Source organism: Pelecanus crispus, chromosome 10 (genome assembly GCF_030463565.1).
Source record: "Pelecanus crispus isolate bPelCri1 chromosome 10, bPelCri1.pri, whole genome shotgun sequence".
Classification (NCBI taxonomy): domain Eukaryota; kingdom Metazoa; phylum Chordata; class Aves; order Pelecaniformes; family Pelecanidae; genus Pelecanus; species Pelecanus crispus.
In genome coordinates, this window is record NC_134652.1 from 39356933 (window position 1) to 39501111 (window position 144179).

At 44.8% G+C, this 144179-nt stretch overlaps 1 protein-coding gene across 1 annotated transcript; it reads left to right on the forward strand.

The window, feature by feature from the left end:
- Positions 1-17299: 17299 nt before the first annotated feature.
- Positions 17300-94609, forward strand: RNLS (renalase, FAD dependent amine oxidase). Its single transcript, XM_075717601.1, has 7 exons — positions 17300-17411; positions 17492-17597; positions 19164-19306; positions 20534-20692; positions 76457-76630; positions 89520-89695; positions 94457-94609. The coding sequence occupies exons 1-7, from the start codon at positions 17300-17302 to the stop codon at positions 94607-94609; spliced, it is 1023 nt and encodes a 340-aa protein (XP_075573716.1).
- The last annotated feature ends 49570 nt before the right edge of the window (positions 94610-144179 follow it).

Below are 144179 nucleotides of genomic sequence, written 5' to 3' on the forward strand. Positions count from 1 at the left end.
CTGGGGGCCATGTCCTGGCGAGGCAGGGCATCCCCGACTCCTGGCCGAGGGGCTGTGGCAGGGTCTCCAATCCCCTCTGTAGACCTGCTGCCCCTGGGGAAGGATTTGGGGGTTGTTTATTCATTTATTTATATACACCTCTTGGGTCCAGCCACATGCTGCATGTCTCATCTGCAAACGTCTCCTGCTGCTGGGAGCTGATTTATTTTCATTTCAGCGAGGATTTGGGTCATGGCTTTGTTTCAGGGTTTTAAAAGAGAAAGAAAATGTTTAAGCATGAGAAAGGAGACAAAGCAATCAGGGAAAAGCCCTTTGGTACCTATGGCAAAATGCCAAGTGAAGCTGCATTTTTTTGCTTTGGGTAAATTGTTTCTGCATAACTGGAATTAAAAAAAAAAAAAAAAGATGTGTTTAAACAGGATTAATTTATGCAAGAATTTGTACTACAGAAAGACGCTTAGAGAATTTCTTAAAGATAGAAAAGCAAACAATTGCCTAATCTGATCATCTGATAAAATTTAAAAGTAATTTTTTTAGAAGAGACAGAAGTATTTACTGGAAACAGACACTATCTATCTCAAACAAACTGAAAAACCTGACTAGGTAAAGAGCATTGCTTCAAAAGACAATTTTACAGAAAGCTTCTTGGAATGAGGCAGAAGCAGAAGCAACATATTTAGGAAGAAAACAGGGGAGAAAAAAGAATTAAATCATGAATTATGTACTGCAACCTATGTGGCTATGCGATATACCAGGAAACTGTAATGAATGTAAGCTTCTCTTCATAAATAACTTCCATTAAAATTTCATTTCTGCTTGCTGACTTTGTTCTTCAGAGAAGAAAGGCTTAGGACAGGACCTGTGAAGAAAGCAGCAGAGGAACAAACACAGAGCACAACCACTGTGCCATGGCCATGGTGCCATGATTCCAGAGAGGAATCACTGTCATCCACTTCTACCAAACAAATTCTAGTAATGAATTCTGTTTTCAAAAATAGCCCACATCAGCATTTGGAAAGACTGTTCTCCATACAAAATTATTTTCTGTGTTCCCCCCACCTCTCATCAATCTTCTTTGCCTTTCCATGGCTACTTCTAGGTGGTGCAGATCTTCCAGGAAATTTTAAAGGAAGCATGACAGACTGAAAATTTGGCAGTACCCCAGTGCTCAACTTCAAGTAATTTCTCCTTGAAATGTTGCTTCACCTCACAAGTAGATTCTTCCTCCCTGAAACAAGCTGATTCTTCTGATGGTCACATCATTAACATGTTTATCACATTTTTCTGATGAGCCTCACAATTTTGGCTGGCAGAAACAAGTATGTTGTTATAAAATAACTGTTCTTCCTTCAGGCTAAAGAAAAATTTGTCAACACATCATGGCACCTCTGAGAACTCCACTTTCTCTGTAAATGTTGTGGTGCAAGAGATGCAGCATGGTGCAGCACGTGGGGCTTCCCACTTGAATTCCCACCCATTTGGTTGGTCTATGGATGCATGTTGAACTGAAGAAAGAAGTGAGACCTCTCGACTGCTCAGGGTAAATGAAATGGCCAGATCTGCAAGTGCAACCAAAGATAATACAGCTTGCATCCATCCCAAAAGTAACTGGCTGGAACAAAAGTCAGAAAGAAATTTTCAAGTCCCCCTAAAAGGGAACTACAACCTTCCTCAAGGAGCTTTCCACACCACAACTGACCTTCTTTTCTCTCTTGTTCAGGGGAAACGCATGCAAAGACCTACAATCCATCATAAGAGGTGCTGTACTGGAGGAGATCAGCTAGGTTGAAGGATGATGTCTTTCTGCGTTGAAGGTTTAAAAACATTTCCTATACTACAGCACAGGAAAAATAGCTATTTTTAAACAACAGCTAGTCAATGTGATACCAGCAGCTAGAGAACATCCCGGTGCTGCATGGGACGAGCAGGCTTCTTTCTCATGGCAGAAAGCAAATGGGCCTGTTTAAGACAAGGAATAAATCCCTGACCTGTTTTCTTTTGGTCCACATGCCTTGGTTAGTCTAAAACATTGGTAAAATTGGGAAAAATAGTCATCATCATGTTTAACATTGAAATTCAAGCCAACTCTTCTTCTGTTTCTAACTAAAGGTAAATGTACTGAGATGGGTTTTAGAGAGGATCTGCAAATTTTGTTTTATGTGAACTCAGGTATAACAGTTCATTCTCTATTTTCTATGTATGTAGGGAGCTTGGGATGAAGAAACATCTTCTCACATGCTTGCCCATGCAAAGGAATGCTGCTGTAGTTTTGTTCAGAGCAAATGCTCAGAACCTGGCAATATTTAACACAATTTGTGCCAAACCTGTGAAGACACAAATATGTAGAAGTCTTATTTCTTAAAGTAGCCAGACTTCATCTAATTTCTTTGTGAAGTACTGATATTGATAATAATATTCAGCCAAATGTAGACTGAACCCTCTGTGGCTGGCAGCTACCTGCATGTCTGGTCTGTTGCATAAATGATGCACTACCAGGGATGATTTTTACAGTGCTGCTTGGTCATGTGTATACCTACTGGATTTGAAGAAAGCACTTTAGTCAGAAAATACGCAATACAATATGAATGACTCAATCTTATTACCGAAACATCTCAGATAAACCCTAAAACACAGTACATTCCCTAAGCCCCTTTTTTATTTGGATTTGTACATTGCGTATCAGAATCACATGCTGGGCTGTCTTTCTTGTAATTATTTTTCAGGATTTATTTGTTTCTCAATTCTTCCTTTTTGGCTTCTCAGTTGTTGAAATAAAAAAACCCCACCCACATTAAAAATGTGATTAATTACAATTTTTATTGAATTTCAAAACCACTAGTACTGTATTGCCTCTAAGGAGATGTATTTCTGCTGTTGTTTTTCACCACAGACCTGTTAGATCTCTTTCTGATCACGCTGGTAATTTTAAAGGTCCAGGGGTAACAGTGCCAGCTCTGAGATGGCAATAGTGAATTTTATGTGTCTGATGAAGCCAGGAATCAACTGATGTCCTGGTTTTGGCTGGGATAGAGTTAGTTTTCTTCCTAGTAGCAGGCACAGTGTTGTGGTTTGGATTTAGGATGAGAATAATGCTCATAACACACTGATGTTTTTAGTTGTTGCTCAGTACTGCTTATGCCAGTCAAGGACTTTTCAGCTTCCCATGCTCTGCCAGGTGCACAAGAAACTGGGAGGGGGCACAGCCAGAAATGTCGATCCAAACTGCCCCAAGGGCTATTCCATACCATATGGTGTCATGCTCAGTATAGAAATGGGGGGCGTTGGCCGGGGAGCAGCGATTGCTGCTCGGGAGCTGTCTGGGTATCGGTCGGCAGGTGGTGAGCAATTGAATTGTGCATCACTTGCTTCGTATATTGTTATTATTATTATCATTATTATTATTATCATTATTATTGTATTGTTATTATTATCATTACCATTTCACTTTATTTCAATTATTAAACTGTTCTTATCTCTATCCAGGAGTTTTTCTCACTCTTACTCCTCCGATTCTCTCCCCCATCCCATCGGGGCAGGGGAAGTGAGCGGTGGTGTGATGCTTAGCTGCTGGCTGGGGCTAAACCACAACAACTGAGTTACAAGGGGGTCCAGACTCAGAGGAATTGCAGGCACTATAAAGCTATCAACATGGGAAAGGCTACACAGGATCCATTGTGTCTCAGAGAATAGATCACTGTGATATCAGTCTTAATGAAACATCTGAAAACCCAGTTTCCTCATCTATGTTTCCTGTACTTTGCAAATAAACATGGCTGATGAAGGCGTAAAAAATACGAAACCACAACAGAAAAAAAGGAAAAAAGAGTGTGGAAAAAAAGAGAAAAAAGGGAGGAAAAAAGGAAAAAGAAAGGAAATTAAGTGCCAGTCAGGAATAGCATAAAGGCTTCTCTCCCCACCCTGTCACTGCTTTAGTTAAAAGCAGAACATTTTAATCAACTGCATTCAGGTGGTCCAAATAGAGACAAATTTCAAAATCCTTTAAAGATAACATTAATCTTACAAGATGCATCAGCAAAAAATTTATCAAATCAAAACAGCAGTGTTACAGATGCCTCTTCATCATGTTGATGATTTCCTGGTACAAAACCTCAGTTGCATCGAGCCCCTGTAGGAAATCCAGGTGGTTCCAGTACGGAATCACCTTGTGGTGGTGGACTAGGTTCCTGACCTGAGGGATCACAAAGGGCAATGTCCTGAGGATCAGCCAGGCAGTCCACTCCACCGCTCCAGGTGGTTGTCGGCACTTTCATGTCCTTCACATTGTAGAGCGGCAGACCCATCTGAAGAGACGGAAAACCAGGGTTTCACAAAGGCGAGACATTGCTGCAATGCAATAAAATACACACCACACAAGAGCAATTGCTATTCTTTGGGAATTAAGGGAAAAATACCTAGAAAGGTTTTCTTCTAGAAAGAAGAGAAATTTTATTAAAAGATGCACTGTAACCTTATGTGCTACAATTTAATGAGTAAATTATATTAGTAAATTTAATTTAAATTTATTAGTAAATTAGTTCTGCCCTGTCAGAAATTCTGGTTCTGATACTACAGACAATTTGACCAACTCTGATAAGCAGGCAAAATTTTAGCTGCCCTGATCTAATGCTGGTGGATCATCCTGCTTCATGCAGGACCTTGGACAGGAGACCTCTAGAGGTCCCTTCCAACCAGCTCTGCTATGGTTTGTGGTTACACTTCATGCAAGCACTGGCCTTTCCTTCAGCTTTATAACAGCAGAAAGTGTTGGAAAGCAAGTTCTTGAAAATCAGACTCATCTGGAGAGTTGCTTTAGCTCAACACCATGAGGACTTGCCATCAGGTGATTTGTCAGCATCATATCCCCTTACCTGTAGTGTACTTATTCCAGTATAGAAGCATGCCACTTTCCGAACAATTTGATTTTTCTTGCTTAAGGAAGAAAGAAGCTTTTTTTTCTATGTCTCTGGTACTCTTCTTGCTATAGAACAAGAATTGCCTGAGCTCCCAAGGCATGCAGAGTTAACTGCTCACCATTCACCTTGTGACTTTAGGTCTGGGTGGCAGAAGGGCTTAGCACCTTGCTTTCCATCATGGCTAGACAATTTACAACCAGCATGGAGACTTCAGTTTTATAGGTTTCAGATAGTAACTGGTCACACAGTCATTATTATTGCTTTTCTGTGGCAGACTATGGACTCCAACAAAAATGCTGGATAAGCAGAAAGCATCTAATACATTATTCCATTTAGAAGGTCTTTGTAAAATAGAGTTTAAAATATGAAATACTGTTGTTCCAAGCAGAGGTCCCGCTGACTTGCTACTTGCATGCCCAATTTGTGAAGAGAGAACAATAAATTCAGAGGAATTGCACCAGGCATGAATGGGAACAGAACATGTAAGTGAAAGGGAAGACCACAACCTTGGCCATTTGAAGCAGCTTACCTGTCTATAGCGAAGACTGTAATGCATGCTCCCCCCATCATAAACTCTCAGTGCAGTGCTTTGAACTCCCTGCAGCAAATTCGGACATGCAATACTCTAAATGAAACCATAGTTCTGTCGGGCTGCAATCACTTTAAAAGAGGAAAATCAAAAGTTGGTTTTCATCATTGAACTGGCAAGATTTTTCAAGTGTATCTCATGTCTGCCATAGGCCCAGCACAATTAATTACTGACAAACTTAATTAATTACAATTAATTACTGACAAATCTGCAAACTTCCTGAGGGTGCACTCAATCCCCTCATCCAGATTGTTGATAAAGATATTAAACAAGGCTGGCCCCAAAACTGAGCCCTGGGGAACACCGCTCATGACTGGCCGCCAACTGCACTTAACTCCATTCACCACTACTCTCTGGGCTCAGCCACCCAAACAGTTTTTTACCCAGCGAAGAGTATGCCTGTCCAAGCCATGAGCTGCCAGCTTACTAAGGAGAATGCTATGGGAGACTGTGTCAAAGGCCTTGCTGAAGTCCAGGTAGATGGCATCCACAGCCTTTCCTTCATCCACCAGGCGGGTCACCAGGTCATAGAAGGAGACCAGGTTGGTCAAGCAGGACCTGCCTTTCATGAACCCATCCTGGCTGGGCCCGATCCCCCAGCTGACCTGCACATGCCTGTTGAGCGCACTCAATATGAACCTCTCCATAATCTTCCCCGGCACCGAGGTCAGGCTGACAGGCCTGTAGTTCCCTGGGTCCTCCTTCCAGCCCTTCTTGTAGATGGGCGTCACATTGGCAAGCCTCCAGTCATCCGGGACCTCCCCTGTCAACCAGGACTGCTGATAGATGATGGAAAGTGGCTTGGTGAGTTCCTCTGCCAGCTCCCTCAATACTGTCGGGCGGATCCCATCTGGCCCCATAGACTTATGAGAGTCCAGGTGGCGTAGCAGGTCATTAACTGCTTCCTCCTGGACTATGGGGGCTCCATTCTGGTCCCTGTCCCTGTCTTCCAACTCAGGGGGCTGAGTACCTTGGGGATGACTGGTCTGGCTATTAAAGACTGAGGCAAAGAAGGCATTAAGTACCTCAGCCTTTTCCTCATCCTTAGTGACAATGTTCCCCCCCACATTCAGCAAAGGATGGAGATTCTCCTTGGCTCTCCTTTTATTGTTGATGTACTTATAAAAACATTTTTTATTATCTCTTACAACAGTGGCCAGATTGAGTTCTAGCTGGGCTTTTGCTTTTCTAATTTCCTCCCTGCATAGCCTAACAAGATCCCTGTACTCCTCCTGAGTTGTCTGCCCCTTCTTCCAAAGGTGGTAGACTCTCCTTTTTTCCCTGAGTCCCTGCAAAAGCTCCCTGTTCAGCCAGGCCGGTCATCTTCCCCGCTGGTTGGTCTTATGGCACATGGGGACAGCCTGCTCCTGCGCCCTTAAGACTTCCTTCTTGAAGAAGGCTCAGCCTTCCTGGACCCCTTTGCCCTTCAGAACTGCCTCCCAAGGGACTTTCCCAACCAGCGTCCTGAACAGGCCAAAGTCTGCCCTCCAGAAGTCCATGGTAACAGCTTTGCTGCCCCTCCTCTTTACATGACCAAGAATTGAGAACTCTGTCATATTGTGGTCACTAAGCCCAAGACGGCCTCGGACCACAACATCTCCCACGAGTCCTTCTCTGTTTGTAAACAGCAGGTCAAGTGAGGCACGTTCCCTGGTAGGCTCACTTATCAGCTGCATCAGGAAGTTATCCTCCACACACTCTAGGAACTTCCTAGACTGTTGCCTCTCTGCTGTGTTGTATTTCCAGCAGAAGTCTGGCAAGTTGAAGATTATGTTTATATGGTTTGTGGTTAACACCAGGATGGGAGGAAATTAAAATGTTCTAGAAAAAGGGATTAGAACTCAAATACTCCTTGTAGACAAAGAATTGGCCTGAAATGATACGATCAAAGATGTGTTGGTCGGAAGGAGCCTCTGAACGCCTCTTGTCTAACTGGAGTGGGACTATCAGCAATACAAGGTCAGGGTGGCCATGGCTTGACCCTGCCAGGACCTGACCCTCCCCAGGATGGAGACCCCCCCCCATCTCCCTGGGCATGTGTCCCAGGGCTGCTCCCTGCTCTGGGGGAAGAAGGATTCCCCACCTCCAACCTGAACCCCCTGGGCTGTAATTTGTGCTCACTGCCCCTAGTTTTGCTCTTTGTCACTCACTACTCATCAGATAAGCTGAAGTCCAGTAAAGAATTTTATAAAAAATTACACATAGAAAAGAAAAACTGGTGGACATATACAGAATGAAGACTAACACCGCTGAGGAACAGCACTTCAGAAAATGGAGTGTGTGTGTTCTTGCTGCAAAAACCACAAAGTTCTTTTGTGGTCTCTGAGCAGGAGTGTCGCACGAGGAAGAAGCTGTGCTCTGCATACAGCCTGTGGCACACACTTCAGAGAAGATGCATGAACTGGTGAGGGTCCAGGAGATATCAAGAAGAGGCCATTTGAATCCATGATCTACAAAGTAATGTGCGAACAGCCGGGTACATTTAGCCTAGGGAAGAGAGAATGACAGCAGCATAGCACGATTTCAGTGTCAGAGGGGCTCTGATAGTGACTATTCTCCATGCCCACAATGGGAAGAAGGAGAAATAATCAGCTTAATTGGTAATAAGCTTAATTGGATGCTGTCCAAGAGAATCTCTGCCACAGTCTGACCGCTAATGGCACTCGAGCTGCAGGGCAAGACTGGAGCTAGTCTGAAATAAGACCCCTGACATGTGCCTGCTGTGCATGCAGGGTCCTCAGCTCCAAATGTTTCTCTCTGCAGATCCACTCCTTTGGGGCCACTCTACTTGACAATGTACAAGCAGCTCAAGAAGCTGCTGAGCGTTTCATGAAGGGATGAAAACAAAACCAACAAAGATACCACTGATGTGTTGGAGCAACCAACACAAAAGACTGACCACAAAGGACCATTAAAGTACTCCATACTCTGCAGAAATGCAATAGGCCTTGGACCTGGCAGACAGGCATCACGATTACATTTTTTTTTTTTTTTTTAATTCTGTCTGTCATCATTTGAGACAGTTTAGGGACTCTTTTCCTTGTTAATTATGGCAGCCAAAGTGTACGGAGGTTTGTGTTGGTGTTAGGTAGGTCTGTTCCCCTTGATTTCAGTAAAAGAGTTTTGCTATGTAGCAGATGCACTGGGTACACCATATCTCAGAGCACTTTGCCTTTTATCCCCATCATGCCTTCCCACCTCCTCTGCAGATGACCTATCATTAAGAAAACGAACACTTAGAGCTGAGGGACAGGATAAAAAAAACCCAAAGTCTTCCCATGCTCCTTATTTTCTCCAACCCCTGAACAATGCTGGAAGGTCTTCCCCACCCTCAAGCCACATCCCACCAAGGTGTGCTCATGCATTCTTTGCTGGAGTGACAAATTTCACTAGGAGGCAGAATAAGTTTTTCCATCTGGCCTACCATTACTTCAGCCATGCTCTCATGGCTGGGAGGGAAAAGGTTTGAACACCCAGAGATGGGGAAGAGAATTGAACCCTTGTCTCCCACACCCTGTGGCAAGTCTCTCATTACTATCATAAATATGTGTAATACATAACACGATATTATTATTTCAGAGACATCTCACAGCATCTGCTTTTGTCTCCAAGGACACTGTCCACTGGGTATTTTCAGAGACACAAATAGAGCAGTACCTATGCTCTGCATCTCAGCAGACTTTTGGCAAAGAGGCTTTGCCGCGAGCGTTAGCAGAACTTGGGCTGCCCTGTAGGCAGACATGGAGGTGCCTGGAGACGTGATAGGATAAGATGCACCTTTTAATGGATCTAGACCCTCCCAGTTGTCACTCCTCACAGGACAAGAAGGTCCCCTGGAAGCAACTTAAGGAGTATCAAACCAGTCTGCTGATCTACCATGTGGCTGCAGGACCACATATTAGAGGCCAGGCTCCCAGAGAAAATCCAAGGTGTGTGTGAGGCACCAGTGGGTAGGATGGATGGGCTGCTTCTCATTGCTAGGATTGCAGCCTGTTGGGTGCATGGGGCATCACCTATGCTCAGGTCTCCACACAGGGTGAGAAAATATCATTGCAAGGGATCAGCCTTCCTTACAAATTCTTATTGATCAAAACCGAGGCTACAGATACCAAGCCATGAGGAACCTTGAAAACCCTCTTGCACAAGCCATGGTATCCCCGTCAGAAGACAACAGCTTAAGGTATGGGTTTCCTGTATGACACAGATACCAATTTTACCTTGGCTTCCAGCATTTCCTCTCCCATAAGGAATTCTGTTTAGCTGAAGGATATAGCCATCTTTCTGTCACCACATCATACCCCTCACTGGGGTATCCCCAGGAGACCATTTCATTCTTCAAGAAGAAAAAAAGCAAAGAATTAAGTTTTCAAGGCTCCATGATGATTGCCTTCAAGGTAATCCATAAACGTAGTATTTAACTATCAGTATTTTCTTCTGGCTGTTTCCCAGACACTTACTGCCTCTGCTCCAGTGCCATCATAATTACGATGTTCATCCATGCTTCGGGATTCTTAGAATATGGAAAATTAAAGAGGCATTGCCCAGATACTATCCCATAGACCACGGACATCAGAGCTAGAGCCAGCCACATCCTCGCTTTGCCTAGAACAACACATCCACGCTGTCAGTGCTATCAGAAGCAGGGGAGCCTCAGATCAGATCCACACTTACCAGGTTTTGATTTCATACCACTTAGATGCTCACTTGATATCCAGAGAGAAACACTGCTCACTGATCAAAGCCCAGGAGACACAGCAGCACATAAGGAAGAACCAAACTGTCTCTCTCTCGACCCAGTTTTCTCACTTTTGGTCTTCCTGTTCCCTCTACCTGTCCCACTGGGGGGTTGGGGGTGGAGCGAGCGAGTGGCTGTGTGGGTGCTTAGCTGTTGGCTTCACACCCTTACAGGAAAGTACAAAGAGTGCCTAAGCACCCTATCCTACATACACGCTGTGGGCAGGGATAGTTATCCTTCTCCACCACCCATGTCAGGGCTGCGGCTGTCTTCTGCCCTGCCTTCCCGGATTGTTTTGCTTTGGAAATCACAGTGCAGGCTCAATAGGGAAAGATGTCTTCTGGCTGTCAACCTGGAGGGGACCTGAGATGTGTCCAAGGCATGCACCTAGATTTGGCAATTGGTCCCACTCTTTAAACATAGCCATAGTAGAACATTGGTTCATCCTTTAGAGATTTGGAGGTTAAGAGTGTCTTGCTTTTAGGGTACAGAAGCCACACTTCACTAAGACACCTTTGACTTTCACCTTCCAAGGAAACAGATGATAGAAGTCTATACTCCAGGGAAAGGGCAGGGCAACTCTGGTCACACTCATCTGGAGGCACTGTCCTCCCTGAAAGATGCAAGACTAAGGTTGCACTCATAGTCATAAGAGTCCCATAGCATTTGAAGAGTGAGACATTGTCACAGGTCTTGCAAGATTCTCAGGCCTCTCAAAGGTCATATGCAGCTCTTGCTGAAGCATCATTACTGTAGAGGCTGAATGGGATCAAGGAGAGGCCCTTGAGCTTCATTACATAGCCATGACATCAAGGAAATGTTGGTGGGAAAGGATCTCTAGAGGTCTTTATCCACTGTTCCACTAGAAGCAAGACTATTCCCAGTACTGGATCAGATTGGCCCTGGCTTTGAGTGGTCAGCTTTTGGAAATCACCCAGTGGTGACCATCCCAGGGCTGCTCTCTACCCCTCAGAGAAAGAAGCATTTCCGCACATCTACCATCGACATCCAAAGGTGCAAAAATATTTTCCCTTATCATATCATGTGCCACTACAGAGAGACATTTGGCTCTATCGCCTTTTGCCCTCCGAGGAGTCACAGGCTGCTCACAGACTGCTCTCAGCCTCCCGATGGCCAGACCCAATAAACTCAGCTCTGTCCACCTCCCATTGTAGGGTCGCTGCCAGTTTGTCAGCCTCTACGGGGCCTCACCGGTGTCTCCGCATCTCTTGCACCAGGCAGACCAAAACTGGACCTAGCATCCAGATGTGGCCTCCCTTGCACCAAACTGAGACCAGGCAGCCACCTGTCTGCTCCTGTAGCCCAGACTGCAGTTCTCCATCTTTGCAGTGAGAGCACATTGTTGGCTCATGTTCAGTTTGGCATCCGCCAACCCCTGCCAGGTCCTTTCCAGTAAGGCTGCTATGCTACTGCTCCTAATCAGAGCATTATCGTGCCCTGCCCTCATCCAGGGCTGCCTGCCACCGGCACATATTGCAGGTAGGTGTTTGGCCCCAAAGCAGAAACATGTCACACATCCAAAAGTTCTCACCCAACTTGTGCAGCCCTTTCTTGCAACACTCTTGCTTTCTTTGCTAGCAGTCCATATGTTCAGGCATGTTCACCAGTGAGCACAGAGCTTTTTCCATTGCAATGTACTGTTCTTCTTTAGGTGCTTTCACTACCCATCGTGCTCAAGTTTAATAATAATATTTTCTATAAAATTACTGCCAATGATTCTGTCTTAATTCTTAATATTTCTCTTTTGGCCTCAATTCTTTGACTGTCTTAATACTCTTCTATGACTACCTTCCTACCTGCCTTTACCAGACCACAATTTAGCAAGAAAATGCACATTTAAGAAAATCTACTGAACTCTCCTGCAAATTAAGCTGGCAGTGAGAATCCAGATAACCATTCAGTACAATAAACTACTCCCAAGCACATTTAACGTACAGACCATTTGGTCATAGGCCAAACATTTATAAGGTTTGAGAAACCTCCTTTTCATGAATAAACAAGTAAATTGTAGTGACAAACCCCTGCCCAGCCCACTGGCAGATGTACAACCATGCAGTCCAGCAGGTCTTTTAGAAGAAAGCAGCCACAGCTGAATTCCATTCAGGACTTCCCATGCCCCTGAGCAAGGCTGAATGCAAAGCCAGAGATGTCCCGAGCCCTAGGACCACAGTGGACTTCAGCTTTGACACTTCTATGTCCTAGGCACCTGATGCCCAAAGAGAATGGCCAGCTCTGAGTTGCTGCCTGAGCCATCAGCATGGTGCACAGAGAGACGGGGTGTCAGAGGGTATCCACAGTAGGCAGGGTGCAGAGCAAGGTGCCAACTGGTACTCTCCGTAGGAGGTGTTAACGAGGAAGACACAACCTCCTGATGCTTCTTCCCAGGGCAACGGTGCCAAGAAGAGAAAACCTCCCACCAAATCTGAATTCACAGCGCTAAACTCTTACATGTTCGAGTTTCAGTTATACGGTCAATCTCTTTTTTTTTTTTTTTAAATAAGGAAGCCTCAGGCTGAACATATGTTCTCTTCCATGACTCCCCCGCAACTCACATGGGAAGGGGATACAGGGGGCTCCAACTTTTCTCAAAGAAGTGCCTATTAAACAACATCTGCCTTGAGGCCAGCTAGGGGCTGCCATGGAAGACAAGTATCATCAACACCCACAGCAGGTAAGCCCTGTCCCTCAGGTGCAACAAGCTCCACATAAGGGACTTTACATCAATCTGTTGCTAAACGCCTATGCCAAAGGGTCAAGTTGTGGTGTCCCTCACACCACACTGATCCTATCTGCAGTTCTCTGGAACTTCTTTCACCTACACAGATAGGTAAAGATAGGAATCCAAATACTTTCCCCAGTCGCCCACCCTCAAGGCTGGCAGGATGCAAACTTGTTTTTCTGAATTGTGGCTACTGGACAAACTGCTGGCAGTGCATTAAAGGTGAGAGGGGCAGCTCTGCAATGACAACAACAGGCAGGGTGAAAATCCTTCAGATCCTGCCTGTGGGCTCCAAGAAGAAGTATTATCAGGCCAATGAAGATGTCCTTAGAAACTGCTGGTTGTCACCTCCTGGAGGATGTCTTCTGTAACCATTGCCCAGAAAATTCCATCTTTCCCCAGGCAGAGGTGGTGCACACATGCCACCACCCCTCAGCACTATCTACTCCAGTCTCAGCATCTCGGGATCCCACTTTCCTAACACCAAGCAACAGCTTCTTGCAAAATACAAGCTACTGCCGTGCATGGTTACACGAAAACTCCAGGTGTTGGAGACAGCCCATCAACACTTTCTAGAAGCTGTCACACCCTTGAGCAATTCCTGTTGGGTAGCACCTTCAGGTGGGCAGGTTTTGATTATGCTAGAAGCTGTTCAGTAGGGTGGATGAGACCCAGTTCCAGAGCATTTCTGCATGACTGGTGTTGGGATGAAGTCAATCCCATGGCAGACATGGCTTATCACAGAATCACAGACTGGTTGAGGTTGGATGTCTTCTTGTCCAACCCCCTCCTCGCTCACACAGGGGCACCTAAAGCCAGTTGCCCAGGACCATGTCCAGATGGCTTCTGAGTATCTCCAAGGATGGAAACTCCATCCTGGGCAACCTGTGCCAGTGCTTGAAACAAGTGTTTCCTGATGTTCAGAGGGAACCTCCGGTGTTTCATTTTTGCCCATTGCCTCTGGTCCTGTCACTGGGCACCACTGAGAAGAGCTTGGCTGCATTCTCTATACACCCTCCCTTCAGGTATTTATGAAATTCCCCCTGTGAGTCTTCTCCTGGCTGAACAGTCCCACCTCTCTCAGCCTTTCCTCATAGGAGACATGCTCTGGTGCCCCAATCACACCTTAGTGGTCTTTTGCCAGAGTCTCTCCAGCTGGACTTTCTCTTGTACTGGGAAGCCCAGAACTGGACCCAGCACTGCAGGTCTGACCTCACCAGTGCTGAGCAGGGGGGAAGGGTCACCTCCCTCAACCAGCTGCCGACAGTCCTCCTTGTGCAGCCCAGGACACCATTTGCCTTCTTTGCAGAAGGACACATTGCTGTCTCATGTTCAGCTTGGTGTCCACCAGGACCCTCAGGTCCTGCTTTCCAGTTGGGTGACCCTCAGCATGTACTGGTGCATGGGGCTGTTCCTCCCCAGATGCAGGACTTTGTACTTCCCCTTGTTGAACTTCATGATGTTCGTGTCCATTTTTCCAGCTTGTTGAGGTCTCTCTGGATGGCAGCATGACCCTCTGGCATATCAGCCACTCCTCTCACTTTGGTGTCATCTGCAAACCTGCTGGGGGTACACTCTGCCCCACCATCCAGAGCGTTAATGAAGATGTTAAACAGGACCAGACCCAGTATTGACCCCTGGGGCACACCGCTGGTCAATGGCCTCCACCTAGACTTTGCACTGCTGATCACCATCCTCTGGGTCCAGTCATTAAGCCAGTTTTCAACCCACCTCACTGTCTGCTCATCCAGCCCCTACAGCAACAGCTTCTCTATGGTGATCTTATGGGAGACAGTGCCAAAGGCCTTAGTGATGTCCCGGTAGACAATATCCGTGGCTCTCCCCTTGTCTACCAGGGCAGTCATGTCATTGCAGAACTTTATTCATTGAATAATAGACTCATAGAATGCTTTCGGTTGGAAGGGACCTTTAGAGGTCACCTAGCCTAACCCCTGCAGTGAGCAGGGACAGCTTTAACCAGCCCAGGGTGCTCAGAGCCCCGTCCAACCTGGCCTGGGATGTTGCCAGGGATGGGGCCTCTACCACCTCTCTGGGCAACCCCTTCCAGTGCTTCACCACCCTCAGTGTAAAAAATGTCTTCCTTATATCCAGTCTAAATCTCCCCTCCTTTAGTTTAAAACTATTACTCCTTGTCCTGTCACAACAGGCCTTGCTAAAAAGATTCTCCCCATCCTTCCTGTAGGCCCCCTTTAAGTACTGAAAGGCCGCACTAAAGTCTCTCCGCAGCCTCCTCTTCTCCAGGCTGAACAACCCCAGCTCCCTCAGCCTGGCCTGGTAGGAGAGGTGCTCCAGCCCTTGGGTCATTTTTGTGGCCTCCTCTGGCCCCACTCCAACCGCTCCATGTCCTTGTGCTGAGGGCCCCAGAGCTGGACGCAGGGCTGCAGGTGGGGTCTGCCCAGAGCCGAGCAGAGGGGCAGAATCCCCTCCCTCGACCTGCTGGCCACACTGCTGGGGATGCAGCCCAGGATTTGGTTGGCTTTCTGGGCTGCAAGCGCACGTTGCTGGCTCATGTCCAGCTTTTCATCCACCAGTACCCCCAAGTCTTTCTCTGCAGGGCTGCTCTCAATCCCTTCAACCCCCAGCCTGTATTGATATCGGGGGTTTACCGAGTTGGCCAAGCATTGTTACTTGACACTCGATGCTACTCAAAACTCAACACATGCCAGGTAGGTGCACAGCAGTTAAGACTCGCTGGGGGCAGAGGCCTTTTGGCAAGACATTGGTTCTTCATGTACACGTTCTGCTGCCCATAACTGATTGTCCTGGTGGATTATCAGTTGGATTTTCACAATTAACAGTGTCTGATCTGTCATTTTAAGAGCTCTATTTACTCCTTGCAGCTCCTTGCTTGAACCCTTTCTCTCAGCAAGGTGGAGCGTGGCCTTTCACAGGCTTCTTTATCTCTGCTGGCTTTAGCTCTTGGCATCCAACCGTCCTTGAGAAGAGGAGCTCAGCAGTTATCAGCCCCTCCATGTAGGGGGTTGTCCCGCTATAATGCTTGGAGGTGTCCCTTAGACATAAGGACATCCCTGGTGCATAGGTTGCACCAGTCACTTCTTTGTGAAGAAGTCTCATCCCAAAAGGCTGTGGTCACTGTGGCCGATACTCCATGCTGACCTTTCTCTCTGCGTGGGGGTCCCTGTGCTGCCATGCCCACCTCCACCTCAGCCCTCCGTCACTTGTGTCCCTCACTGAGGCTGGGGCTGGGGCTGAGGGAGGAGCAAGGGGCCAACAGGAGCCTCCGGCATTTTGGGGAGGAGGAGGAGGAGCGCCAAGGACAGAGTGGGGTGAGAAGGCCACAGGCCACTGAGGTGGCCGGGGACTGGGGCCCCCCCAGGGCTGGCGCCTGTGGGGGTGTGTGTGTGTGTGGGGTGTGTGCACACACATGCATGCAGGGGCGTGCAAGCACACGTGTGCATGCCCAGGGGTGCATGTGTGTGCATGGGGTTGTGCGCAAGGGTGGGTGGGTGCCCGCATATGTGTGCAGGGGTGGATGTGTGTGTGTGTGTGTGTGCCTGGGGGTGCGTGTGTGTGCATGGGGGTGTGTGCAAGGGTGGGTGGGTGCCCGCATATGTGTGCATGTGTGAGTGCCTGGGGGTGCGTGTGTGTGCATGGGGGTGTGTGCAAGGGTGGGTGGGTGCCCGCATTATGTGTGCAGGGGTTGATGTGTGTGTGTGCATGGGTGTGCACGCAGGGGGGTGCGCGTGTAGGGGCGTGTGTGCACATGTGTGCATGCGGGGGTGTGTGTGCACAGGTGTGCATGCAGAGGGGAGCATGTGTGCACACGTATGTGTGCAGGGGTGCGTGTGCACATGTGTGTGCACAGGCGTGCATGTAGGGGGGAGCATGTGTGTGCATGCGTGTGCACAGGCCTGTGTGCACGGGGTGTGCAGGGGAGTGTGTGCGCGGGGGGGGGGGTGCACGGGTGCGTGCACAGGTGTGGGTGAGTGTGTGCGCACGGGTGCGTGTGCGGGGGTGTGTGCGCGCACGGGTGTGCACGCAGGGCGGAGCGTGTGTGCACACGTGTGCGTGCAGGGGTACGTGTGAGTGTGTGCGTATGCACGGGTGTGCGTGCCGGGGGGTGTGTGTGTGTGAGTGCACGGGTGCGAGTGCACGGGTGCGCGCGCAGGGGTGCGCCTGCACGGGTGCAAGCCCGCCGGCGTGTCCCTGTGCACGCCTGCGTGGCCGCCGGCGCGGGCTCACGCCTCCCCCGCCTCTTCGCCCCGCCGGTGGGCGGGGCCGGGGCGGGGCCCGTGCCCTCCGGGGGGGCGTGGCGTGGCGTGGCGTGGCCGGGGCGAGCCATGGCGCGGGTGCTGGTGGTGGGCGCGGGGCTGACGGGCGCTGCCTGCGCGGCGCTGCTGCGGGGGGCGGCGCTGGGCCGCGTCACCGTCTGGGAGAAGGCGCGGGGCGCAGGTGGGGCCCGGCGCGCGGCGCGGCGTGGCGCGGCGTGGGGTGGCGCGGCGCGGGGCGGTCTCTGATTGGCTGTCGCGCAGGGGGCCGCATGAGCACGAGCCGCAGCGCGCGGGACGCCGCCTGCACCGCCGACCTGGGGGCGCAGTACGTCACCCTCGAGACGGAGCGCGCGGGGCCGCGCCGCAGGTGAGCCCCGCCCCCCTGCCCCGCCTCGCGCGCGCGCGCGCGCGGCCGCTGAGGGGAGCCGGGGCCCCGGGGGCGGCGGGACCGGTCGCCGAGCTGTGAGCGGGCTTTGGCCACCGCCCCCCGCCTCGGGCCGCCTCCCACCGCCTTCGGGCTTCCCGCCCCTCCCGGCCGCCTCAGAAAGTGGGAAAATGGGGTCCGGTGGGTTTGGCAGTGACGCGGCCCGCCCCGCCCCGCCCCGCCCCGCCCACGCGCGTCGTGTCTCGGCGGTTTTCACCCGCGGTGCAGATCTGCCCGCCGCAGGAAAGGCAGGCTTTGCTTTCTGTCCTCTCAGAGTTGCCTGAGAGCCCCGCAGGTGACAGGAAAGGTAGGTGGGAAAGAAGAAGCGTGAGGTGGTGTGTCTTGGCGGGGATGTGGTCCCTCTGCCCCCAAAACTGGTGGTGGCTGGCTGTGGGGACAGGGGAGGATGGCCTTGGTGCTTGGGCTGGCTGGGGGCACAGGGCGCTTGGCCTGGCTGGGGAAGGGGGTGGTGGTGTGACAGCAAAATGCAAAATTTATGTGGAAATCAGGGGAAATGGCAGGTGTGTTTCGGGCACTTGCATCCAGCCGCTGGAATATTCCTACGCTCCACAGTGGTGATGCAGTTTGTACTGATAGAGTTGTAACTAACCGTCACATATGCCCCTGCCACAGCTAGTCCTGAAACTGTCATGTCAAACCGTGAAGAGTTTCTATTACAGGCGCGGTAGGTAGCCTTGGTCTCACGTAAAGGGCCAGCCCCCAGCACAGTAGCAAGGCGGTTTTGTCATTTTATAGCTATGGTTCCTGTTTGTGTGTAGCCTGGCTTGAAAGACAGGTTGTATGAGGTCATTAAAAACTGTTCTCTAAATCCAAAAATTTGGCTGGTCTTGACTTTAGTTGTTGTCATGGGTTAGCCCCAGCCAGCAGCTCAGCACCACGCAGCCACTCGCTCACTGCCCCTGCCCCGATGGGATGGAGGAGAGAATCGGAGGAGTAAGAGTGAGAAAAATTCCTGGATAGAGATAAGAACAGTTTACTAATTGAAATAAAGTAAAATAGTAATGATAACACTAACAATATAATAACGATAATAACAATAATAATATACAAAGCAAGTGATGCACAATGCAATTGCTCACCACCCACCGACCGATACCCAGACAGTTCCCGAGCAGCGCTCGCTGCTCCCCAGCCAGCTCCCCCCAGTTTCTATACTGAGCATGACGCCATATGGTATGGAATAGCCCTTTGGCCAGTTTGGATCAACTATTCTGGCTGTGCCCCCTCCCAGTTTCTTGCGCACCTGGCAGAGCATGGGAAGCTGCAAAGTCCTTGACTGGCATAAGCGCTACTTAGCAACAACTAAAAACATCAGTGTGTTATCAACATTCTTCTCCTACTAAATCCAAAACACAGCACTATGCCAGCTACTAGGAAGAAAATTAACTCTATCCCAGCCGAAACCAGGAGAGTTGTGAAAAATAACGACAGCTGCTATGGGTTTTCATGCAGGGTATTTTCATCTCTGTGTCGTTTGCTCCCTTCAAGCTTCTATGAGGAACTTCTCTCTCACGGTATCCTGAAACCGCTGACTGCACCCATTGAAGGAATGGTGGTGAAAGAAGGCTCGTGCAATTATGTGGCACCCCAGGGCATGTCCTCGGTTGTCAAGTATTATTTAAAGCAGTCAGGTAAATTTTTAGATGCCTTTGTATGAAATGAAAGGTTTTAATGATTGTGGTTTTGATGGCGTTCTTGAACTGTCTTTCAAATTTAAATCTCCAATGAGAATGTTCAAATTCCTTGTTTGTTTATGTATGTCTTGAAGTTGCTTAGATGGATAAACATGTCTGTGAGCTGTATAAATTTCCAAGTCCTGCAAGCGCTTCACTGGCTTCAGCCGCACTGCTGGCATATAAAAATCTCTATACAAATATAACGGCTGTAGGATCAGGGGCCAAGGTTGTATTTACACCATTGGCTTCAACATATGAAAGTTGGACCTAACACAATTAGGACAGAGAGAATTTAGTGGGAGTGAGATCGTGGCTGAGAAGAGATTTGAGTTGGAACGTGAATGAAGTGAGTGTTTGGGTGTTTTTTCACAAGTGTGCACTTAAGTTAACTGTGCTGTTTAACTGAGCAACTGTGAACATGGTGGTGAGCTATGTCCTGTGTTTTGTAGAAATCGGCGCTTATGCCGTATGTGAACCTACTGTGTCGAAAGTCCTTTAGAAGAGACTGAAGGAGAAGATCATCTGCTAGTTTAAACTGTGTGACTACTGCACTAGGTGTAATGTGGCAGAACCACTTGCACAGTTCAGTGACTAATTTAACTCTGGTTTGAAAAATGTTAGCTTTATGAGGAGTCAAGCTTTGCTCCTTTTATGTGATTGTTTTTGTCTTTTTTTTTAATTACCTGCTTTTTTAGACTGTAATCTTGCAAATAATTAACTACGTTCTTGTCTTCTGATATATGAGAGTTGCTAATAGGGGCAACGCTCTCTTTTTCAGCTCCTGGGGATGTGGTTGGATTGCTTACCCTGTGCTGCCTCCTGCGCTCATCAGATTTCACTCTGAATTGGTTCGGCTCACTAAAGCCACAGTAAACTAACCTGACAAAGAGAGTGGCTGGTAGTTTTCCATCTGTTTACTCAGCTCAGTCATGTCAGAGAGGAGTCACATGAGTACCAGCCCTAGCACAGGGGAGTGATGGGATCTTTTCAGCTGATGAGGATCCACTCTTAATGTCAAATGCTGGCTATTAAATGGATTCAACCTAATTTGTGAAACTTTGCCCTGAGACTGTCTGTGCGCTTCGCTGTTTGCAAGTCATCCAGTTACTAAGGGAAACTCCTCTGCGTTTTCCCTGTGGAATTCACTGTTACATGTATTTAACTTCTGCTTTTTCCAAGCAGGTGCAGATGTCTTCTACGAACAGCAAGTCACTCACATCTCTCTCCGAGATGGCAAATGGGAAGTCTCCAGGAAAACGGGACTGCCAGAACAGTTTGATATAGTTATTCTCACAATGCCTGTTCCACAAATTCTTCAGCTGCAAGGTGACATTGTAAACAGTAAGTTCATACCTCAAAATCACAGGTACTTAGGCTAAAATGGCAATGAAGCATCTTGTATGGCGAAGAAACACCCAACAGTCTGAGCTGTCTGTTAATTTCTGCCAGAATAGGGTGAATCTGAAAATGGTAGAAGGTGGGTAATTTTGAGGCCGTATCTGTTGTGCATGAGCAGTAATACCTAAATAGATGAATCGACTTTTAATCTGATCTTTAATTTTTTGCTGACTTCTAAAACAGGACTTGTCTTTCTGTAACTTGAAAATAGTTACTGACTTGGACAAGAGCCTCAGCTGGTCCCCACGTGGTCGTTTCCTTGTTGCTATCTCCTTGTCAACATGTCGTGCTGATTTTCAGTGCTGCCCTTGGTATGTCTGTGGTAGGGATGACCCAGAGAGTAAGACTTGAATAACAGCTGCGCTATGGGGAAGAATCCCTAGGGCATTTCAGTGAGCCTAAAATCATACGAAATGCAGGGGAGGAAAAAGTCCAGATCAGAACTCTTTGGTCATTAGTTTGTAAGATGAAAGCCTCTCAGACCCTCCAGCTTGTTTGCTGTTTATGGCTGCCCTCTGCGGGCTGCATTCCCCAAACATGAGTAAATCTTAATTAGCCTTTGGTGATTTATTGGGGTGAATGTGTTAACAGTGCCATGGAGGCTTAGAAGGAGCAGCTCGGTGCTGAGAAAAAAGTGTAAATTCAGGCCTGGACAAGTTTGCTAGCTTAGGTGCATTGTCTCAGGTGTGAGGCTTCCAGCACCAGCTTTTCTCTGAAGTCAGGCTGATGAATCCTGCTCACCCATCCTAGCTCTGTATGCAGTCAGTGTCCGTCCACAGCGGGCCCCCAGCAACCTTGTTTCTGGAGGGCTGGCTAGCTGAGGTGCTCCCAAGCCTGTGAGTGGATTTGGTGTGTTTGCCATGAGACTTGATCCTTGCGGAACAGCCACCGTGAGGGTTTACAGGGCAGAGATCTTGGTGCAGCTCTACAGGAGATGACTCTGAGTGAGGGCTGATGCTGAAGCCAGGCCTGTGCTGACCCTGGCAGAGCCGCTGGAAGCACGCTGGGCTGTGGATTTATCACCTCGGCTGCAGCGTTGTACCAAAGACATGCTGCGTCTGGCTAATAACCTCTCTTTGAACTCAGCTTGCTGGCAGCAGCGCAGGGGCATCCATGTGGCTCGAGTCAGTTCTGGTCAGACAGGGCTTGTTGCCTCTCTGCTGCCAGCTCCTGAAGTAGATACTTGAGAATTTCTGGGTTTTCTGCTCTCTGGTTTGTAGAAAAACCACCAGTGCTTGAAAGATGAAGAGCTGACTTTAACGCTTGGCTCCTTGTGCTGTGCTGTATCTTGGATTTTAATGTGTTTAAATACGTGAGTGTGATTTGGAAGCTGTCTGTTAAACGATAGCAGAACAATAGATGGAGGTGGTTAGAATGAGCTGCCAGGGTCTATCTGAAGTTGCTTCCAAGTAACCAGGACCTGTATGAGGGAAAAGAGGATGGGGTGGGAGGGAAAAAAGAGAAGGATAGATGACAGCGGGACGTTGAACTGCAGCACAGTGTCTTACGGTAGCAAAGGGAAAATTGATGTCTGATCACGGTAAAGAAGAGAAGTATTTTCATTACAGCCTCTTATTTTAAGCTTTGTGCCTAAAGAGATAAATATCCTGTAAGAACAGGACTTCTCTGCTATTTGTTGTTTGATAAGCTTTCTCATTTCCCTTGTCCCTTTACTGTGGAAAGTAATGGTATTCCCACTGAATTTTCTTGGTTAGTGAGTGTGCTCTTTCACTTCATACTCTGAGTCATGTGAGGAGGGTAAACGTATAGACATCCTTTTCAGAATTATGTCTTTTAATAGCCACATGTGCGCTGTTCCACTGTATCAAGTTATAATAAACTAATGTTAAAAACATTGACTGGTCACTAACTGAAGCACAGCTTTGCAAGCATTAGAAAGTAAGAGGAGGGTGATGTACAACAACTGTGATGGGTTGGGCCGTTCCCCTGTCTGCAAAGAGAGACATTGTCTTGAGTTTTTTGCTAGGCTTATTACAACGACGTGATGTGGAATATTGCTCGGAGATGTTTGCAGCCCCAGCTGACTCAAGCTACTTCAGTTCAGTTAGCTCAGCTCACAGCAAATGGGAAACCTCAACAGCCCAAACTGTCCAAGCACGTGGGGACAGGTGTGATGAGGTGGCTGTTTGGCTGCTCAGTGGTGTCATTATGGGGGTAAATGATGGTGGGGGTGGGTCTGGCCCATCCTGTCCTTTCTGTCAGTGGTCGATGGTGAATGTCCTGGGAACAGAACAAGAGGCAGTGTGTGGTACTGTTTTGTCAGGCTCTTCCCGAGGTTCCTCTAGTCTGGATCTCAAGGCCTTCCTCAATCCAAGTTGATGCCTTTGCCAATTGTTTTTCTTGGGGTAATTGAATCCTTTCATGTCCAAAAAGCAGGCAGGTCCCCTTCAGAAGATGCAGTTAAGGTGAACAGTTCATTTCACTTGCTCTTGGAGCGCTGGAACTGTCAGATGCTTTCCACAACATCCTTTTCTTAATCTTTGGTATAACTGCAGGATTAACTTTTATCTGAGGGAACCCAGCCAGTTTTGTCTTCTCTTCCCCTTCTCCCCATTTCTCTTCCTCTCTCTGCCTGTACCCTGGGTGAGGTATTCCAGATTTCCACCCAATTGTTAATTCTCCATCTTGGGCAACGGGTCTGACTCCTCATACGCTGGAATTCCTTAACATTGGAGCTGTTGGCTTCTTTACTACTGTTTGTTTAGGCTAAGAAGTGAGGGCACCATAGGTGAGGAGAATGTAAGGAAGGTGTTTCGGAGCCTGAATAGGGTGTAGGTTTGGGATCCTTTTTGATTTACAGAGGGTCAGGGTACGTCACTGTATCTCTAAATCTCAACCTTGTATTGATTGCATGTCAAAGAGCTGAGTTTTGCCAACAGAGAACGGGGGTTTCCTGGATCCACCTCTCTTGGGATTTAAGATGCAATTTCACATTAATCTTAAGGTAGTTAACTGCGGACAGCTGCTGAAAGGAATAGTCATCTTGTCCCCTCCACACTGACACTGTCCTGCTTTTGCCTCCTCTGTCAGCGCTAGTAAGTGGGTACCGCGCTGGGAGTCAGATCTGCTCCATGTTTTGACCCCAAACTGACTCTGATGGTGCAAATGAATATGTTAGTTTCCACTTGGCTATGCAAGCTGATCTGACTTGTGGAGCGACTGCCCGGTCGCTAGTGTTAGCCTGCACGTATGCTTAGGCTGCTTCCTTACCCGTAAAGCAGTTCAGTCATCTGTATGCTCTGGTCTTCCAAATCCAGAGACAGAATTTGGTGAGTCTAATGGAAAACATATTTGTGTGTTCCTGGTGTACAACCTAGCAATTCCAGCTGCTCCTGGAAGGGGAGGTTGCTGCTCCTTGTTGCAGACTTCCCCCTCTCTGTCACTCGGGGTGGGAGGAATCGTTTTGCTGCTGTGCTCAGGCTGCAGCTGAAACAAGGGATGTGCAGAGTTGGAGGAAGGGGAGGGCTTTCTCCTTCTAGCAACAGCAGCCTGTGTGGCCAGCTCAAAGGTCATGTGTAACTGCTCTGAGACTGCAGGCAAGGGGCTTAAAGTGAAGGATTTGGGAGTATAGCTACCTTAATTGCTGATCTTGAAGGCCTTTATTATATAGCAGACAGACGCTGAAGCTAAATGAAAGATGTGGCTTGGTGCCTTGTTATAATATTAGTCTCGGTCACTGTTGTGATTTGTGATGAGCAGTGTCAACGGAGTGAGCTTTGGCCATTTCCCCAACAGCCCTGGTTTTGACTGTAACTAGCCTTTTCTGCAGGTCCTCCTTTGCTTTGGTGTATCATCCCTACTTTGACAGCTTCTTAATTAGAGGCAGCTAGCTTAAAGATCTTCCATATACTCCATAATTTTCCTCAACTTCTTCTGTCTGGGTTTGCTCTCTGAGATGCCTTTTCACGTCAGTTTTGCTGTACAATGGAGATTGAACTGCTAACTGTGGACCTGTGCCAGGTTCCATTTTAGCCACTTAGGTATAATTGGATCTATTGGTTCAAAGCCAAGTGAAGTTTTAAATGGATTTTGATGAGGGATTGTTAGCATTAGTGTACAGATAAAGGCGGTAAAGTAAGTGAAGATGCAAAGGAACAGCTGCGTGGAGTGGGTGATGCTTTGATCCATTAGTAAGCGTTGGAATTAGCCTTTGATATTTGTGTGTAAAAGAACCTGAGTTGGAGAGTTCAAATGGCTAGCCAGGAGAGGTAATTCACCCCTTGCAGGAATTCACCATTTTCCTGTTTGAGCCTCAAGACTGACTCTGTCACGTCAGTACTTTCCCCTTGCTTGAGAATATTTAACTGTCTGAATATTGTATTTTTAAGCAGTGGTCCCATAGATGATTGCCGTAAACACGCAGTATGTTTCTTTAATAACAAAACAGTTTGGACACCTATGCCCATGTTTTCAGAGATGTCTCCTGAAATTTAGGCTCCTGTATTTCTAGTTAGGTGCATCAACAAAAGCATTCTGCGCCCGTGTGTGCTGCAAGTTCCTCTTCATTGCGGAACTGGCGTGTGTGCCTACGCTGGGCTACCCGAATGGCCAGCACCTGGCAATCGAGTTACCTTAATGTAGGTGCCTTTGGGTCCAGTGGCTGATCTGTGCTTCAATTTGCAAATGTTAACTTGTATCTTTATTTTGATGCCTTTAGGACATCTTTCCCTTTAATATCCTGTTGCAGAAAGCAGATGAGGTGAGGCATATCAATTTGCAACAGACCAAAATTTACTGAGATGACTTGGGTTTGTGTTCTGGCTTTAAGAAGGACAACTACTGACAGGTGAAGTCACAGCCTACTTGAGGGAGGTCTTCTTTCACCTCCCAAGTTTTTTGAAAATAATTTTCATTTATTTACATGATATTCTGAGAATTAAGATTTTGAAATAATGACCCTCCCAAGTTTTATGTTCAGTGGCAAAGTTTCCATTTTAATACTTACAGCTCTGCAGACTAAAGCTTTTTTTAGGCTGATTTATTAGTTTGTGTCTTTTTCCTGTTCTTTAACCTTTCAGATGAGCCTGAACATTATGTCATTGTGAAGCAGCATGCATTTAGGAGGATATAGAATTAAGTGGCCTTCGGCAACCTAGAATTATCATTTTAAATGGACTGTGTGAGAAATGACTGTTCCAGAATTACTTTTCTTATGAGTGTAAAGCCAAAACTTAGATTAATGGAGAAATTAGTGTGTATACACACCTTTTAAAATTTATATATATAAAAAAAACATTTGTGTATATATATTTGTGTGTGTGTATATATATGTGTGTATTTACATATGTAAAGTATTTTGTTCTGTTTACTTGTATTCTTTTGTTTGGTTTGTTTGCATTGTTGAATTTTGCCGGCGTTTATCAATTCTTAACTGAAAGGGCATAGGAAAGGAAGTGGCTTGCCTACGGCCAATCTTTTTAGATTTATTCATCTTTATTCATCTTCATTTTCAACCTTTATTTGTTCCTTCTACAGCTATCATGCCCAAATAGACTTATCAGTTGCATATTTAGCAATAGCAGAGACAGAAGTGGTAATAATGCTGCTGGAAGTCATAAGCTTTGAAATCTCTTAAACTAGTAAAGTTGTTGAATTGGTAGTCTGTGAAACAGGCATTCTTAGGGCTCTCTGATACTGGAATCTGATGAAATTAATCTTCACTGATTTGATTTGGTTGGGTTTTCATTCAGAAATTGTGTCTCCTGTGTTTACTTGAAGTTACAGTAGAATTACCAAACAAAATTAATCAGAAGAAGAAAAAATCTTTTTGCAGTGTCTTAATTTTTCCCCTGCTTTCCTTTCTTTACATAACATGCGGTATGTGAAGAGTTAGTAACTTTCTAAGCTTTTAAAATAGCTGAGTAATGGTATTGCGTTGAGGCAGAAGGGGAGAAAAGGGTTAGCTCCTTGCAACATGTTTGGAACAACAATAGGTGGCAGCAATCAAATGATGAATAACTAACATTTAGTGCACTTATTTATACTTGGGCTTTACATATTTAGGTAGTAAATATTGTGGTTATGCAGCAGGTAAAAGGAAAATGAGTAAATGTTTCTGAGTTTTGTAATGTAAATTCGGTGTCAGAAAAGGAACAAATTTGCTCAAAAGCAGGATCTTCGCAAATGAAAGGACTAGAATTTGCAAATGTTCATCATCTAATAATATTTCAGACATGCTGGACTGTTATATTAGGTGCTGATGTTAGAAAACTCCTAGATTTATATATCTGACTCCATATGATTATTAAGCAATATAGTCCTTTTCTGTGCATTTTCAAATCAGGTTGACAAACTTTTTCGTTGGTTCTGGTTTTAGTAAGACATTTGGCAACATGGTAGTTAAAGATTGCAACAATTTGCAGTAGTTTTTATCTGTGTGTCCAGAATGTTTTCATTAAGTTGCTTTACTTGGAACTTAAAATTACAGTTCCGCATGTTTAATCTGCTAATAAAATGGAATGGCTTGGCTTTTGTTTCAGGCCTGACCTATTTTTTTTTTTTTTTTTTTTAATCTGTGTGACTGTCCCACATGTTTTAAATAATATAAGCTGATGAGATGATACAAGGAAAAGAGGACTGCATTTATATAGGGAGGCTTTATAATGTGAATTAGGAAGGCACAACTCTGGTAATTTTTCATGAGTCCCAAGTTCTTGCTGAGTGCATGTGTTTATTTTTGGATAGCATGATGATAAATTCTGAATTTTGTAGTTCCAGTTCCAGGCAATCTTAGCAGGGCTTATGCAGGCTTTGAGTTTGCTCTCATTACCTAACATATCTAAAATGTCTAGTGTAAACATGTACACTGATTTGTTATTTACTTATCAGACTTTAGGAGCTGAGGTCACACCGTGCAAATATTTGTGCTTTCTGGAAATACAAGTAGTTATTAGTTTTGCATGAGACTAGCTGTTGATATTAATGTGGTCCTTTAAAAACCTGTCACTCATTTGATGTGGAAGCATCCTAGTACTGACTGAGGTTGTGAAGGTGGAAGGATCCGTGCTGGTAAAATTGGGCAATATACTCAGATAGAAGTGTGAGAGGCCATAGTCTGGATTATCGGTGCTGCAGTTGAAACGCGGGGTGTCTTACTCTGTAGTAAAACCCTCTGTCCTTGCCCGTGGCAGAGCTGTTTGCATGACGCAGCCGGACAGAATACAGCTCTCCTTAGCTGTAACCTAACAGTTATGATGAGCTGCTTCTCTGTTTTGCTTCTGGCTGTGAATTTCACCTGTGATTCAGTGAATGGCATCCTGTCCCTACCTCCCACTGCTGCTGTCAGCTCCACCTCTTACCTTCCACTGCAGCGTTTTTGTGAACTCCTGCGAGTTGATCTGACTCGCCAATCCAGCAAGGAGAGATACATATATATATATATATATATAAAAGTAAGTATGGGGTTGTTTTTGCTTGGTCAGGGAGTTGGATTAGCTCGTGGAATCGTCTGCCAAGCATGAGAAAGCAGGCAGAAAGGAGAGTGTGGGACTACACAGATGGGAGCAGAGGAGGGTCTAAGGAGGAGCAGCGCACTCTTGTCTGTTCAGCTGCCACTGAAACCACGACGTCAGCCTCTAAAGCAGGCGAAGTTGTTAGCGTGCTCTGCCTTCTGCAGTGCCGGTGTAGCCTCCCTTCTTAGGGAGTCCTTTTTAAGAAAAGGCTACCAGAGCTGGAACTGCACATTGCGGGGGAGGGGGGAGCGGGAATCAAAGTAGGCCATATGTATTCTTAAGTTTGTGTTTGACTTAGCCTATTTTTAGGTGTTTTCTTATATCTGGAGTGCTTATAATGAGCTTGTTCTGCAGTTACTAGCTGAACACGTTGAAAGCCTATCAAAAATCAAATAGGCTACCACACTGATTCCAGTGACCCTCTTCGTCTGAGAAGTGTGAGGATTAAACCTGATATGTGTGAGCATGAGAGGTTTGAAAAGGAGAATGAAATAGAATATATATTAGATAAAGGGCTACTTTGCATTTTACTGTTGTCAGTCAACACTGCCTGCCTTTGGCAGAAAGCTGAAACTTTGATTTGACAGATCTCAGAGTAAAACAGAAGGAAAAAAGAAAGCAAGATACAATGCTGGAAGAGGAATTATGCTGCCTTTTGTCTTCAGACTTGGAGGGAGTGGGGCAGCTGTTTCCCACTCCAGGGGAAACCCGCGTTAGGTCCTCTGGCCAGACCAGGATGACAGCTCTTAAACAGAAACCCCGCAGAGGGGGTCTTGCTCCATCACAGCATCTCTTTTTAGTGCCTGGTAACGTTGCAGAAACATTTCTTCCAGCAGTCCCTGTTACTTGTTCTACCCTACCTCCAGCAAGTCAGCTGTATCAGCACAACTGTCTGCGGGACCACGAGAGCGCAGTGTACCCCGCCTCCTTGCCCCCCAAAAGGAGGGGGAGTTATTTTTAGCAGGATCAGCGGTGTGATCTTCAGTTCACCATGTGGCCCACAGACGTACTGGCACATTGTGTGCTTTCAGCACGGGTAGGAGAGCCGCGCGGGGGCTGTGCAAGTGATTGAACCCTATGAGCAAAGAAATGCTCACGAATCTGTGGTTTGAATTCTAAGCTTAGGTTTCCTGTGTAGTCCCAGGAGAGATTCAGAGCACCTGCACATTAAACTGGCAGCTGATTGTGCTGATTTAGCTAAACTGGTTTTAAAAAAGGTTACTTCTGATGTGTAAGGCAGTGCTGCTTTTGTGTGTTGCCACATTTAATTCAGCCTGATCTGGCTATCTGTAATGACTGTAACCTGGACATGCTTCTCTTCCTGTCCCTACTGGCTGTGCTGGTTGGCAGAGTGCTTCAATACCAGGGGACTTGATCACAGAACTTTCTTTAATGCTTGTTTGACCTCTTTATATCATTCCAGTAGTGTATCTCAAAGTAGAGAATGGGACGCCAGGAATATTGGATCAGCTAAATGTGAGCCCATGCGCATATGCACACGTTAGGTTTTTTTTCTAAATAATAAAAGTGATGGTATTTGAACACAGGACATACTTGGAACAGAACAAATAAATGCTCTAAAATTTGTTTATCTTGACAATAAACACAGATACCTCTCAGTTTTTCCCAACAGCAGACAGTCTTCGGTACTGCCCAGAGATTGAGTTTAGATAGAGAAATCTTTCTAGAGCTGCTTTTTGCCGTTAGCCTAAAGGAGGGGGGGGGGGGGGGGGGGGGAAGTTCCCTGCCAAGAAATGTGACCAAACTGAGCAGTTCTGAAACTTCTTTATTTGTGTCTCATGGGACGTGCGTTTAATGAGCTGATGGTTTCTGTGTTGTAGGAAGCTTGGATGTGCTGCTAACAACTTATTCTTCAGTAAGTCGAGTTAAGGCATTTCTGTCAGACTTGAATTTTTAGATCCTGAATCTAAAATGGTTTTTGATGATTGATTTTTGGGAAACAATGATAATGTACATCTCGCCTCTCCCTTTGAGTAAAATCCTTTTTTGTTTGAAGTTTTGATCTTGGTTTTTGGTTTGGTTTTTTTTTTGGGTGGGGGGAGGGAACGTATTGAGAAAAGCTCTCCCTCCTTTCCTGTTACCACACCTGCTCAGCATACTTGGGAGAGAAATGTGTGAAGGTGATCATAGGCTTTGATGACTTCATAGCCTTCGTTTTGATGTGAAATCTACCAATCAAACTGTTACTTTTATAGAGTTGAAAACCTTTGAAAAGTCTGGTGCAGGTTTGCAAGCAGTCTTAACATTTAATTGCTTGCTTTGGGATTTTTTTTTTTTTTTTTTAAATTAATGCTGCAATCACATAGGCAGACAGAAGTCTTCACTGGAACACTTTTTTAATGCTATGTGCATTTTAATATATTCTCGTAGGTTAGGCAGTGCCTCTGGACTGGATGGGTTTTCGTGGATTTCTAGGATTTTTTTTAACAGTTTCTGGCCACTCACACCACTGTAATTGAGACCGTTCTTTATAAACATTATCTTTACCTCCCACAGATATGTCTGCAAACTTTTAAGTTATTTTTGCAGTCCACATCTGGATTAGAGCAGGGGAAAAAAAAAATTTAAACTTAATGAGATTTTGGCTCCATTGAGTCAAATGTAAAATTTGCATTGAGCTTGCAGTCACCTTTTCACACTTGGCATCATAATTTCCAAGAACGTATGGTATGCTCTTGCATTAAAAAACCTCAGGAGTAACCTACCCTCAGACACTTCTTGTAGAAACTAAGTTCTGTTCCTTTTCCGGTGCCATCAGGTGAGGTGATGTAGATGGTAGAGATGTTACTTTTGCAGAAGCGTTGCAATGTACATTGTCAGCCTTAAAGGTGTCAGGGTGGGTCAGCTCACTGCTGTGGCTGAAAACTAACACTAGGGGAAGAATCCCACAACTAAAAAGGTTTGTGTTTGTGTCAGCAGATCGGTCTGGTTTAGTCTGTGGCTGTGTGGGCTCTAGAGCTAAGCAAACCTGAGAGAGATGTGAACCCCCTCTCTATTTGGAAATTTGCAGTCGGGTCAGTTGAAGCTGACTGTGAAACTTCAGGATACAGGGACGTTTCCTCTGTCCCCTCTCTTTTTCTGCCTGTTCTCTGTTCCTTACCAGATTAAAACCTGGGTCGGTTCCTTAATCCTCTTCCCTGTCTGGCCAGCAGTCGTGTCAACCCAACTGATATTAGGTTGGGCGGTGTAGTAGCAGAAAAGACGCAGACAGCACTAGCAGTGGCTTATGTTGTCAGAGAAGCTGAGAACAGTGGCCTTTTTCTTCTATAATTTCCATCCAGAATATTATCATATTGTGTTAGTATTTTAGCTGTATGGTGTTTTGGATTTACCTGCATTGCCTTAGAAGCCTGCATTTACTGTTGGTTGCCTTGTTTTTCCTTAGGATTTCAATTCCACCTTCCCAGAGATACTCACAGCACTGTGTAGGTCTCCTGTGACTCTATTCTTTTTAAAAAAAAAAAAAAAAAGCCTTGATAAACTTTGTCGCTTCATTTCAAGGCAGAATCTGGCTTTGTTAACCCAGTATTTCAGAAGTTACTGATAATACTGCTTTCTTCAGGTTTACTGTTATTTCCAGTGTTTTGTAACATGAGTTGTCTTTAACAGTTGATTAATGGTGGTGGTATGTTTGCCAGAATGAACTCTGTTCCAAGACTTGTAATCATAAGACCCGCTCTGCTGTTCTGACCTACACGAATTTCCCTGAAGGCTGGCAGATGACCGTGGGTGCTCACCTGACTTGTGCCTCGATCAGATATCCAGGAGCAGAGGTTGAAGTCTCTGCGAATGAGCGTGCTGTGTCAAATAGTGTGCCCGGAGGTAAGGTCTTGCATTTGTCATGTACTTTAATAGTCTGTTTGAAAGCCATAAATATCGTCTGAGCTTCATAATAAAAGTCACATGTGAGACTTCCCAAAGATCTTTGGGTCTTGAGTTCATTTATCTGAATTTCTGTTTTCTTTAGCAGCTGTTTTAGTATCTGCCATCAGTGCTTCATCTAGTGATGTTTTGAGGGGTTGAGAACTTTTTCACATGTGGCTTGCAGAACTTTGAGTACTGCTTCACTTTTTAATTTTTTAAAAATCGTATCATTTGTTATGGCTGGACTGCCTAATAAAAGTATAGCTGTTGAATGTAGTAAACTTCAAACATCTCCTGTTTGCCCCAAAGGTGTTCTGGGCTTTGCTTTTGCACCTTATTTTATTGACTGAGTACTGCAATTTTAATCTTTGAAATGATGAGTTATCTCACTCCACATGAGAAGTCTTCAGGTATGTAAAACTTGATGGAAAGAAGATTTGAAACACTAGTTAGTAGCTTATCAGCAGTTGTCAAGTGGGTGATTATAAGTGTTCGGATCTCACTGGTCAGGATTTGTTGTTATGGTGAACAGGGTGGGATTGAACGTTGGTTATGTTTCGGGAAGCACCACGTGTGTAGTTGTTTTCCTCTTCCACTGCTGTCCAACAAGGTAAGCAGGCAGTCTCACAGTCCCAAAACTTATTTAATTTAGGAAATGAAATAGGCTAGGTGAGAAAGAAAGGTGTTATTGGTCGACTTCATTGACGAAGCACCCTATATTATAGCAGTGGACTCAGTTGCTACAAATTATTAAAAAAGTAAAGAGTGTATTGCCTTATTTAAAGGGATTAAAGCTATCCTGTCACTTGATTTATTAAAAAGAACAAGGGACAGGCAAATACGGCTTTCCAGAGTCAGTCCTGTTGTACCAGTAGCCTCCAAGTCTGTTCCTAAAAGTCATGCTTTAAAAATAGAGCTGGACTGAAATGTGCTGATTGGTGGTCCTGTGTAAAGACAGGTATGAGAGGATAAGTGTATACCTCTACATAAAGAAGGATTTATTGATCTCTTCTCATTGGATTTATACTTTAGGGAGAACAGGGCAGCTGCCTATGGAAATTTAGGAAAGTAAATTTTATTAAAGGAAATATGGGCAGACAGCAAGTGGTTTAAGGGTCTTGCAGACTGTTAAGTGACTGTAGAACAAGAAAGTGGTGTATGACTTTGTAAAGCATAAAAGAAATAGATTTGCTGGCTGTTTGCATATCCTTTTCTCACCAGCACAGTAGGAAGTGTATTTTGGAACACTGATCAAAACCCCTTTCATCTATTCTGAATTAAGGCATGCTTGTTACAAAAGTAAGCTTGAAACCAACATTTGCATTTTTTAATGTATATTATGCTCAAAGACAACTTAGCAGGAGGCAAAAAAATTAACTTTGAAATGATCACTTGTTTTCAAATAGCTGAACTACTTTTAGATTTTATGCCCAACTCGACTGAAAAGGTTGGTCGTTTCCATAAGATAGAATTGTCTAAGCAAGAGCTTAATTTTCTACTCTGAAGAAAATGCCATGTAGTTCTTACTGAAACAAGGAAAGTCGCCTCAAATTTAGGTTTTGAATATTTTTAATTTACCTGCAAAGGATCATTGGAAGAATTAAATACTGACTGAATTGAAATTCCTAGGGCCTCAGTATCCTTTCCCATACTTGCATTTCAGCTTGTGTAATTTACCAAGTAAATCCTTGCTTAAACCTCAGAAATACAAATTTCTGATAACTTTCAATATTCCATATGCTGGTATTCCTTTGCGTTTACAGGAGGTTATCATCTCTTTGTGGTATGGTGTGGAATCTTAAACTTTTACAAGTATCTCATGTTTGAGAGAGGGGGCAGAATTTGTCACCTTCTGGGTATAAAAACTGACATTTCTTCATCACTGTGTTGTTAGCACTTCATAGGATGCTAGCACTTCCCAAACATTTTCATAAGGCGTCACATAATAGATACCTTCAGATGTCAGTGTAAGTCTGTTTGCATCATGCTTGTGCTGCAGGACCCTGGCAAGGTTAGCATCTGTAAGGTTGGAAAAAGGTAGGCTAATAAATTATGTATCCGTGATGCTGTCAAAATGCTTCCAGGAAGGCATTTCTAGTCTTAATTTGTGTACTGCTTGAAATACTGTGAAAGGTCATACTTTTGGCAAGCAAAAAGAAGTAGCACTTTTTAAACTTCAACTCCTCAAAGTTTTTGCCCCTTTAGTTCTTTAGAAGTCTGTTGTGGTTTTTCTAGCTCTCTCCTCTCTGATGATAACAGTCACAATGCCATGTTTTCCGCTTCAGATACTGTGGAAGAAGTAGAAACACCATCAGATATTTGGAAAATAAATGTAACACATCAGTTCGTTTTTGGTTTGGTTTTTTTGTTTTTTTTTTTAAACCCTTAGGAGGTGGTAAAATGCCGTAGTAATCCCATGGGGAAGAATTCTGACAGTTCCTTGTGAACAGCTTGAGTTCAAGGTTCATTAGCGAAAATGGTTAGCTTTTACGTCTCGTAGGTGCTCAAAAATGTTGTGGTAGCCTGGGGTTTTGGAACCAATCTAAGTGGGATTTTCGGGTGGCTTGCTGGCCTGAACTGGGGTTTATATCAATACCAGTTTGAAGGGTTTTGGCTTTGTGTTTTTTAAGCCCTCATAAATCTTCTGGAAGTGAAACTGTGCTGCTGATATGTGTGTATTTATAGGCAGTGAGATACATACTTACTTGGTTTCTTTTACATTAGTGTTTGTTCTATTCTGTCTTGTTGCCTTTAGCCATAAATGTTATCTCTGTACTTTTTTTTTTTTTGTGTCACTTTGGAAGTATTTGTATTTTTCTGTAAAGTCAAATGTCAAGATACTAAGTATTATAAAAGCTTGTGGGGTTTAAGGTTCAATTTTCAGTGAGTACCTGCATTTTCTTTTTTTAATGGGATTTGCAAGGCAGATTGGGCAGCATGTTATGAGATCAGTATTTCTGCTTTTTTCTTTTTGTCTCTGTCAGATTTAGCTATTAGAGTTCATAGTCACCATCGATAGTTGAAAATGGTGTAAACAATATTCCAAGAAACGGTTTGTTGTGGCAGGAGGAGGAGAGAGTTTGGCTTTTGAATACAGCATTTGGTATGATGTACTAAAGGCAAGGAAACTTTTTCTTTTTTTCCCCCCTCCATCTGGGATTTTTTTTTTATCCTCTGGTAGGTTGCAGCTGAGCCATCAGTAACTTTCAAGGAACCAGTTGGCTTTTTTTTTTTTTCCCACTGTGTTACATTTTGAGCATTAGTATTTTATAGCAGTGGCTTACCTTCTTACAAGTAAAAAAAGAGACTGGGGAACCAGGTTTTTAAGTTGTATACTTGATCGTATGTCTAAAATTGTGTGCATGATATGCACGCTCTAATTTATGAAAGTTGGATAAATTACGGCAGAGAGAGGCCATTTGCAATCAGGTACAGCTTCCTTAATTTATCTGTGCTTTCAGAACACATGCTATGCATACTTGGTTGCATGTCTAAATCCTTTGGAAAGTCTGAGATGAGAGACAGGATGCAAAATGAAAGAATGTGTGATAAAACAAAAGAAATAAAACAGATAAGACATCCAGAACATGTGATACAGTTGAAGCCACATGAAACAACGTACTGACTGTGGGTGAAGTGTTACAAGTGTACGCAGCTATAAATTGTTTTTTTTCTTTTTTTTAGCCATTTCATGTTCTTTTCTGTTAGTGATTATATTTTAGGTGTATCTGAATACCAGGCAAGGAAGCTGCTTAAAAAACTAGGAAAAAACCCTATTATTAATGGAACAGTAGTCTAACAACAAGTGTTGTCAGAACATGGACCTGTGAACTCCGTAGTGTGGTTTGTATGCCAGTACCGTTTTCAGCTTTGAGGAAAGCTTAACTTCTGTTTATCGGTATCTCAACCTGTGCAAATGGAGGTTAATGCTTACCACACAGATAAACACTGGGGGTAGGATAGGAAGGTTCGATTAGGACTCGATTTTGAGACAAGAAAGCCTGTCTGGTGCTTTTCCGCTCTCTAGCTCTGCAAACAAGCTCAGTTATAGATGATAAAGAACATGGAGATGTAGCATAATGTTTAGTAAAATATACAGTGTTTGCTAAATATATTTGTGTTAATATACAGAAGGACTTTCCCCTATATGATGCTGTGACTGTTTGTTGTCTGACTCTCTGAGGTGTTTTCTGCTATCCTTCTCACACATTTGAATAACCTAACTTTTTAGGCTTGCTGATTTGCTTTCCCAGTATTAATTTTTCCATCATTACAGAACTGCAGCATTTAGGAAGTGTGGCTTTTGTTATTGCCCCTTTTATTAAGGGCAACTTTAAGAGCACGTGAGATACAAAAGGGTAGGAGAAAAATACCGTGATGGTAACACAGTCAGCTTCATATGTCTGCACATTACCTAATGCTAGCCAAGGAAAGAAAACAGCTCATGGGGGGGATCATTGCATAACTGAGAACTGGAAATTAAATGGATTCATGTTACACTGAGAGGATTTATGGCACTTCCCCTTTGCTGTGTTTTAGATCACTAAAAGAAGTCGTGATACAAGAGAGAAATGAGGTAGTTTATCTTTGTTCACCATGTTCTGTGTTAGTCTTCCTTTGTCACCAAAGCACGTATTTTAAAAGAAAATAAGGAAGGAAAAAGAAGAACATGGTTTCAGTAAAAGAAACTATTACCATGGCATGTCAGAGGCGTATCTTACAAAATGTTACAATGAATTAACAAAATGGCTTGTTTGGTTTTCTAGCTTTTCTGAGGAGTGCTACACAGTGCATCAGTCAAGTTTTTACCTGTTGGTTAGAAAGTTCTGTAGTTTGACCTAACTCTAGATTAAATCTGTTATTAATTCAGTTATTTTTACTAACACAGTGGATTGATGCTTTTTTTTCTCCCCATCACCATGAGGTATGTGCTCTGAAAATCACTGAAGTATTGGACAGACACTGAAACATCAGATGTCTATCACAGGTACCAGTTAACACCAATTTACCAGCGTTTCAAGTGAGAAAATAGGAGGAAACCAAATCATACAATTCTTGTTAAAAGGAAGTGTCTTATGCATTCACCCTGCAGAAAACTAGAGAAATCATTCTGTTATTTATCAGTTTCTCTGCAAACCTTCATGTACGTTGCGTTTGCAGGCTCTCACTCCTGCATTGAGGTCTACCCCAGTACTACCTTCAGCATGCAGCAAAAGGGGAGAGATGAGAGTTTCTTCTAAGAGCATATGGTTTTATTTATAACGTGTTTCACAACCGTGGCATTCATAGACAGGGCTTACTTGTGTACTACACTCCCACTCATTCACTCTGCAAGCAAGCAAAAACTTCTGATATGTGCACTCACGTTTTTAAGAAAAACAAACAAAAAAATCGCATGGAAGTAGGTGGAGCTTTATTTTGTCAAACTGAGGATAAACATTGCTTCACGAAGATAAAGAAAACTAACTTTTATATAGTAGAACCTTCTTAACTTAAAGTATGCTTCTTTGTGTGATAGCAGGTAATTTCTGTATGTAGAATAATGCTGTATTTCCATTGGAAAATTCACTGATGATTGTCTATATGGGAGTGCTTGGAGAAAGAGAGAGTGACAGCAACTAATGCAAACACAGATATTGTGGTGTGTGCATGAACAGAAAAATCTGTCCTTAAACAAACATATTGCTTGCTTGTTTTTTTCTACTACATGATATTTAACTTAAAAGTGCTGTAAACTGTAACCTCTTGGTCTGATCACATCCAAGCGATTAATAGCACCTCTTGGTACCGTTAAAACAAGTTTTGTTTTTTTTTTTTTTTTTTAAAATTGATGATTTAAAAACTATTTGATATTCATGTTCCTCTTTCAGCCTTCTTTACCATTTATGTCTGTGACAGATACGGTATAAAAAAGGAAGTACAAATATTTCAAATATAGATGTTAGTCTTAAACCTGCTGGCATTTTTTTTATGGTGACTGTTACACAGTCTTGGATCATAGTGGTGGCACAGGCTTTGTCATGTACCCATGTCCTTCTCAGAGTGTTCTTTCTATTTTAATTTATAAATACAGGTATTTACAGATTAATTGAATGCAAGTAAAATATTGAATGCTCTCAGCTATGACCATCTCACTCATCTTTTTTTCTACAAATTTCTATTTTTCCATTGACTGCTTCTCCATGCTTACAGGGAAACTAGAGTCTTATCCTGGTCTCATCAGCCCATGTGGAACAGGGTCATGGTTTACTGTCTCTATAAAGCTGGGGACTTTCTGTGGTACATCCCCATGAAAATGAATGGAACTACGGTCACATTCCAGACAGCGGATTTTTGCCACTTCCTGTGCAATATGGACTCTATTTTTAAAATGAAGACAAAAGCTTTTGTTCTGCTGAGTCACACTCCAGAACAATAGACAGCTACAGAAAAGTTGGTAAACTTTGTAGTTCCAGTTTTGACTTTGAAGTTCTCCCCTGTATTTGCTTCTCTCTTTTGTCTTTTTTTTTTTTTTTTAAATGCTAGAGTTGCAATATGATTTAGCATGCATGTTCCTGCATGTATTTGCTCTGAGCTCTGTTATTATAGTTCTCCCTTTTGGTTGCAGCAATCCTATTGACTGTCACCTGTCTGCAGGTTTTGTCTACTTCACATAAATCTGCTTTTTGTGAAAGAGGGAAGTGGAAGACAATGATCAGCTTTCATGAGTCCAAAGCATATCGTCTCCCAAGGTGATGAGTTGTAAGAAATTGTTGTATCTGAGGTGCCTGATTAACTGTTTGATTGCTTTGAAATGCAGCTGACAAATCGTTGAAACATATTTGAGGGATGCAGGTTTACAGCCAGTAGGGTGTTAGGGCAATAACAGGATATGATCCATGAAAAAGGCCGTATAACATAGATGTTATAATGTGCCTGGAGCCATCGTGAGCAAATACCATTTGAATCTTTTGCAATACTGCTGAAAATTAATTGTGATGTTGCCTAGCATTAAAGCCAGTGAAAATGACAGTAGGTTAGAAAAGTGTCTAAATGTAGTGTTGTGAAAAGGGGATGCAAATGAAAGAAGAGGAAAAGGAAGGGCCCTGTGAGTGTCATCTCACTGTTGCACCGAATAACAGTGGGATAGGAGGACCTGCCATCTGTTAAAAGCTGCAGAGTCCAAACTTTGGTTTTAGAGAGCATAGTGCTGACTGATGCTAGCAACAGGATCACAGGCTTATGTGACATTTGTGTGCTGCTGTGATCACTCAAATCCTTCTCCCTTACAGAGTAACGGGGCTGCTGGTAGCATGGAGAAAGTGCCTGCTGAATGGCTTGAAGTGAGGGGAAGGAGGGGAAGGAAACCCGTAGTGAAATAAACCCCTAGATTAAGTTTTACCCTCAGATGCTTAATCCAGTGTCTGCATGAAGTAGAACAGATTGCAGATTATTCCCAGGGGAGATTTTAATGGGGTCTTGAAGGCTTTGTTGGTTTCTTTTTGAAACTTCTGGCACCTCACCTTTTGTTACAATCACTGCTTGCAGCTTTATAGTATTATATGTTTAGCTCTAGGAAAATCCATACTTTGAGAGTTTTTTTTCCCCCAATTACCATTATTAGTGGGTTTTAATAAGAATTATTGCTAGCTTTCCATGATACTGGTGGGCTAAGCTGACTGAAGCTCTTCAAATCAAAAGACAAGGGGTATTTTGGACTGCAATAAAGAATTGCAATGCGTGTTCCTGTGGGAAGGTATTTTGAGCCTCTTCCTTATCTTTTTATCACTTCTTCACACTTTATAGCATGTCCTTCACTGAAAAAGTGCACTGCAAGGTTTGGTACATGTTGAGCTGCCATTTAGGTATATATATTTGTTTTACTCAAAAATTAATTTTAAATTGAGTTGCCTTAATTGTACAGGGGATGCTTGAGATCAAATTGGTAGGAGACGACACTGACTGAGTAACTGTGAATTCCTGGTTTTAGGTAATTATCTTGGGAGAACTTTGGTAAATGAAAAAAATACAAAATTCAGGAACTGTCCACACAAAAAAAAAGTCCCAACAGAAAGAAAAAGAGGAAATAAAATGTGGAATCCCTGAACGCAGGAATAGAAGGAAGAAGTGAGAAGCAGTCAGCAGAAGAAATGCTGGTTATTAAAATTGATGGAAAATTTGAGCATCTGAAAAAACCCAGAAGGGTTTACCAGTACATGCTGGATATTTACATGAATATGCAGCAATGCGTGCCTTCTCAGAACCATGATAAAGGAAGGGTAAGAGAATCCTGGAAAAGTATATAGGAAAACTAAATTTACTTTTAAAATGGTAGTCACAAATTAATCACCAGCAAAGAAAGTGGATACTGCATCCAACAGTTTGTTCAACTCATCGTGCTCAAAGTTGATAGCTGAATTTCCATTGACTTTTTTATCATGACTAGATTTTTGCCTCGGTTGCATTCTTCAACCATATTGAGTATTGAAGGATGCAATTGCCTCTCTAACCAAGAAAGCTAAAAAATGAAGGAAATGAGTTTTGCAGAGCTACTGAGAATAGTAAGGGGATAAATAAATTCAGCTGAAGGTGGGGATGAAAAAAGATGTTGATTTTTCCTAGAAACAAGTGGCTAAATTACAGTCCAGAGGCTGTGTCCTCCCACTCATATTCAGATGTGGTTGAGCCTCTTGGTGCCATTTGCAGGATTGATACACCTCTCACTATGGAAAGTATGTCTGAAATCCCCAGGCTGCCATGAAGAACTTGGTTGTGTTTGTTACAGGCAGAACACTAGCAAAATTAAAACCAAACCTGAACCTTCCCTGTGTAACATCCTGCCTATGGAGGCACAGCTGTATTTCAGTCAAACAGTTTGAAAGAAAAGGTAGTGGATGCCTGTGTAGTAAAAGGATATTAGCAAAGAAGAAGGTGATGCATACAGTAGTTTGGCAGAAGAGAAAGATAATTGCTATCAACCATCATCATTTTTTTTTTTTCTGAACTGTTACTTGATTAACATAATCAAGTTACAGTCAGAGCAATTGCTCTCAATTAGTACTTAGTTTGCCAATTACAACTTCTATTTCAGACTTGATAAAGGCAGGCAAGGTTAGTGAGCCTGAAAGCATGTCTGTTTTTTCTATTCTGTATCTGCTGAACTAACAGAGGGTATGATTCTCTCAACAGCATGTGCCAAACTTATACCCCTAAATGATCAAAGGCACAGTGATGCAGTTATTTAAGATACCTTCATGCCTAAGAAGATTTAGCACTTTTATTTCTTGGCACAGTTTTAAATCTTCCCTAAAAAGACACTTCAGAGTAAATAAAAAAGCTAATTTAGTAGCCTTGACAAAACTGGTACAAAAGATGACACAGCTGTGAACTGATTTTGAAAGTCCTTTAAAAAAGAAAATGTACACACCGTAATTCTGAATATTTACTAGAACAAGCAAGTCCCTTCTATCTTTCACATCCGTGAGGGAAGAACTCCCTGTCCATTTCATAATCTCAGTCTCTGTCCTCACTCCCTGGTGGATTTCCAGTGCAGCCTTACCCCAGGGAAGACTGACTAAAACATCTCCAGCAGGATGTCCATCTTCTTGCCTTTATGGACTGCTATGGTTGACTGAGAGTTCCCAGGCTCATGAAGCTGCCCTGGGGACTCATCCAGATGTCAGTCTCGCTTTCTTGGGCACTGCTCTGGTCAGCTCTAAAGTAGAGCCCTGCAAGATTGAGCCATCTACATTTCCTCCAGGAGCAGTCTACCACTGGGTGGTTGTGGTTGTTAAAGCACCCTCCTTGCCAGGGTTATTTTGATGCTGTCAGTGCTGAGCAACCATGACTTGATATTTGCAAAATGGTCTGGGATTTTCACCTGCTCTTCTGTCTGCTCCTGGCAATCTTGCAAGTACAGAGTGTGGCACTTGACAGGTCTTGCCACCCTGGCATGACACTTGTTCTGCTGATCTTCATCTCTGCCACCATTGCCTTGGCACCAAGAGATGGCGTTCCCATGTACTCTAAGATGCCTCTTGCAGAGTAATGAGAAGATGCATCTTCTGCACTTCGGTTTCCATGAAGATGTAGAGAGATGATGCTGTTCTTCCTTCAGCCTGGCCTTGGCATTTTCAGTCACGGGACTTGTGTTTTCTCTCCATGCAGAACCCACTTCATCTTACTTTCATTAAGGCTTTTTGTGTCCTCTGGTAGCTTTTACACCACCGCCAGAAGAAGAGAGAGAATAATTCTATGGCTAGAAAGTTTAATCGATGACTTCTACTAACACTTTGTTGCTCAGCGTCAAAATTACAGTTCATGATTCTGTCTCTGTGCTGAATATGCTTCTCATAAATGCTAGCTTGTAGGAAAACTACTTTCCATTTCCAGTTATTAAGCAGTCTCCAGCACCAGTCTTTCAACTTGACCATGGTACTTTTGTCTCTGTGCTAGGACTCCTTATGTACCTCACTCAACCAGCCATACTTCTGATTGTACATACCCCGTGACTTCCAGAAGTAGTATTCTTTGCCTCAGTTATTACTTTACTTCATAGTACAAGCTTACAGGATTTAATAAAAATTTTGAAATACCTCATTTGACTGGGTTGGCACTTTCTACAGAGGAAATGTTTGTTGTTGTTCTGTAAATAGTTGTTTTTCCAACACAAACCTGGAACCAAGATCTTTCAGTCAAATAGGCCTGAAGTAAAATTCTGCAAAATCTGAGGGACTAAGATTTTTTGCTATTACAATACCTACTGTTTAGTGAAACGCCTGTGCCAAGATACTGCTGGTAGCACTTATCTGTCCTCAACAGCAAACAAAAAGTGGAGGCGGAAGAGTGAAATAAAGAAATATATATTGTTCACTCAAGATAGATTAATAGTGTTACAAGCCACACTTCTGTGTGGGTTGTATCAGTTCTTTGTATTTTTGTACGATCTAAAAATGACTTTCCTTGCTTTTTTTCCGTTTGGGGAAATTGGAGTGAGTGTTCCCTTTCTGTGGGAGCAGTTGGTACCAAAAATGCTTCATTTTGGTATGTAAAAATGTTCATTTCAAGGGTGGTGCAAATACTTTCTGTGGCTTGACTAAGTTTTAGCATTTTATGAGAAATTTTTCAAAGGTATTTTGAAAAGATATTTTATGCTGTAGAGAACAGTGTTCTCTAAGGAAGCATTAAATCAAATGGCTCACTGAGGTTTGGAGTGCCTGATGCTGAATTTTGCACGGTGGCTGCTGTAACAAGTACCTTTAGGAAATGAAAGGTTTTGCTCTTCCCTTATTAAGTCTACTGTCTGCATGTAAAATGAAGCTGTGCCTACAGGTGTCTGCAGGATGAGTCTCGGATGGTTTACCAGATGTTTCTGCTTAAATAGGAGCTCTGTTTCTGAAAGGGGCAGTGCTCTCGAAGGCTGTCATGCTGACTAACAGCTTTTACTGTTCTCGGCTTCATAATTTTCATAGTTTGTTGGAGAAACAAACTGCACAGCCTCCAGACTGCTTCCTTAAACTCTCATTCACAGTTGTACAAGGGCATTCTGTTTCCATCAACGCGTGAAACAAAATCTAAGCATCACATGAGTCAGTGATGGATTTGTGTATGGACACCAGCAGTGCAAGAATTTAGGAAAGGAAAATACAGGTAGGTTGGTGGGCAGGGCACACTGAATATACTTTGGCTTTGTTACATCAGTTTCATCAATACTGCATTAAAATGAAGAGGGGCGGCTATGGTATTAATCTTCAGGAGAAATCAGAGATCCTTTCTCATCTTAAAATGTTGTCCAATGTGATTACAGTCATGTCACCGTTTGCATGTAAATGTACGTCAGGGGTTGTGGGGAGGGAGAACCTCTGGTAAATTTAAACCTATATTGATCTATAGGGCCTGACGACTCCAGTAGCCTCTGTAGGAGGTGTTTAATGGTTGGAAAGAATCCCACATTCATGACAACGGAAGCCCCACTCCTATAGTACAAGCAGTTTTGGCTGTGCTGCTCATGCTGAGAGACTCCTGGGAGTGGGGTAAAACATGAGCATTGATAGCCAAAGGCTCTTGGAGAATGCCAGTAATGCAGCACAAAGCCTAGCTGGAAGTGTGCTCCCTACATTTGAACTGTCACCCAAGCTGGCTGCTGTCTCGCTCTTAAGAGTCTGTGGTACATCAAAGAACAACTCCAGAAATGTGGGTTGGATCCTGTTGCACAAAAGGACCGTATGTTTCCGCTTTCTGGCTTGCTGCTCTGTAGGTAGTTTGTTTTCTGGGTGTGTCTGAGTGGCAGAGAAAGAAGTCATGCAAGAGTGAAGCATTGATTCTCTTGTATGAAGCCAGACTTTGTTCTGTATCCCAGGCACTTGCCAGGCTTTCATGCCTCTCTTATCCCCAGTGCCATGCCTTGCTTCTGGGTGATGTCTGAAAGTCCTTTCACGGTATCCTACTTCTGCTTCATGGGAAGCATGATGGGAGAATGGGCAGGAAGGTGGGAGAAGTTCAGAGAACTAAGCATGATGGGAATATGGGATATGGAGCATGGTGGCATCAGCAATGTGGGAACATGGATGTAGAACAAGGAGACCGTGGGAGGAGACCGCAAAGAAAGGGACCAAAGCTCTGAGTTAGAAGGTGTTTGTCCTGCTTAGACAGCAATATCTCCTCTAGAGCACAGAGTTGAAGCTGACCTCCTTGATGATATATCCCAACCTGTGGCTCATCCTGGAGCATCCTGACATGCTACAAAAAGCAGGGAAAATGACAGCTGATATCCAGTCATTGTGATCCTGTGTTAATTATTGCCCAAGTCAGAAAGGCAATAGCAGAAGGGATGTGGACTTTTAGAAAGAGGAGCCCTGGGGATGTAAGAAAATTAGGCAGATTAAATTCAGTGTCTTGAATTCAAAAGGCTCCAAAAGCATTGAGGCAAAACAAGGTCCTTGCTGAAGGAGTTAGTTTGGACTTGCGTTGACCTCCAAGATGCATCTAGATATGGGCTCTGATTTCACATACAATTCTGCACTTTCTCAGGATGCTTTCTGTATGATGTAGGGAGTAAACCAGTACTGCACAGATGTGGTAAGTGTGTTTTCATAATAAATGGTTACGTGTAATCTGACCAGCCCTAAATTTTAAATGTTTTTATAAATGCACGCTAATTAATTGTTCATTACCAGTTGAGGCTTACACTGGATTGTACTTCAGAAACTCTTAACGCAGTTTGTAGCGTGTATCTTCTCTTTACAGATGTCTGATGGTTGTGATCCTTTGTGAGATGTGCTTTAGTTGCAGTGCACCTAAAGCATCTTCTCATAGAAACTAAAGAATTGGTCACAAATCTTCCACACTGAACAAAGGACAAAACTGCCAGGTAGGAAGTTTTTCATGGGGCCAGCCATTAAATTGGAGTTTTAATACTCTGAATACTGTAGAGAGAATATTTTACTAGAATGCTTGTAGTGGAATGGAAACCTTCTGTTGAGTTCTCATCAATAACTTAGTTTTTTTTTTAAAAAAAAAAAAAAAAACCAACCCAAAACCAGGAACCCTGGTAATTCAGACACTTCTAATTAGACCTCATATCTCTGGTTCTATTTTTGTGAGGCAGTTGGCTAGCTGCCAGTAAGTGGGCATAATTATCATGCAAGCTCACCGTTGGCAATGATTTTGATGTCAGCAGTTTCACTTACTGAGGCTACAAATTGTGAGTCATCAATTGTGTTAGGATTAGAGATCTTGTGCAAGACTGGAAGACGTTCGCTAGATGATTTGTAGCTTCCTCTAAGTGTTTTTAGGATGATGAAGAGAATGTTGTGTGTTCTTCACATGCACAAGCATAATAGGAGATTACACATTCTGGAAGCTAGAGCAAAAAAAAAAACTTCTGGTGAATTTTTTTTTTTTTTCTGGCTTATTCTTGTTTCAGGGATCATTTGCATGTACTTGTGTCCAGGCAGTAGTGTGTTGGGGTTTAACGTCCAGATCAGATGTCTGATGTGACAGTTCACGTGCAGCAAGGAACGCAGAAATGCTCCAGCAGTCTTTATTTGTGAGCATGGAAGCGGATGCCTCCAGTGTCTCTCAACCTTTTCAGACATTCCTTGAGCCTTGGTAAGAGTTGTGCAGTTCCGCAATCTAGATGGAAAGCTGCCCACTAAGGTTTGCTGTTTAGGCTGTTGGAAACCACAGTAATGGAGCATTAGGAACGATGTCTGCAAAATGGAGCATGCTGTCCCATTTCGGAGAGAACCTCAGCTTCACTTATCAATCCGCTTTTGCGTGAAGTGATCTGATCCAGCCTAGCAGACTCCTGCAAACTGTTTCTCTGACAGCACCTAAACCCTGATGACTGTATGTGCAAGGACTTGGAAAAAGTGGTTAAGCCTGGTTGATTTGCACTAGCTTTGGGGATGCTTTAGGTTTGCACAGTTTTAAAAGAGTATATATTGAATGTGTGTCTGTGTAGGTGTGTATATACACGTTGTATGTGTATACACACATTGTAGGTGTGTATATACACACACACACACACAAACAGACATAACACTTTGTGTATGATATTCTTTAAAAACATAAGGTTCACTGCTTTTTGGTGCTTTTCCCAAGACTGGCTAGGTGTACATGTGATGTTTGAGAATTGCCTGTTACCACAGTTTTACAATTTTGAATGGAAACATCTGGAATGCCAGTAGTTTCTCACAGGAAGACTGTCCCTGAAGTGATTCTTCACTAATCATGGTACATGGCATCCTTTCTCCTTTTTCCTTTCCTATTAAGCTACAAGGTAACAAGGAGAAGTTCAGGTTTGTGGCAGCCAAATTAAAGCAAGTCAGGACTCTGATGGCCCAATAAACCAAAATCTCTTCTGCAAAGTTTTCTGTTATTTTAATTTGCATGGTGTTATTTTTCATAATTAATGGGGAATAGCAAGGGGAAGTCCTGTATACTGTTTGATAAAATGAGGGTTTTTTTCTTTTTAATTTTTTCTATTTCATGTTTTGATGTGGGAACTGATACTACTTTTTTGCAACTGGGGCTTGGAATGTCTTTAGCCCTCAAATGAGATAAGCTGTTTTGGCTACAGTGTTTTGAGTTTTTCTGTTCAACATATCAGACAGATACTAACTGGCTATTGCTTATCACTTGTACACCATTTTAAATGAAGTCCTGCCTTAAGATCCACCCTTATTACAATGAGAAACACTAGTGATTTTTGCTGTGTAGCACAAGAACGATGAGGGGAGAATCTGGCTCAGTATTTTGAAGGTGAGGTCTACCTGTGCCTTTAGTTTTCACTGGGGCTTTGTTTTCATTCTTTTAATCAAGTTGGTAAGACACAGCTGTAGGCTAAACCAGATGTGATTGTAGCAAACTTCGACTTAGGTAATTTTGAACAAGACTGTCTGAAATTTTGGAGTGGGTCCACTATGACTGGATAAACAACACAGTGATCAGATCACATCAGGATGGAGGTTTCATTTTAGAAGTAGCTAACCACAATACAAAGATCAGCATCAGATTTACTCACGCAGCCTTTAAATATGGGCCTGTTTGGGCAAGTAATGAGAACTTTGAACTGCCTTACTGCTCCCTCCATCATGTGTACACAACTTGATATCAACTTGAAAACTGTGATGTGCATGATCTTTCAGATGAAATGTTGCCAGCTGGTGTGCTCGGTCTGATGGTGCCAAAGCTGAGGTGCAGCAATGGTATCTGCGAGTGCAGGCCTTAAACATAATTTTCAGTTGATGATAGTACCATTGGTTGCATGCAGAGAACTCTTTAGGGAAGTCCGTGGTGTTTCAGGTAGCCCGAATCACCTTCCTAGCCGTCAGGTTTTGTGCTTCTGTAGTCTTGTTCACAGGCAGTTTGAAAACTGTATCTTAAATTCCTCCCCTTTAAGGTAAAAGGAATTCTGTAAGTGTTAATATTTGTGTTATTGGTTAATATGAATGCATGAAATATTTGAGACTTTTTTCCCCCTGCATCCACCATGTGAATGTACAATTTACAAATCAGGGGGCAGATTGCCTCTTTTCTCAAATTTAAGCCCAGTGCAAGTTTTTATAAAAACCTTAAAATCAGGTTTTTAATGTGTCTTACAGCTCTTCAAATGCTTTTAGATACCTTTTATATTTCATAACAACTAGGAGAAGGTAACCTGCTTTAGTTTGGAGAGTTAAAACTCTGGGCAGGTATTCTATATGGTGTGAAAATAAGGGGGCACATGAAAATACTTAATTGCTGGGACCATTCAAACCAATTAAGCAGAAAATGCATACATCCACCACATTTTACGTGAGCAGTGAAGTCACCTCCAGATGACAGGGAGGCTGGCAGTTTGACTTGAGAGGCAGCTTCTCTGTCTGGCAAACACCCTGGGGCTGCTGGAGGCTGGGGCTTGTTCAGACAGACCTTTGCGTGCCCATCGGGATGAAATGGTTGTTGGAAGGGACTGAGACGTCCTCGAGCATCTCTGCAGGAAGCTGGTGGTGGCAGGGGCTTGCCGGGATAAGTGGGCACACTAGTTTTGTGGCTGGCTCTGTCCTGCTCCGAGGGGTGTCACCAGCTAAAAGTTAAACACTGAAGCAGGCAGAGAAGGCACATTTAGCTTCAGGTACAGATTAGGTGTCTTGGAAATGATAATCCCTGTAATTTCAACTGGTGAAATGAAGGATGCAGCACAGAGTTTTAAGAGGTTCCTCTGCTGCCACAGGTAACTGTGTATCTTAGAAGCATCACTGGGTATTTCTCTGAATGGTTGTATAAAATCCAACAGTTATTTTGTTTTCTTTGGGGATTTAATAACTTTGATTTGGAAGCTGGTAACTATATCAGTTTAAAATTAGTGAGCTGTCTTTGTAACCTTGTTCATTAGAGGTACTTAGTTCAATTAGGAGCATGTTCCCCCTGTTGTGCAGTTGGTACTGAGGATTTTTTTTGGACCTTTTCCATCTCGGTGACTCTGATCATCCAGAGAAGGTACTGCTGTAGCTGGACATGGGCCCAAGTCAGAGCTGTGGGTGTGCTCCCAGAGATGGCACAAAGGTGTGCACCGGGGGAAACAAAATTAGCTTCTACTTTTCCCCATTTGCTTCTGTCATGGAGGCCTGGATGAAGTGACGTGCTGTGTTTTGGTGGTCCTTTTCCTTTGCAAACATAGGGGAAAGAGTTTTGTTAGGTTAGGCTTCTTCCTCTACTGAAAAATTCAGCCACCTACCTATAGGGAGAGCTTTAGTGGGTCAGCTTTTAGGGGCTACACAAGAGATGCAGCTGTGCAAGGTGGGGTGAAGCCACCAGCGACATTGTGCTGTGGAGGTTTTTCTCAAATATCCCAGAAATATGGAGCCTGAGAGACAGAGGGACAAAATGAGCCCTGACCCAGTGACCAGCTGAGTTTCCCCTGGGAGGTTCTTCAACATTTTAGTGTAGCCTGATAGTGGAATCCTCCTCCAGGGCCTTTCCCAAATCCTACAATCTGACAACAAAAAAAAATCCCTTTCCAGGCAGGCTTCCAGGAAGCTGGGGACAGCAGGAGCACCCCTGCATTGTGCATTGTGCTGAGTCCCGGGTTTCAGAGGTGCGAGTAACCAGTTCTCTCCGTGGGCCGACGACACTGCATGGTTTTCATGTTGACATGTTCCCCACATACAGCACTCTGGAGGAAATGTGGTAGGGGTGATGCTGACATTTTTACTTCCTTTCTTTACTTAACGAACAGGATTTATTTTAAACAGGGCTTTAGGGTGGTTAAACAGCTACATTTGCACTTCTCTGTTTTGAGGAGTTACTGACTTTTTTCAAAACTGTGGAATTTCTAATTTAACGTGAACAGAGCTCATGAGCCTTAAATCTACTGCAGGGACCATGGAAATTTGCTAAATGCATTGCGACTTAACCACAAAGCAGTCAGACTGTTTCTGTTTCTCTTGTGCTAACTGAAGTGAGAGACAATAATTATGTAGAATTTAAACTACAGTAATTATTTTCATTTTCCTTTTCTGAGACACAGATATGTGTTTTGGGGAGTGATTTGCATAATTTTTGTTTTTAGTTTCTCTTAGTTATGGTGGAGGAAGTTTGTAGTTTATGGGAATCCCAGGTTGAGTGAGTAAAGGGTGGGAATTGTCTGGTTACAGAGCTGCATGGGGCTTAAATCTGTCGTGCCGAAAAAGACACAGGACGTCATAAATTTCAACTTGGGTTATTATTCCAGTCCGCTAAGCTATTGCTCTGAAGACTCAACAGTAATAAACTCATAATATGTGTTTTTGGTTTGTTAAAAATGTACGTGACTTTTTGAACTTTTCAATAACATGCACACATGCTAGACAAGTCTTTGCTGTAATATCACAATCTGACCTCATTGAGCTATTTATTGTTTGTCTGGCTGTGAATATGCTCTTTATGTGTGTATAGTTCTTTCATGTTAATTTTAAAGGAGCTCCCACTCATAAGCTCATGAAGTACAGACATCAACGGATTAAAAGAATGACTGTCTGTCCAGAACACTGCAGTGCTGCGTTCCAGAAAAACTTAAAGTAATTATACATACAACTCTTGTGGAATGAAAATTGGCCACTTGATATTTAATAAACAGAGATCTGGTTATCATATAAAAAGTAGGAGACTGCTGATTTCAGAGCAGTACTGAGTGTTTTCATTTATACTCAAAAGAGAAGTTGCCCAAGATTTGGAATTAGATTTTTTTTTCCATACCGTTTTTATCTGGGGTGTGAAATGTCCTGTTAAAATGTTCTTTAGTATTTCTTTTCTGGAGCCCCATTGGATAAACATGAGCAAATGTTTAGTTTTGTCTGTTTTTACAAATGACTTTGATCATTTCACCGTTCCTGCAGTTTTCCACTGAGCTAACTTTGTATCAGTTAAATTTCTTTCTAATTACAGACATTCTTTTCAAAGAAACATGCAAGATAAGAGCATCTTTTGTCTGGGGATCATGTGGAGAATTGGAAAGAGACTAGGGCACTCCTGAAAAAAATGCATTCTTGGGCCAGGTAGATTTATTATCATTTATTATAAAAATCTACCCAAGCTTTTGGCACACCTGGCCCCTGCTCTGCCAAGTGTGAAGTGTGTTGAAATCGTGAGCAGCACAGCAGCGTCAGGCAGGTAGAAGAGCCGCTTGGCCACCTCTTCTCTGGCAAATCCACAAAGAATTGAAAGTGATCAGAAGCAAGCTGGAGCCAGTTAAATGCTGAACGTAGAGACCATGCTCAGACATGTTTATTTTTCAGTTCTGTCCCCATTTTACACACCAGAATTTGTCAGTGGGACAGAGAGATCTGGTACGTTCTTAAATATTATGTCACTAAGCCCAACATGAATAAATATGTTTTCCACTCCCAGGCTTTGGGGGGGAAACTGATGAATGGAAAACTAAAATCTAGCGGCTGGTGGAGGAGCCGGCCATCTTTACTCATTCCAAACAAGTAGAATTACTGCATTTTCTCAGTAAATCTTAATTGTTTGATCCTTGTTATGTGCCTCTTGCTGTGTCATCTGATGAATGCTGTGAATTAAATATAGTACATTCATTTAAACCACCCACAAATAGTCTTTCCTCCCTATCTCGTCCCGGCCAGCTTTAAAAATAAGTGCTATGTGCTTTTATTTACCACATCCTGCACCGCATGACACTTCCAAGGATGGAACCAAGGAGAGCACATAGCAGTGCCGTTCTGTGATTGAAAATTAGATTACAGATCAGAAAGCCCAGAGGGACCGCTATGACCAGATAAAACAGTCCCCTGCAGGCCATAAGACTGTTTTAATTGGGGCCGATCTAGAAAGAAACATCCAATCTTGGCATAAACGCTTTCAGTGATGGATGATCCAAACGATGCTTGGTATGTTTTAGTGGGGTTTGCTCTGGCTTGTGATTTTTCAGCTTTTGGGAAGAGCAAGAGGTCTTCCATTCCTTTCCTTTGATTGATTTAGTTTCTCCCTTTATGTCATGCCTTGAAATGAGTCTAGATTTAGCTAGCCATTAGATCTTATTAGACTTGTGTCTGCCAAAGTGAAAAGTCCTCTATCAAATGTTTGTTTCCCATATTTATGCAATCCCAGTGGGATTAAGTTATTCTTTGGCCTTCTCTTTGTGGGCTGGATAGAGCACAGTCCGCGAGCTTTTCATTAGCAGACATGGTTTTCGATCCTGTGTCTTTATATATTCCTAAACAGGGCTCCTTGCATGTGCTAGCACTGCGTTTCTTTCACTGAATAAGCCTGAATGTCAGAGCATACTTTATATGACTGGTGTTCTTGTCACAAAATATCTGGTGTCCTGCACACTCCTAACATTTTTTTGTGTGTTTTTTTTTTTTTTTTTAAAGACCAAATACAAAAGAAAGTTGGCAATAGGGACATTTGCTGATGCCCAGGTGGCATTTGCAAAAATTGAGGGGAAACTATACCTGCATTGTACCCTGAAAAAACCCACTTAAAATCTGCCTGTGTCCAGGGACCCCATCTATTCAGACAACCTTCAGCATCCTTCTCAAAGCAGTCTGCTTGCACAGCTGACAGCGTTAGTTAAACCTGGAGCCAAAAGCCCCTTTTTTCTCAGTCCTCCCCTGCAGTTTTGCAGCAGCATGGAGGATGTGGCCAGAATCACTGGCATGGTGATGCAGCGATCTTCCCACAGTTTCCCTAGGGACAGACAAGTTCTTTTGCAATTAACATAATTGACTGGGAAAGAATCCTGTTTGCCTCAGGATAAGGAACTGTGGGATTAAACCTAGACACATGGTGCACATGCTGAAATGAAGGCTGTAGTGAGATGGGAGGCACTGTGCTCTGGGAACATTCCTGCTTGGGATAGGCACACTGAATGTGTTTTACGTGCAGACTCTGAATTTCTTTTATAGAAGGATACTAAGGTTATTTTTGCGTTTATCAGAGTCTATCCATCTTGATCCTTTTCATAAGCATATCATGAATTCCTATCATAAAGCATCATTTTTCTGAAAGCTCGATTTTTCTAATGAGCAGGTGATTCTCTGATTCACTTTGGGTAAAACTTGGGCTCTGAAGCCGTTGGCAGAATTTCTCCTGACTTCAGTGAGGCCAGGATTTTACCCTTTATGAAAATTTAATAAGACAGAAATATTGTTGACATGGGAGCATAATTCTTTGTGATCTACACAGCAGATTTGAGCCAAAGCTGAATTAAATCTCAGACCTGAGAGCCTGGTTTAAAAGTCCTTTTTCATTTCCCAGACAACAGCGATTCCTTGGTCTGTTGTAGGAGACGTATGCACATTCGTGGTTTCAAGTGGCTGCTGGTGACATTAGCTACTGTTTCATCTCTCTCGTTTCTGTCAAGTGCTCCATGGGCTGTGCAGCGTTCTCATTCAGATGACTTTATCGACAGTGCCATTTGAAATGGTGGGCTGAAATAAAAGCACTTAATGCGGAGGTCAGCGAGTGCCTGATGTTCTTTGCAGAATCCATTTGTTGTGTAAGCAGCTCTACTGTTGTGGCGCCTACTTTAATTAAGGCTCTGACAGTATTTCCATAATAAACCATATTTTAAAAGGGTTTATTACTCAACTGCAAAATCTGCTGCAGGCTGAGACTTGGACTAGGAAAGCTTTAACCTTAAAGTGTTTTCTTAACTTAAGAGGCTTTTTTTTTTTTTTTTTTTTTTTTTTTTTTGGAAGTATGGCTGCAAAGCAATCTTTCTGCAATTGTATAGGTAAAATCTTTATTTGTAAAAAGAAGAGTTTTCAGTCTTATAAACAATGCATATATAAGTGGCTGGTATTGACTATGTTGTTTAGGATATTTTTAACCATGTAATATCCATTATGGTCATTCTATAATTTGATGTAATTTGAATACTGAAGTGTCTTTTATTGTTTGTTCAATGGTATAAAAAACCTCATTTAGGACTGGGACTTTATGTGCTAGATCAATTTCAAACAGCAAAAGAGAGAGTTCCCGCACTTCAATATCCTTCCCGTAAATCACAACAGAACAAGGGTAGGAAGGGGCACGTGTTAATGCCAAGCAAATGAGCATGGAGGTACATTGCAACTTTTACACATGTTTAGGATACACTTGCTCTGATTTGTTTTTAGCCAAAGGCGTAAGTAGGAAACTTAGAATAACATGTTTTAATGAGGCAGGTGCATTATGTATCAACTAACAGAGCAGAGCATCTGTTAAGGTCCAGGACATGATTTCTGGAAAGAATTGCTTCCAGATAACTGGACAGGTTTGTTTTGTTGTGTTGTTTGTTTTTTTGGGTTTTTTTCTGACTTCTGGTTAGTCAGGTGAGAAAATACCAGAGCAGTTTCCTGCAGAAGGGACTGAGCTGTACTTGATTTTTCCCTTCAGTAACTGGTTGTTCAGAGATTCTTGTAGGACAAGAACCTGTGCCAGTAGGTTTTCAGCAGAATGCTCTGAAATATAACAAGGTTTTCCTGGGGTTTTTCTACCTCCAAAAGAAGTTTCCTATTTTGGGTTGTCTGTTTAAGTTGAAAAGCACTGCTGTTATTTACTATTAATGTGATAACGTTTAGCTGCTTATTCTGGATTATATTTAAACATACAAGAGTTGATCCAGGGAAGAGACATAATACTCTGCGAAGCCTGGACCACTCACTTCATGGGTTTCTGCTGCCTTTGTGACAAGTCCAAGTGCCACAGAACGAAGGGATTTGTCGAAAATAAGTCATTTCCAATCCTAGTGATTGAGAGTGAACCTTCTGAACAGTAGCCTGAAGATGTAGTGGCAGTTTTATTCAGCTTTAAGTGTGTTAATTGAAGACCTTTTGAATCTTTGTTCCTGACTAGATATGAATTAACAATGATGCAACGCATCATAAAAGGGCAGCCTTAAATGTTGCCCAGGAAATGATCAGTATCAGCTTTTCCAATGAAGTGGTGCTTATTGCCACGGTTACTTCGCAACCTAGATGTTTTTTCAGTAAACTGTTCGGCCCAGACAGATGTCCCATGGGAATCGATGGGATTTTTGCTGTGAATCAAGATATTTGGTCCCAAACTTGTAGTGCTTAGTCAAGAACTTGGTCTTTTTTTTAAATGTAATTCTACTCCACAGAAGATTTCTTTTTTTAATCTGCTAGTGTCATTCTACTATTATTCTTTACATTTTTTTTCTTGTCATAAGTTTGTTATTGGGGGGGGCTGCAAGAGTTTTTTCTCTGGCAGTTTTTGGCAGAGAGCTTTGATTATATCATACAGCTATTCAGAAACAGAAATACTGTTTTTGCAGCTATCATGATAGTATTTTTCATGTGGTTATGGTGGTATCAGTTTTATGCTGCAACATATGGTGGGTTTGGTTTTGGTTTATTTTTTAAATCCAGAGCTAAAGAGTCACCTTAAATTCTAAGCTTCTTTGATCATGCCTGAAAGAGTAATTTTATACTTTGTATAACTAGTGAGAGAAGTTTTAAATATAAAAAAAAAAAAAATCAATAACTCAGAAGGCAAACAGACAGAGCCCTACACTTGCTTTCAAAGCCTGACCCGGGAGCTGGAGACGCTGAAGTTTGATGCTTACATAGCAACATAATGCTTCACCCAGCAAAGATCTTTCTTAATTTCTTAATACCTTTCTGGGTGAGTGTTCATGCCGAAGAATTGAAGGTGTTTTGTACCGCTTTGTGTTCCAGCGATGCCTTGGGCTGACATTCGGCTCTCTTGCAGCAGATGGCAGTGCTACCAGTGCTTTGTGTGCACGGCTGTACGCTGCTGGAGGGATGGATCCTGCGTCCTGCTTTCTGAGCTCAGATGCCTGGCTGCTTCTGGGCTCCCGTCTTCCCCTTAGCCACTCATCCAAGTTGCAAGGGGTGAGGCAGAAGGGCTGTGTGAATCAGGCCTGGGGAGGAGGAGAGGAACGCGCTGTCTGGGGTACACGGCTGCGGTAACGCCAGAGGGCCATGCTGAAGTAAGCGGTAGTGCCACAACAGGTTGGGGCCAATTGCTGTTCACCTCCTCTCTTCACAGCCTGAGGCTTGTTCCTGACGTGTTTTCTTACCAAGCAGATGACCTGGGATACACTTGAGTGTTTTGTTGTCTGTTTTTTTTTTAAATTAAAGGTATTTTCTCCACTCTTCCCCCCCGCCCCGTTCTTATGTAGTTTGTGTAAAACTTAAGATTTCTTTTTAAATAAGGCTCCACTGCCAAAATGGGAAGTTTCCTTGGCCTGCCCGTTCCTTAAGAATTATTCACTAGCACCGGACAGTCACTCTCATGAAATGAGAGGCTGTTTGATAGCTGTTCTTGACAGCAGTTTTGTTAAATAATAGCAGCTATTTTATCTCTATGGCCTTGTGTCTCGTGAGTAATTGAGTACTGTGTTTCCTCTGTCAGGCTGCATACAGTATGAAGAAACCAGAATCACTGAGAGGCTTATAGTAGAGTATCACTTTTCTATCTTAGGTACAAGGTCACTTGTTATATGTGAGGAAGTCATGTTTTGATCTTGACTTACATGAGTTGTACGGGCTGATGCAGTGGGGCGAGGGGGAGAGGGAGCATCACCCATTCCTTCAGAGCTCCTGTCTAAGTACAGTTGAAAAGGCCAGTGCAGCAAACTCCCCTGTGCTCCTCATCTCAGTTCCCTTTCCTTACGAGAGCACAGTCTATATGCTCCCAGTGCATAAATCAACCAGGTCTTTGGAAGGAAAGCCAAACTTTGAATGCTTGCCCTCCCATAATTCACCTGCTTTGATGAGGAGTGGGGTTATGCCTAGGTGAGTAAGCATGAGATTGTTTCAAACTCATTGAAATCTGTGGATTGATATCAGAGGGTAGAATTTACACAGGTCTCATGAATTGCTTAAAGTTTGAAAGGATCGAGCAGATCATTCAATCAGTGTCCATTTGCTGGTACGTCACAGGCTGTCACCTTTCATCCAGGTACCTTCTGTATTAAGCCCAGTAACCTAGATGACAATAAAGCATACTTAGGTTTCCCTCTGGCACTTCAGTAGAGAAATTCATTCTGGGTTTGCAGAAACTGCATCAAAGATGAAGCACCTGTTAGTTAACCAACTGTGCTTTTGAAAACTTTTCTTTCTAGTTGTTGGCTCTTGAAGTGTTATTCTAGGGCCGGCTGCAGATCCTCCTGGTGACAGGAATTCTCCGTCTTGAGAAGTGCTGAGCTTCTTTAATTATCCCACCTCTCAGGCATCTTTTGCTTCCAGATCCTTTTTAAGATCAAATTTGGACACAGCATTTCAGTATGCATCTGGTAAGTGTTGTACACAAATTTAAGCTGTCCTCCTACTTGCTACTCTAGCTTCCTGCATGGTGATACAGATCATGCATGACTACCCACTCAGATGGACTTTGTGCCATTAGCAAATTTCATTGCCATTCATTTTTCAGCAATTAAATTGTTTGTATACTTTTAAGCTTCTTACCAGTCTCTGCAGAGACCCGCTAGAAATACCCACTGACAGCTGCTCCTGAGACCTGTCAGCCCACCAGTTCCTAACCCATTTAGCATGTGCTTTATCGTTATAGTATGATGCTCTCTTTTAAGCATTATGCCATACAGGGCTAAGTTGTATACCTTACAAAGATTCATGTATTGCCTGTATGTACTTACTTTAATCAACCAAATGGGCACTCCCTCTGAAGAGAGATTAGATTTGTTCAGAAAGACCTATTTTGGAGTCATGTTGCCATTAATTCTGTCATTTTTATGAAGTGAGCTCCCCATCAGATTTCACTCGCTGTACTTGGGGACTGATGTCAGCTTTTTTCCCCTACCTGAGTCACTTCTGTTTGTCTTTTTGGCACAAGATTCAAACCCTTTCACGTCTCTGTGATTTCCCTAGAATTCCAGGATATGTTAAAAACCTACAGCAAAGAGGCCACAGGGAGATCAGCCAGCTGTTTCAGTACTGTTGAGTGAAACTATCTATTATTTGTTGCTAGTCAGGTCTTTATAAATAGTAACAGCTTTCTCAGTACTGTATTTCTGTATTTGAAGATGCTTTGTCATCCATGCTTATGTGATACAAGTCCTCTTCCTTTTGTTCTATATTTGGACAATAATACAAATGAACATTGCTGCATTCATTGTATTTTTAGTGTATTTTACCATTGCATCTACTGGTGGGCCTGAATCATTATTCAGGTTTATTTGTTTATTGTCTTAGCCTTTCTGTTTGTTTTCTGAAAATGTAGAATGAACTCAAAACTTGTTTTGGACTGGTAGTGGTGCTGTGCATTCATTTATGGATTTTAATAATTTTTTAAGGTACATTATGATAGATCTATTCTGGCATGGTTCTACGGTTCAGAAGGGTAAATCACAACTCACATAACATATTTGGGAGAAGAAAAGCAGCTCCCTAGATCATTCTTTTCAGCAGTTACAGTGGAAATCTTTGAAGAGTTTTTTAAGTTCTGAAAATGTCTCCTAGAGCCTGAGGTATTCCCTGCTGGGGGATGGGTGGGTGGGTGGCAATTTTAATTTATATTTGGTAACCAAATGCTAAGTGGAGGGTAATCTTTTAAAAATGTAAAAATCTTTTAAAAAAAACTTAAACTGGTAACTGTCTTAGCTTCAGTAAAGTGTTGGTAACTGCAAACTTGCAGGTTTCCTATAAAGTTTACATCAGTAAGCAGAGACGTTTAATTAACTGTTAAGAGTCATGAGTTTTAACCCTGAACTGTAAAAATGATGATGACAGCTACTCCACTAACCTCTGGTTGATAGGAGACATCCAGTATAAAGCCCCATAAAATTATTTCCCATTTGATCTCTAAGATGTGGAGCAACGCACACAAAAGCTGTCTGTAGAACATACCTGGGGAAGCAGAGCAATCCTTGGCAGGCAGACTGGTGTTAGCAGCAGCAGCATGGGCTGCTGTGGTCCACTGAGGGCATGATGTCTAGGTTTCTACAGTTGCAGGCAACCCTGCATTAAAGGTTGAGTCCGCTGCGGTCAACTGAACTTGCCTGAGTTATGTGAGACATTTTAAAAGCAAAGATTATGGGTTTTTAGACTAAGTTAACTGCAGAAGCAAAATTAATTCCAGTCATCTTTTTTTCTTAACGAACCAGTGACATCTGTGAACCTCACTTAAATGTCTCCGTTTGGATGGACTCCTGTTGGTAACAAACTCAGCAGTGTCCGACAAACTAGATTTATTCCACCAGCACATCTTCTGTGTCCCTTATTTCAACATTGAATATTTGTTTAAATTTTAGTATGAAAACATCAGGAACTAAAGAGCCTGCCTACTTATGTGGCTAAGGTCTGGACCTGAAGAAAGTGCACAGACCCTCAAACTTGCATGTGCTGCAAAACACTGTACAGTTGAAGGAGAAAATAGAAAAATGATTTTAGCATAAGCAATGTCTCCAAGACCCACGTTACCCATAGTGAAGGTACCAGAATATGGTCAAGGCTTTCAGACATTTAGCACCAACCAAGGCAACTTTAATTCTTAAACCGCATAATCGAAAATAAAGTACCCTGCCAATTCAGTAAAAGGATTCATCCCATTGTCTCTTCTAAATATAGGGAGACAGAATATCTGCTGTGGAAATGCACAAAAGTGTCTGTTAATCTTGGTTATGAGCCTTTGTTCTGGTCTGCCTCTCTCTTAACTTCAGTTCTATGTTTTTCTCATTTAGTTCACATTTCTCTTGATTCATCCTTCACTTTCTTTTTGAAAAGTGATTTTCCTTAAACTTTTTTGTTTGTAAATCTGTTACCTTTACTGTGTTTTCCATTATCTTTTCCTCCTGCCCTGTTGCCTTGTATTTCATGTTGTCTTTCTTCTGTACATACTGCCTAGTACCTTGATTCTCATCTGCCCTTCTGCTTATCTCCTTGCATTTCTTTATTCAGTCCCGGTTTCTTCCCATTTCTCTCCTTCCCATCCCTTTCTATCTACTGCACCAGATTCTTCCATTTGCAGTGCTGGAATACATCGGAAATGATGTTTTCCCCTCTCCCCTGCCCTTTTAGTTACTGAAATATGCACATAAGAATTCAAATACGCTTCTAAAAATAGTAAAAGGATAAAACTGTTTGTTTCAGCTTTTCAGTCTTTGCTTTATTAGAACTTCTGGGAGGAGAGGCCCATAAAGTCTATCACCAATTCAGCTGCAGGGGAAAAAAATAAAAGCAAAATAAAAACCAGAAAGAAATACAGCCACAACCTATTTGATTGGAAAAAAAAAACCAAACCCAAACCCAAACCAAACCCCAAACCAAACAAATCTCATGTCTGCTCTACCTATGGGCAGTGTCAGAGTGTCAGCATGGCATGTGTAGTTCTGAGTGACATTTTATATCCTAGGTCTTTTTGCTTGTATGAGGGAGATTATTGTGTATTTCACAGTTCTGGTGGTTGATATTAAAGCTAACATAGCTTGGTGTGAGATTAAAAGAAAATGGTTTATCTGGGGCATTTTTAGAGAAGATGAGAGTCACGTAAATTGTGAAAGATGTGGTGGATGAGAATTTCTTCCTGCAGGAGACATCTGTCCGGGCAGGTAGTTGTGAAGTCCTGGCATTTCCCCTCGTCCAATAGACTTCTTCCCCAGCAAGTGGATTTGATTTATCTTTCAAGACTGCTTAGATATTCCTCAAATGAAAATAAATGGATTTGGTGGTTTGTTTGTTTTTTTTTTTTTTACATTTTGTACACAATATTGTGAATATTAAGCTATAAATTCTACCCAAATTTGAATCTGTAGATGTTTGTGACATGACTATAAAGATTATCAGCCTTGCGATGCTCCAGTATTATGTAGCTTTATCTAAGGATATGGATTCCTGAAACTGCATGTCCCAAATTCTCTTGAACTAATTATTACAGTGCAGTCAGCTTCTAAAAATAAACTTTCCCATTAGATATTACCTTTTATAATAAATTTGCTCTTCAGAAAAGTTTTATTTTCCTCTTGAAAGAGTAAAGTTTATGGTTTTAGTTTCTTTGCCACAACCCCCTAAAATACTGATAAGGCAAGTAGGTGCATTTACTGGCTGCTTTTAAAAAGTATTTGGGGTGAGTTAAAGGCTTTGTAAAAATCCCCTGAGACAGGGAACAATTAGATGTGATTAGGCAAAAGGATGATAATCAGAAAGGTACTAGTGCTAGGTAGTGTGTGCCCTGGTATGGGCCCATTTGTGGTGGGCTGCATTTAGCAAGTGTTTGTTTTCCCTGGTAGTGAGGTGAGAAACAAAGTGTCTCTGCCTTGTGTCATCTCTCTGAATGTCTCTCACTTTCTACCTTAAACGTCTTCCTCTCTTCCTTTGAAACCTATCACATCTTCTACTGCTTATCTTGTAGGTAAGTGTATTGACAAACCAAGCACAGTTCTTTCAGTCTTGTCTTAGTGCAATACGAGCCCATCCTCTGAAATAATTTGTATGCCTTTGAAAACATTGACTTGAAAGCCTCATTGGGAGTTTAAATTACATTTAAATGTATTCAGTGTTTAAGCTCATGATGAGAAGATTTCTCCCAACAGTAGAAAATCACAGACTTCCTCCAAATATAATTTAGTCCTTTTTTCTGCAAATATTTGTGTGTGATTTGTCATGAATTTTCTAGCACCTCGATCTTGGCATGTCTCTGTGCCAGTGCCATTCCTCTGCTTTTCACTGGTAGCTTTCTGATCGTGATCCTTTTGCCTTTTAATTAGTGGACACTTTCCTTGGCATATGGTGATATGAACAGTAGGATGTGATATTTCTTGGGTTTTCAGCTCACCCATCAAGGCAGAGGACAGAACTTCATCAAATGGGGAAAACCATTTCCTTGCAGCAACTCTACTTGTCCTGAGTGGTTTCAGGACTTGTCATACTAAGACTGACTTCAGAATCACTTTTCACTTTGGGATTTGTTGTACACTGCTTTTTGTTTGCTTCTTTGCTTTAATACTGGTCCCAGTTTTGCTATGGTGGAAGCAGAATAGGTTAGGCAGCTGATTCCTATCCCCTCCATAAGGGAATCATTCTTTGCAGATTTAAAAAAAAAATATACTAAATGATATTCATATCCATGTACGTGTTTGACTGTACCATCATGGCTTACATCTCTTAGAGAAGTCAGGTGTCCGTCTTACTTCAAGGTACTGCAAAATCAGTGAATACAGTGCAGTTCACATTTCTTCAGTGAAGTGACTGCACAAGGTCAGTGTGATTGGAGATGTGCCTAGCCATGCATCAGGAGAGTAGTTTTGGGAGAACACCATTCTTGCTAGGTCCAACTCCTTTCCAAGAGATGTATCAATATGCAGTGAAGTCCTCATCAAAAGGTCCAGGTTTACTGCAGTAGAAGAGAGTGGAAATTAGCAGAGCTGTTAGATGACCCATCTGAGGACAATAAAATACATAGGTAACTTCAGGCCAAACTAATGAACTGAAGAGAAGCAGCTTGGAAACATTTAAGCTAAATTATGTGGCAGATAGAAATTCATGGTCATTCATAATATTAGCAAAGGGAGACTTTATGATGAATTGAGAAAACAAAACTTAATATTGAGAATTAACAGTAGAATAGATGTCTAGAAATTCCCTACAGACGTGTAAGGTCATTTAGTTCCCCAGTAACCATTTTTCTTAAATAGTTAAAGCAGCGGACAGATCCTCCAGTATTTAACACAATCTTTCCTTATCAGTAAAAAACATGTGGAAACTATAGCTGTACTGTCACAGGAGGAGGGGATGGCAGCAAACCACTTCTTGGCTGCATCTTCTACTTAAGTTCTTCTACATCTGCTGTTTAGGAAGGAATTTGATTGATTAATTCCCACAACGTTATGAGAAAGATCATTATAATTACTGTTGTTTTAGCACTAGAAAACCTGCATATAGGAAGGTTACACGACTTGCCCAAGGCCATGTTGCAGGTCAGTGTCAAAGGCGAGGAGGTAGACCAGAACTGGCCTCTCAGGCTGCTGTTCAGATCTCATTAGGCCAAGCTCCTCCTATTTGTGTATTCCTTACCTGGAAAATGTGTGGAAATAGAACGTGTTACTAAACTTACACTACTAAAGTAACGGCCAGCAAAAGCACTACTAATGGTGGGCTGGGATGTGCTCAGAGCTGACGTTGGGTCTTCCTTGTGACAGAAAGCCAGGTAAGCATTAGCAGAAGGGATGGGGAAGGAGAGACTTCTCTTTCTGTAGTGTTTTTGTCTTGATTGTGTTGTTGTGTAGTTGGCCTAATCAAGATGCAAGTTGATAGGAGCATCTTCTGTATGTATTCTTCCACTCATTTCCAAAATTTGTGTCAGCACGATGCTTCCAACACTGCCACCTCTCTCCATGATCCACTGGCTCCATTCAGATACTGTTTTAAGTGAATGCAGACCCCAGTCTCTATAATGTGTTCTGTTTCTCTTCACAAAGGGCAATGGTTTCTTCTGTCCCCCTTTAATTTTGTGATGGGAAGCATAAATATGTAAAGTGATTGAAAAAACCAATCCTAACTTCATATATCTGATGCAGAGACCTGATCTGACCAACTTCAGTGAGAGCTTGAGATCTGATGAAAATATAAGCTCACCTCTCCCTAGGACTGTGAAAGAAAACTGAATGTTAAACATGAATTAAATAAATAGAGAACAGAAGAGGGGAATATCATGATGCTAGATACATCCTTGATGTGCCTGCAACTTCAATATTGCGTGCAGTTGTGTTTTCATCATTCAAAAAGCTTCAGAGATGCCCACCGGGATGGATGGCCAGAGGCATGGAGTGGCTTCTCAGCAAGGGATGACTAAACAGCCTGGGATTCTTCAGCCTGGAATAGACAGCTGCATTGTATTAGCAGTCTCTGGAAGTATAAACCTCTCTTCCAGCACAAGAACTGGAAAGCCCAATAAAGCACTTTGGACTGATTCAGAAAATGAAAAGAGGAGAGGTCTGAATAGAGGTAATACTGAAATTTAACTAACAAATCTGGCCCGAATGGGGGAAAAAATCCTGTAAAAATCACATCGAGGGGTTTCTTGTAAAAGCTGACCACAATTCTTGCATCTTTTTGATGTGCACAGCTCAACCCTGTGTTCTTTCCTTTTGCGTCCTCCCGGTAATGAACTAGACATGCGCACCTACTTTAAAAAGAGAGGAAAATATGTTAATTTTTTTGTCTTAAGTGGAGATTTCCAGTGGCTGACTGAATCCTTCCTCAATAATTAATGCCTGAAAGCATTTTCTCTAGTACTTACTTAAATGAAATAACTTTGTTGTCCATTATTGCGGCGCTGCATTTTGATTCTGTGAGCGTGCGTTACCGCTGTCTGGTACTGCATTACAGGTATTGACTTGAGTTTAGTAATAGGGAAACGCTGCAAGGAGTCCGTCTGTACTGAGACCTTGCGGATGAGCCTCCTATTGCCACGCTTCAGCTTTGCGTGCCATTAGGGTCTTCCACCGTAGTCAGTAGGGAGCTACAGCCCAGAAGCCAGAAACATCAGGCAGATCTAATTCGATTTATTTATGTGTTTATTCTGTCTGAGTCAAAACATGGAGCAGTAAGCCAACATCTTTCTTTGTTGCCTTGAAAAGCTTTTAATGCTTTTTCAGCAACTAGTGTCATACTTAAAGAAAATAAATCCTCTCAACTTTATTATTCAGCTCAATGCTGTGTACAGTAGGTGCGTAAGTTATTTGCTAAATGTTTTATGATGAAGGTTATGTAAGTAATGAGCTTTTACATTTTGGCACCAGAGAGTAACAGAGCTGTGTGTAGTACTTTGTAACTTGATGTAGGAAGGAAGCTCTTCTAAGTCCTCTGTAATGACATGGCACAGCAGGAAGGTGAACCTGGATTAATTTGCAAATTAATCCAGAGGAAATGTGACAATGAGCTTTATTTATTTTTTTAGCTAAACTTTTCCAAGTCTCTTAGCTCAAAGATGAGATCTTAAATCTATACAGAGGTCTCTGAGTAAAATCAGATTTTCTCAAAGATGTCTTCAACTTCTGTTGACTTCAGTGCCAGTCACAGAAGCTGGCGGGCTTTGTGAGAATAACACATAATAAATGTTGCTCTGCCTATAGTATGGAAACTGTATTTGCAGTTGTGCTAATGAGAGTTATATGATGGCGTGTCGTATATATTCTATGTCATTACAAAGTAGAATCTGGAGTGTACATGTATATTGGACTTTACTGACTAATTTCTTGGGGTTCTTTGTAAGTGACTCTAATTTCCAAGCATGTCCAAAATCTCCTGGAAAATCCTGTGTATCTCCATTCCTTGCTGGAAGGACTCAGGAGTCAGTCTGTCCTGGTGGCTCCACAGAGGTATTTACCTCTGCTCCCTCCCAGGCAAAACTGGAAGACATTTCCCAGCTAAAATACGGGCATTTTGAACCATTACAAGAATGGTTTTCCTTCCCCCGGTGGGTGGTGATGTAACCGTAGGAAGAGTTTGGATTGTGAAAAATCAGTTATTGTCTCCTCCTTTAGTTTTACTTGCTTTTAGATGTCATATCCTGTTCTTCCCAGGGTGAAAGCTTAGCAGAGGTTCATGTTTTAGACTAAGATGTATTAATTTTGAATCAAAACCATAGATAGAATAAACCGCAGCGAGCGGCATTTCTGTGGTGTGTTGTGTGAGGGCATTGCATGTGCTGCAGGTTCATGAGACTAAAATACCATGTGCTGTCGTTGTACACATCTTCAGGGGCTGCGTTGCTTCTGATGGCATCGCTGAGGAAATGACTAGGTTTTTGGTTGAGAGTCAGCTTCTTCACTCACAACCCAGTCATCCAAATAATGAGTCTGAAAAGTTATTTTCCTCATTAATGCAAATACAAAAATTGTGACTCTAATGTCAACATACGCATTAAATCCACCTGAGAACTGGACACTGAGCGTACAGGCTGAAGAGAACATCATGGAGCTCCTCAGCTGCATATAATACAGCATACAGGTTAAGAATAAGCTACAGAATTGGGGAGGAGGATAGAGGTTTGTTAAATTTAAAAACTGAATTATATATTAAAGGTAACAAAAAAGATTATTGCTTTGGATCAGGGACTTTTTTTTTTTTTTGGTAGAAAGTATGACCTGAGCATATAAGTAGGTATAACAGGGATCAGTTTAAAGGGAGAGAAAGCAAAGGTAGTTTTGCAGCATGCTGCTATACCAGTCAGTCTCCTACAACAAAAATGCAAGATCTGTGCCAGTTTGGGCTGGAGGAGGCAGGCACAGGGCTTGGCCTTTTGGGGTGGTGCCAGGGTGCACGCACCCAAATGCATCAGCTCTCAGAACAGTACTGCCCTTTCCGTGCTGCTAAATGCAGCTGCAGCACAGCCCAGTGTTTGGCAAAGATCCCATGGAGCATCTCCCCTGGTTCCTCATCCCTCCTCTTTGCCCACCTGCCCTTTCTCCAGGAGGCAGGAGCTGGTGGTACTCTGCTCTCGTGCCAGCTTTGTCCCCAGTCCTAGACATGGTGCAGTTTCATTTCTCTGTTGATAGCAACAGTTAACTCGAACACAGCATGCGGTGCTGTAGGAGATCAATGTAAATGTTTCTTGTGGAAAATTGATGGGGGTTTTAGTTTAATAGTGAGTGAATTGCTAATCATCTTGTCGAGAGCAGCTGGTGGACAGGTATTCAAGCTTAGTTCTCAAAATCATAAACTTCATAAAAAATTGCTTGTACTGTCTTTTTTTTTTTTTTCCCCCAGCATCTTTCTTTTCCACTTAGTCACCTACATTTCTAAATATGCCCTTCCTTCACGTGCCACAAACTTTACATAAAGAAGCTTTATGCCAGGTCAGCCAGGACCGCAGTGATTTCAAGTAATTATTGATAATTAATAATAACAATAACAATAAAAAAATAATAACAATAATTGTTATCGACGTTGCATACACGCAAATGAAAAGTGCATTTGAAATGAAAAGTGCATTGCAACACATAAGTGTATTTAGTGAGTATTTCAATGCAGATGTAGGCATGGTTGCATTTAACTGTTATGCTGCCTTTTTGAAAAAATCTTGAGCTGTTTGATAAGGAAGCTGAACTTAAAAATGAAGTCTTTCTCATAACCTCTGCTCCCTCCTACGCAAAGGCAGAAGCAGGAACAGCCTGCATCTTGAAACGGTCAGCGCGGTGGCAGAGGGCCAGTGTCATGGCGCGGCGTCAGCGTTGATGACTCTGCAGAAGGCGATTGCCTGCAAAGCCTGTCCTTTGTCACCCCTCAACTAGAGAGCTCAGGGCAGTGGCTTCTTGATCCGGAGAGCAGTAGGAAAGGTCTCCGCAAGCCTGCCAAGGAAGAAGAAGTTGCCATCCAAGGAGGCTTCGTTGTGTGAAGGTTATGACAATGTGCCGTCCTGAATAATTCATCCTCCGAACAGAGCTATGGCAGCACTCTGTCAGCTGTGACAATAAACTGTATCTCCAGATACTTAGCCAAGCTGCCTATTCTGCTGGGTGAGCGTCTTATTAAAATCTCTTAAGTTGATACCTCGGCTAAAAATATCTTTGTTGCTGTTTAACCACAGAATTTCCTTCTTAACTTTTAAAATAGTGGTGATCGCTAGCCACTTAAAAATACTGTGTCACCAACAACGTCTGATTGACTCATTTAGATTTGCTGTCAGTGTATCGCTAAGTCAGATGCTGCAAATAAAATCTTAAGCAAAGCAGTCTAAGGAAATAACAAAACCTTTTGGGTGAAAGCGTCAGTTGCAGGGTTATTGAGGACACAGCTGTGAGAGAAGTGTATGGTCACAGAAATAAGGTATGGAAAAAACGAAGGAGGTGGAGAGAAACCTTCCTAGTCAAAGGCTTGAGTTGGGTACTAGGGGATTACAGGGGGGTTTGTGCACCAGCTTATCTATCTATAAATATCTATATATCTATTAATAAATTTGTCATATTTTCTTAAATCCATACATCTGGCAAAATTTTCCGGAAGGTGGGAGAGAGAACAAGAGGAAACGGGCAGGACGTTTTATTTCTCTTTGCGTCATCCTGTGGCAGGTGGGGACTGGGAGTTGGGCAGGACTGGTTTCATTTCCAGAAGAGGAAGCTAAGGTCCTCAAAACTGGGGGGCAGCTGGGCAGTGACAAAGGAGACCTGGTTTCCTCCCGGGACGCAGGAACATCTTGCTGTCCAACCATGATGCTAAGCCTTTCAAGAGGTGACATGGATATTTTCTTTGCAAATACGTCAAAGCAGGAGCTGGTACTGAGGCACTGCATAAGCCACAGTTGCCGGCAAAGCTTCAGCTGAAGTTTTTGCTTGCTAAAACTCAAGCAGGGAGGAATAGAGGATAACTGTAGAAGCACGTTTTCCCTCCTGTAGTCCTTGTGGATGGATACGGGGGGCTGTTTCATCCCTTGATACAAGTCACAGTATCCTTCAGAGTATTTTCATTTTTCCCAATTTCTTACAGCCCCAGCAGGATTGTTGTGCTTTGCAGAAACCACTGGTCCCATCAGATGCACCTGTGTCAAACCTGCTTGCTAGGAAGGGCTTAAGAAAGTGCTGAAAGCAGGCCCACAAGGAGCAGGAGTTACACTGAATTGGGAGGATACTCTGGAAAAGTCACAAAGCTCAAGCCAGGCTCTAATACTGTTCCCACCAAAGCTAAAGCTGTTGGATTATTAGAAGAATAAGGAGTTTACAGTAAAAGAACTTAAGACTTCTAAGAGTGATCTTTTCCTAAAAGAAAAAACTGAAAGTCCAGCATCCTTGTATTTTGTTGGTTTAATAACTCTGCCATTCATTAAAAGTACTGCTATAGGGTTTTTTATAGGGTGGCCGGTAATGTCTAGATGTCTCAAGGTTACAGTTACCGTGGCCATACCTGGTAAGGGATTTTGAACGTATCTGGCGATAGCTGTGTGTGATAACACAAGCTGCATCTGGCTGTCTGTTGTCTTTTTTGGAGCTCCTAGTTGTTGGGATGCAACATCCAGTGCCACCCAGCAAGACTGGACAGTGAAACTATTTTGTTTCAAAACCAAGATCTCAATTTATTTACCCAAGTTTGCCCACACATCCTTAATGTGCATACAAGAGCTGGACACAAGCATCCCAGCTGAGCTCTGAAATCATGTGGTGACTTGATAAGGAGGTAAGTGTCCACAAGGTTTTAGAAGTACTGAATTAGGAATAGCAAAACTTTCCAAAGCAAGTATTATTTTAAATGCATCTAACATTGGTAGCACCTGCTTTTCCCTGTAGTTCTGAATGTGGTTTCTCCCTCTCCCCAGCAGCTGTGACCTGCAGTGACAGGTACACGGGACTTCGTGTGAAGCTAGGGCTAACCTATCTGCTTCAGTTACCAGACTGACCTGAATCCTTTACCAACCCATCGTGTCTCTTCCCCATCTTTGCTTGCTCAAAATTGCAGTTGTGAGTCCAGTCCTTGCTGGAGCCTCTGACAACTGCCACAAGCTGGTGGTGAATGATCCAGGTGCTGCCTCGCTCCTGCAGCGCCTTTCTGCAGATGGTGTGCATTGCAATCCCTTCCCTGACTTGCTGGCAAATGACTAAACGTCCAGGATCGAACCTTGATTGTCCTAGTCGGTTCTTGTCCATCAGAGCAGCTGGGTTTATTTTTGCTTCCCTTGCCTCTGTGATGGTAGGCTGGGCTCGGTCCTGGACTCCTGAATGGCGTGGTGCCCGTGCTCCCCGCCTGCCAGCTGAAGCCTTGGCTTTCCTCTCTCTTGCTGGCCCTAACGGGATCTCGGTGTCCTCTCCTTCCCACAACATGAGTGAGGCAGTGAGGTGACATTAAAGTACTGGAACAGCAGATAAAAGGCCCTTACTATATTTATTGAGTGTTACAGATAAGTAATCCACTCTGCTGTCAGTGTCAAGAGAAACAGCAAGTAAAGTATACATGCCCCTTGCTTTGATGTGATGAAATCTCCAGAGGACGTTTACTTCAGTGGTGTTCGCAGTGCAGCTGTAGCCGGGTTTTTCAGTGGAAAATATAAGATTTTCATGTCTTTATGCATTGCTTTAAAAATATCGCTATGGCTGATTCTTGTACGCCGGACAATTCCATGGTCTGAAAGCTGGTTTTTTTTCCAAAATGTTATTAAAATCATCTTAACCGTTTTTGTTGGAAGGGGAAAAATTAATAGTTATTTTGTGGTTTCATACACAACATTAAAACAACAGTCTGGTTTTCATTTAAACCAATAAAAGTATGGAAATTCAAAATGAAGGCTCTCTTCATGTCCTTAGATCAACTTATTGGCCTTGCTAAAATGCACAATGGATGGAGCAGGGGAAAAGCCTCAGTCTTACAACTTGTAGCATTGTTTTCGCATACAGTTCAGCTTTTTTGTTGCTGGATTTCAAACTTGACGTCACTTTATTGCCTGTCTTCTCAAGCTATAAAAACTTCCTTGGTTTTTTCAATTTGCAGCAGTTTAGGATCTGGTGAAACGCAGATGTTATTTTTACAAGACCTAAGCAATAATTAAGCAAATTGGTTAGCAAAGGTACATCCGTAATTGAATTAATGCACTTCTGAATTTTGAGATATAAACCTGACTGTTTGGGACAATGGGTATTAGTCATTTCTGGGTTTTGGTATGGTCAGAAAAAGAGACCAGAGGCATCGGCACAGCTGCAGGACGGGAAACCCCGGCCGGCCCCAAGGAAACAGCCCGTCCCCGTGGGAGCGGGGCATCCCGGCACGGGGCCCCGAGCAGTGGGGGATCCCCATCCCTGGGGATGCCCCGACTTGCCGGACACGGCCCCCAGCAACCTGCCGCAACCGCCTCAAGCCTGAGCCTGGCCATGGGTCTGATGCAGTCGTGTGCGGGGTGGCTAGCATTGCAGCGCTGCACCTCTGTTTCCACCCTATAGGTTCCCCTCCAGCTCCGGTTTGCCCAAGGACAGGGCAGGACTGAGTCTGGAGAAACTCCTCAGTGTTTCTGGGATTCACTTCTCGCCGATGAGCAGTCTGCCACTGTCCCCAAAATGCCTGCAGGTGCTGGGCGGTGTAACCCGGTGTCCTTAGCCTGTGTGTTATTCCATCTCCCCAGGGCTTTGAGAAGTGACTTCTTCTCAAAGCTGTTCCTTCCCTCGCCGCTGTGAACGAGCCGCCTTAGCTGTTTACAGCCCTTTGATCTGTTAAGGTGCAGCTCTGTCACTTCTGGCTGGTGCCCACACCCTCGAAGCTGCCTGCCCTCCCTCTTCTCCCCTTTCCTGGGAGGGAGGTTGCTTAGCAGGGCTCACTGATTTCCTTCATATGCTTTCCCCAGCATCCCCTGGCCAAGCTCTATGTGTATGTGTATACTTAAAGCCGATAAAATAGTAATTTATCTTTGATTACTGCACTGCTGTTCAACATCCATCCCCAATGACCCCTAACACCTTCTGAAAGTTTATAGCTTGTGAAGACAGGTCCATAAAGCGATGTTAAGTCTTAAAACGAGGTACTTCAGAGCCAACTGGCTCGCTCGGCTTTGGAAACACTTAACGTTGTGAAGGTTGTACCTGCTGAAGTGCTCCATGTAATAAACCATTTGCCTGAGCAAATTTAAACCTGCCAGTCCCTTCCCCTGCAGCAGCCCATGTATGCTGTGGAGCAGAGGCGGGGTACGGGCTTAAGCAGCTCAGCTCCTGCAGGCCCAAGCTGGGCGGTTCGTCTCTATCTCGGACGCATTCCCACAGCGCAGAGGCTTCTGCGTGCTGAGCTTTGCCGGGGGAATTTGCTTCGCAGGCTGGAGGAGGTCTTGTTTATTTTTTTTTCCCCTAAGGGGAAACGAGTTGCCAAAGTAACCTGGACAAAGAGTTGTGTTTTAGATGGGATATTACAGCTTCATATTTATTTGCTTGTTTATAGGACTCTTATATTCTTTCGAAGCACAGCAAGACTGCATAATACATTGTGATTATTTATCATAGCTGTAAGAAGGGGGCCTGGTGGTGACAGACACCTCAAAACCCAGCTGTGTAGAGCCCTTACCTGAAAGAGGACAGGGGTCTTTCTGGACAAGATCTGTCCCCTCCGCCATGCAGCCTGTGTTTAGCAGCAGCTTTGTTCCCTGTCCGGGCTCTTGTGGTCTGCCAGGAGGAACTGGGACAAGCTCTGCTGAAATCACTAACGTCGCTGATCCGACTTGGCAGTAAAGAGCCCCTGAAGACGGTTCCCGGATGCTGGCACCGTGTGCCTGCGCTGTTAAATTCACGGCTTGAGCGGGAAGCTAGCACAGGCCAGGGAACATTTCCAGCGGGGCGGGATGTGCGAGGTCCTCTCGTGCTGGCATCCTTTCCTCCAGGGCAGTCCTCCAGCCCGCCCCGCATCCCTGCTTAATCCCCTCCCTTCCCCTCCTCGTCGCAGGCTTTGCCAAGCGGTGGTGCCATGCCATGAAATCTCCCAGTCCTGGGGGCTGCAGAAGCTGGAGAGAAGCTGTGGAAGAGGGGAAGGATGGAGCAGGATGGAGATGACAGCCTGCAGGAGACTCGCAGACCTGGGGGAATCCTGCCAGCGCCTGGGTCAACTCAAAACCTTTGAACGGCACGAAAAGCCGGGATGAAAGCCAGCGCCCTGCTGCAGCCCGGGGCGGTTGCCCTGCCAGGCTGCTCTGGAGGTTTGGCATGGAGCCCTGCGCACCCAGGAGCCCTGGGCCCCAGGGGAGCAGCCTGGCCTGGTGGAAGGCAGAGCGAGCCTGGGTGGGGTCTTTTGCACACTGTAGCTTTTGGAGCCAGCCGGCCAGGTGGCACACACAGCCAAGGGTCTGCACCATATCTGGAGTCCTGGGGCGAGATGGGAGCCACCAGTTCCTCAGCTGGGACATGCTCAGGGTAAAGCAAGAAGAAATGACCTTGAAGAGCAGCTCTTGCAACCACTGCTTTCTGTTTTTCTCTGGAGCACATTGTATGGGGTTCTTGTTCCATAGAGAGCATGTATGTGTGCTGCAGAAGCCCGTTCAAGGCATTAGCATACCGACAGCATTCTCCATGCTAAACCGTTACTGGGTCTTGGTCACAGACCAGCGGTATAAGAAACGGGAACCCTACCATACCATTACATGGAGGCAGCTTTGCCAAGGGAAGGTGACAGCAGAGATTGAGGGGTCTTTGACCCAACACTTATCATAGAATCATAGAATGCTTTGGGTTGGAAGGGACCTTTAGAGCTCACACAGCCCTGCAGTGAGCAGGGACATCTTCAGGTAGATCAGGTTGCTCAGAGCCCCGTCCAGCCTGACCTGGTTCTAGGGATGGGGCCTCCACTACCTCTCTGGGCAACCTGTGCCAGTGCTTCACCACCCTCATTGTAAAAACTTTCTTCCTTATATCTAGTCTAAATCTATTCCTCCTTAGTTTAAAACACTTAGCGGAGTTCCTGATGGATCCTCCTTGGAAAGATCTAGGTGCAGGGGCGAGGTGAGATGCAGCTGGGCCCCCTCAACACCTTCTCAGAGGCAGCATCGGACTGGAGAGGGAAAGGGAGCTTCTTCAAACCCCATCGTGCTCAGCCAGTCCTACCCTCCTGGACAGGCCTGTCCTCTGGCTTCCTTTGTCAGGCAGCTCCGCCACCACCACCCCTAGTGCCAGACGCCTTATTTCTCCTCCTTTCCTCTCCCCAGCTTTTATGGGTCGATCAGTGTTTCTTTCTGCCCCCCACATTTCTCTGTTCCCCAGCACGTTTGTGTTAAAATTTGTGAGGGTTTTTCTTGGGGGCATTTCAACATTTATTTCTGATGGGATTTGAGATGGAATCTGACTTGTGATCCTCTGGTGTGCTGGTGATTAGGTAAGGCTGGTGTGGGTGTGGAGGTCATGGTGGGGTGGGAGTGACCAGCCAGGAACCTCACTTAGGAGAGGACTCTGTACATGAGGTCACTGTTTCAGAGGGGGAGGCAAAAAGCAGCCTCTGAAATCAGTCTTCTCCATGATGTGCAGAGGATTAGAGTGGAGAGACATCACGCAAAAAGTACACAGCTAGAGAAAGAACAGGATGGGGCAGATACCTGTGAGTAGCCTGGTGGGTTTTCAGGTGAGAGATTGTGACTGCAGACCATGCATCCTCCCATAGAAGGCACCTGTCTGTGAAGAGTGGACTCAGTGTCCTTGGTGAACCTTCTCTGGTGGTCTGGCAAGGCTTCTGAGACATAGTAGGCTTCATGGCTTACTGAGCCTCTCAGAGGACACTGAACAGGGACATGAATTGTGTCCGTGTGCATTTTGGGAGGACACATGGAAGTGTTGCCAGAATGGACCAGTCATGACGAGGAGTTTGGACTCGGCACCTGTAGACTTGCAAAGCTGAAATGGCCACCCATAGCTGGGGTGACACCAGCTCTCCTCTCCACCAGGACTGGCTCAGGAATGACACTCTCCCCTGCTCATTGTCCTCTGCATGTAAATAGACTCTGAACACAGGCAGCCTTGATGCTGTTTGAGAAGGGAGTATGCCAGTAGCAGTGGTGGGAATGGACCTTGATGCAGACCAGTGGTATGTAGGCTTTACAGGTTTAGTGGCAGTTGTTGCAAGGACTTCTCAGCACAACTGAATGTGCTCTCCAACATGCATCCTGCTGGAAAACGCTCTGCCAGTGCTGCTGGACCCCTGCCCCTGGCCGGCACCGCATCAGTCAGGAGTGCCTGCGTCATGGCACCATGCATGGAGGCTTGATTTGTAGCCCTGGTTCCTAGAGCCTTGCCTTGGCACAGCAGGATGTATTGGTTCCTGGGGAGAGAGCGTGTGCTGGTGGAGTGAGTGTGTGATGAAGCCATCCTGATTGCAAGTTCTGAGGAGCAGCATTAGTCATGACAGCAAGGTCAGCCACACCAGCGTTCTTCTTCGAAGCACGTTAATTGCAGTCGCGTGGAGGTGGCTGTGGTATGGGTAAGGTACACAGAATCGCCCAGTCCCACCAACTCCAGCTGGAGGCACACTGCTCCCAGCAGGCCCAACACCGCAGTTCCAGCAAGTTGTATGGGGCCGTGTCTGAGCGAGTCAGGGCAGTCCCCAGGAATGGAGACCCCCTTTAGTGGACCACGTTAGTGACCCTGCACAGGACTTTATCCAGTTTGTTCTTGTCTCCCTTGTACTGGGGGGCACAACCAACTGCACTGTGAGTCCAGGTGTGGCCTCACTTGAGGGGAATAATGCCTTCCCTTGACCTACTGGATGCTCTCACACATGGGGCTGGTTGGTCTTCATTGCTGTGACACCTGGCCAGCTGTGTGCATGAGTCTGCAGATGTCTCTCACCTGCGGAGCCTTGCGTGGAGAGCTGCCCCCTCCACCAGCCCATCCCAGCCTGCCCCATGTGCGGGACTGGGCTGTCTTGGGGCTGGACTTCTGCTGAAGTCCTTCTGAAGATAGCACTCAAGGCCTGCTGCCTGTGGGAGGTGCCATGGTGGATATGGCCATCGGCTGCTTCTTTCTTCATACAAGATGTTCATCCTGTCAGCTGAATTTTGCATAAAATGAAGCACCTCGATTGTTGTTCTTTTGCCTCTCAATATCAAATCTCCAAACAAGCCCAACAGAGCATGCAGTTACACATACAAGCAGGAGACCACTGTGATTTTGTCTTTGCAAGTCCTGCTCCAGCTCGCAGAAGCATTGGCCGTCCATTTGGTATTAGGAAGAGAGATGTAGTACCTAAGTCCATGATTAGTCAAACTGTTGTATTTCTCTTTGGCATGAAATAAGATAGTATTTGAATGCACAGTGGGGCTAATACTACTTTGTGTAGCTTTTTATGAAGATTATAAAATTGAGGCAAAAAGCAGATCTTACTGTAATTAGGAGATTAGTTGAGAGTGTTAATCATAGGGAGGAATGGATTCATATTTGCTCTGAAATTTTCTGCAACTGCTTTAAAATACCTTCAGCTGAAGGAGCTGAACTTCACTACAAACCCTTTGTGTGCTGAAGTGCAGAGTTCTCTTCATCCACTTGAATTGCAACACAGAAGTTGTGGGGCTATTTTCCCCAGAGATTCAAGAGTCCCTGTGTTCACTTTGTTGATATGTGAAGTCATTTGGGTTTTTGCAGAGCCATACAATCATTTACTTCATGTGCTAGAGGCAACCCAAACCTTTTATTCCCGTTTATTCACCCTTTGAGAAAAGATTTGGAAAAAAGTCACCGGTCATTGAAGTTTCAAGTCAGAGGCAACTTGTGAGAACTGGGAGATAAACCAACAACAGATGGGGGGAGTTGCATGTGAAGGACATACTCTACATAATGCGCCATTAAAACTTCATGAATAGGTGTCCCAGAAAAAATATTACAACGCACTAGGCTTAATATTAAATTCTTAGTTTTAGCAGTCTGGTCATTTTCAGGAAGGGATAATCAGCTTAACCGCAGCATTCACACATTTAATGTTCTGAGAGAAGAGGGATTGTCTGATTTGTCTTTTTCTTTTTTTTTCCACAGTAATTAATGAAAGTCAAAAGCAGCAACTGGAATCTGTGAGCTACTCCTCCCGCTACGCTCTGGGACTTTTTTATGAAGCCGGTACACGGATTGATGTCCCCTGGGCTGCACAGTACATCACTGATAATCCCTGCATACGCTTCATCTCCATCGATAATAAGAAACGCAATATAGGTCAGTGCTCCCATTATTTCCCTTAAACACAGTGACAATAGAGGGTGTAGATCATGAAAAATGCTGTTTAATTGAGTGTTGCTATTCTGAACAGAGTGAGTATTTAACTCCAAGCCGCAGCGGATAGCATTTAATGTCACATTTGGCCTGTAATAAAATACACAATGAAAGCGGGAAGGTCCTCAGAAAATCACCACCCAGCACATGGTTTACGTTACTGCATTTATGAAACCAGTGTCAGGGGATTTGAGACATCAAAATGTTGCTATTCCAAGAAAGAACTGGAGTTCCTTTGTTTAAACATTGATTCATACACATGCCATCTCCCATCATCCATTACTTTACAACTCCTCTTCTTTCCACTAAGCATGCTTGGAAGTAGTAATGAGTTATATAATTGAGGCTGTTCAGTCTAATTCAGAGTTAGCCAGTGTGCTTTTATGATCACGGAAAATCCTTGAAATGGCTGTGCATAGTACGGCTGCTCGGTAAAGCTTGGAGAACATCCCACAAGGCAGACACTTCTCATCTGTTTCTGGAAGATGGCAGTCGAGTAAGTATATGTTTTATTTATTGAATGTATTTCATATACCAAGAGTGTGTTGGCATAGAATAGCTCAAGAAAAACCACTAGCATTTGAGTTTAATCAAGTTCATTAGGAGCTGAAAATGCTTCCCGATTCTGTTACTTGCTCACATTGCAACAAGACCAGGTTTAACCACATCCGTGAAGTGGGGGTAAAAACCTACCCACCTTTGTGGTGACCTACAAAGCACTGTGAGTCACTGTCACAGAATAAGAAAGGATTTTCATAATCAGCTGCTGCCTAATACGTAATTATTAAGTATTACCAAATTCACTGCGCTGAAGCATGTTCAGATTTAGACCTGGGAGACTTCTGTTTCTAGTCTTCCTTGTTCAGTCGGGATTCATTGTTTCCTGCTTGTAGTCTGCAGACATCAGTGATGTTAGTACCTCCTGGGCAGGCCATTGAAAACCTTGCCTGTCACCCTTGTATCTACGTGCTGTCACCGTGCTAGAAAACAGCTATAAGGTTAGGCATGCCTTCCCTCTCTTACACTGTAATTTAATGTAATTTATGCAATTTAATGTAAAAAGCTATCATGAGGCAGTGTCGCCGTATAACAGCAGCGCTGGTGGCCAGGACCTCTGAAGACCTCTGCTCGAGCTCCGACTCACAGCAAGCTATGCTAACACAGGGTGGGGACAGCCGTGCCTTGTCTAGCTGAGGTTTTAAAAAAATAAATCCAGGATGCAGATCCCCCACATTGCTGGTGACCTGTCCGAGGGCTGCACCTCCATTGGAGGAAGAAGTGTTTCTTCATCTGCAATCTGAACTTCCCAAGGCTCAGCGTGTGGATGTTGCCTCCTGTTCCATTGCCTGCCTCTACCAATTAGAATCACGGTCGTTTGGTCGTTCAGGTTGGAAGGGACCACTGGAGGTTGTCTGGTCCTACCCCCACACAAGGTTTGAAGTTAGATTCAGCTGTGAAGTTAGATCACGTTGCTCAAGGCCCTGATGCGATGTGACTTGCCGCCTTTGCACTTCTGGCTTGTATTCAATGGTGGATCCACCATAACCAGCAGGATCTTTTCAGAAAAGTCTGTTGCTTAGCCAAACTGATGCATGGGCTTGTCCTGTGTCAGATGCAGGACCTTGCACTCCTCCTTGTTGTGGTGATAGTACAGTTCAAGTCACTCTTCCAGATATGCCCCTCTTTGCACCAAAACCAGTTGGGTAGCAATGGCTCTTGAAGTGACTCTAGGAACAGCAGTTTATGCTGGGAGCAAAGGAGTTGGAGACATGAATCAACTCACCACTGTGGAAGCCCAATTTTGTTATTTCTCCTAAGAATTTAGCTTGTTGGTCTGAAAAGAGGGAAAATAAAACAAAAGAATGGCTGAACTGGCCAAAACAAAGATGCATCCACCCTGATATGTTTCTTCCAGCAGGCACCAATAGTGAGTATGTAAAAAAAGTGTAAGGAAAGCCAAATACAGAGGGATTTTTTTTTTCTCTGGCATTGTCTCCTTGTTACTGACAATATGCAGCTGGAGATTTTCTTGCATCTAAGATAATATTGCCCTCGTTGTGTTTAACGGTAAGTACTTGATAGTTAATAGCACCTACTAGTATTGTCCATCCCAGATGCCTGATTCTTACTGTGCAGAAGAGGACACAGCCCAAGGGAGAAATTCACCCATCCTTTCCTCACCTGCTTGCATATGTGATTTCAAAGTGCCAGCACAGAGAACAACGAATATGGGATTATAATGGAATTATGAAATAGCTAAGTACAGTGTCTTTGCTGTCTCCAAATACAATTTAACTAAATAAAAAGCATATTGTTTGGGGCATGTTGTTAACAAATACATAGAAACTACCAGAACATAAGTGTTGACACATACCTTTCTTACTGAAATTTCCCTCCTATCGTGGGAGAGATCTGTTTATATGAGCGAATTTTTCCAAGAAGAACAAATTGTATACCTTCATAGGGCTGGAACAAGCTGGGGGCCAGACTGAAGATGATTTCTCTCCAGTAGGGCTCTCCTTGTGACATATAAACAGTCAACCAGCCGCCTTGACTGCACTGTCTTTCCTGGTGAACTTGCATTTTGCAGATTTGGACTTTGTTCCAGGAAAAGTAGTACTAGGGAGAGAGCAGTACGTGTTAGCTGGAGCAGTATTTCTGGCTGAGCACAGGAGGGTTGGAAAGCATGCCTGTATTGTGTTCAGTAATGCTGACGTACAGAAGTATAAAAATCAAAAGTGGTCACCAAGTGATTCACTTTTCTTCAAACACATGCACAGCTCTGCTAATAATAGAGACACACACACACATACATCACCACCAATTAATCACCACCACCTTTCCTGTGTTTTGATACTTACACATAGATATCATTCCATCTGTCATAACAGTCCTTCAAGGAAGGAGAGATGGTGTGTGGTGTTGGATTGGTGCATGCTGAAGCTAGTTCTGGTTCCATCACCACTGCGCTTGTCCAATTCTATCATCACTGCACTTTGCTCAGTTTCATCGAAGTTCATTCTTCATTAATTTGGGTGATTCTTAGTGTAATACCATTGATATGGCATGTAGTGACCACAGTAGTGATGACATACAGTATTATACAGCAATTAACATACAATTCAGTTCATTGGCTATTCTCAACCAAAATCAAATCCCCTTGAGGTACACATTGGACTTCCCCATCCTTTTGCATCACCCACCAAGTGCACCCAGGTCCTTGAGCAAAAGCAGTACCATGGATAGGTTTGCCTTTGCCCGAGGCAGGAATAACCAGGACTGTCTTCCCCAGCATATTTTTATGTGCACTACAGGGACTGTATCTCCTTCTACAGTACGTAAAAGTTTTGACTGGGCAGCTCGATTGGCAGATCCCCTGGTGTTGACTAACCAGGTGGCTTTAGCTAAATGTGTATCCCAGTGTTTGAATGTCCCACCACCCATTGCTCCAAGGGAAGTCTATATATCTTGCCATAATGCGGTGGCCCGGATGGGTTTGCCTCTGCGCTGCCAGTTGCTCTGCTTCCATTGCTGCAAGCACCCCTACAGGGCATTTGCCACCATCCATGAGTCAGTATAGAGAGAAAGCACTGGCCACTTTTCTCATTCAAGCAATATCTAAAGCCAGCTGGATGGCTTTCACCTCTGCAAACTGACTCGACTCCCCTTCTCCTTCAGCAGTTTCTGCGACTTGTCGTATAGGACTCCATACAGCAGCTTTCCACCTCCAGTGCTTTCCCACAAGATGACAGGACCCATCAGTGAACAGGACATATTTCTTCTCATTTGCTGGCAGTTTATTATACAGTGGGGCCTCTTCAGCACGTGTCACCTCCTCCTCTGGTGATATTCCAAAATCTTTGCCTTCTGGCCAGTCCATGATCACTTCCAAGATTCCTGGGTGACTGGGGTTTCCTATTCGAGCCCGTTGTGTGATTAGTGCAACCCACTTACTCCACGTAGCATCAGTTGCATGATGTGTAGAGGGAACCCTCCCTTTGAACATCCAGCCCAGCACCGGCAGTCGGGGTGCCAGCAGGAGCTGTGCTTCAGCACCAACCACTTGCGAAGCAGCTCGAACCCCTTCATATGCTGCCAATATCTCTTTCCCAGTTGGAGTACAGCGGGCTTTGGATCCTCTGTACCCCTGATTCCAAAACCCTCAGGGTCGACCTCAAGTCTCCCTTGGTGCTTTCTGCCAGAGGCTCCAGGTAGGGCCATTCTCTCCGGCTGTGGTATGGAGCAGATTTTTTACCTCCTGCCCTGCCCAGACTGGCCCAAGGGCTACTGCATGAACTATCTCCCATTTAATTTGTTCAAAGGCTTGTCATTGCTCAGGGCCCCATTTCAAATCGTTCTTCTTCCAGCTGCTGTTCATAAAATCGCATCTCCATCCGCAGAGGTAATGCGCTCAAACATTACGTAAGGAAGAGCCTACAAGAAGTGTATGTTGAATTCCCTGTGCGGTATGTATGAATATTAAATATTTGTGTGACTGGCTGCCTTAAACACTCCATCAATATTTATAACTGGTCGAGGGGACAGTGGGAATTCTTCAGTATAAATTATTTCAAGCCTCATTTCTGTAATACTGCAGTCTTTGCATCTCTTTGCATGCTGGAGGACTAAAGATAGATGACACATAAAAATGGAAGCAGTTCTCTTCTTTTGCTTCAGGAATGCAAGGTTATATAATTTAAAGGGAAGATTCATCTTACAAGTTTTCAGGATCAGCGTAATTCTTGAGTCCTTTTTAATTTTAAAATACAGATTCCTTTATCTTCTCTTTACTGAAATAAGAACTTTTAGGAAGATGGAAGAGTTAAAGAGTTATTTAGGTTTTCACCTCATTACATGGCCAATTGCTTTGTAATCCCCTGCCTTGCCCTGCCTGCCTGTTAGAAAACTAATCAGGAACTGTCTGTAAGGCTAATGAAATACTGAATTTCTGAATATAAAATAGTTAGCGCTGTTCTTTACATGGACTCTTCCAAAATGTGCCTTGTGAGATAGAACAGATTTTATTCCAGGGAGAATACAGGACGTTACGAACCACGGGAACTTCTGAGGATAACTCAGGAAGCTCGCTAACCCTTTTGCTAAATAGCAGTGTGGCATTTTGAAAGCGAACCTCCATCTCTCTTGCTCCTTTGCTAGGTGTGGTAAAGTTAACCACTGTTCTTTTTTTCATTTTGGATATAGTGTTATGAGGTCTGCATGTTGACTTCTCTTTCGGCAGCCTGCTGATCCCTCCCAGGGAGCAGGGATACAGTTCCAGCCTGTCCGGAGGTGTCCAGCTTCTCTGTTGCCCTCTGTGCGGACCCAACAGCATATTCTTTACAGCCTAGCTTTGAGGGTTTGTTTGGCATGGCAGTGATGAAGCCCTTTCCCTTCCCCTCATGCTACCCAGGACCAGAATAGGTTTTGGATAGCAAAACACACCTCCCCAGTAAGATTAAAAGTCCCGAGGGGCAGGAAGCAACCATGTCTCATTTTTTATCGGTATCTGTTCTGACTCCAGGTTTTGGGCAGGAACACGAGAAAAATACTTGACACACTTCCTCTAGGAAGGAAGATGTGTGCCTGTAACATCCCTATACAGGTCTCTTCCAGAAGACTAGGTTGTAACCCTAGGATCGATCCTCTAGAAAGGAGAGACACGGCACTAGTGCCCACGCTGGAGGGGTTCCCAGCCATTCAGCTGAGTAGTAGGAGTACGATCTGACTTTGAAGCTGGCCCCTGTTTTGAGCAGGAGGTTGGACTAGACACCTCCAGAGGTCCCTCCCCACCTAAGTCCTGTGACTCTGAGGCAGGCAATGTTCTGGTGAGTATTTACTGGACACACTAGTAAATTAACTGGGAAGTGAGTCCAACAAAGCACCCTTGGCAAAACCAGGCAATTCTTCAAGGTTAGTCCATATGTGCCTCGGTGGACACTGTGTCCCTTGCGGTACGGGGTTTCTTGCTTCAAAGCCTTTCAGCTGAGCAACTGCAAGATGTTCTCCACAGTGGCCCTCAGGCATCGATTTTCTCTCCTAGAATATTATAGTTTGGTCAAATCCAGTTGGCTTCTGCTTTCTTAGGGATAGCAGGAGAAGCTATAGCTGCTTCTCCCTGTCTTTGCCAAGTCTCCACTGCTAGCCACACGGGCAGTGTCAGGGTCCTTCTTAGGGTACCGTCTGCCATTAATATAGTCCCAAGAGCACTGTGCTCTGTCCCCTTCCTGGCACCTTGAAATCCATGTTACCTGCCAGTTCCTCCCCTTCCACAGTTAACTTTTCAACCTGTCACACTCCCAGAACATGATAGATACCATCCTGACCATTTGACAAATAAATCCTATGACTTTCAGGCTCTAATCATGTTGTCCCTGCTAAGGAAACTTGAGACCTTCGTGGATCCCGAGGATTGCAACTAATCTCTAAAATGTCTTTTGAATTTCAGGGACTCTGAACACTGACCTTGGTATAGATTCACCAGAGAAAAGTAGGTTATGCATTTTGCAAGGGAGAAGATTTTGGTGGACAGATAATCTACTGTGGGCTTTCTCTGAGAAGTTATGTTTTGTTTTATCAAGGTGTTTATGCTTTAGTGGTCTCTCTGTCCCCTTCTTTCCATGAGACTGATGGTAAGGAGGACGTGGCCACCGCAGGAGCTGACTTTACACCCTTAATATCATCTGATAACTTCCCAGGGCAGAAGGATATCCCTGTGGGAGGACACGGCACCACGGGCTGTTCATATTGTCACTGTCCTGCAGTACAGAGTACATGGAGGAATTTACCCACAAGTCTTCTTATCCCACCGTAATAGTGATAGTTACCCTTCTAGCCCAAGCAGCTTTGCTGAGCAGCTTCACCCAGGACACCATGCTCTTCCATTTTACCATTTCACACTAAATATGTTATTTGAAGCTAGGAGCCACCTTTCTGATGCCAGATGCTCTTGAGCCACAAGCCACTGTACTGGGGAAGTGGCCCTGGGCTCAGTTCTCTGTGCTCTTCTCCAGGGCGTCTTTTATTAGCCCCAACCTTTTTCTGGAAGATAATACTCCTGACAGGCTTAATCCTGCATAAATTCTCACTGTCAGCAGTCTATCCTTCTCTTTCTTTACACAGCCTGTGTGATTCCTCCAGCTGGGAATTAATGACGAGGGTTGAGACAGTCCTGAAATGTTAAGAAGCTGATGGCCACCTTCTCCTGCTCACAGTCCAAACACCTTTCCCCTCATTCCCAGATTGTAGGTCATGATCCAGTTTCCCCAGAGAGTTCAACATGGGGAGACTTTGCTAGTGCTTAATTCATGGTTATAACTGGCTGAAGTGCAGTGTATGGTGAGCTCTAACTGCTTTCGTGCTTTCTGGCCTTGACACCCCTCCAGATAGCTTGATGTGTCCTCTACCTGTGACAGCTTGTACTTCACGCTACTCAGTGTTGGAGGTCTTCCTTGTCTGTTTTCCTGGGCTTATACAAACCTACCAGGCTCCAGCTGGAGGCAGCGGGATGGGGCTCTCTGGCCTGACCCTGCTCCCAGCAGAGCAAACATTATTGCTACAGCAGGTGTCCAGGCGAGTTGGGGCAGTCCCTGAGGATGGAGACCCCCCACCACTCAGGGTCCTGTCCTAGGGATGCCCCGCTCACACGGGTAGGGGCTGTATCCTCATGGGATTTTCTCTCACTGCAGTTGTGCCCATTGGCTCTTGTCCTGTTGCTTTGAACTTGAAGAGAAGTCTGGCTCTGTCATCACTGTCACCTTCCCTTTAGGATGTGGAAGATGCAGTTAGAGCCTCACTTTTCAATTCCCTACTTTCTTAATTTCACATTTATTTAATCTCCTGTCTTTCAATGCATCCATTTTCCTTTTCTATGTATGTGGTTTCAGACTCCCTAAGAGCGGAAGACACTGCTGATCAGACTGACAGTGCAGCCGGACTTTGATCTGAAATGTTTCAGCATCTCCCATGAGGTCTTTGTGGACTAGACTGTGGGGAACTGGTGGAACTTCATACTCTGACTTTGAGACAAAAAGTGGATTTGTTCATCCCTGCTACTCTGCTCAGCCTTGCAGGCTGCTCAGAATGACTGTATTGTAGATAGTGGTGGTGGCCAAGACATCCCAAGGAGGGTGGCCGTGTTAAATCTGAGACCCACATCAGAGCCTGGCTCTGCCCCTCTTCCCATCCCCACGAGCTCCACAGTCTGCAGGGTCCATGCAGCCCCAGCCGCTGCTGCCGGGCCAAGCAGCGATGTAGTGGCTTCTGCGACACCTTCTCTGTCAGGGATGGGATGCTGGGCTGGATGAGGCGATGCCAAAGATCTTGCAGTTCTTCTCTGTTTACATGGAAGCAAAGTGAGTCTTGAAAGGAATGTGTTTATCCTCACATTTGTCACTTTGCATCTACTATCTGCCTGTGCCCATCCTGTGCAATGCAGCAGAGCAAAAGAAATTCACAGTAGAAAGAGGAAAACTTAACACAGAAGCAAAGGAAACCTGTAGTTACAGTATTGCATCTTTCCTATGCCATGGGGAAGAGGAGAGTCTGAACCTTGGGCACAAACCGTGTCCACCAAACTGCCATTGCTGCACGAGACGATGCTAGTGCTCCCTGTCCGCAGCCTCGACAGGGTCTCTGCACAAAAAGCTGCTTTCCTCCTGGTGCGAGTAAATGGAGGCAGACCAGAGGGGATAGGGGCAGGCACCCAGCCCCGGCAGCCAACGTCACCACTGCGGCGGTGCAGCACGGGTTGGACGGAGGAAGGAGAGCCAGGCGCAAGCTCGCTGCTCGTAGGTTTTCAGTGGGGTCCCTCAGCAACTGTGGATGCCGAGGACACTGCCAACACTGGCAGAGCGGCTCCTTGCTCATTAAGTAGGTATAAGTTACAGCCAGCTCTGCTGTCTCATTCTAGCTCTGATCTACCCAGCGTCTTATGCCTTCCACTGCATCAACTGATCGGATTAATTGCCATGCAGCTGGGATGAGAGGGGGAAGAACTGGGAGCAGATGAAAGCTTTTATGCTGCTTCCATTCACCCTCAGATCATTACCCCTTGCATTGCCGAGCGTTCCCGGGCTTGCCACATCTCCCATGCTACTTCGTCATCTGCTAGCATGGCCGTGGACAGCTTGCATCCTTGCCACAAATAAAGAAAATTAAAATCTCATGTGAAGCCCTGCCAGAAGCCCTTGTTTTTAAGCTAGCTGTTGCAGCCTGATCTAAACACATTGGGAGGAAAATGACGGTTTTACTCCTGCGACAGCTGAACAAGTCGTTCATACCCAGTGCATCAAGGCTGAGATACCCTCATTGCTTTCAGGGAAAAATCTATTTTAAACGCCTCTCTTAGCCAATATTTTCGCAGAAGAAAGAAAAGAGCTTGAGGCTAAACTTGATCCTTGCAGGCTGCATATTTCAGTACTGGAAGGCTGTGACTCAGTGGCCTCTGGAAGCTCTCCAAGCTATCAGTAGCTCAAAGGAGGAATTAAAAACTCAACGAACTGCCTGTTTTCCTGAAACTTGTTTTGTACATGCTATGGAAGAGATGAGAGATTTGAAAGAAGGCAGCCCTGTCCAAGAATCATTGGCTATAACAAGTCACAGCAAGCAATGAATATTTATTTTATCAAAATGCTTAGACGTCTTTTAATGAGCCTTTTTGCCAAGTTTATGTGGAAGAATTTGCCAAAATACCATGTACACTATAATAAATCCCAAGGTACTTAACAAGCTTCCCCACTTGGTCTTCTGTCCCTGACAGTCTCTATGTGGAGACGTCAGAATACCTGTTTTCTCCCCCAAAATGGGGATGAGAGACTGAGTAGTGTTTCTGACATTTTTCCACACAGTTGGAAAAGCTGATGTGAACAGAGATATGTCCTGTGGTAGCCTGTGAAACCAGGCTTGGAGGTGGCAGGAGGAATCTCGGGAAGATGGATCTGAAGCTGGATGTTAGACTCAGGTGATCAGAGTTCAGGGAAGAAGATGGCCCCTTTGGCTGAGCCTCTGCTTCTAGACAAGAGTGGTCCTTGTTTCACCCTACAGTCTTAGTCCCCAGATCTGCCTTGCCCTCATCTCAAGTCCATGTCGGGTGGATATCTTGGACCTGTCCATCCCCAATGGTTAAGGCTTACTTTCAAGCCCAAGACACAAGAGAGCAAAATCAGCACCTCAGATTAAAATAGGAAACAAACTCAAAGTTTCTGGACACTTCATGAAATAACCCAGGAAAAGACCTCTAGTGCTTGCTGAAAACAGAGCTTGTGAGCCCAGCTCAGGGAGTGAAGTGAGTGATCTTCTCCTCTTAGGAGTGCCTTACTTGGAAAAGGAGAACTTTAAGAAAAGGCAGCACTATGGCTCGGTACCTTCTGACATGGCCTGTCAGGGTGCATTCCTGATCACAACCAGGAAACATCTTCCCACCCTTTTTGCCACATTTTCCCAGTTCTCGAGAGCAAGGGTTGACTGAGCTGGCACCCCCAAGAAAGAGACTCAGTGAAGGAATCCTTCCAACTGAATTTAAAGCCATTGCTTTCATGTTTGCTGTGGGTGCTAGGACGTGGTGCTGTTGCGCCAGTAGTGTATTCTGAAGTGATCAGCCCAGGACAGAAAGCTTATCAGAGGAAGACATTTTGGTAGCCTTTGGAAAGCTGGAACTTGTTGTCTTCTCAAGGGGGATCTCCAGCTGCAGGAGCTGGAGATCTCTTCACCAACACAGCAGAGAGAAAGATTTCTATCAAGCTTGGTATCAAACAGCCAGAACTGGTCAGAAAGTGTTCAACTGCCTCTTTGTGGATTCCTTGGTCACAAAATGCTCATTTGCTGAAACTGAAATATTTTTGTAGGAATGTGCTAATTCAAACAAAGATTTAGCCAGAAAAGTCTTTCTGCTTCTAAAAGGGGAATTTCTGGTTAATGGAGCAAGAGGGAAATGCTTAATTTAACGACCAGCTTGGTGAGTTTGAGCTCTCAGATGAAATATAGCAGAACCCAGATCGTGTCCTTGCTCCAGCAAATGTATCCTTCTCATTTGAAGCGGAACAGTCCCAGCAGGAATGACTCACACAAGGATCTGCTGGGTTCCCATCGTGCCTTGGCACAGGGAAATCACTGAGCCTGAAAATCCCCTATTCTAGGCAAATTCTCTGGCCGCTGGTTGTTGGCTGTCCAGACCAAGTCTGTAAGGTGACAAGCCAACACGTCGGCGGGGACACAAGTCCCTTGCTGTAGGGAACCTACAGCCAGCCCCAGCCGTAATGAAGGTTGGCCATTTCCAAGTATGCTGGGATGAACATCAGCACTTGAGCTGCCTTCAGTTCCTCCCCGGGCACTGCAGCCTGGTTGATTTTTAAGGGACAAACTTTTTTTGAGTTTTGCTCACTTGCACATATTTGCCAGAGGACAGAAGTGATATTGAAGGTTCATACTCCCCAAAACATGCATGTAGACAACTGCATATTGATTTCCTGGAAATTGCTAGAGCAGCAAAATTTAAGTTGAGTTCACTTGTGCAGGCCAAAAGGAAGTGCTGATTTCTCAAGCTAACCTCCCCTGGCTTCTCTTCCCCTTCTCCCTCTCCATAAATGTGTGAAGTATTGGGTTTTTTCTAGCCTTTCAACTACGTAAATACTGTTGCGTGGCCAATATGCAACCAATTATAGAGGGAGCAGATGCTTTTCACAGAAACGCAACAAACGCTCTTCTTTTTTTGTCCTTTGCCTTAAAGGTAATTTTTATCTTGTGATGATTTCATGTTCAAGTCTTTTGTATTTCTGTGTTGCAGAGATTGTCCTCTTAAGGGGACATGTTTCAAACGTGCAGGGGAGGAAGAATATAAATTAGTCTGATATAGGTGGATAAACAAATTGGCTGTGGTGACCCGGCTACCCGCGCTCCTCCGGCCATTCAGACAGAGGAAGTGGCTTGCTGGCAGAGCCGTGCCGTTGTCGGTGCGGTGGCTGGCATGCAGCAGGCTTGCAGTGGCTGCGACTGCGATTTGTTTGTTTTACATCTGACGTGCTGCTGCAATCAGAAGGACTTCACGTGCCTTTGGCCGTAAGCGGCTCAGCCCCTGGGGATCGATCCCCGCAAGCGGTGGCAGAGCCATTCCATTTCCAAGCATAATCTTCCTTCCAAAAAAAAAAAAAGGTGCATCATCCAATACCTTAATCTTACCACATGGCTGGGTGAGCTTCAGCCTTTTGTAAAGGGTTTCCCCTTTACCATTGCCAGTGATAACACGAGTCCCAGCTGCAAGTGTAGCCCTTTGGGAAGCCTCACCCCCACAACCACCACCCAAGCAAGACCTTGCAGGTGGGTGGCTGCAACCGCGTGCCTCCCTGTAGGGGCACTGGTTGTTACTATTTGTAGACCTGGCTGGAAAAATTCCTGCAAAGCAGTTTTACATGTTTCTTCTTGTTCTCTTTTGCCAGTTTGCCACAATGGCCAGGTGGTTGCCCTCCTTGTAGACCCTGTTGAAATGTCTGGGAGGAAAAAGGGGAAGAGTTTGCTTGCAGTATATTCCCTGCTCCTTCCAGCTGCTACTTACGGGGTGTGGCAATGCCTTGAGGTTCCTCTAGGAGACGTATGTGGAGCTAGGGTTATTGCAATGGAAAAACCTTCACAAATTTTGCAAAAAGCCTGGATTTCTTCACTGTGCTTCTTGTGAACAACTTGTGCTGTTACTCCTTGTGTTTTTTCCAGCTGGAAGAACAGGGTGGTGCCACAGATATTTTCGTTCTTGTTGACTCCTAGGCTAGAGGCACAATTGTCAGCATGTGGGGAAGGCAAGCAGTAATGTGTAATCTTTCAAAAGCATCTCTCTTCTTTATTTCAGAGTCTCCTGAAATTGGGCCGTCAGTTGTAGTTCACACGACTGTGACATTTGGAAGCGAGCACCTGGATTCAGACCCTGCAGAGGTGCAGCAGTTAATTCTCAGTCACCTGGAGAGGATTGTGCCATCCCTACCTAAACCAGCCAGCATCAAGTTTCAGAAATGGAGATACTCTCAGGTACTCTGTGGTGGGATCAGTCAGCTGGGAAGATGCTGCTGGGGCAATGCCATAGTACAGACTCCCTGTGTATCGCAAGAAACAGGACATCATATGACCCAGTGGTTTTCATCCTTGGGTAGCAAGAGGAAAGGGGATAGTTGCTCGATATCCTTAATACATTCCTCCACGTAGCCATGAGCAGCATCCAAGGCTGGCCAACAACAGCCAGATCATTTCTAGTCATCTTTTTATGTAGTGAACGTGGCTCAGTGGTAAGTTATGCGGCACTGGTAAGTAGGGACAGGAGCAGTGCACAGGAAGGAAGTAAATCCCACATGCTTCAGTGGGATTTTTGCTGGTATTCAGAAATATGACTCAATCTGTCTCTTCTGTATCCAAAAGTATGTGATATTATTAGCAAAATTCCCACCCTACCACAGAGTAGCGGAAGTCCTTGCGTTCAGATGTACTAATAGTTATTATTTGATTTGGCCCAGTTCAATTTAACAGTATGTTATGCAAAAAATATTTTAAAGTAAACTACCTAAAGGTAATAATAGCAAAATGTGTATATTTTACAGACTTCTTTTAAAAATCCAAGGAAATTGTTGGCAATTTCCTAAAGTAGTGGAGTGTATCTACATGTTTACCCAAAGCCTCTTAAGTTAAATTACATTGGTGAAATTGAATGTGGAAGTTGATGCAAAATATTTACTTAAAGCAGTCCCCTAAAAATTTTTCCTTTTATGAAGTCTGGAAAAGTTACTGTAGATGACTGTTGGGAAGTCTGCTCCTACCCCTTGATCTGCATCCAATTCAGGAACCTGGTCTCATTAGTACAAAGTTTATTTTTCTGCAAGTTATTGGTAGTTTGGAAATCACTTCCCAGTGCATAGTATTTGTTCTCAGTTGTTGTATAAAAATGACCTTAACATAGGTTTTAATGTTTCAGATGACTCATACAAAAATCATGGTATGTTTTATATGTTCCTCTTTATCAGTTCAGGGGTTTTTTTGCTAGTAACAGTATCTCTGTACAGTCATCACTGTTAAGGCATCCTTTTCTGGTTGTGACTTCTGGTCTGTTCTTCTGTGTTGTCTGTTATCTTTCTGCTTCAAACTGCTTGCAAGCACAAGAGCTGCAGGTGGTAGGGAGGAGAAGAACTGGATCTATCTCCAACAGACAGACATTTGGTTAATCAACTCTGGAAAGGGCTCCCAAAACAAAGAAAGAAGTATTTTTAAACATAATTAATACACCCTAGATACTGCTGCTATCACAGAGCTCTGTCATAAAATTTGTCAAATTCAGCTACTTTGTTTATGTGTACAAGGCAAGGGCTTAATATACCTTTTCCTTGCACTACTCACACTTTTAGCATAGTGTCAAAGGTGACACATAAACATATGCATCATATATGGCCCATTCTGATTTATTTCACCATGAAAACATGGGTAAAGACAAGAATGGCAGTTAATTTCTTACTACTGAATAAAAAAAAAGTCTCGTTTGCATTCTACCATACAACTATGCTTTTTGAATCCTGGCAAAATTATGGCCATACACAATTTCTTATAACCTTGTACCTATTGCTTCATCTTTTAGAGGTAGCTGGAACAGTGACTGTAGGAATGAACTCTTATTTTCCACAATTGCTTCAAAATTGTTGTCTTCCTAAATCAGTAGGTGTGTGTCCTGTTTCCCCTATTTAAAAATTACATTCAGACATCATACTGCTGGATGATGCTCTATTATTTTCTCAAACCACTGTAGAATTTCCAGCTCTTCCTGCTTTCTTCTCCTGCCTCTGTTGCCTGCTATTGACCATGCTGCTACTAACTAAAACCACCAACTTCAGCAGCTGCTTGTGCTTTATGGCTGTGTCACTGGAGGAATTAGCACCAGTCTTTAATTTGGTGGATGAATGTCAATATGTCTTAGATTGCAAATAAGTCAGTGAAGGTCAGATCTGTTATCTCAATAAAGAGATCCCTATTGCCACCCTATAAAACAATCACTACCTAAATTATCTGGGACAGAGCTCCCTGTTTCTCTTAAAGCTATCTTTACTTTCAATTATAATAAGCTGTTGCCACAGAAGCAAAGGGCACTGATAAGATGGGTGCATCTTTCCCCTGACTCTTTTAGATGGGATTTATCCTACTTGTTAATTAAATCCAGCTGTAACATCCTTCACGTGGCCAAACGCAATCCTGGGATTAAAATTCAGACATAACAATTATCCATGGCGGATGAGGGATTAGGACTTCTAAAATTCTACTGACACTACTTAGCAGCACAGATGCAATTCTGGATCCCCGGCTTTAATTACAGTAAGACACTACTAGCATTCAGAGCCAACAGCTTCCCAGCCCGTCAGGTCCCTTTGACAGAGTCACTTTATATGTATAAGGGATACTGGGAAAACACAGAATCGTAGAAATTGGACCTCTTCAGAGGGGACCTCAGAAGGACCTCTTCAGCTCTATAGTCCAGCCTGTTGCTCAAAGGAGAACTATTGCCAGCACTAGCTGACCTCGACCATGGCTTAGTCTAGCTGAGTCTTAAAGTCTTCAAGGATGGAGATCTAACAGGCTGTGCCATATAGCCGAGAGTAATTTGGAGTTTATGTTGGACATCACCTTCAGAAGAACTTGAAGAAGGGGCAGAATCATTCCTTTCCCCAGTCACTATGTCTAGAGTGAGGGCCTTTACTACACTGAGCACATGATCTTGCCATACAGGTGAAAACATGCAGGCTGAGATGTGAAAATATTGATCCTGTGATCAGTATGACAAACCAGAAGCTGTTTGGTACAGCCAGCATCAAGTAAGTGCTGGGTAGTCAAGAAGGAAGGACACTCAAAAAGCCTTTTTCTGCTAAACCTTTCTTCATTGTTTATTCTCAGTGACCTCAATCTGTAAGAAAAATTGAGGAATAAATTAAGTACTGACCTAAAGTTAGTCTGAGAAAGACAATCTCTGGCTGGATTTACCATACATGGCTAGACTCTTCTGTTAAGCTAAATAATGGAGAATTGGTCGCAACTGGCTACAAATTCATTTCAGATAATTACCTCTTCATACAGATGCTAACATGCTGGTAACACAAAATGCAGCCAGTAACATAAATGTGGGCGTTTTGCAGCTGATCCATACTTGGAAATGATATATAACAGCACGCAGTGGCTAGCTGAATGTACATTTGAATCGGTGGAAAAATTCCTTGTACTGAACAAGATGACTTGGACTTTAGGTCTTGTTCATGTACACTGACAGTTGCACGATGGGATACAGTAACAGTTTACTGCACAGGAATCCAAATCATATCTGTGGACCAAAAGATATGTTTGAATCCAAACCATATCTTTGGACCAAAGGCAGAAAGTCAAGAAATGATTGAAAGAAAATTGTACTGTCTGTATCATGCTTTATGATCTCTATGGTTTGATCTCTATTGCTGGTCTACTGCTGTGCTTCTCTTTTCCCCCCCTCTCTCTCTCTGCCTTTCTAGATATTTTTTCCTTTTTCAACATTTCATCCTTATGGGTCTTGTTTAGTCATTACTTTTCTTGGACTATTTCCTCCCACCTTCCTTCTCCGATCACTTCATCATCAAGCTGTCCTGCATCTTCTTATCTTTTTTATCCCTTCTGCCTGAACCTGCCTTGCCCTCACATTTACATTTAGGCCAGTGCTGCTGCTGCTGCTGCCTTACCTCTGTTCTGAGATTCACCGGTGCTGCTCTGGGATGCACTGATTTAGTACAACATAGACAACTCAGCCTTTGTACGTAGGTTTGAAATGGGCTACAATGTGTAACACAGCCAAGTGTGGTAAAAACACAAATGCTGCATGCTTTTACTCTGCCATTTGACACGCATTGGTGTTTGTCATAAAGTACAATATCAAAAAGAGGTCTTGTTCTCCCCATGAGTTCCAGGTAGCTTCAGGTACTGTCCAAAGCAAAGTCCATTCACTTTTAGAAATGTTACACAGAACTGCTCAAATTTAATTGAGGGTATAGTGCCAGGAAAATTGTATTTAAATGAAAAATTATATTTAAAATTAATACAATGCATACATTGAGAATGACATTAAATATTTATCAAAGCAACCTCAGAACTTGTCCCATGCTACCTACAAAGTGTTGATTGTATCTCTAGCAGCGTCTAAAAATTGTTGTGCTACTCAGATGAAAAAGGAGACCAGCGTAGCAGAGCTGGAGGCAGGGTGGGTTGTCCCAAGGCTGTATGTATGCTCGCACAGGGTTATCATGACAGTTGTTACTCTGAAGTCCACCTCACTTCCTGTCCAGGAATGTCACCCTGGTCAACCCAGTTGTGTTGCAGGCTGTCTTGGAAATGGCAGGCTCCCTTTCCTTTGTTGAACAGTTACGTAGCCGGGGGTTTTTGCAAGCCCACCTTTACTCATGTGAGATCATGCATCTTCATACCTTTTGGCTTAGAGATCTCCACGCCTTCTCTATCCAGGGTCAGGCAATTAATTTCTGCTAAGATGGACTGAGAATAAGACAGGACAGGGCTGTAAAGTTTCTAAATTTCCACAGAGCTGAAAGCTTTATTCTAATTATTTAACTCCAGAAAATAAATACTTTACTGTGGTACTTTGATTGTTAATGCTTGGACCTATGATCTGGGATGGGAGGGGTGCTTCATGTGAAGGTGTGTTTCTCAGGAATATGGACCTTTCTGGCGTGAAATTCAGGTAAATAAAATAATTTCTTTTCCATCTCCCTGTATGCTTTTGTCTTTCAGGTTACAAAAGCTATGCCCGATTGTCTGGGACAAATGATCCTTCATACTCAACCTCTCCTGATTTGTGGGGGCGATGGATTTACTCATTCCAACTTTGATGGCTGCATAGATTCTGCTATGAGTCTTGCAGAGGCTGTGAAGTCTCATTTATAGCAATTTCAAAGTCAGCTGCTAAACTTAGTCTAGATTTATGATGAATTTTACTATGATGGATTGAATTCTAGTTTAGTGTTAACATCACTGGCCTCTATCTTGCAAAAATAAATAAAGGAAGATCTATTGGTGTGCTGTAATAATTATTGGGATGGAATTGAATTGTATTTTCCAGGATCTGTGCTGTGAGTGGTTACTTTGCTTGAAGTAAAGCCTTTTCTGGCTCTAGTCAGAGGCACTGAGCGCCAGCAATCTTGCCAGGTCTCCTGATACTTTTACAGCCCATGAAGAGTATGTCAAGGAGAGGAGCCCAACTTGAAGCAGCACAAAAACCCATGGAGCTGCAGAGTTTACTCCTCCTCTGAGCAGTTGGAACCCTGGAAGTGACAGAAGGAACATGCACAACTGATGCACAGAGCTTTAAATGACACATACATGTGGTCATTTCTTCTGCTGCAGATCAGTCCTGGTCATGGTTATTGTGTTGGCCATCAGTCAGTGATGGGGCATACCTTGCTATGCTTCTCAAGTTGGACGGGCTATGCAAGGTCTAACCATACCAACTCAAGGTCTAGCCATATTGACTCAAGGTGTAGCCATGTCTCCAGGCATGGGCAACTTTTAAGTGAGGGATAGTAGTTGTCTGCTGACCAGCTTGCTTAACCCACAGTTTTCTGTGGGCTGCAGATTGCTGGAAGAGCTCGTTTAAGAGCTTGGTGACGTTACTGGCAGTGATGTGCCACTGAACATGGTACGGTCTAAGCAGCATCGGCCCAGCTGTGCTCATAAAGCAAAGAGGGTGAAAGAGGTGTAAAAGAAAGAAGGTGAAAGAGAAGGTGTGCATGTTTCTAGCGCTCTCACAGCAATAGGGGTGCTATTCCAAAGTCATCTTGGGAATAAACCTTGACATCTGGGCTGTAACATGAGTTTAACACAATAAAGTGGACTGGCCAGGAAAGTGGATGCACTTAAAATAGTACGGTATTTGCCAGGTTAGAGAGTCACCCGTGCCTCATGGCTCTCTGCTGGTCCAGGGTCCCCGGAACAAGGAGCAGCCCTTTCCTCCTTCCAGGTGATGGAGGAATCAGGGTAGGAGCAGCCAATACAGAAGGTGGTTTAGCTGCTTTGCCTGGCAAATGCCAAGAGGAAGGAGGGAAAAGAATTTATCTAAGTGTGGTCTGTGGCAGTGAGTTAATAATAAAACTGTGCTGACATTTCAGGCTTAGGGTTACATCACCACCACCATAAAAACTCATTTAAAGTAAACAGCCAGCCTGAAAGTGAGGTGAGTTCTCGACAGCTCTATACTTTATTTTGGCAGAACAGGTGTAGAAATAGAGGGACAGGTCCAGGGAAGGATATAAATACACATGTGAGTGAATGATCAAGGAATCTGATTTGAAATACTAAAAAAATAAACTGGAAGTATAATTTGTTGAAAATACTACCTGTCACAGTTTCAAGTATTTCTAAGCTACTAAACTGTGTTTCTGTGAAGTCAATTTTGAAATTACTCAGAAATTAACCCAGAAATCATTTATTTATTCTAAATTTGATTTTATCTTGCCCTTCCTCTTAAACCATGTGTGTCACAAGTTTAGTACCTCTCTCTACTACAGCACTAAAACTAACAAAGTGCTATTTTCAGCAGACAGGATTTTAACCAATTTTAAGCAGAGAAGTACAGTTCAGCCTCTTTTTCTTATACCCCTGCATTTCACAAAAATCCAACGTCCTGTATTCACAGTGACTGAACATTGCATTTGACCGTTTCTAATGCAGTATTTTAAGTGACACGAAGCACTTTAAAACTTAAGTTAATTTAAAAAACATTTTTGAAGGGTATTTCATGATACCATGTGGTTTTATTGATTTTTTCCTTCTTTCCATGAAGTCCTCGAGTTTAAAACTAGGTGTTGTTATTGTGTCTGAACCAACCAGCTCCAAACCCGCAGCTTTCAATCACTGTGTTGTGCAGAAACGGGGAAGATTGGTGGTCATGTATGTGTACAAATCTTTTACTATGGTGTGTGATCTCTTATCTTCCACAAGTCAAGGTAGCCATGAAGAGCCACACGGTCATGGAATAAATCTAATCTGGTGAGGTATTTAGTATTGGCTTGATTTAGCACGAGCTCAAAAGCAACCAAAGTCCCAGATGAAATAAGGTTTTGTGTTGCTGTGGTGGGTTCACCCTGGCTGGATGCCACGTGCCCACCAAAGCCGCTCTATCACTCTCCACCCCTCAGCTGAACAGAGGAGAGAAAATATAACAAAAAGCTTGTGGGTCGAGATAGGGACAGGGGATACCATTCACCAATCACTGTCACAGGCAAAACAGACTTGGCTTGAGGAATTCAGTTTAATTTATTGCCAATTGGATCAGAGTAGGATAATGAAAAATAAAACCAAATCTTAAAAACACCTTCCCCCCACCCCTCCCTTCTTCCCGGGCTCAGCTTCACTCCCAATTTCTCTACCTCTTCCCCTCAAGCAGCGCAGGGGGACGGGAAAGGGGGGTTGTGGTCAGTCCATCACATGTCGTCTCTGCCGATCCTTCCTCCTCAAGGGGAGGACTCCTCATGCTCTTCCCCTGCTCCAGCGTGGGTTCCCTCCCACAGCAGACAGTCCTCCATGAACTGCTCCAGCGTGGGTCCCTCCTACAGGGTGCAGCCCCTCAGGAACAGACTGCTCCAGTGTGGGTCCCCTGCGGGGTCCCAAGTCCTGCCAGCAAACCTGCTCCAGCCTGGGCTCCTCTCTCTCCAAGGGGCCACAGCTCCTGGCCAGGACCCTGCTCCAGGCTTCCCATGGGGTCACAGCTCTCTTCAGGCACATCCCCTGCTCCAGCGTGGGCTCCTCCCCGGGTGCAGGTGGATCTCTGCTCCCCTGGGGGCCTCCATGGGTGCAGGGGCACAGCTGCCTCACCATGGGCTGCACCAGGGCTGCAGGGGAATCTCTGCTCCAGTGCCTGGAGCACCTCCTGCCCTCCTTCTTCACTGACTTTGGTGTCTGTGGAGTTTTTCTCTCCCCTATTCTCGCTCCTCTCTCTGGCTGCAGTTGCACAGGTTTTTTCCCCCTTCTTAAATATGTTATCCCAGAGGCGCTGCCACCGTCGCTGATGGGCTCGGCCTTGGCCAGTGGCGGGTCCATCTTGGAGCCAGCTGGCATTGGCTCTATCGGACATGGGGGAAGGTTCTAGCAGCTTCTCACAGAAGCCACCCCTATAGCCCCCCTGGCTCCCAAAACCTTGCCACACAAGCCCAGTACAGTTGCAGTGTTGGAAAACCTTAATCAAAGAGCCCTACCCCATGGAGGATGGCATACAAAAGCAACTGAGCCCCATTTTTCATACGTGCTCCTCGGCTTCCACCCAGGCCTGGCCATCCTGTGGGAGTTGGTCCCCAAGGGAGTAACATGCTGAACCATACAAAAGGGTTTTCTGCTGGCTTATCAGTTCCCCTGGAAGATGTCACCATGGCAGGCGGGTCAACTGTTGCTGGACCCGTGGTGATGGTTTCTGGGGACCCATCCCACCAGTCTGCCTTCATCCAAGCTCTGCCTTAGTGCACAGGGAAGGATGTCGGTCCTTTTTCTGCAGGGGTGAAGGAGCAGGCTGTAACTGTAGGGGATCTTTCCAGACTCTTCACTTGTGCTGTTTTCCTCATCTTCACTCTTTGTTTTCTGCTCCCTTCTTCAAAGATGGATTTGGCATTAAAACACGCTAAAATTTGCACTTCCTTCCCCTTCCTTCGATATTGAATGGAAGCAAGCCAAACCACCAAAAATCCAAATAAAGACCAATCCTGAAAGCATGTGACATGCAGGAGACTGAAAATACGGCATCTTTAAATTAACGCTGTGTTGTTCCTCTCTCCGCCTTGCAAACAGGCGTGCTCCGAAGAGTTGTGATGCTCTCACAGGGGCCTTATATCAGCAGCAGCCTTCAATGCCACAAGTGGCAGATAAGTGGAGATGTTTCTGACCCCATCCTTTCAGCAATCTTATGGCTTTGGTCATTATGAGACCTCAAAATACCTGATAATAAGCAAATCACAGATTCAGAGATTTTTCGAATCATGAGCTTTTTTGATTCAGAGGTTTTTGAACGTGAATCACAGGTAGTCTCAAATTTCTCCCATCCTTCCCCATATCATGACAATCTATCAAAATGCCTCTTTCCTATAGCTTCCTCCCAGATTAAGATCATTTAAACAAAAACGACTTGTTTTTTTAAGGTGGAGTAGAAAAGTTCATGGACATGTTCCTCTGGATACGCTCCAGGCAGCGGGTACTTACGGTTCTCTGTGGCGATATCTCATTTTCTAGATGTAAGCAGGGACACGATGGTATTAACTTTCCCATGCAAGGCGGGTAACGAGTGGTGGTATTTCAAAGAGGTCACTGTATCCAAAAGGATGGCAACAGAAGAGACTTGTCTGGTTGATTTCCTGGGCTTTTCCCTGGAAGGACGTAATTTTCAATTAACTGGGAGATCCATCATTTACAGCCCATATTTCCTTGTTCCCAGACAAGGGTGACGGCTGTGTCTGGTGTCCTATATGTCACGAGCCACAGCTAATGCCTGAAGTTGAATTAAAGCATTTCAGCTCTCAGAGGACCATGTTATTGTCTTCCCCATCACAAGGAAAGATGGGGCCATAAATGCTCAAAGCCTTTTAACTCACAGTTGTGTTAACTTCCACCCAGTGAACATCACTTTGCAGGGCTGGCCCATGGCATCTAGTGCAGTCACTTCTTTTACAATATATTCAGCTGCATGGGATGCATTTTGCTGATCTCTGAGCGTTTAACTGTGCCTTTAGGTCTCTAACAGGAATTCTTTCTTGTTAGGTACTGTCCCACCAACAGCTGCCTCAGCTGTGTGTTTCACCAGGAAAGATTTTATATTATTGGCTAAATAGCAGACCAGGTGTTGGCAGAAAGGCTTGGTAGACACAACTACACCTTGACGTCTCCTGCTAACAGAAGTGTTGTGAGACCTGTGGCTCAGCCAGGTGTGACCCACCCAACATTTGCCTCGTTAGCACCATGCAAGGCAATTTTTGCATCACAACTGTTGTGCGGTCCTCAATCAAATGAATTTGAGAAAGCCAAGCATGCTGTATTGAGCCATTGGACCCCTTACTCCGCCACCCCTTCCCCTCACAGGCCACCCGTGGTGATCTTCACAGCCCTTTCTTCCTTCTTCGAGGAGGTGCCTGAACTGAGCACCATGTGCATCCACGCGCTGGTCTTGCAGAGGTGTTTTTGGAGGCAGTACCAACTGAAAACTTGGGCATGGGCAGAGATGTTTAGTGCTTTTCCGCCCAGCGGGCGGGATGTGTGACACAGTGTCTGTGCTGTTGCCACCATGTCACAAGTACTAAGGCTGACCCGTCATATCCCATGACATGATGAATTTTGGAGGAGGCCCTGGCAGAGATGGGCTTGAAGTCATGGCACACCCTCTCCCCCTGAGGGGCATCCCTCTGGCATGGGGTTAGGGCCCTGTGGGCGTCGATCTGACCCTGCTGGTTCTCTACCCACTCCTGGCATCTGACCATGCTTGAATATCCCTGAGATGGAGTAAAAGTGCGGTGAAGTGGATAAAAGCCTTTTAGAAATCAAGTGTCATAGGAAGCCACAGGACTTTGCTGGGAGTCCATCAGAGCCACAACGCCTGACTCCAAAAAGTGCTATTAGTGATGTGCTTAAAGAGCTCTCATTACCCACAGTTTTACATCTGCATCCCCAACAAGGACAGATCTGCTTGTCTTGTGTCCCAGGGACTTCAGAGACCTCTCCCTTCCCAAGGCAAGGAAGATGTTGGGAGCAGATGCTCATCACACGAGTTGCGGTGCCTTGGGGGAAAACATTCAGCTCTAGGTCAAACTAGCTCTAGGTGAGCTCCAGGGTGAGAAGCTGTGGCTGTATACGGTAGCCCAAGCCCATATGCACCTTCCCAGCTGAAGGTCAGGACTCTGCTGTGTCCAGTGGACATGTCCCCATGTCATGCTTGCTGCAGGGGGGGGCAATCCCTTCCCAACCCCTCCATCCACACCAGGGCTGCATCTTCCCCTATGCCAGGCTGCAGAGGGGTTGTCTTGTTACGACCCTGCCTGCATGGAGCATATTGAAGCTGTTAGTTGGAATAACTCTCCCAGATCTATAAAATCATCTGCACACCTCTCGATGAGTTTAATGCAGTTTGTAGGAATTTAGCCCATTTCTAAAAAGAGCTAGGAAGAAGAGACAGGTGCCCAGTTCCTCAGCTCACATCGATTCACAAACCACATGTCTCCAAGGATCTGGGCTGTATTTTTGTGCGAGCATATGAAAATAAATTAAGAGGTTATTTTAGTTTTGGGGGTTTGGGGTTTTTTTTTTAATTTTTAAAAGGCAGCTGCAGGTGGGAGGTGCTGCCCAGCTGAAAGTACGTGGTGGGTTTCCATAGCACTGAGATGTGAAACACCCCTGCAGCCAAAGCCTCTGGTCTCCCAGAGGCCAGGATTTGCTAGAGATCTTGCTGCCCTTGGGGTGTGCCAGCATCATTATATTTGGCTCTTCTAGAAGGCATGTGTGACTGACAAGGAAGGTGTGGAGATCTCTGGCCTGACCCTGCTCCCAGTATGACCAACGCCACAGCTACAGCAGGTTGCTTGGGGCCATGTCTGGGCAAGTTGAGGCATCCCCATCCTCCACCATGACCACACTTCTTCTTGATAGAGGGACAACCTTGTGCTGGTACAGCACCCGCTTAAAAGCAGACATCACTGAGCAGCGGTACCAATGTGCCGTGCAATACTGACAGATGAGTTCCTCTGAAATAATGCAAAGAGGAACCTGACCTCGCGCCACCCAAATTGTGCAGTTGTGTCTGGGTCATCGCTCCTGACCTCAGCTTGCAGACTGAGCCCTGGCAACGAAGGGCTTTGTGAGTGCCTGGGCAAATGCAGCATTTGCTTGGCTGCTCCATGCTGCAAAATTCAATGTAACAAACTCCAAATGGCTGGCAACACACCATTAGGAGGCTGGTGCTTGGATCAGGAGCCCGAGCACTCTCAGGGGGGATGAGGGCACTCTCTGAGCTGCCCAGCGAGCGCCTTGAGCTGCTGTGCAGAGATTTCCCTGGGGCCAGAGCTGGTTTTGCCTCTAATCCAGGCTCTGGCTTGGATGTGCCATCTGTAAGCTGCTTTTCATGGCAGAGCTGAAGCCCTGAAATCCTGGACCCTTCTGCTGCTGCTCTGCCGGTTTCACCGCACCGCCTTGCTATTAGCATCCTTAGGATTTTTGCTTAATTCTCACATTCAGGTGGCACCTTCAAGATCAGCCGGTGATGACACCGCCACGGCGCTGCAAAGCACGGCTGGCATTTCCAGCCGCTGCAGAAGAAGCTGCCCCACACGGCAGTGGAACAGCCCTTGCCAAGGAGGAGTGAGAGCGACTGGCTTTCTTCTCGAGAAGAGTCAAGCAAAGTTTCTCCTCTGGAGGTAAATGAATGGAAACAGGTGAGAAAGAACCCCAGGAGAGCTATTGCCGAATTGCAAGTGGAGAGATTTAGCATTGAGCAAAGAGGGTGCAGGGCAGATCGCTGTCGTCTTTGAGGTCATGGTGCTGAAACCCACAGAGATCCTTGTAAAGCTTCATGATTCTTGTCATTCCCCAGTTTTCATCCCATAACAGCTGAGCATCGCTATAAACAGGTGCTTCCGGCATCATCCCAGCGGGGGGAAAAAAACAGGTCCTTGTGCACCACGCTGAAAATCTGGGGAAGGAGTTTTAATGCAAGGGGGTTTAATGCAAGCTGGGGCCACATGGGTGAGCAGAAAGCCACCACTTCACCCCAGCCAAGCCCTGACACGCCTGCGCAGGCCCCGGCTGTGGGAAAACGAGCCCGTTCCCTGCCGCCCCTGCCACCCGACCGCTCAGCCGGTCACGAGGACGTTGCGGTAAACCACAGCTCAGCTTGAAATTATCTTTGCAGCACAGGGGTTCCTGTCGAGCCGAGTGGCACCTCCTCCCTCACCTGTGCCGGTGCCGAAACATCCTTCCTTTCTCAGCGCTATCGTCCGCTCAGATCTCTCCTCCAGGATGATCATGCACGTCAAGATCTTTAAAGTGAAGCACGCCCTGCTGCAAGGACCGAGGTCTCATTTCCCCTGGCTTGTTTCAGGGCATGGAAGTGACACTTGCACTGTGCACAGATTTGGCCATCCTCTGCCTCTTTCAGCCCAGATTGGTGGGGGGAAATAAAGTGGTGGCCAGTAAGGCACCACTCAGCACTGGATATAGGTGAGCCGCTGTCCTGGCAGCTGCTTTCCTTGCCCAGAGCAGAGGGAAAGGGGACAAGCTGGCAGGGGAAGAGGGGCTCAGCCACTGTCCTTTACCACCTTTTCAGTGCACAGAAAATCCCAGCTCAGCACCTCCAAGCTTAGTGAAACGCAGCCGGCATTTCATTTGCAGCCACCGAGTGGTGAGCATGCACGTGGCCATTCCCCATCACGGGACAAATGGAGTCTGGGAAATGCTCCGGTACAAAGAGTTTTTTGTTCTCAAACTGCTCACAAATGTGTTGTAGCAATACTACATGTGCATGATTATTGCTCTTTATAGGGAGATACTGGAGCAATTCTGGTCCAAAACCCTGACCTGACTATCAGCACCCTGCACCCTGGTCATTTTGGATTTGCTGCCTCCCTTAGCACACCTGCACAGTGCAAATCCCACTCTCCTTTTATTTAAAAGGCAGTTTTGGACACCAGCTTGGGAATGTGAATCACAAACACAGCGGGATTGGAGCAAGTATAAATAAAACCCTTAACATATCACAGTCCAGCATTTAAGCCAGTTCCCCGGCCCTTGCCAAAGGATTTCTGAGCAGGACACAACAGCTCTGAGTTAGGGAGAAAACTGGGTTTTCCACCCCAAATGTGGCTGGAGATGGTTTCTGGCTCTTTTGCCAGATAAAAGAGCTCGTCGCACTTGCACACCCAGGACCGTGGGCTGGAAACGGGAAGCGAAACAGCAAATGAAAGGGACCTATCTGCTCCTTTGCTGCTCTGTGTGGGAGAGCTGACCCTCTCTGCATGGTAGATGCTCATGAGGAGGCTACAAGGGATGGTTATAGGTCAGGTCCCACCCCTGAGGAGCACGTGCTCTGCTTCCCCTGTGTCCCAACTACAGCGATGGACACAGGTGCCATCCACTGACTCCTTCCTTGAGTATCCACCATCCTGATTTGAGGCAGACCAACCTGACACCATCCTGGCAGAGCCACACCAATACAACCAGCATCCCAGGTCTTTTCTGGCATCAGTGACAGCACCTCGAGGGGGCCGTCACCCTCCTCCCTCCGCACCACCCAGAGCCACGCCAGGACTGAGGATGCTCCCTCCCAGGGACAGAGGAGCAAGGCAGCTCCCCACAGAGAAGGAAATGCACCCATAAGAGGACCCAGTTCCGTATTTGCTGAGCTGTAGGATCATTTTCCCACTGCTGGTTGCAACTGGAACATCCAATGTGACCCAGAGGGCTCTGGTGGGCTGGGCAGGCTCAGAGCCCATGGGCTGATCTCCCCCCGCCGTGGAGAGGCCACGCAGCTCTCGCTGGAGCAAGGGCTTTTCCCCTGCTGCCCTTGAGGAAGTGATCCATGGACTTTCCATGCCCTGCTGATGAAAGAAACAGGAGCAGGCAAGCTTCCCAGACATTGTGAAAGGCAGCAAGTTTCAACATGTGCAAGGCATTCGGTGAGCAGAGCCATCCCAAAGAAAGACACGGTTTCAGGCCATGGCTAGCTAGCTCAAAGCAAGGCTGCGTTGGTTTCCACCTGCTCACCAGGGGTAGCCTGTGCCTTGCCAGCCAGGCTCCACTTGCGAACAAGGATGTTGCATAACGGCAACTTGCAGAAGCTGTTGGAAAGTGTGGCAATGAACTGTGAGCCCAAACAAGGAGCTGGACTGATGTCTCCTGTGGCGAGTGGGCAAGGAGAAGGTCTAGATGCTCATTGTGTCTGAGATTATTTCATGATGGGAATGGGAAACAAGGATGAGATGACTTTAGAGGTGCTGTATGGTGGAATCTTCCAGGGCTGCAGCGATGGTGGGTGGGGGCCAGGGCATACAAAGAGAAGCTGGGGGAGCTGGGCTTCCTCAGCTGGAGATGAGGAGGTGAAGGGTGATCCAACAGCATCTCCCCCTGCCCAAAAGTGTCCCAGAGCCTCTGGGGCCAGACTCTGCTTGAGGGACACAGCAAGAGCCCCAGAGGCACCGGCACAGCTGCAGCATGGGAAACCCAAGGAAACAGCCCATGCCCATGCGAGCGGGGTGCCCCTGGGACTGCCGGTTTCTTGGCCACCTGAGTTGACTTCACCCAGAGAGGAAGATATTTGGCAGGGTGGGGGGTTAACTCTCTCTCCATAGAGGATCACTGCATGGAGTGCATTTGTGAGAATAAAGGAAACCTCTCGTAGATGATGTACCCCCTTTTCCTGTTCATTGAGAAATCTGGACTGGGCAGCAGATTTCCACTGAACCCCTCCATGCATGTGCATCTTTGCAGACCCATGGGATAAAAGCTACAGCTGCTCTTTGACAAACCCCCATTATTAACCTTCTGACCTGGGATGGGTGTTTCTTTAGGTGTGAAATGCTCCTGAGTTTTTTCATCAGTGCTAAACTTGCAGGTAGAATTCATGCTGAGCAAGCAGCTTAGCTCCAGAGAGAGGAATTTTGTTGGGCAGGGAGAATTTCAAGAATAATTCAGGCACCAGCCAAGTGGCCAAGCAATGTGTGGTCATGTACAGGAGGGGACAAGATTTACCCTTGTTGTTGCTGGCGTTGCATTTACTGTGGCTAGAGAGCAAGGTGAAAACAGATGGGCCTCGTCCTGCAAAGCCTATGGAGGTGGGTGCATGCCCCAGGGAAACACCAAGAGCTGAACCTCCCTCTTCCCAGTCACTGGCATGTTGCTGGAGCACGGCTGCAGGAAAAGCAGAGGCACAGGGTTTGTTATTGCAATTATTACAAATTACAAGGGCCAGGGTCAGCTTTTGGGCAGAACCTGGTCATGCTGAATCAGAGGGAACCACACAGGCTAAAATCAACATTGCAGTGAGGGATTGCATTCATCTCTTCCTCTGAACAAATAAATAGCATAGGCAAAGATCCACCAGTTAAAGTGGTTTGCTGGCAATTGTAGGAATGTACTTTTCCTTGCTCAAATCTACCTAAAAATAACTAGGTAAAGTTTTCTTGTGGGACTTGTCTTCTCCTTTTGCCCTTCTTGCCTGCAAGTATTATTTTTTAATTTAGTCAGTAAGAAAAAGATCTATTTCTGTATGGATAATTTTAAAAAAATACATGTTTTGTTGCCTCTGATTTTCCCTGGAAGTCATAACTGTAGATGAAAATCCCAAGCCATATTCACTGAAGCAATGTACACACAGAGGACTTCATGTGGGGGTGCTCCACCTGGACTTGGTCCAACTAGTCATTTTTGAAGGAATATGGTATTCAACTCATAAACTAGTGAGAAAACCAGAGGCGGGACACTGTATGGCAGATTTTCTGCATGCATCTGTGAGCACAGGCATTTAACTCAAGGGCGTTAAAGAAATCCCTGCTTCCAGGGAGCGACCAGAGGGTTAATTTTGGGTCTCTCTTGCTTGGTTACTTTATTCTTTGAATAATGAAATTAGTTGTTCCATAGTCTTTTGAAGGGCTGAGCTTAGCCTTCTTGCAGAACAATACACGCTGTGCTCTCGATGTGAATGCACTTATGGTGAACTTTGAGCTACACATCTGCTATAAAGAAGTAACTCTTATTCCCCGTTGGCCACTGCTAGCAAAAGATTCAGTCTCCATCTACGCTTCAGCATAGTTTTGTTTGCTGCATGTAAGCCTGACATGCAGAGCAGACGGGTAGAAACTATTTGCAAACCTTGTTAAAACGCACCGGCACGCTTAGCACTTTCACTGGGTGAATGAGAGCTGGAGATGAGCCCTGCAGAAGGTGAGCACACCACTAATCTGCAGCCCATTATCAGCAAAGCCCCTTAAATCTGTGCATTAACTTCCCAGCTGCGCTGGGAGGCTGCATGAGGAATTTCCTTGGGATGCTTTCGGTTGGTGTTTCCAAACAGAAACATGCGCTCTGGACTGATTATAGGTGGTTTATGGCAAAACCAGTCCTGCAGGCTTCCCTTGGGACACCAGACCTGCACACTTTCTTAACACTCCACACTGCTGGGGATGAAGGATGCCCAGGATGGGGTGGGGGAAGGGGGAAGGTATTTTCACCTCCCTCCAGTAACGTCCCCAAACACCGACAGAAAAGTGAGCACATGTAGGGCTAGGAAAGCCTGTAGGCATTTCACTGACTTGCAAAGAGCTGCAGAAGGGAAATTTGGTGTCTAATTTGGCTTTGTCTGATTTGTTCCTCATCTCGCTCTTAGACCCAGGATCACAGGATGAAACCCTTTGCAGGGAGCGGTGCAATGAAAATAACCTCCCCAGTGCTCCCTGTAAAGATGCGACTATTGTAAAAATTAACCCACCCCTACACACTGCTGAGGTGCCTGACCGCTGATTGCATCCATCGCTTTGCCTCCCCTGCACTCAGGCTGTGGTTTGGAGGGCTGCTCAGAGCACCCTGACCCATGGCAAGGGTCTTGCCCCACTGGGTGCTTCGGGGGTGGGTGGTGGAGCCCCTGCAAACTCTCAAAACCCACAGCTGTGCATGGGATGGCCAGCCCAGACCCAGAGGTGATGGAAGGAGAGGGGGCTCTCCCCTTTAATTTCTTTTATTACAGCAGTTTGTCTAATCCTTCCCTGGTAGCAGTCACATTGACAGATGGCTGCATGGGCTGCTGAAATAAAACCATGGGAGCAGTGTCACCTCTTGGGAACAGCTGAGGTTACAGATGATGGTGGTTAAAAGAAAAGGAAAAGACATTGACACAAGGGAAAGGCACAACATGGCATCCGGATGCATTGGCCATTGCGTAAAGTGGGCAGGGTGGCTGCAGGGGCAGTACCACACGTTCACCTCCTACGGGGATGGGAGCCAGTCTCCTAAGCAGTAGAAAGGAGCCATATTTGGTGGGGGAAAGTTGTATTTCCAGTAGTTTCTTTGTGCCCAAAGCCCCTTTTCTTTATAAACCAGAAAAGGTAGGCCAAAGATACAGGAAGGAGATTGAAACAGCAAAAGCAGAAAGTGATTTGCTTGGTGGCGTCTCACTGGAGACCCTAGTTCCCAAATGGACATGTCATTTATTAATTATTGTAGGCAGCCTTGATGACATAATTTAAAACCACCATTGATCTGGTACACCTGGTGGCAAAGCCAGAGGAGTGGCACATTGTGGATGTCACAGTGCCATAGGAGGATATGTATGGCATGGCTGGTGCAACTTGTCCTCACACCAATTGGTGAGGCATTTTTTGGCTTGTACATATATTCGGTAGCTCCCTTCCCCTCCTTCTGGAGAAATAAAATACCATCCAGTGTGGCAATCTGGGGTAAGACCATCTGAAAATACACAAGAAAAGTAATTGTCATCAAGCAAGCAGATCCCACTTGCATGCTTCTGCAGTGTGATTCATAGAATCATAGAATGCTTTGGGTTGGAAGGGACCTTGAGAGATCATCAAGCCCAACCCCCCTGCAGTGAGCAGGGACTGAACCTGTGAACTTGGCGTTATTAGCACCATGCTCTAACCAACTGAGCTAACCCAGCTGGTCGATTCATGTAGGAGAGAAGACTGTACAGCAAAAATCCTTCAACATAGTGACACCACACATGCCAGTTTAAAAATCTTTCTTCCAGACATCTTGGCTGCTGGTGTGTGCAGAGCTGAGGCCTTCATTTTGGAAGCTGGGTGCATTATACTCTTCATGTTGTCCATCAGTGGATGAAACCGAACCTCATGCTCCAGCCCAGAGGTCTCTCAAGAGGTGTATGTGCAACAACCACAAAGGTGCTATTACTAAATGCAGTGCACTATTATTATTATTATTACTACTGCTAGTAGTTGTAGTGGTAGTAATAATAATAGTGGAGTAATTGCTATTAATAATACCACATGGCCAGTGGGTCAGTGTGGTTGACTCAACAGACAGATGATCCACAGCCAACAAACAGCTGACATTGGTGTGTCACCTGACTGGTTTTCATTGAGAACCTTATATGCACACCTTCAGCATCACCAGGGAGATGTGTTTGTTTGGGATGATTCATCTCACCTGAAGTAGCCCAGCTCATAGCCCAGTAGGCTTCTACCATATGAAGCTTCACGAGAAGATGTGCCTGGTGCTGCCCCAGGGCAGCCCAGCCCATGGTCTGGGCAGGCACTGGAAGGGCCCCAGGGTGATGGTGGAGTCACATCCTGGGCTGTGCAAGAGGGTGGTAGGGACCTTGCCAAGGCCCCGTAGAGGCTGCCTACAGCAGGAGGAGACAGGAGGGACCTACAACCCAGGAGGAGACAAGAGGGACCTGAGATGAGGTGAACTTCTCCCTGATGCCTTTGCTTGTCTAAGCCCACCATGGAGAAACAAGAAGGGCTGAAACCTTCCCTGCCTGGCTGAACAAGGCTCCTGCTGGCCCATATGCCTGTCAGGTTACTTGTGTTGCAGACGTCCTTCCTTTGGAGCAGCAGGCTTAACCAAAAGCTTTTCCACTGTAGCTGCACTGCCAGGTGAAACGTTTACAACCAAAAGGAAGGGAGCATCTTCAATAGCTGGGCTAATAGAAAAGCCCTCCAGTAACCTCAGTAGTCTGGGGGTAGTTGTTCAAAAAAAGCCAGTGACTCCTTCAGTGCCAAGTAGCACTCAGAAGTGCCACCCGTGTCCTCCAGCCACTAGAAGGTCTATGGCTTTTGCTTTGGTTTTGAACAAGGTCAGATGTTTATTTGAGTAAATTAATTCCTTGGAAGACAATGTTATTTGCTATCTTCTCCCTCTTGACTTGCAGTTCCCAGTCCTAAATGCTGCTCTGAGCTGATGACCAAACACTGCTCTACCTATGAAACATGTCACTTGGCTGCTCTCTGACCTCAAATCCACCAGCGGATGTGCATGCAGAGGACATGTAGCCACAGTGACTTGGGCACCTGGAGTGGTCCTACTCTCAGAGTTTACCTACATGTGAATTTTGCCTTGAACGGCACTTCTCTGACCCAAGCCAGTTACTGTCAGCATATCAAGTGCTGTATACATTAGCTGTTTGGGGAGCGTGTTGAAATTACACAGTTAGCTATGCTAAGCCATAGCCATGCTAATTAGCTATGGCTAAGCTGAGCTGTTTCAAGTCAAGCAGGACTATGAGATCATATGGTTTCTCACACCATCTCATGAAGTTTAACATGAAAACAGAAAAATTCTATTTCTTTTTCCTCCTTCTTTGCTTTTAGAGTTGCTCCTGGCTGTGGATCAGGCAAGTATTTTGTCCGATACAGAGATTGTTTCATCAGAAATCGTATTCTCCTCTCTAGCCTCATTTTTGACCCTCATCCTCTCAGTTGCTCTTCTTGATGCTGGTGGCACCTCCATCTGCATCAACATCCATCAACACCTGTGGTGGAAGGAGTTGTGCATAAAAAGAGGTCTTCTTTCCAAAACTGGTCTGTCACCATGTACTTCATATCCAAGGGCTTAAATTTGACCTTGTTGAGTGGAAGTCATAGTGAAGAGAGCAGAAGCATGGGGTTGGTGGCACAGTGCCAGAAGGAACCATTAGTTCAGTCCTCCAAAATCACAGGCCATTATATTTCCCCCAGATATTGCAAGATGAGCAGCTTGCATTCATCCCAGAGAGGCTGCCAGGTTGACCTCAGGATGTCAAGAAATGGTAAAACTAGGACTTCATTCAGTTATCTGCTTCAGTGCTTGATTCACTCCTGGGTCTTTTTTTAACATGAGTGTCTGCAGCTTGAACCACCAGGACTTGATAGGCCTTTTTTTCATTGCCCTAAAGAGCCCATTGTTATGCAATAATTCCCTCTTTAATGCATGGCAAGGAAAACCGCTCCATAATCTTCTTTTGAGAAGCAAAATAGGCCAACCATCTTGATCCTTTCCTTTGCAGCTTGGATCATTACAGAGATGCTGGACATGGCAGCAGGGTCCTGTAATCCCCTGGGCATGCATGAGAGCAGGCACCCTCTGCTCTGCAGGACTTGGCTCCATGCACAGCGTCAGGAGCTGCAGCACATGCCCCCAGGGGGAGAGACCTGAGTTTGAACATCAAGATCTGAAGGGGGTCCGGGATCTGAAGGGGGTCCAGGATCTGAGCTGCTCCAGTTTAAGCAAAGAGACCAAGTGTGTCTTTTTCTCCAGTAGAAAAACCATGCTGCTTTTTCCATGCTGCCATGGAAAAGTGGAGTTATCGCCAAACACGGAAATGTTTCCTGATCTGTTTACTAATATTTGGTGCTTCTTTCTGGACAGTGTTCAAACTGAAATCCAACCACACACGTCAGCGACTTCCTGCCCTCCTCCCCACCCTCCTCTCCTGCACCCGGGGGAAAATCAGGGATGAGAAGAGCTGGTGAGAGGCAAAGAGGGAATAGGGTTGCTATTTTCATCTCGCAGAAGGGGTCCTAGAGATGCTGAGGCCCGACTCTGCTCAGAGGGGCACAGCAAGAGGACCAGAGGCGTTTCTCCACGTGCAACAGTCCCTGGTACTCTCACGGGTGCAAGGGCAAGCAGTGGCTGGGTCACGGCAAGAGGGCATGGATGGGCTTTTCTTGCCCAGACCCTCGGGCCACATAAGCCTGTGCCGGGCTGGTTCTTAATGGAAAATAAATAGGATATTACAATTGCCTCATTATTACGGGGGTGTTTACAGCTGTCCCAGCCTGTGGGGGAGGGACGGGAGAGCCAGCCAGTTCACAACTACTGAAAGGTCAGCGCGGCGCATGCGGCTACTGTAACCCTTTGACTATATCAGGCATTGAATTGTCTACTTAGAACATTAAACTGAGACATGCTTATTATTCTTTACTAATAGCAGTCATTATACTAAAACCATGGCTTTTTGCACAGTCTTCAAAGACATTCATCTTCATTGCAGGTTCTATGGTGTTTGAGGTTTCTTTGGACTAGTTGTGAATTATTAATGTTATCTTATCGGGTTATAAAGCAATGGGATCTGGTGTTTTACTTCCCTGCTCTGCATGAAATCACAGAGCTGTGTTTTAAGGAGAGACGGGTTCACTGGAAGTGGGAGCAGAAAGGTTCCCAACACGGAGAGGAAAAAAGCCCAAAGAAAGAGGTAATGCTATCCAAACAGGCTAAAAGCCAATTAAAACCCACCCAAGTCATTTCCTGAAATGCCAGGCCACAGATCACTGAGTTTTGCTACTGCCCTTCCCAGTTTTGAGTCATGGCAAAGGCTGCTCCTCTTGGTTTGGGCAGCTGTCCTTCTTGGAGATGCCCATGGCAGAAGCATCACAGGTTATACCCTTTGTGTGTTGAAAATGAAAGATATTAATAACTATGAGCAGCCGTGGTCTTCCACCACAACAAACCTTGGCTTTCCTCATTTATTCCTCTACAGACACATGACTGCCCTTCCTCCCCTGCTCTTCCTTCAAATGCCCCTCTATGAGTCTGGTGCCAATGCCTGGGACATGCCAGTCGCACCCAAACCAGATGGCAGGTGGGTTTTGGGGAAGGTGGCTGGTCTTAGCAGGCATTTATTTATCTAGCAGCACCCTCAAACTTGCGGATCACCCAACTCCCCGCTAAGGGCTTTGGGAAATGCCCACAAGTCCTTGAGTGTGCATTTAGAGATGGGTTTGGAGAGAAGAGCCTGGCTCAGGGGTGTCACAGCCAAGAGTCACCTCTCCTGAATTTCAAGCCTCCTTGTACAGCCGTAGGGGGGTTAGAGACCCCTGGAGAGCTCTATCCAGCCATGAAAAGATAATATCTCTCTCTCACTGTCCTGCCAGTGAATATGGTGGGGGAAATTTTCCATGGAAGACATACCTAGCAGAGCCCAGGCTCATTGTTTTTGCACAGGTCTAGAGATATTTCACTTTACCAACTATTTTACAGAAGCCTGTGGGAAAGGAAGAGCAGATTTTAGTTACTGGTTGAGCACAAGGGACCAAGGAACAGTCTCAGGAGCTTGACAAGACAGGTTGGTGTGATGGTAAAGCAAGCAGGACAAATAAGTAGGTCTCTCGAGATTTAGTCCTGAGAAACCTCTGCATCAAAATGCAAAACAACCAGAAGCACCGACTGCTACTCTGCATCCAGTGTGGCTGTATTTGATTGCAGCATCCAGAAGAAAACACTTCTCCAGCAAAACCATCAAGGTGAGATGAATTCTGCCCATTCTCAGCTCAGGCATGATTAAATACCCACAAACAGCACCTCGAAACACACAGCTGGGCTTGTTGAGTCTGGCCATGGGGACACTGGGCATGGGGGAGTCTGAGAGCAGCCCCTGGCTGTGGCACAGGCAGGGAGGGAGGAGAGGCACCCCAAGGGAGAGCAGCCACGTGGCAGCCACCTGGACCTAGTGCTGGAGTCTGGGGTTTGGACTAGAGACCCACCCAAGTTCCCTCCACCAAGAGAGAAATAGATGGTTGTCAGATAATCTCCATGAGTTTGCACATGGGCTTTCTCTAAAAATAAACCAATTTGAAAAAAACCCCAATGTGTTTGTCTTTCCTCATGAGCAAGGACTTTCTGGACACACACTTGGCCTAAATTAGGCAGAAAAGACAAAACTGCTTTTTGTTTGCTTCATTCATTTTTTTCATTTTTTTCTTTGCTTCATTAAATTCTTTAATTTTTCTTTTTTCTTTTTTTTTTTTCCTTTTTTAGAGCAGAAGTCCTGCAATACTTCCTTTCTGAAGCCCTGAAACACAGTGTGAAATATGCACCACAGGATCTCTCGAGACTCTTGCCTGCAGTGGTGGGTACATTGACTGCCTAACCTGGAGAAGTCAAGCCCTTGTTTCCCAGCCACTGTCTGAGCTCATTCCCCGGCCTCCCTGATCACTTATTCCCCCAGTTTTGCTTTAAAACTGGGGAGCAGAATCCCTCTCACTTTCTGGGATCCCAGGGGGAGGGGATTTGGGGGTGTCTGGTGGAAACCCGCCTGCCAGGCTGCCTGGGAAGCCACCCATCACTCCAGCACAAGATCCATTGAGATGTTCTCTCTGGAAATTGTTTCCAGTTCATCAGATTGCAATTTTTAATTTTTTTTTTCTTTTTTCCATGGAAAAAGCTTCCACTGGAAGTTTTCTGATCAGTCCTAAATAACACCCTGAAACCAAACTACACTAACACTGTCTCTTGCTTGCCCCAAACAGAGAAAAGCAACCAGGGCATCTAGCTCCTGCCCTGTGACTTGCACCCCATGCTGTGAACTGCCTCTGGAAGTGATTTTGTTGGGTCATTTTGGGGATATCTTTATGTTGCTTCTGCTTTGTTGTTTGGGGTTTTCCTTTCTCACTACCAATGATACTTCAGCAAATGCTTTCAGTTTAAACCAGGGCTTGTGTTGGGCCAAACCACTGTTTTTCATGGCAGAAATAGTCTCTTGCAGCCTGAAAAGGCAGCTAAAAAGCCCATGTGGAATAAACTCAAGGAGTCATCAACTCAGAAGGAGATGCATGTGCAGCTGGGCAACGAATCAGCCTTAACAGTGACTTGTTAAAAGCGACTATTGATTATTTCATCTCAAAAAGAAAAAGAGCAGAGGGGGCTTGCTCTTCGGATTCCATGAGTAGAAATCAACGGCTTTGACTCAACCAAAATGAGGGGTTTGTTCAGACAGCTCACAGAAATAGCAGGGCATCTCTGACCAGACTTGGGGCACAGCCCTTGAGTGTCGCAGCACAGGCAGGTGATGTATCAGATACTAGAGCATCCCTCATTTCAACCAAGGGAGGGGTGGATCCCACAGGAGGTGACCATCAGGAGGAGCTTGCACTGTTGCGCATTGAAGTTCTCGCTACCAGGAGATCTGTGTAATGCCACTTGGATGAGGTGCTTTTGGAGAGGCCACTCTGAGGCCAGAGCAAGGACCCAACTTGCTTCTTGTTCATCCCGCTTCAATTTGTTGCCAGTATATCTCCTTTTAGGACCAGTTAGTCCAGAGGATGAAGGTTCATAGGGACTGGGCTCCCCATGGGTGGTGTTGGCAGATGAGCTCTGAGCTTCCAAACTTCACCTCCCGCAAACCTTTTTTCTCATTCCAGCATTAGAAACAGCTGTTTATTATAGGAAAACTGTGAAGTATTGCAAACATTGCTGTCTTGGGATGGCAGAAAATTAAACAAGTGCCACAGCACAGACTCAAACTGTAAGCTGGGAAGTTCTGCCTGAGAGCAAAAAGTGCCCCACCACAACTGGCCAGCACAAGGATGGTGGCTTGCTCGGTGTTTTAACAAGCGCTTTGCACTTACCTGCTCAAGGTTCTGAACACAGAGCTGGGGTTTCTTCAGCGCAACCTCCAGAGACAGCTCTCTCCCCCATAAGATTTCTCACACAGGCTGAAAGCTGGCTTTGCAGAGGGCACTGTCTTTGTCTTGCCACTCTTGTGCAGACACCAGTAACTTGGGCTGTCATCTTGCAAACTCATGTACATGTGCAGTTTAGGTAAGTTTTTGAAGTATAGCAGACATGTAAGTCTCTCAAGAAACCAGACCTTGGGGATTTCTGTTTTATTTTTAAGATTTAAATTTAAAATATTTACTTGATTAGGTCAAGAGTTAACCTTCACTCATGCCAAGTGCTTTCTAGTTTAGAAGAATACTTTACAGGTATGAGCACGCCCTGGTTTGCCCCTCCTAATAAGGCATTCATAGACTCACTTTGATTTGGTAAGAAGGACATCCTTCTCTAAGACTTGGTTTGTGGCACAGATCTGCATTACAATCATTGTTCAGCTACTATAACCAAAATGCTCTGAGCTGGGCTTGGTGGGAGGGTTTGGCGGGTTGCAGAAATGCTCAGCAAACACAGCCAGTTTAGCTGGGAGGCCAACAACCCACTCCTAGATCGCAGCTGAGCTCCTCCATGGAATTGAAATGGCATAAGAGGCACCAAAACCCAACGGGGATCCTCCAGAATGAAGCTATTTGGAAAGCTCTCCTTGCACCTTCTATTTTGCAGTGTTAGAGAGGCCCTCTGGTCATTAGCTAGGATGTGTCCTCAGTGCACCTACCAGTGTTACCTTGCCCTAAGAACTTGTAGGCACCAGCCTCAGAAACATGAAGAGCTGCTGAGGGATGGCCAAGTTTTCAGATGAAGATACCCAGCTATCTAAGTACCTACAAGGAACCTTCACCGGCTTCCCAGAAACTTCACTGCCCATTTACACTCCTAAAAGGAGCTGCTGGCTCCAGGGCTCATCTGAAAACCTGACCTGAACGACAGTCAGAGGGGGAAGACGCCCATCTCAAGTCCACTTTAGCTCAAGTCTATACCACTGGGCAGGTCCATGCTAATCAAACCCACCTCTGCCTGCAAGATTAGCAAAGAGCAGCATTTTGCAAGGGAGGATCATTGCTCCACTGGCATTAATACGTTCAGTGCAGCTGCCAGTTTTGATGGCATTAGGTTTCTGGTTTAATAACTTATAGCTCACTGTGTGCATTTCATGTTCTTGTTTATTCCTGGCTGAAATCAGGGTTGAGTTGCTACAGAAATTGTTTACTTTGCTGTTGTCAATAGAAACTAAAGGTCAAATAATCAGAACTGAGCCTGTGGATATAACTCAGTATCTGTTTATATTTTTGCTGACAAGTATTAATAAAAATATTTGTTTGGCCAAGGAGGCTCCATGGAGCAAACAAAGGTGGCCATGTAGTTGAAAAGTGGAGAAAAACAAGCCAAGGCTCTCCCCAGCAGAAAACACAGGGACTAGGGAGGCTGTCACCAGTGGTCCTACATGGGACAAAGCCAGCGCTCTTGGAGAACCCATGATTCCTTGCAAGAGCTGCTCTTCCTCCTCGCTACCCACCAAGAGATGGCTCCAATGCTGAGAGGAGCAACCTGTAGCAAAGATGAGCCTTGCACTGTCTTGGAGAGCTCTGGCTGGATCTGACCAGGAGGCACCATCCACGAAGATGGCATGAAGAGCAGCTGTAACGTCCATGCTGTGACCTAGAAGCTGTGTCCCATGGTAGCCCAGAGATGGCAGGTGCAGGGGGGGCAGCTGACTTGTTCAACCCACCCTTAAGCCTCATGTTCACTGCTGGTGAAGCACAAGTCGATTGGAGGAAACCTGGATATACCTGCTTTGCTGTCACCACACCTCCTCTCTTCAGGAGAGAAGCACCAGGCTGGTGCAATTCATGCAATACACCTTGGGACTCAGCCTGCACCCTGGAAGCAGAATTTGGCTTGACAAAGAAGCCTTGGATAGCTTCATAGTCACAGTCACCTCATAAATCCATCTACACTGAGCAAGAGGCCACTATGTATTTTCTGCTACAGCTCCCAACCCTGCAAGGCTGAGGCATCTATTGCAATAGGATCCTCGCTACAGTCTCTCCCATGACCCCTCCAGCTTCTGCTGGAGCATTTGGTTGGCAAAGCTTTACACCTTTAGAAAAATGTCTATGCAGGGTGCACTGTGGCTTTTTAATGACAGACCCATGGAAGGAAAAGGAATACAGTTGGGGACTTTAAAAGTAACTGTATCTGGCACAACAACAAATAATTTTGTCTGGCTTCCAAACTTTCCCTTTACAAGTGTTTTAGATATATGGCTTGAGCAAGGCTTTGGGTTTTTTTCTTTTGTTGTCTCTTGTCAGATTCTAGTTTCAGCAAAGGCACTGTGTGTACACATATGTAAATGCAACTCCAACAACAAATGTGCATTGACCTTGTGTTGCAAATGTTGACAATCACACAAAACTAGCACTGCTCAGAATAGCTCTAGGTATTTCAAGATTCTAAATGTCATAGCTAGATAGGTACATAGGGACAAGACAAACTAAAAACACACTGAGGAAAAAATTTCTGTGCAATTAGAGCAATTTAAACTCAGTGGTTTTCCACTATTTTACCCCACTGGAACTGTATGTCATAGATGAGGTTGCAATGCTGAGCTTTGGCTGCTCAGGCACAGTGGAGAGCTGGATGTCAGTTCTCTGGTTCAAGGATTCCTAGCCTTGCAGAGCTGAACAGACACCCCCATGTATCCTCTGAGTGTAAGATCTCTGAGAAGGGTGTTGCTAATACTCTTGGGTTTGACCAGGAACCAGTACTCTTGGGTTTGACTTCTGCAGCGAGGCAGCGAGAAGTTTCTAGCTGCAAGCATTCACACCATCAGGGCAACAGCAGTCCAGTTCCTCCAGGAGAAGACTATCGCTTTTTCCCACCTCCCACCAACAAATACATGTCCTTCTCATTTACTATCACTCTTCCTTGGGGAAGAAGTTGAAGTAGGGGAAAAAAGCATCTATAAGTCAAAAAAGGATTGCACTTGTTAGAAGTTTGAACCTTCTCACTCTACCTTGTCCCATCTCTGCGACACCATGCCCCATGCCACAAGCACTCTGCACCAAAGTCTCTTCCTTCCTTGTATATGTTGGATTAGAAAAGAGAGGCTCTAGTATTATGGAAAAGTGTGTGTGATGCTTGGGTAATGACTAAGAGCACTGTATCATCAATAATTAAAACCCACTTGTCTCTTTACAGCGAAGCATTGAGATTGTTTTGTTGAGTCTTTGTTAGTATCACCCATGAGCAAACCAGTATGCCTAAAACAAGGACTTGTGCAAAACTGGAATCAAGTTGGAGGAAAAAAAGAGCGGTGAGGTCTCATTTTTGTCATCTGCTCAGTACCTCTTGTGGGTTCAAAGGGGGCAAAGCTGCAAGATACTTCAATAGCATTACACGACTCCTGATTCGTTAGCATGGGGCTGTGAGTAATTCTGAAACCCTCACCTCTGAAGTGGAGCCAAATGGCAGCAAGTGAATCACCCAGAAGACTGAGACCCTTTTCTGCTGGCAAAATGAGCTGCGAACACATTGCAAATTGCATACGTTTCTTTGCTTATTCAGCATTTTGGTGCAAGAAGCTTTTATCTTGTCAATATTGCTTACCAATTCAGTTCATGAATGATTGGATTGCGAGATATCCTGTAGTTCTTTTACTCAGAAACATAATAACACAAGTTTTCTGAAACAGAATGTGTTTTTACACTTTCACACAAGTTTGGGGTTTTTATTTTTCCACCCTTCAATCTCTGAACTCTGGGCTTCATCATTAAAAGTTTAGCTTGAATGAGGATGTAAAGCAGAAATCACTCATGCATGATGCCTTGCTCATTACAACAGTCTTCACAAGGGAACGTCTCTTTGATTTCCTGTGTCAGAAGAACATCAAAATGGCTGTATTAGTGCAAATCCACTAAGCCCAGGATCCTGTCTTGAACTCTGGCCAAACCTGGGGAAGGGCGTAAGAAAAGAAAAACATGCAGGGAAATTTCACCTGGGTGCTCTCACAGCTTCTGGTACTTTGCTGCTCAGGGATTTTATGAAATGGGTCATTTTGGAAGCGATCAGTACCCTTGAACGAATTCCTCATTCACGAACTTGTTCATCACTCTTCTAAGCTCACAAAAAATCCTCACATCCCCAAAACCATGTACCAGGGGACCCTGCAGGGGAAACATATGTCCTGAGAGTAACACCCTCCTCTTATCCAACATGAACCTACCTCTAGCTGAAGTTAGTGCCATCTGATATACTCTAATTTCTTATAGCAGGAAATGTCATGTACAACCCAACAGATGTGGCTTATACAGTCCCTTCTACAGAAGCCATTCCAGATCTTTCATCCTCCCCAAAGCTTCCCCAGCTCTGTTGTATCCCCTCTGAGATGGGAAGATTAAAAGTGCACCCAGCATCCAAGACACAAGAGCATGGTGGATTTGTGGTGCAGCATCATGATGCTCTCTTTTCCTTTCTGGTAATTCCCTACGGCCTTTTGGCATTTTGGATGCTCCTGAGCAATGGACTAGTGCTTTTATGGGACCATCCATCAAAACATTGGGATCTCATTCTGGAGTGCTCATCATCAGCCAGAGCCCATCATCTCTTACATGGCATTTGGGTTATTTTCCCTTTGTGCATCACTTTGCACCCAGTTAGTGAATATGCAGTTCTTCACTGTTGTCCCTCAGCTTTACCATTCTGCAAAATGGAGCATCATCAGCAAAATTCCTCTTTTCCAGGTTGCTAATGAATGTGTTACAAAGCCTGGATTTCAGTAATGGGGGGTTTCCCATGCTGCAGCTTGTGCTGGTGCCTCTGGGGCTCTTGCTGTGCCCTTCTGAGCATAGTCTGGCCCCAAATACCAAATCTCTCTAGAAATACCTACATCCTCACTGAGCTACATCCTCACTGACACCAGGGGCTCCTGGCGTCCCCGGGCATGGCATGGTCTTTCCACACCTGCGTGTGGAAATGGGGATAGGGACACCTCCAGCTGTCTTTTGAACATTGCCTAAGTCCTGAGGAATGAGCCTGGAGCTCTGAAAATCTGCAGTGAGAAGGAAATAATTTGGTTTGCCTTTTTGCAGAGGCAGCAAGCCAGGGTTTTACCCTAGTTAATGAGCTAAAATGCAAACAAGGTAAATGTCCTCATTTGTGTAGGATTCCTTCTATTTTACATCAGGGGCAGTTTGGTCTCTGTCCCTCAGATGGCTATAAACCTGTTAAGACTAAAATAACTGAGGCAGCAGCAATCTGGGGAAATTAAGCCAGTATTTTATAGCTAGTGTGCTGAAGTGGATATGTCCTCATATCCAATATTGGACAGTGAGGCATTTATGGTAGCATCTCTGGGTTTAACCACCATATTATTGTGCTTTTCTGGAAGCATGCCTGGGAAGATGCTGAAGTTCAGCAGGTGGGAACTGAAACCCTAGTACTTGTTCATTTATTAGCTACTGCTCCATGCCCAAGGAAAGGCATTTTTGCAGACAACCTTTTCGAAAACTGAAGAAAAAGCAAATGCAACACAGGAAAAACCTGTTCAGCTTTGAGCTCTGCTCAAAATTTTTGAGGTCCCAGGAGGTCCTGACATCTGCAGGGACTTCAACATGGATTCACCTGCCTCCTCTGGCAGGACGGCCGCCAGCCATGTGTGCCAGCCCAGGAAACCCTCTTCCCTTTGGTAGGGCTCCCATCCATTTTGCTACATCCTCTTTCCCCGGCCATACAGTCCTGCTTCCAGTCCCACCTGCCCTTGGACAGCTGGAGAAAGAAGAAAGATTCAGCCCAGCTGCCCCTACTTCAAAGGGCTGTTACAGGGATTTCTTAATTAACCTTACACTCCACTTAAAAAATGTAAAACAACGTGAAAGTGCCAAGGCTGTTCCCTGTTGAGGGACAGCTGGTTTGCATAAGATATTGTTTCTTTTTCACGTATGGACATATGGGTTGCATTAACATTTTGGCATATGGCAAGAAGTGGATGAATGTTTCTTTCTACTGCCCCCTTCTACTGGCACCAATGTTGAGGATCATTTCTGTGGGTCTGCTGGCTTGGATGGGGGCTAGCCATAGGTTTAATAGGGCAAGTCAGAGACCTTGGGCCAGTGTGCTTTCATGGACATGAATTTTGTGCTCCCTCACTGCCATGGGAGCACCCGCCCAGAGACTGCGGGCTTGCCTTGGAAGTTAGCCATGGGGATATGCTGGGAGGCCAGCCCAAGGAGGGAGGGAGGAATGCAGCTGGAAATGGGCACAAGGCTGCAGCAGGACCTGACTCTTCTTCAGCCTGTGGATTGGACCTCCTCATCAGGACAGTTTAATAATTTTTTTCCAAATAATGTCACTTATCCTGATGCTTATTTAGTTATAAGTGAGCTCTAACTCAGTGATAACCACAGATTCCTACAGTGGACACCACTCTGTGAAATGATTTAGAGAGACGAGACCATGCTCTGAAACATTGGCCTAAATAAATCTGCAAAGTTACTTTTTTTTTTTTTTTTTCCTTTTTTGAGTTGCAGAAGCTGCTTTATTTGTCCAGAAATTCTGATCTTGTGACAGGTGCGGACTGAGTCTGAGATGAGAATTTACCATCACACATGCTTTCTTACCAGGTCTTCATTGGAAGATGCACAATACCCTGCCCGTCCTGCAGAGCAATGCCATTATCTGCGTTGCATATCAGAACAATTTGAGCATGACCATACCGCAAGCTCAAGGTATAGAAGCTTCATGCAGGGACCAATATTAGGTAAAATAGATTTAGAAAATGCATGCAAGAATACTTTTTTTAAATTTTAAAATGTAATTAGGCAGGCACCAAAGAGGAGTTCTTTGTACTCCTGTGGTGAGACTCTATGGCAGGTCCTAGAGATACTGGCTTTACAACACCTTTCAAAGATAAATACACCAATGCACCAACGTACAGCCACACCAGAAGTTTCCAGAAGGCCTCCAAAGCCACATGGTCGTAAACTGCTCCAGGGTAGGAGGATACCTTTACCAGCTGCTTAAGCAAGAAAACCCAAAGCTCAGGCCTCACACTTCATCCAAAGTTTGGAGAAGAGGCAGCAGCAGGATCTCTCAAGTCCTCTGCAAGGCAGTAGCCAAGACTGGGTCAGAAGTTAATATATCATGCACGAGAGCAGCACGAAGCTTTTAGGGAGGGCAGAAGAGTGAGCTCAACAGAGAAAGGCACTACTCAGCGTGGAGGACCACGCAGCAGAGCATCCTGACTCAACAAGGGAGGAGAGGACCTGCAACCACAGAGATGGCGTTGTTGTCTTCACTCCACCCGGTAAGCAGGAGAAGGGGGCTGACTGCAGCCGTTACAGATAGAGTGAAGGAAAACACTCCAGCCTTGCCTGGCTGTGTGCAAGGATGCCCTGATGAGATTGCCCATGAGGCATCTCTTTGGCAAGACTTCCTTGCCCTTTAAGCGTGATGGACAGGGGCTGCTCTGACCTTTTGTAATACAAAGCCTAAACAACATTTAAATCTTTATGCTATTTAGCATGGCCCTTACTGCATAATAAACTAGACACAAGCAAGACCAACATATGCCAATGAGGCAGGGAAATGTAGAAATATTTCTGGCACAGATGCTCAGCCGCTATGCATTGACATAAAACTACTGACTCCCGTTGGGCCCTGAAGATTCACACAGAGCTTCGACCTCCTACATGTAACCGCTTGTTCTTTATTCTTTCAAAAAGATTTTATTTGCACAAAACGAAAACAGAATTGGACCCACAACATTTGAATATCAATGGCAGGAGTTCAGACATTACCTCCATGCAAAGAAACACCCCTTAATGCTTGTTTTAATGTCAAGGATCCCCCTGGCAGGTAGATGTTCCTTCCACTGTAGCTCAGAGGAAGGCACTCATTTAGAAATGAATAGTTTTGCTTCTATTGTGCCATTATCCTACCGTTATATTCTTGCATTTCATTGGCTGAGGGCTCTGCATCACACCTTGGGTTGCCTGCAGTGCTTTGCAGGTTGTGGTTTGTTCTGTTCCTGTGCTAACAGGGCTGAAAAGAGCGGAACCTCCCGATAGCTGCTTCGTTCTCTCTGTGAAAAGTATTTCTTTAATCAGACTGATTATCAAAATTGAGGTCATGATGCAGGTATGTTTGAGAAACTATTTTGTGTGATCGGGGGTGGGGAAATGAAAAATTAGGGCTTGCTAGATCAGCAAGCTGTGGCCTTGCCTCCAAGGTGAACAGGCCACAGAAAGAAATTAGGTCTATTGCACAGCATTAAGCAGAAGACTGCTCCATTTTGTTAAGAAAAGTGACTATGTAAAACTAAAACAATGAGTAATGGAAACTAAACTTAAGCTTTTTGGTTTCTCACGCTTCATAAAATACATATGTAGGGGTAGCAGCTTGTGAGAATGAAGAAATGCTTTCCATCACCTGCTACTTATCATGGAGGATTTTCAATATCAATTATTAATACACACCTTGAAGCCAGCAGGCTTGGGTCCAGTTTCCCCAGAAGCCTGCAGAGACTGGTGGAGGTCTCCACCCCGCTGACAGCTGCCTCGATGGTGCTGCCGAAGCTGATGCCATTTTGCAGCCTGACACCATCAACGGTGGGTTTTTTTTATAATTTAGAGATAGAACTTACAGATTGGACCTCTCACTGGTTTACTCTGCAGTCTGTACACCCGATGTCAGAACATATTTTCTTCCCCTGGGTTTTCTTCAGCTGATGCTAAACAGGGCTCTTGCTCATTAAAACAATGTCATGTAGTCTTCCTGACAAGGATTTTTGGCTTCCCTATATTCCCTTCAGATGTGGTATCTGTGCTTTGAGACATGCTAAGGATCAGGGCAGGCACCGTTGCATTGGTGGGGACAGTGCTCACACTCAGTTTCTATTAGGCCATTTTTAATGAAAAAAAGTTCCTTTTGGATGTTTCCAGAGTAGAAACCAGACCTATCTCTACTGAAACCAACGCTGCACCAATGCAGATAAGCAAATAAAAAAAAAAAATTAATGGCTATTTTGAAACAGACCATTGAAATGGGCAAATGCACCACTTCCAACAGTGAAGGGAACAGGATAGTCTTGTTTCTGTAGACAAAACCAGACCATCCACCTTTACATCAAACAGCAGAAGAAATGCAACATGGGTAAAAGTGGTGGCATCTTGCTGTTTGTGTATGCAGCAAGAAGAGGGCCAAAATGACAGAGAAGTTGGGAACTGGTCATGCCTCTTGCTGGCTAGGCTGATGCACCTTGCTCTGCAATGATGGAGGAGTATAAAAGAGGAGCCTGATCATCTCATAATTTCTCTGTATCCATAGCAATCACAGCAGTCAAAGTCACACAGATACCTTGGACCATTAATAGATTTGCTGAGAGATGGTGCAGGTTGGTAACCCCCGGGTCACAGGATTAAGACAACTCTGGTTTGTGCCATAAATATCTTTTCCTGGGTGCAACTGGGCCTTTCCTTTGGAAAACAAAAGTGCCCTTCCCTTTAGCTGATGGCAATGGCATCTCCAGTTGTAGCTTAAATCCAGTTTTGCAGGCAAAGCCTCACTGCTCCCAGCAAGACAAATTACCTAGGCACGGACTTCCAGAATCTTCTTCCACCCTGAGCTGGAAGGGAGGTTAATACAGATCCACCAACAAGATTCATCCTTTCATCCCCATGCTTTTGCCTCTCTCCTGTCACCAAAATGACATATGTTTTCCTGTGATTGCTAGAGCAGCTGAAATGTGAGATGATGTATATGGACCTGGACACGTGTCCACATGCCTGATGCCGTGAGCTTCACTTCAGCCAGAAGAGCTGATGTTAACATCAATGACACATTTCCAGCTGTTGGTCTGTTTTGTTCTTTGCTCACTTTTAATAAAAAGCTGAGCCTTTTTTCTCTCTTACAGAATCTGTGAACGCCTCGTATGGTCAAGAAACAGATTCTTCATAACCATAAACACTACGTATAATTTTTGCTTGTTATAACTCTGTCCAGATGCTGGTACTCTGTGTGCCCATGGAAATTAGGCACTCTTCTCTTTCCAGCCTCTCCAAGAACCTCAGCACTCTGACTCACAATGAAGAAAAAAAAAAGAATGGAAAGAATGCAAAGCAACTGCATACAGCTCATAGTATTTTATTTGTCCCGGATCTAGTGAAAGAGAAACAGAGTTTTGATACTGAAAACAATAGAGGTCTAATAATGGTGCTGAAGTGTTATTTTTCCTTGAACAACATTGAGATTTTGCTGCTCCTCCTTCTCCTTTCAGCAAACAATAGTCTCTGCATTTGGTCCAAGCAACAGTTGTCTCGTGTGGGAGGAGCCCCGAAAGCCAAACAAGTGAAGGTAGAAATAAAGGCCAAAGACAAAGGCTTCTTTGGAAACAAAAGAAGTCTTTCTCTAGATTTCAGCTCTCAATATTTTGCAAGAGCTAAAACCACAAGAGGCAGGTTGGTTTCAGCAAGGGTGTGTTCACAAATAGCCCAAATACATACATCTCTGAAAGTACAGGTATTCCTATTGACACCTCTCCATTGCTGTCAGGAAGCAGTGAGCCTACCCTACACACACAAAAAGGGTCTCAAAGTTTAGCCCTAGCAGACCAAAACCCTGGCATCCAGCCCTTTCCTACAAGCTTGGGCTAACTTCAAAACTGACATCACACCTACAGTGAGGAAGAGGTCCAAATGCAAACCCTCATCCCCAAGTTTGCACATAGCTGAACTCCAGGGGGGTTGCCTGATTTATTGTGCTTACCCAACCTGTATGATAAGTATCCACTGGATGAGGGACAGGAGAGTCTACCTGGTCTTTCCCTGAGTTCAGGGATGATTGCTTGTGGTGATACAAACTTACAGCCATGCTCTGAGGAAGCTTTAGGAAGGTAGAAAGGATCAGTTTTCCTGCACTGAAGTCGAAGCACACAAGGAGAGGAAGAGGAGGAATCATTATTGGGGGAAAATGGTTGGAGGAAGGCAAGGAGATGTTCTCATTTTTCCCCAACCAAAAAAGTCTTCCTGTGTCTCTGTCAAGTTGAGTGCCTTCTTCCCACTACCTCTCTACCAAACCTTTCTACAAACCGGATGTTCAGCCAGATAAACAAGCAGCAAATGCAGTTAATGGGTAAGAAGACTCCAACTGATATTCAGAGGACCAAACCCCAGCTGGTTTGCTTCTGCCAGGGAAAGCAAGCAGAATTTGCTGTGTTTGGGATGTGAGTAGTTTGAGGTCTTTAGCTTTTGGGCTTTTTCAGAGCACCATGTGAAATGCTTCCACTGTGATTTAAGATCCAGTACTCATGATGGCAGTGGCAATTTTTCCTCCCAATCCAGAGTACCTAGTGTCAGGATCCCACCCATGCTCACTTTGCCTCAAGGTCACCTCCAATCCTTTTTCCTGTACCTCAGCATCTCCTACCCAGAAATCTGGAGACACTAGTGTGAAAGCCCTGGGAACATGAGAGCACATGGAAATGTCTCACAGACATCCAAGTGACTTGGACATCTGCCAGGAAGTGAAAAAGCAAGTTACAACAGCAGGCCTCAAACCCACAGTCTGTTCCTCTCCTTAATACCATCTCAGGCTTACCTGGAGTAAATACTGAGCAAGGAACTCTCTGGGACTAAATCTGTAGCCAAATGAAAGGAACTAGCCTGTCTGAACTGCTAACATAGCATGCCATGCTTCCAAAGAAAGAGAAGTCAATGGTCTCTCGGCTGAAACACAGGTCAGCATCTTCTCTGTTCTTCAAAAGAGGTAAAAAAAGTTTTTCAGACCTCAGAGTAAACTACAAACCATACACTGGGCATGGCACGGGGACAAAACTGCAGGCCTGAAAAATTATATCAGTCTCACTGTGTTGGATGTGTCCTTGGATGTCAAGCTGTGGCTCCCAAGTTTGATGAGGCCCTAGGAGAGCTCATACTCAACTGTTGCTTATGTGTTTGGGGTGTTTTGGTTTTATTTTTAACCTCTTGGGCAGGAGAGAGGCAGTATCTGGAGTCCAGCCAAGTGCATGTACATGACTCCTTCAAGCCAGGTTAGAACTTGAGAAGGAAAACAGATGAACACCAGTTCTCCATTCAGGGAGCCCCAAAGAAAGGAGAGGGGCCAGGTCAGCAGTAAGTGAAGCACCTGTAAGGATACACTTAAGCAGCATACGCTTGAAAGACAGACAAGCAGAAAGAGAGAAAAGCAGACAAGTCCAGCAGCAATCATCAACTGCAACTCATGAAGCATGGCAGCTAACATTGTGTTTGTTAGGCAGAGCGAAGGGAGCGATCAAAAGGGGTTTCCGAGAACCACAAATCAAAAGACAAGCAAGACTTAGACAGTTTCAAAACCCCGTGTCTTTCTCCACAACACGATTGGCTGAAACACCATCTAGACAGGCAGAAACCACAATTATCTGGAAGTGCTTGAAATCTTACTTGTGATAAACAGTAAATTTGAGAGACAGCACTGAGTTTCTGTGCAGCTAACCACATTTAGCGTGGCTGGCAAACACCAAAGCTCAGGCATGCACAAATGAGATGCCAGCCTGAGAGCTCATCACAGCTGGTGCACAGGGCATTGCTGAAACGGTACAGAGAGATTTGCATGACTATAACCAGAAGCCTACCCCTGCCCACGGGGTGAAACAGATTTCACCTCCTGAGCTGCAGGCAGCACTTGGGGAGTACAGACACCATTGCAGGAAGGGTAAATTCTGCTTTGCTTCCAAGAAAAATCAAGCAATCAAATGTACATGCATGTCATTGATGTCTTTTTGCTGGTAGGCCTGGAGCTCTTAAGTGGTGGCATAATGAAATGTGTATTTTTGCATTAGGTGAGTCCTGTATTGATTCTGTTGAGCAGAAATGGAGGTCTCAGAAAGACTGCTGAAGATAATCTTCTACCAAACTGTTTAGGGCTTGGAGCACCCAACCCTTAATTTGATGAGAGGAAACTGGGATTGTTGGGTATGTTATGAGAGTCTGGGGAGGTCTGAGCATAGCCCCCGACCATGGCACAGGCAGGAGTGGAGAAGAGGCATCCAGAGAGGGGAGCAGGTCCTCAGGTACATGGGGGGGATCCTCATTCCCCTGGTATGAACTTTGCTGGATGCACTGACAAGCTAAAAAGCTAAACTAAATTTTTATCTTTGTTTTACAGCACAATGCTTTGAAACAAAGCAGGAGTAATGCCCTTATGTTTCAGGAAACAGTACTGTTGACATGGAAATCTCTTTGCTAAGCTTTTCTCAACAGCAGAGGGTATTTTCCCAGATACAGCTTTTCCACAGTTTCTATAGTCTTTCATACCCACATCATTCATATCAAGATTCTACCCTGTTTTTCTCAAGTCTTCCATATGTTCATTCTCAAGCATGCTTACGAGAAACCCAACATTAAAAGTGAACTTGAAGACCTCCCCCTGTGTATGCTCTCACTGGTTGGATATTCAGCACCCGCTGTAAAAGAGAGGCTCCTCTCTAGGTCCTGTGTCCATGAAAGGACTGTGCACGCTGGTGTGCTAAGGGACCAACGTGGGGCCTAGCATAAGTATATACATTTTGTCTCTTGACGTAACGGTACGTAGACTAACTTCTTCCCAGCTACTCAAAAATTACATGCACGGGTATGCACACAACATAAGCAAGATATGACATGATTTGCAAATGCCACTGTTGTCTCCTTCTACCAGGTAGGGACCCAGATTCTCTAATTACAGTGTCCTTTTGCTTCATGCAAAGGTCATGATGGACTGTAAGTCACATCTGTTGTATCATTAGGTTGTCACCTGTGGGTCTGGACTAGAACCAGTCTTAATGCCAGACACAATCTCCATGGAAAAACATGTACTAGAAAAGTGGGATGCCAGGTTGGGAAGCTGGAAGAAGTTCACCACCAAAACTGGAAGCCCATATCATCCTCCCCAAAAGATGAGTGTGCTTTTCGTCTACTCGTACCGCCCAAGTTCAAGGCAAGGGTGGGCTTTCCCTTCCTGTAGAGAGTGACTGCCTTGGGAAAAAACAGATGTTGTGTGGTCTTTACTTCAGACATCCCAAACCATGAGCTGCTGATCCTTTGTTTCACGTGTAACTTATATTGGCACAAATCCCTAGTGCAGCTATGCTACTAATTCATCAGCTCCAGCAAACCTCCCAAGCATGAGCTCTCTGCTGATAGAGAATTTTGGATCAAGGAGTCCAAATCTAGAAATTAAATGAAGGTTGAAAAAAAAAAAAAATCTCTGTGGATACTATACAGGCTAGTGCATAAGGGGAGTTTGGCACTGCCATGGAGTTACTCAGCTCTTAGCATATGCGTTCGTTTGTCAAGCTGTGTCTGCTAATGGAAACTTGTGGCTCCATCCCTTACTTTCAGGCCCCAAACTTCCAAATATTTGATAACACAGACATTTGAAAGGCAGTACTTGTGGTTTGCTTTTTCCTCCTGTTCCTTTTCTTCTTTTTAAACAAGAATTATCTAAATAAATAAGCCGCGTTTATCTTTGAGAACCGCCACCCGTTACCAAAAGTTTAAAAAAAGGCTGATGGGCAGGCAAGCACCCAACACTTTTTCTATGTGACCTCCACCTGAGACCTGCAGACAAGCCCCTCCTGCTCCTCAGTCATCTCACCTCTGGTCACAAGATCGGCTTGCAGAGTCAGTGCCCACATTGCTGAAGCAAATTCAGACAGCTGAAAGATCTGTGCAGCAACACTGCAGTAACAGAGACTTCCCGGTAAAGTCAACATGCATATCTCTAGCTGATTTCAGCCAAATTGGGATGCATCCTAAAAACTTTCCTCTGAGCATGCTAATTTAAGGGGCATTGGTGGCAGACCTCTTGCTCAGTTTAGGAAGCAAATTTTGTGAAGGAGCACTGGGTCTATTTTGCAAAAGAAAAATGTTGTTCCTCACACATTTATGTTTTTGCCAGTGCTAGTAGATGCCATTGCAGAAAAGCAACATGAGGCATGGGGGGGCGGGGGGCGGGGGGCGCCAAGAAGAAGGAATCTGGCTCTGGCATCAAAAGAGAAAGAGATACCCCAGAGGGTGGTGCTCCAGGAAGGCTGCCTGTGCATTTTGCACTCTGGCATCTTTGAGGGAAAAAGCATAAAAGGCTGTAGGTTTAACCAACACAGGACCACAAAAGAACAGGCAATGAAGCCAAATTGAGGATGCCTACAGGCACAAGGGCTGCAATGTTCTCTACTGAGCCAGGAGACCAGGAGGAACAAATCACTTCTCGAAGGAAGTTCTTCAAAGCAGCTCTTCTCCCAGCCCTGCCAAATGTGAGATCTGGGCATGGGGCAAAAATCCTCTATCCTGTTTTTCCTGCGCACTATCCCAAGGTCCACCTCCAACAGCTCCTCTGAGTTTTCTCCAAACCTGACACATTTCTATCCATCTGCCACCCTTCTCAATGAAGAAGGCCTTCCCAGGAAGATGCAGAAGAACAAAACAATCGCTGCAGCTCAAACTTGTATCCTTATCATGTCTTCAGCAGCAGTCACTAACAGGTACTTTTTACTGAAGAGCAGCACAAGCACATAGCTATACATCCTCAGAAAGTTCTACCAGGCTCCAGCAGTTTGGTGCTCAGGTCCTTCACCCAGTTAGAGGTGGTATCAATATAAGTAGCAGTTTTCCATGCAGACTTTTCTTCCAAGAATGTATTCCCAGCAGACCTGTCTTCTGTGGTGCATGTTCTCTCCTTTTGAGCCCATGGGAATTGTCAGCTCCCTCAGCATCTGCTGGCAGAGAACTCGCACATTTACTCCAAGCACCGCCTCTGTGGGTGATGCCCAAGGCTGAACACAGTATCCAGATGTGAGCTCCCCAGCACTGAATAGATGGGATAACAACATCTTTTGATCTCCTGCCCCTGCTGTGCCTCAGGTAGCCCAGGATGTGGTTTGCCCCCTTTGCCCTGGGTCATATTCAACGCAGCATCCACTGTTACCCCTAGGTCCTTTCCAGGAGAGCTGCTCAGCCAGTTGGTTTCCCGTCTGAATCTGTGCAATGGGGTTTTCCCACCCTGAACGCAGGACTTTGCACATCTCACTGCTGAGCTTCAGGAAGTTTCTGTTGGCCGAATCTCCAAGTTTCTAGAGGTCCGTCTCAACTGACGCTCTGCTCTTCAGCACGTTAGCCACTCCCCCAAGTTCTGCATTGTCCACAAAGTTGCTGAGGGTGCGCTCTGTCCAAGGGCATGCGTGGGAGGTAGGGGAAAAAGGCACAGGGAACAAGGAAGGTCCAGGGAATATTCAACAGCAAAATTTTACGGTAGAAAAATGAGAAGTCTGGGTAATGTTCCCCAGTGTGGCTGAAAGGGAAGGAAGCAGCATCAGGTATTGCAAACTGAAGAGACGAAAGCAGAGGTGCACAGACAGGTCTGGAGCACCATGAAGGCTTGTAATGAGGGCTTGGGGGTCCCGCTTGGCACCGCCCATCAGCAGTACATACGAGCAAAGCTACCAGCTCTACATAAACAGCAGCAGACAGGACACGTGCACCAACACACTCACCCAAGAGCAGGAGGCTGTGCATCTGAATTGTTCCTCCTGCCGTTTCTTAAGGGTTTCAAAGGGAGAAGCTCTCATGCCAGTCTTTGAATCTCAGTAGTTTACACCCACGGTTCTGCCAGGTGGCATGCAACAGTGCTATACTGGAGTGGTGTCTGCTGTACGCTGTGTACAAGGCTGTCAGCAGCCATAATCAGACACAGTGTACTCAAGAAAAGCTTCTGAACATCAGCCAAGCACGATTTATTCCAAGCTCCTCATGCACTGCTTGTAACCCTTCAATATATGTTGCTGCTAGGAAAAGTAGCTGGCTCTCTCTGAACCAAAAATGGAAAGGATTAACACATTTTTTTATCCCCCAAAGGAAACACAAGACCATTTTACCTTTGGAAAATGGGCTGTAGTCATGGGCTGCTTCCTAGGGGATTGCATGGCATGCCTTGCCCACTTTCAAGAAGTCCTTAACAAGTTTTTTTGTGGTAGGGATCCTCATGCTAGCAGCAGAAGTCTTAATGGGAATCCAAGCATTCTATGAGTTTCCCAAACCTGTAGAGCCGGCATAGCAGTCCTACCCCCAGCGCTTTCAGGAGATAATGCTTTTTCAGAAAAGGTAATGCTTGGGATGCTTCTCATTTGGCTTGGGCACTCCATGGCTCCCAAAAGAGGGGCTTCTAGCAACACAGCAGTGCAATAACTGCAGATCACTGCCAAGACCCTGGAGATGCAGCTGGCATGGGGCATTGGACCAATGTGGCCCCTGCTCCCAAGGGGGGTTCCAGGGCTCATTTCCTTGCTTTTTATGTCACTCCAGGGCGGCAGCTCCCAAGGTTAGGGTGAGGTTGGGAGCCTGATCAAAGTTCGATGGCAGAAGTGACCTTTGCAACCAGAAGTGAGGTTGCAAGTCCAACAATAAAACCAGGAATGGGGCAGGCAATTAATGTTTTTCCCTTTCCATAGCTTGCTCTCTGTCTCACAGCTTTTGTTGTTTGGGGTTTTTTTTCAAGATCATCTGTTTCAAAGCATAACACAGAAGAACTTTCCCGCTGTTTAAAAGCCATCTATGCCCCACCTCGAGTGCAGAAAGTTGAAATTTGACAGGGAAACAGATAGAAGTTCCTTGGAGTAGCTTTCTGTGTAAGATTTGGGACCTCAAAGTTACATACCAAGGTTTCACAGCACATTTTGTACCTATTTTGTTTTAATATGCCCATAAACAAACTGCTTAAGAAGACTTCCCAGCACATATTGTGACAAATTAACCACATGTTGAAAGACCTAATGCTTGTGAATGTGGGTACAATTTGGGCAGAGAAACTCAGGCTTGCCAAATCTCTCTGGAAAGCATTGTGGCCATATACAAGTATCTGCACTAAGCAAGCCTGCACCAACATTTTGTCTCATGTCCGTGGTCATACCAACAGGAGCAGGTGCAACTTGTAATTCTCATAAGCAGAAAATACTCAAAAACAATTTCCAACCAATAGTTCTTAGAGATCCCAATGGCTCAGGTGTGCTTTCAACTATGAAGAAGAGAGGGCCTGGGGTCTTTTCTGCTTTGGGTTGGGTTTGGTTGGGGGGGGGGGGTTTGTTTGTTTTTATGCTTGCCTGTAGAGCTTGCACAATCAAAAATAGAACTATAAATTCATCAGCTGCTTTGTTCTGTGGAAGTAATTCACTCGGCTCTATTCACAGCTCAACCTCATCCTGCAGTGAAACTCACATGCTTTGGTTTGTTACGCCAGTAGAGTCTAATTCCAGAGATCACAAAAATGATATTCCAAGTTTAATCCCAAGGAAAGGATTACTAGGGATCAAATCCATTTTTTCACAATAAATCCCTTTTATGTTTTTTTTTTTCCCCATCAGCGATCAAAGCAAGTGGATTTCAGCTCTAAAATGCTGCTGCTATACAGCAGAAGAGATCCTTGCTCAAGGCACAGGGCTCAACATTTACTTTCGTTTTTTGCACAGTATCAAAGGAGATTTTTTTTCCCCCCTGCCAAAAATAAAGCCTGGTCTAGATTCTCAGCTGCAGCTGAGAGCACTGGGAGAGAAAGTAACTGCAGTTCATTTTTGCGGCTTCCTAATCTTGTAGGACAGTTTCTAATGTTCTCGGTTGTCCACAGCCCACCACCACTGTTTCTTCATTTGAGAGTCTGAACCGAAGAGACAAGCTCTGGCTTCAGCAAGGGCAGATTCAGAGACAACCAAATGGGTTTTTTTCCTCTAAATATAAGGCCAGACTCAGCTCACCAATTCCAGCTTTTTTTTTCATTGATATTTCTGTAGTTTGCTGTATGAAGCTAAGCAGATGATATGAGAGGATCTCACTGTGCAGGGATAGGACATTGCAGCTCTAATCCCTCGCACGCGTGTTTTCCATACAACACGGACAGAGTTACCAACCACAGAGTCCTAGACCTGCCATCCTTGCTGGAGGGAACAACGATGCTAACATGGACAGAGGCAGCCACTTGCTCCCCTCATATCACATCTTATGGAAGACACAAACGGAAACAAAACTGCTATCAGCCTTGACCGTGTACTACATATAAATAGTATGAACCGGACTGGGCACAACAGATTGTGCATCATCATTACTGTGAAGTCACGGTCTTTATGGTTCCTCTGCTAACCGGACCATATTTTTAGTCTTAATCTCAATATGTTTGAATTAGCTCTGCTAAAGTGAACAGAATGATGCAGGTCAGATCAATTATTATGAAAAATTCAATTATGATAGCACCATATGCAGCACTATAAAAAGAACGCAGCTGTACATACGGCTGACGAAAGCAACAGCAGTTAACGGCACACATGTCCACAACATTGTCATGTCCTTTAGTCCTTCAACACTTTCTACATGGGCCATACTGAGAGGAGGAAAAGTGCCTACACTTGTCCTTTTCAATAAACTGCACCAGCTTTCAAATGTCCCTCTCCACCACGCTCCAAAAAACCAAGAATCGTCTCCTCATGGAAGTTGCACAGAGCATTGATAGTTTCTCTTTGGAGGTGGAGTTGATCTTGCTTGTGTCATGAAAATTTCCACTCAAAATAAAAAAAAAATCAGATTTGCCCAACATTTCTTAAAACAAAAGAGCTGCCTTGTTTCCCTACAGATGCTTGTGGGGGCTCTAAATCCTTATGCCTGAGCAGTCCTTTAATCATGAGCGACAGCACCTTGCATGGGCTAAGTCAAATGTGCACGTTAAGTCAAATATGCATCATCATGTGTAGGGCTGGGGCTTGAATATCTGAGCACACAACCTAAAAAGAGGAATGCTGCATGTGCTGGAGATTCATCACTTTTCCCAGGAACTGGGGCAAATTTCTGTTCATCTCAAAAGCAGCATTGAAGCAAAGCTTGCTGAGTAATGCATAAGTCCTGAAAAATCCAACAAAATGGAAAACTTCCTACTCCATGCTTTGGTGTCACAGGAACCAGGCCTCTTAAAAAAACTGGGAAGAGGAGGAAGACCTTACTGTGCCCTGGTGAAGAGGAGATCTGGCCAAGCTTGTGCCACCAGCCTCCTGGCCCCCCTTGTGCTTTCATCACCTAGAGCAATGATCTCCAAAGTGGAATGTGCAAGATGATCCACTGGGCTGCAGGAAGAAATATTAGAAATTCAGTAGCACATGTACTTAATTTATAACTAACTATATACATGTACATTGGAGGTGCATGCTCAAAAATCTTTTGCAGATAGGGGTGCATGATCAAAAAGGTTTGGAGACCACTGCCCCAGAGGAATCCTCACTCCCAGCAGCAGTTTCAGCCCAAAATCTCAGGAAAAGCAGCTGCTACAGCTGTTCCCACCACCCCCCCTGCAAAGCTGAGGGAAGGGAAGGTGAGCGCAAGACCGTCCATCATCCCTTGCATGGGAGAGGAAGCGCAACTGGCAGTCATCACAACAGCGAAACCAGCTATGCAAAGCACTGTCCTGCTTACGGAGGAAACCAGCCAGGGAAACAACACCAAAATAAAACCCCAAACCCAAGAGACAATGCATTTTCTTTACCCTCCATTCTCTGTGGAGGCGGTTTTGATGCTAGTCATAGCAGGAGGAGACAAGCCAATTCTAGGGTGAAATACTGTATCCTGGCATTCCCTTTCAGCCTGTAATGAAACAGGAAGGACGCAACCAGGACTAGAACACAAAGCAAAAGCCTCTGAGAAGTTGCCATCAACTCATCACCACCCCCCCCACGCCCCACCCCACCACCACCCCCCAAAAAAAAAGCTCTCAGTGGATTGACCAGTGTTCAAAGATACATCCAAAGGATGCTCTTCCACATCAGACTGCACTGGCACGCTCCTTCTGCACAGGCTTCCAGATGGTCTGTCTTTTTAGCCCTTCCTTTATTTTAAGCGGCCAGCCTGAGGCACAGCAGGATCATATCATTGCTTTATTTTAGAGCACAGAAAATAAAAGATCTCCTAGCAAAAAGAAATTATTTTTCTAAATATAAAAACCTTCAAGTACAACAGAACAGAGCCTATACATTATGAATCTAATTCTTAAACAGTTTTCAAGGATTTCAAAAAGGAACCTGTTAAAACAATTTCACACTCTCAGTAAAAAAATTCTGATTTGGTGGGGTCTGCTATGGAATCAGTTGACTTCAGGAGGCCAACCTTAAATCTTGATAATTATGTACCGCTTAAGTCTGATACTACAGCAGGTCTTAATACCAGGGAAAAACATGGCCTCGCACCTCCAGGGGTTTCAGCGCTGTGAATTGAACAAGTTGCTTTTCTTGACACCGTGTTCTGAAAAAGGAGGGGAAAATAATCAAGAAGAGCATGAGCATGCAGTAGGAATCAAAATGCTTTTTTACCATTTCTTTTCCTCTTTCAAAAAGTTGCTTGACAGGACATCTGCAGAGGGGAGGGAAGGATCTCCCAAAGATGCCACACTGCAGGTCCTGGCCATGACCATGGTGTGGCCCTATTATGTGCCTAGGCTCCAAGGCACATCTCCTACTAAAAATATACGGCTTAAGCAGACACCCAAGAAGTCCTTATGCTCACATAATTAAAGAAGTTGTTGGTTTAGGAACCCAGCAGCATGCCTGTTCACATCTGATCCTCCCTTGTGCTTGGCCCTTCATTGAGAGCTCACCCCTGGAAGATGTTAAGGGGAGCAATCTGAGTCAATCAGAAACATAAAGCCACTCAGTCTCTAAAAAACGCTTGGAAGTGAGTCAAACAATACAAGCTTTGAAAATTATTTTAGACTAAATTCTTCCTCAGGACATGATCTCCAAGGGTGAAAGCTTGGCCCCACCGAGGCCAAGAGCAAAACTCCTGCAGACCTCAGCAGGATCTGGCTCCCACCCAAAGCAAACTTTTCAAGCCTGAGTCAAGCTCTTCAGCTGCAGACGTTCATTTCTGTTATTTTTGTAGCTTTTTTGTCTTACCAAAGGGATCCTTCTACAGTGGCCATCCAAGAGCCGTTGACAAGATGGAAGAAATTTAATTTGCAATTGAAAAAGAAGTCTATAAATTTATTTCAATTAAAACAGTATGTCTGTGACACAGTCTCCAAGCATGTCAGTGTCAATCTGGCCAGTGAAGGAGTCCCACATAGCTCAAACCCTTCGGCGACCGGGATTATGCTCTCTTCTATTTCTGTATAGCACCTAACCCTACAGGACCCTGCGTCTGCAATGGGAGCCTTCCAGGGACCATGGTAAAAGCAATTATAAATACAAGCATTTTGATTTTAGCCTTGTTGACTTGCCTTTTGCCAGCATTGTTTGTCATTCCCAGCAGACTGAAGGCATTTTTTCCTCATGGGGAAGAGCACTGTGACAATAATGTTGAAGCACTCTCCGGTTCTACATTTGGAACAACAGTAACAAGTAAAACATGAACTCTCAGTTTTACAAGTTTTGTAACTTCTGATGATTTGTTTTAAAGTCTCTGCTCCTGAAAACCAGTAGTTACACCAGTCTCAATTCTTGCTGTCAGAAGGAAACCTCTAGACCACATGGCCACAGGGTACGGCTCAAAAACACGACCCTGAGCATGTCAAAAAGCTGGAAAACAAAGAACAGCCCATGCTGGATGAGTTTTGTTCTTTGAGATCACTGTGGGCCAGCCAGGTCATCATGTGGCTGGCAGTGATGAACACCCATCGCATACCAACTCCATGGCACCCAACCACAAGAGCAGAAGTGACTGCAGTGTCTGCCAGAGGAAAGGTTGGGACAAATTCACCCAAGAAATCAGCGACACCAATAACCATAACCAACATCTGTTTCCTTTGCTCCTTGTGTTAAAAAGACAAGAAGTTTTGCCACAAGATTTTCTCCCCTGAACACCACAGGTTCAGACCTCAACTCTCTACTGATACCCAGAAATTTTCACCATATGCTTGCAATTATGAAATCATTCTCAGCAACAAGAAAAACAATACACTTTGAAGGAAAGAAAATAAACTACGTCTTCCTTCTACCTTCATCTACTCTCCACACGCTCTGACATTTTTATGCAACTGGAACAGGGACACGCCCTTCTTGTTTCTATATGCCAAGTTGGTTAGCTGCCACGTTATTAGAGCCCACAGATCTCTGGCTTCATCCAAGGAAAAAAGTCAGGCTCCAGCAAAGGCAAGCTGCATTGAACTTGCTCAAACATGCATATTTCAAGCACTGTCTTCTCCTGCAGCCCAAAGGACGTTGCAACACCATCCAGATAGAGCCTTAGTGTAACATGCCAAAGCAGTTGCTTATATTAAGGTTAGGTCCAAGCCACTAAACGCAGATGTGAATTTTAGACCTCAAGAAACACAGGGCTACTTGAGCCTCTGGCATCTCCAAAGCTTTTGCCCCAGGACACAGGGGAATCTCGAACTTTTGTGTAATGTTCTTCACTCATGTTTTTCAAATGGACACACAGATTGCCCATCAATAGCTTAGTACTGCTGACATCAGGTTAAAGTAATTCCACCAATGTCATCTTAAGCCTTTGTCTTGTCTGTTATAGCACCCATGTGATTACAACCATGCTCTACGTGGCTGGGCTGGTGACAAGCAGTAAGGGCTGAAAATCATATTTGATACCAAATGTGCATCATTTTGGCATTTCTTGAATCCATCCACCTTTTCCAATTGCACCAGGGCAGGAGAATGGACAAGCTGCACTTCTGAAAGAACATGGAAATAATACTAACTACAGGAACCCCAACCAGCTCTTCTGAAGCTATTCTGGTCCTCCAAAAGAGATATGGGCAGCAGAGGATAGGGCAAGCTTCAAGGTAGGGCTCCCATAGACCTAGATAAGTTCCTGTAGAAGCAGCTGTAGGATGGCCTGGAAGCACAAGCTTAATTCTAGTTTTGGAGGAGTTTTCATAGCAGTTCGGCACATTAAATAAAGTCTTTGGTTGCATTCAAACACACATCAGGAAATGTCGGGTTTGATCTGTTCGTCACCTTGGCTTTCACAAGTTTAGAGGAAGAACTGAGAACATTTTGCTGTAGGGCTAAGCTTTGCCAGACGAAGAACTTCACATGCAAATGACTTCTACATCACCCTCGAAGAACCAGTCCACAGTCACGTAAGATTTCTCCTTCCTCTCTCTCTTCACCTCACATCAACCCCTTGTAAGAAGTCTTAACTATTGCAGTCATCTGTGAGTCATTCATGGCACCTACGCCACGCATGTAGCCACCTGAAATGAGCACCACCAGCGCCAAGCTTTATGCCACGGGAAGGACGCAGTGTTCCTTCAGCTGCACATCTTGCTCCCTTGGCAGCTGCCGTAAAGGCTGTTCTTTCTGCTATGGACACCAAAGGAAGTTGGAAAAAAAAACAAACCAAAAACCTTCTAGCAAACAAAAAGAAGAGCTTAGGGGGGAAAAAAAGTTAAAAATGTACCAAATAAATATGGAGGTCTGTAGAGCTGATTAGCTCAAAGCTGATTTCCCCTGGGACCAAAGCCCAGCTTCTAACACCACCCAACCACATCCAGAGCAAACTTTGAAAATCCCTATTCTTCACCCAAAAGGACAATGGGCAGCTCCCCCTGATTTCTAAGTACATGCTTTCCTTTCTAGCTATTTAGGTCCTTTGCATTTCAAACACCTTCCTCAAGTTAGTGGCAGTTCAGAAGCAGGTGATGTCTGTGGTGTACCAAAACCCAGATGCCCTGACACACACTTGCATAGGACCACAAAAAGAGCTTGAGAAATGACATAACGCGAAAATGCTAGATAGCATCAGGAAGACTTGGGATTTCTTTGGAGGGAACAATCGTTTTCTCCCCCCCAAAAAAAGTTGGAAGTATGAGAACTGGGAGAACACATGGGGTTTTTTTTTTATGAAACCCTCATGGTGAGGACAAGAGCAGTTCATAAATCTCCACACTAGCGAGGAGACAAGCCTATCTGCAGGAATAAGGGCCCAGAAGATCTGTGCGGTTAGAGCATGGCCACAAGCTAACAAACTCTCACACCAAAAGTCACTGAATTCTTACAAGCAGTCCCACCATGCTGGAAATAATCCACACCATTTCTTAGCAAGCCTATGATTTCAGGTTCTTCTGAGGATTTTTCACAACAAAAGGCTGTTCCTGGAAAAATTTAGATTTACTAAAACTGAAGCTTTTCATAGAAGCCTGTAGGAATAAGTAGCAGCCTGGTGCTTAGAAGACTTCTGGGAGGACACATGGACTTAAATTCCTGCTATAATTCAGCTCATGATTTTCCACCTTTGGTTTACTACCTGACCGGGGATTTACTACCTGACCTGGGATATAATTCTCTCCTCTTCTTCCCAGCCTGAGATCCCCCTTTGAGGCTTGTGGTTACATCTAAGTTATTGAGCTTGGCAAGGTAACGTGACCTGGTGGTTGAGACATTCCCTTTGAGGGATTTGCACGTTGTGAGGGCTCTGACCACTGCCACCAACCACAGAGCAGAAGTTCCCAAACCCTTTTCACTGGTGATCCTACTTCCAGTTTCACTTCCAGGCTTGTGACCCCACTTCCACAATCCCTTAGGCTCTGCTATTATCTGCAAAACACCATCAATACCACCAGGTTCTGAATCTTCTGCTCGGGAAACCACTTACACGGAATTGTTTTCTCACTGGTCGTCTTGCTGTTTCAGGGCAGGTTTTTCCAGGCTGATGGAGAAGCTTTACCCACCACCATTAATTCATTCTCACCCAACCCAGGTTATAAATTGTGTTTCTGATTCCACCGCTGAACCTTTGCATTGTTTCTCATTGTGGCATTTACTCATCGTGCAGCAAATGCAGCATTGCACCCTGAACATCCTAAGTGAAGGTCTGATGAGCTCTTATTTCCATATTTTTGGCCAGGGCACAGATTTTGTTTCAGAGCTGTTCTGTTTTGTGGTTTCAGATAAAGTCTTCAGCACGCTACATATGCAGGCAACATTTGCACTGTTCTCTAAGCAAAGTACTGCTATTGAACCATCTATGATGTATTATTGCAAATTTAGGACCACAATTCGTCATAATTCAGTGTTCAGGGGTCATTCCAGAACATCACACAGTTTTCTGAAGATGAGGCAATGACAGCATGTGTGACCACATGGTAGATACAAGCCTGCTTGTAGCATTGCAGGATTTTGTTATGGCAGCTTTGCTTATTGAAAAAGAGGACTCTTGCAAGTCAGTGCTTCTCTTTGAGGAAAGCTGTATCTGTACAACTATTAAATACAGAAGCCAGTAAAGTCCATGTAACTTTCTCATCACTGCACACATTTCAACACCTCGCTAGATCAGAATCTTAACCCATCTCACCTCATATCTTTATATGCATCTATTCTTTTGAGATTGCAATCAACTGAAAAGCAATGAATTGCATGCTCTAAATAACACCTCAGATATGTATGTTTAATCTGGAAATAATTTTGCTCTTACAGTGTGCAAGAACTGTAACTGTCTCAAAATGAGTTAGGTCCACAGTGGAGCATCTGCTCTGCTCCCTGGATTAGAGAGGATTCAGTAGGAAACCACACTGTCAGCCTGGTAGCAGATGGCGACAGCATCATTCAAACAGCCTCTCTCTCCATACGCTGCCCAAGACAATGCAACATCAGGTCTCTATAAGAAGAACAATTGATGCTCCCCATGCTAACTCTGGAGCAGAGGTTGTCCTGCCTGGTGGCTCTCTGTAGCTCCCAGTATGTGTTCATACTGGCCTAAACAACAGGGCAGTTCTTCTTTCCCTAGATCCACAGGCAAATGATACTTTCCCCTTCAACTTCCTAATCCCACTTGGACAGGCAACAGCAAATTCCAGCCTGGGAGCCCTGAGATGGACTTGGGCAACCACCCCATCAGCAGGAGTCTGCTCCTGCCAGAGGACCACGGCAGCCATAACATCTTCTAGCCAAGTAGCGAAGGGGGACGAAGATCCCCCTTGGTCTCTGGATAACCTGTGCCAGGACTCTGAGGTCTGCGCCCACCAAAATTTTCCCCTTCTCTGTGAACAGCTTGAGGTCTCCAGGTGAGCGTCTGCTTGACCGGGTGCTGTGTCTCAGCGGCTGTTCTCCCTCTTCACCAAGAGGTGGAAGCAGAGCCCCCTTACCCTCCAGCGTACAGGGTCTGAACTAAAACCCCGTATTTATTAGCTCAAAATTAGGGTCTCCTCACTTATATGCTATTACAAGTAAAGTTTGTCTCAAGTCAAAATACTCAGACAAGACTCTTCACGTCCTGATGTCTGCATAGGCAACGCTGAGGGTTTTCCCTTAGTGCTGGGGTACGTGATACTCGAACAAATCAAAAATTAAGCAGTTCAGCATCATTGGTGCAGTCATCATCTCCCAAGACCCAATAGCTCAGCTGGTTGCATGGGGGAGATCACTTGTGCAAATGCATAACTTGGCCCTGTTGCAGAGCCCCAGCTTGAGATCTTGCAGCATGAGGAGCTGGGAGAGCACGGAGCAATGCTGGGAGCAGAGGGACTAGATCCTTCCGTAGGGAGTAGATCCCTGGGAGATTAGATCCCTGCTCCTGCACACAGGAGCAAGGGCAGTCATGCCTTGGAAAACACTAGCTGCAAATTAAAAATGAAAACCAGCAGTCATTTTACAGGTTGCCATGCATGTTCCTTTTTTACTTGCACCCTCCAAATCATGAAACCCTCATACTGAAATTATGGGTACACAGCAAGATTATTCCCTGAGTATTATTAAAAATACAAAGCTAATCATTATTTTTTTCTAACATGGCGTGCAATAAGTGATACTGAAATGAGCAGCTGGCTGCCACAGGTATTTATCCATGGTATTTAGACAAAGCTGATCACCCAAATGAAACAAGTGAATTCAAGAATCAAAACTGGAGCAGACCTGGCTCTTATCTGTGCAGCCCGGCTTCTTGTCATTGCTTTGCGTTTTCACTCGAACTGCTTTGCTTGCCCACTGCCCCCCCCGAAAAACCCAGCCAATTCCCACGCTATGCAGAGCTGGTTTTCAGAGCTTTTATCACCTGTTGGAGGAAGAGAGTGGGTCTGTTTTACTCAGCCTAGGGATTAACAGCACGCTATTACTATAGATCTGCACGCACGGTGGAGGCTGCAAAGCACAATTTAAAAAAAAACAAAACAAAACAACAAACCAAACTAGAAGCCGAAGTTACCACTGAACATTCAAGTTGCAAAAGTTTCAGTTATGCAAGCGCACATTTCCTGGGTGTGAACATCTGACACACACTAAATTAGGTGGAGAAGGAAGTTAATAAATGAGCACAACCAGCACAGTTGGAAAGTAAGTGGATTTGACACTTTCTAAATAAAATCAGCTATTCAAACCTCCGTGCTTTGAGTCAGCTTGCGCATAGCATCTCAACTTTGCAGCTGTGCACAAATGCTCGCAATCACCTCTGGAAGACATACCAAAAAAAAAAAAAAAAAGCATATACAGGTTCCTTGGATTTTGTAGAAGAGAAATACATATTGCAGGGAGGATTTCCCATTTCGAAATATTGTGCCTGTTACCTTAAAAAGAAAAAAAAAAAATTACTATTCCTTTGAAAGAAAACCCTGGGCTACTTTCCCTGCCCCAGTCTCCATGGGGCCCTGCACTGGACTCGCTCCAGCTTGCAGATGTCTCTCTTGTACTGGGGGCACCGAACCGTTCCCAGTATCCAGATGTGGATCCCCAGTGCCAAGGAGAGAGAATTATGCCTTCCCCAGCCCTGCTGCATGCCCTTTGGCCAGCACAGCCCTGGACAGGACCAACCTTCACCGCTGCCTCTGGACCAGCTCACCACCCCTTGGGATCCCAGGTACCCTCCAGCATCTCTATCTTTCCACCAGCTCCCCAGCCCTTTTTTCCATTCAGTACCACCAATATGGATCCTATGCCTCAAATTTGTCATATGAGAATATTCTGTCTTTGCCATCTCTCCTCTGGACTTTCCAGATCATCACAGCATGTCTTTATGAAGTGGCATCAGCTTTTCCTCTGAAGACAAACTCTTCTTGGAAGCATCTCAGTCGGGTTTAGACCTGCTAGCCTCCTGGAGAGCAAGTCCAGTCTGCATCCTCAGTGCCAAAAGCAAACAAGAGTGCTGAGTCACTCTAGTTTTTAGCAAGCAAGGAA

Bases quoted from the DNA above. Each gene is read 5' to 3' on its own strand.
- RNLS (XM_075717601.1), top strand. From the start codon at position 17,300: ATGGCGCGGGTGCTGGTGGTGGGCGCGGGGCTGACGGGCGCTGCCTGC. The intron at 17,598-19,163 runs GTGAGCCCCGCC...GCTCCCTTCAAG, and splicing joins CGCGCGGGGCCGCGCCGCAG to CTTCTATGAGGAACTTCTCT. The intron at 76,631-89,519 runs GTCAGTGCTCCC...TCTTTATTTCAG, and splicing joins TAATAAGAAACGCAATATAG to AGTCTCCTGAAATTGGGCCG.